Here is a 144,179-nt window from a genome sequence, read left to right as displayed (position 1 = left end):
AATACAAAATGAAATCTTGGGAATGTTTTGTTTGGGTTACTATTAAAAGCATTGCGACTAAGCCCCAACCACTTGATAGACAAGGGTAACAATGCGACTAAGCGAGTGGCATTGATCTGTAATAATGCTTCCATTAGGCATAGACTTGCTTTGATGAAAGATTAGTAGAAAATAAGAAATTACCCAGAGGATGGCCCAACATCCTATACTATAGTTTTTTTTTTTTTTTTAACTGGATGGTTAAATGAATGATTTGATGGCAAGGTTCATATTCTTTTTTCAATAATACAAAATAAAATCTTAAGAATGCTTTGTGTGGGTGACTATTGAAAACATTGTGACTAAGCCCCGACCACATGATAGACAAGGATAACAATGTGACTAAGCAAGTGACATTGATTTGTAACAATGCTTTCATTTATCTTCTCGATATAAAGGCATAGATTTACTTGGATGAAAAAATCAGTAGAAAATAAGAAAGTAAAAAGAGGATGGTCCAGTACTAGGGATGAATATGGCATCGAAGTTTCTCCGACTTCTTGTGCAACTTGCAAGCGCTGCAACCAGAAAATTACAAAAGGAGAGGTGGTTTAATATACTAGGGCATTTTTTTATACTATTTTTTTTTTGTTTGTTTGTTAATAATTTCTTTCAAGTTCCGAAAGACAACTTAATTATTTGGAATATCTGGTTTGACAGCCAATATGCTTGAGTTTGGGCAATAATTTAAAGGTTTAATAAGGCAATCAATTCTTTTGGAATTGCGATGAACGTTGGTTTGACCGATCTACATAGTATGTCATATAGACAGTTGGTACCTTATTATGATTTGTCGTTATAAGCTCATAGTTGATTTGTAGTAGTGCATCAGGTTGACAAGTGACACTTATAATAATTAGTCATAACCATTTAATCTTTTTGCATCGATCCTTACGCTTGTTCTTGCTTGTAATCTCCATATAACCAACTACATTAAGTTGGGATAAGGTTTTTGAAGTTGTTGCTTCCATTGATCTTCTCGTTTTCATCAATAAAAAAAGTTGATTTTCTTATTCTATTATATATAGAATACTGACGGTCAAACGAATGATTTGATAGCAAGGTTTATTTGTGATTTCAATATTAAGTTGTCTTTTACTGATTAGTTATCTATTTGTTAGGACTCTTATGTGGGCTTAACTGATATTGATTGACCCATTGGGTTCAAGAGAATAAAAACCACTCTAATTAGGAAACTTCTAGCCCTATTCTATTGTGGGAATGGAATAGGGTTTAGGAATTCTATTATATATAGAATACTGACGGTCCCTGCAGCTATTACTTTTCATAATAATATTTGGGAGCACTGCTTTCTCACAGAGCTAGTGTAGAGACAAAGAGAAGATCCCATAGTAAGAGGCTGCAGAAGATCTCAGTAGAAGGACCCATATTGCGTGGTTCTTCATCATAATTCGTGGTACAAGCGTCAACCTTGATTTATGGACTTTATTCACGCTCAACGGGTATGTGATTGATTTCTTTCCATTATTCATTATTGTATTCTATACATTATAAGTAATTCAAATGATTCTAGGATTTAGAATCACTAACACTATTGATTTAAATATTAGTTATTTTTTTCACAAAAAAAAAAAGAAGAAGTTATTTTCACCTTACAATTTATTTATTTTTATTCCAAATACAACATGAACACATCAAATCAATATCCTTATTTCTAATTTTTTACTTGTTTCACTTGGGGATGATGATTTAAAGTGTTTTTTTTTTTATCGATTATTTTCTCATTAAAGGTTATGAAAATAAGATTCCGTTGTGGTTTAAGCTTGAAAATAATTCGATCTAAATCGGTATTAACTATAACTGAAAAACCGAAATAAACTGAAATCGTACTAAACCATAACTAAAACTGATCGAAAACTGAAGTTACTTAATAGTTTAGTTTTGGTCTCACTCATTCCTAGATCGAAACTGATTCAGCCTGACCAAAACTGGGCTAAACCTGAACCAACCGTTTGACACCAATAGGCTTTTCCTTCTTTTGTTCCCTTTTTTTTTCCCCTTTTAATTAATGCATTATTTTATCAAAAAAAAAAAAATCTAAAATACAAGAACACATTATTTAAAAAAGAAAATAAAATTGAAACTAATTTATGACTTCAGCTTTTTCTACCCAAAAAAAAAAAATAATAAAATTCGGCAATACACGCTAAAAGAGAGTTAAGAGAATGCAATATTATTCTACCAAAAATAAAAAAGAGAAAACAATATTATACTATATTTCAAATTTTGACATAAAAAATAAGAAGAAAACTAACCCTAAAGTACATAAATATAAGTTTGCCATTGTGCACACATATAATGAATCTAAATAGGCCATAGGAAGAGGAAAATAAATCAACCAAGTGAAAAAACATTTCGCCATCTAAAAATAGAATAAATAAAAATAAAAATGAGATTGAAAAGGAAAAATTACAAAACTACCCTACAAGTCATGAAACCCTAAATGCATGAAAAAATATTCTATATGTATGAAAGCCATGTTAAATCAGAAAATTTTGAAATCAACATTATGATGTTTAAGAAATAATCCAAAAACATCTCTAAAATCTCATGAGAAAATAGCACGCCTAAAAGTCTTTAACTATCTCTACATGACCTATTTACCACCCCCCCCCCCACAAAAAAAAATGACCCATTTGCCTCTACAATGTCAAAATATAAATAGAAAATTATCTATAGGAAAATAGATTCAAATTACTTGAGACTCTTTAAAGGGAAAGGAAGGAAAATTTTCAAACTTACAAATCCAAATCATTCCATATATAGTTATTAAATTCTTTGCATCCAAATCTCTTTTCTATAAAATGTAAAATAAATATTACATGTAGAATGTATATTCACTAAATATGGTAAAAAAAATTAAGTAGTTCATACAATCACATGGGATCCGGCTCCTCTCCTTAGCACCCATTATCCATGTCAGCCCATAACCACTTGGGTGAGTGACACATGGCAATGTAATGATCCAACAGTTTGAGAAAGGCATGAAAAACAAAGCACTGACAAAGGGTCGGAGAACAAGACACGAAGCACCATTGGATCATCGCCACACCACATGGCGCTCATTCAGATAACTATGAGACCATGTGCAAGACCTGGGCTTATGAGAGGAGCTGAATCCAATGTATGTAGCCTTTCTTACCCCACTTTGCGGAGAGCCTGTTTCCAAATAGACAAACTGGCAAAAAAAAAAAAAACCAACCAATTCCATTGTACGTAGTCTTTTTACTGCCTCATGTATCCTCCCCATCTCCGCACCTTTATGAATTGTCTCTAGGTTCCTGGTAAACGTATACCCAAATAGTAATAGCCAAAATATATGGATTTGAGATTAACTGATCCTTTCAACCAATTCCAGAGTTTTTTTTCAGTTCACATGAATTAATGATTTGATTTACTTGGAACACATTGGATCAGCTGGTGAAGGAATGAAAATATTTAAATATCTTTGATGTTATCACGCACTGTGATTGATCAGTTAAGAGATATAATGGAGTACAACAGCAACTGCAACAAGCAAGTGACAAGACTCAGGAATTCTTTGTTTGGGTCACTATTAGAAGCGTTTCAACTAAGCCCCAACCACTTGACAGACATGGTTGCGCCGAGGGGGCATCCCTGCATGCCTCGATCTGGAACTTGCTAATCTCAGAGTTGGCATTATCAGATAGCTTTTCTTAGTTTCTTCTTTGGCTATGGCGGTTTCTAGCAAAGCCATATTTATTCACTTCCCCACTACGCAGAACTGAAGAGATAAGCTCCATTTAGTTCCATCTGCCTTTCCAAATCGTATTCAAAACCCACTAAAGAAAACGAAAAATGGTGGTCGTCTCCGGCACCGACGAAGTTTCAGGGAATACCTCTCTATCTCCAAGTTATGATCGAATGAAGGAGCTAAGGGAATTCGATGAAACTAAAGTAGGTGTGAAGGGTCTTGCCGACGCCGGGGTGGTTAAGATCCCTCGTATCTTCGTCCACCCGCCCGATACCCTTCATGATCTGCCCTCTCATCTGGGTTCCATTCAGAGCCGCCGTCAGACCCATCTGACGATTCCGGTCATAGACCTTCAGGAGGCCATCGTCGGCGTAGACCAGACAGAAGCAAGGAAGGAAGTAGTAGACAAAATCTGGCAAGCATCAGAGACATGGGGTTTCTTCCCAGTGGTGAATCATGGGATCCCACAGACTTTGTTGCTGGAGACACTGGAAGGGGTTCGAAGGTTCTACGAGCAAGATACGGAGATCAAGAAACAGTTTTACAGTCGCGATTTCGTTGGTGAGAAGGTCGTCCACAACTCCAATTATGATCTCTACAGCTCTCCTGCTGCCGATTGGAGGGATACCATGTATTGCGTAATGGGTCCTCAGCCTCTTGACCCTCAAGAACTGCCTCTCATTTGCAGGTACCTAAAGTGACTTAGAGAATTGAAATTCTTGAAAATATAGAATAATTAACTCAATCAGTAACTAGTGTATATGGGTTTTGATTTATTGGAAGAGATGCATTGATGGAATACTCGAAGCAAGTAAGGAGGTTGGGGATTGTTTTGTTCGAGTTACTGTCAGAGTCTCTGGGGCTAAACCCCAAACACTTGATAGACATGGGTTGTGCAGGGGGTCATGCTCTTCTCCCTCACTATTATCCTGCCTGCCCTCAGCCTGAACTGACTCTCGGCACCTCCAAGCATTCCGACAATGATTTCCTCACAATCCTTCTGCAAGACCAAATTGGTGGGCTCCAAGTTCTTTATCAGAACCAATGGGTTAATGTTTCCCCCATGCCAGGAGCTCTCATCATCAACATTGGGGATCTTCTGCAGGCAAGTCAAAGCCATTAATTTGATATAAGCTTGGTCTGATGCTATAACTTAATGGGTTTTTGATTGTGGTTGTGGCGCAGCTGATTTCTAAAGATATATTTAAGAGCATAGAACATCGAGTACTGGCTCACAGCAAAGGCCCAAGGCTTTCGGTGGCTTGTTTCTTCACTACTGGGCTTCAATCATCCACAAGGGTTTATGGGCCAATCAAGGAGTTGTTGTCAAAAGACAACCCACCTGTCTACAGGGAAACCACCATTAAAGAGTATACCGCATCCTACCGAGAGAAGAAATTTGATCGCTCCTCTGCTCTGGCATATTTCAAGCTGTGAAATTATTTGATTACTCACTTTTGTGTTTCCGATTACAAAATTATCCATTTTATATTTCACTTAATAAAATTATACTTTTTTTTATAGGTAATTTGTATGTATTAAGGAAAAAGAAAAAAAAAAAAAAAAAACATAAAAACACAGAGAAAGACAATCCCTACAACCTTCTTTGGGCAGACCAAAAGAAAGGAGGAGAGGTCCCTAACTCAAACAGGACAAAACCCTGTAGCACAATTTATATAATGGGAGAGGGATAGGTATGCTAGCGTAGTACCTAGGAATTAGGAATGCTAGCGGGATTTTGACTGTAGGATTTGTTCAACTTAAATTAAACAGTTGGATGGAAAGAAGATATACAAATTTTCAATACACTATTGCTACACCTTTCCTCTCTCTCTTTCGCTCTCTCTTCTCATCGGAAAAAGCGACGACAAAAATCTAAGAACAGAGAGCGAACTCCGGTGGGGTCTTTTACCATATCCAACCGACAGTGGGATCTTTTACCAGATCCAGCCGGAGAAAGCAATGACAAAATCTAAGAATAAAGAGCGTTTTAGGGTTTAGAGAGCCACTCCATCATCTCTACTTCTGCAAAAAGAAACTGATAAAGATTAAATGTGCTAGAGGAAGCAGTAGTTTAAGATGAAAGGGAAATATAAAATAGAAAGAAAAACTAACCAGAAAATTATGTTCTGGCTTTTCCGACTTCTCATCACAAACCACCACATCTCTCCCACCGATGACAGGCAACATCAAAGGCGGCGGCATCGGAAAACCTGAATTACCAGTTGGTGGACATCCGGCAAGGGGAGAAGATGCAAGAGAACTTGAAGCTCCCTCACCATCATAGCGCCGACAAGAAAAATTACTTGAACTCTCCGATTCATTGACGTCGGCACTCAAACAATAGCTCCCAAACCATTCTCTCTACTCATCGAAACCATCCTCAAAACCATGGGAGATAGAACACAGAAAAGAAAAAAATAAAAAATCATTCACGCCCACTAAACACAAATTTCATAAAATCAATTCCAGGTGACATTCAATCTGGTTTTTATTTCATTGCATCCCATCAAAGGAATCCGAACAAAAAGGAAGAAAGCAACCACAAAGACTTTCAAAGACGAAATACTACCCATTGATAAAAGAAGCCCCAAGTAAAGCCCACAGGCGAACACAGATCTCAAGCATGCATTTCCTCCGGCAAGCAAAAACTACTCCATTCTTTACCCTAAAATGTGTTAATCTAATTTTTTTTTCGAAGGTTAATCTAATCTACTTCGGTACTTCCAAAGCCAAATCTCGTTTTCTCTGGTTTTCACCTCCCCCCTTCTCTTTATCCTCGACCCTAACCGTAATCGTTTTCCATTGGCGATCATCGCCGTTGCCAATGCTCTGGGGACGATTTCAGTTCTTGCAAAGAAGACGAAGAAGGGAGGGAGTGGGAGCCAGAGACGTAGAGGGATGCTGGTTTCAGGTGAGATGACGATGTCTTTGGAGGAAACACCGATGATGGAGACTGAGACGGTGACGAAGATAGTGAGGGAGAAGAAGAGTGACGGTATAGTGTCAGGCTAGGAAGGTTAGGTACGACAAAAAGTATCCAATGGTGTAGATTTGGCCCTTCTAATCCAACGGTCAAGGCTTGCTAGCATACCTGATACCTCGGTATCTTGCTAGCATGCCTGTACTTTTCCCTTATATAATATATAAAGAAAATTTTAGCAATTGGGAAAAGATGCTATGAAGAAGTTAAGCAGCTCAATCTCCGGAGCGAAGAAAGTACGGGGCACTTTCACCATTATCATTTGACTCTGATGCTTCCTCTGAAAAGTCCAAATGTGTACCATCTATATTATCAACTTGATGGGTCACCTCCACACTATGGTTCAACTCATCTTAATTAATCATATCCTCACTAACAGAATCCGCAATGTCCTTAGCTCCCCACTGTAACTTGACAAAAGTATATAACATTGAATTTAGGTTTATAAAATTACCCACTATTGTCTCTCCCTCCCTTATTTACAACATGGAGGAAATGGTCGCGGGGATAGAAGGGATGGGTGGGAAGGTAGGAGTAGGGTTAGGGGTAAAAATGTTAAACAATATGAACAATGGAGGGAGAGACACTGTGGTGGGTAATTTTGTGAAACAATTTTGTTAAGTGAACATAAAGTGGGTAATTTTGTAAAGGGAAATTTAAAAGTGGGTGATTCTGTTTTTTTTTTTTTTTTTTTTTTTTTTTTTTTTTTTTTAATTTTGACCCATTGAAAAAAAAAATATTTTTTTAGAATAATTCATGGGTTAAAAATATGAAAGGATAAAGATTCTCTGAACCTAAGACATATCCTATACCTGTATACTATGCCTCCATTATTATTTATTTTTTAGAGAAAAATAAATATTGTTAAATAATATCCTTGTATATATTGATGTGGATAATGCTTAGACTGGGAGCTTTTTAATATATTCTAGAAGGAGAAATAAGTTTTGTTTGTCTTTGTGAAGAATAAAATTGTGTAACCTTGAAACTTTGATGGAAGACATTTATTTTTTAAAACATTGCTTATTTGAAAAATATAAAAAAAAGCACCTGAATTTTCTCATTGCTTAGAGGGGTTGACACTTAACATGTAGGAGCTGATGGTTTGTATCCACTCCCTGGATTCTTGAAGCTTGTAATTTGAAACCTTAATGGTTTGTATCCACTCACTGGATTCTTGAAGCTTGTAATTTGAAACCTATATGTTCAATACTAAATTTCTTATTACCAAAAACATTTCATCCTAATACATATCTTGAGCCCAAAATGTCTACATAAATTAGAATGCAAATCACCTTTAGTCCTTCCTTAAACTAAACTTATTAGAGAAATATCAAAGAGTTATGGACCGATGTTATTCTAATAGGATTTGGGTGGCTGAAGCACACCAAATGGCTTTAAAAAAAAAAAAAAAAAAAAAAAAAATTGGCACAATGTTTGTAGGGAACTTTCTCCTGGTAAACCTTTCCTAAAATTCTATCTGAGAAAAGAAAATGAAAACAAACCATAAAAGTACATAAATTAGAAGTCGAAATTGGCGCAAGTAGTGAATATGCAAGTTGATGTGGGTTTGACACAGTGTAATGGGAGGTTGAGGCAAAGGGGATGCGGTATGTGTTGGGATTCTACTGTTCCGAACAATATGATGCAAGGTGATCGTGTGAAAATCATCTACAACTGTTGCACCAGTGCAGTGAGTATTGAGTGGTTGAGAGCCCTAGGATGGTGTCCAGATGCTCTCAGTTGTTCGATGCTCACTGCATCTCATCCCTCGTTGCAAAGGATGTAGAATCAAGGTGATCCGGTAGTAAATAGGTGATGCGGGTTGATCTATAGAATAGGTGTATGGGTTGATTATTCGATGGGGGTAATGGGTTGGCTGTATTGTTGGTATTGCAATGGTACTTGGCGCACTGGAGCTATGGCTCTAATATCTTAACAAAATAGAAAGTTCATATTCCTCAGTCATTGTTGGATAATACTTGACGCAGTTACGTAAAACCAGGAGTGTGGATGGTCTAAGGATCGACTCTTGTCATACATGTTCTCTTTCCCCCCTCTTCCCTCTCTCGAGTGGAATTTGTAATTGTTCGAATTGTGTAATCCCAAATTACTAGCATCGACAACCGACCCAAAGAAATTTGATTATAATTCAATTCATGATGATCATAAGTAGAAAGTTCATATTCCTCAATCATTGAATAACAATTTGTTGGACAATACTTGACGAAGTTACCCGCAAAATATACAGATTTAAAAATCAATACTTTAATTAAACAATTGTTTACTTTCGAATATCAGTTTCCAATCTCCAATCTACAACAGGTAAATCTATAGAGAATATGTGAACACATACTTCACAAAGCAATGCATTTATCAAATTCAAAGTGGATTCGACCGTGCATGAGTAAAGTCCCCTTGGACGGCTCCTTAGAGTGTAATAGGTAAAAAAGAAAAGAAAAGATGCTAATAAATCAGATTTGTCTTAAGGCTCCGTTTGGTTGCAATGGGAATTTGAAGGGAAAGGAAGGGAAGGGAAGGAAAATTTTCGTACTTTAAAAAAAAAATGTTTATAATCATGATCCCAAGTGAATGTATAAACTACTTAATTTTTTTAATCATATTTAGTAATGATATATTTTACATGTAAATTTTATTTTGCATATCATAGTAAAGGGATTTGGATGCAAAGTAAAGTGAAATTTTATAACCAAATATGGAATGATTTGAAGTTAATGTTAAAATCACATGAGTAATGATTATATATATATATATATTTTTTTTTTTAAGTATGAAAATTTCATTTCTCTTCCTTTTAATTCCCCTTACAACCAAACATAGCTTAAAGAAAAAAGATGGAAAAAACAGGACGATGAGGAAAAATTGAATCACATAATATCCTTGACAAAAAGAGGGAGCCCACTTTCGATATTGCCATTAATCATCAACTAAAAAATCTAATTCTAAGCCAAAAATTTATATCTATGGCTAACTCTTCCATAATGTGTCGGGATTAGCCTCTATAATAATGTGTGGTAGGTAAGTCCACAGATAAGCTACATCAAAGCCAGACTTTCCGTTCATTTTTCCAAATGGTCATGTAGTCCACCGGAGATTTTCTGCTCCCATCCCCACCACCAAAATCAAAGCATTGGTACCTCAAAGAACTAAACAATCAAAGTAGTTTTGTCCTTCTCTGTGGCCGTTTCTAACGAGTGACGACAGATAATTACGTATTCACTTCACCAGTTCAAGGAGTGGAGGAGACTAATGAATTCTATTTAGTTCCAACTTCCACCTGCCCTTCAAAATAGTATTCGAAACCCACTAAAGAAAAGGAAAATGGTGGTCGTCTCCGGCGCCGACGAAGTTTCAGGCTTTATCTCTCCAACTCCGAGTTATGACCGAATAAAAGAGCTAAGGGAATTTGATGAAACCAAAGCAGGTGTGAAGGGTCTCGTCGACAACGGTGTGGATAAGGTCCCTCGTATCTTCGTCCACCCACCCGAAGCTCTCCATGACCTGCCCTCTCATCTGGGTTCTACACACAGACGCCGTCAGACCCATCTGACGATTCCAGTCATAGACCTCCTGGAAGCCACCACTAGTCGACGGAAGGAAGTAGTGGACAAAATCCAGCAAGCATCAGAGACATGGGGTTTCTTCCAGGTGGTGAATCATGGTATTCCTCAGAGTGTGTTTGAGGAGCTGCTGGAAGGGGTTCGAAGGTTCTACGAGCAAGACACAGAGATCAAGAAACAATATTACACTCGCGATCTCATGGGTAAGGTCTTCTACACCAGCAATTTTGATCTCTATAGCTCTCCTGCTGCCAATTGGAGGGATACCCTGTATTGCATTATGGGTCCTCAACCTCTGGATCCTCAAGAGTTGCCTCTCGTTTGCAGGTACCTTAATGGTTAATTAACTTAATTGTGTATATGTGACTGAGAATTAATACTTAATTCAAGAAGTAACTAATGGTGTGTGGTTGATTGGAAGAGAGATATTGATGGAGTACTCGAAGCAAGCAAGTAAGTTGGGAATTGCTTTGTTTGAGTTACTGTCGGAGGCTCTGGGGCTTAACCCCAAACACTTGATAGACATGGGTTGTGCAGAGGGTCATACTCTTCTCGGTCACTACTATCCTGCCTGCCCTCAGCCTGAACTTACTCTCGGCACTACTAAGCATTCAGACAATGATTTCCTCACTGTACTTCTGCAAGACCAAATCGGTGGACTACAAGTTTTTCATCAGAACCAATGGATTGACGTTTCCCCCACACCTGGAGCTCTCATCATTAACATCGGGGATCTTCTGCAGGCAAGTCAAGCCATTGATTTGTTCTGTAAAACCCATAAATCATTTAACTATAAACTTGGTCTGATGCTATAATTCAATGGGTTTTTGATTGTGATTGTGATTGTGATTGTGGTTGTGGCGCAGGTGATTTCTAACGATAGATTTAAGAGCATAGAACATCGAGTGGTGGCTCACAGCATAGGCCCAAGGCTTTCAGTGGCATGTTTCTTCACCACAGGTGTTCAATCATCGACAAGGGTTTATGGACCCATCAAGGAGTTGTGTTCAAAAGATAACCCACCAGTCTATAGGGAAACCACCGTCAAAGAATATACCGTTTACTTCAGAGAGAAGGGACTTGATGGTACCTCTGCTTTGTCACATTTCAAGCTGTGAGATGTAAATACTTCCTTTTAAAGACCATGATTGTACTGATAGCTCTTAGGCAAGCATAAGCAAAATGTAGCTTTTGTTTTTTTGGGAGGGGGAAGAATTTCTGTACCAGGTTGAGCTCCACCATATATGGGAAGTTACTAAAATTTGAATTTGGGTGAGCTGTGGCAGTATGGGTATGCTGCCAATTTATTCTCTGTTCCTGAATTTTCACTCACTAATCGGTTCCTGACTGTTATGGTAAAAGCTTCATGGCCGCTTCTCTTCCTCCTCCTCCTCCTCCTTTCTCTCTCCCAGCCCTACCCCAAAGATCGTCTCCACCCCATCTGGTGCAAAAATTACCGTGTCAGAATGGAATCTGTACTTTGTCCACGGATGAGAAAACTTCAAGGTATTGTACAGAGCTCCCAAACTCCTTGCAGAGGCAGGTGACCTGTTCAAGCATGTCTGGATTCTGGAGGATACTAGGCCTCGAGCTTATCATCTCACAGAGGTTGGAGAATTTAATACCTAGTTGCAGAAGGCATTCAAACCTTTCCTGCAATACGACGCTTGCGCCCTGCAATAAAGACAAGACCTTCATGGTGGTGGAAACATTCTCACCAAATCCATTTCTAAGCAAAAAAGTCCAACTTCCCCATCATGTATCTGTGAATCCGAGAAGATTGGATTCTCTCCAAAGTGATATTTAAATTCATTATCCAAATGTGCATCATGATTACTAATAACAGTGTCAGTTAACAGGTGGTGTTCCCTATTCATCATCTTGTTGAGGAACCATTGGCTAAGATCCACTGCTCTCATCACAAGAGGCAAATTTCTCAACAGGGTACTCGTGAGAAACACAGAATTCAGTTGCTTTTCACTTAGTCCACTATGATTCAGAAAACCCAATACCGAAATCAAAGAGCTATCCAAGTCATAATTCAGAATCTCGGGGTTCTGGAGAAGCAATGATGAGCACATTTATGTGTGAAATCTAGGGTAGTAAAACATGCATTTTACATATTTAGAATGGAGCTACCTTGGGTTTTACTCTCTATTTGTAGGTTTTATATTTTCAAGGCCTTAAGGATTATGGACCACATCATTCAATTAAAAGTACACGTAAAGAGGTCTTATTCTTTTCGGGTCAGAAAAAGAATAATGGATCAGAGCAAGATGAACGTGTTCAATTAAAAGTACACATTCGTTTGGTCACCCGTACAAATGATTATTCTTTTCGGGTCAGAAAAAGAATAATGGATCAGAACTGAACCGAGATGCAGAACCAGCCTGTTTGCAATTGTCCCAGAGGTACAAGGAATACTCCAAATGCCAACAAGGATCGATGGACCACATCAAATTAGAAGCAAGCAAAATCGTGTTTTTGGTAACAACAACTACCTAGTGTAGTTGGTGAGCTATGGTGTACAAAATTCCCTTGCTCACCAAGATGTCTCAAGTTTGAATCTTATGGTTGTTTTTTTTAGAAAATTTTGTTGAAGATTTTCTGCTTTTCACTCACTTAAAGCACTAAGGGCATGGAAGGGATTTCCAGGATCAAATTAGAAGCAAGCAAAATCGGGAAGAGGTTCCTGCGCAAGAAGAGAAAAAAAAAAAGAGAAGAAATCAAAGATTTCTCTCTTCTCTCTCCTCCAGCTTAGCACTTTTGGTCTCAAAAGATCTCATAATCAATAAAGCAAGAAGAAAATCGGCCCTTGGAGGGAGAAAAAGAAGAAAAATAAATTAGAAAAAAAAAAAGGAAAGAAAATAAGAAAACAAATTATAGGAAATTTCTCAAAGTTTATTTCTCTCTTCTCTCTCCTCCAGCTTAGCACTTTTGGTCTCAAAAGATCTCATAATCAATTGTGGGTTTCTCTCTTTTAGGAAAGAGAAAATTGTTACCCTACCTCCCAATTCCCTATAAATACAACTCTTGTAAGAGGAGGGGAGATAATTCATTTTTCTTCTAGTTTTTTTTTAGTTGCTCTTTCTTTCTCTTGCTCTCTCTTTAGTTTTAGTTCTTCTTTATCTTTTCTTTAATCACTTTTGTAATAATTTTTTTTTATTTCAATTAATGCAAGCACTCTTTTATTTTTATTCAGCCCTTTTATGTTTATGATTTATGCAATTGAGTTGTAATTTTTTTTAAAAGTTATAGTTCTAGGCTTAGATCTAGGTGACAAGATCATGAGCTGTGGAGCAATTTTTTTTTTCAAGATTTATTTTCTCTAGTACTAGAAATTTCAGATTTGGTTTATTTCAGATCTGGTTTTTAGTACTGGTAGTATCTCAAATCGATCAAGTTTTCAGTTCAAGGGTTGAAGTTCAAGTAAGTAGGCTCCTTCAGTAGTCTTCTCTCTCCCCTCTCATTCCCTCTTCTGACTATCCTTTCTTTCTTAATTTTGGATTTTAATTTCAATCATTACATTATTGCTATCCCTTTCCCCAAGTATTCATGGCTAGTGTATGTGTTGGCTTTGCCCCTCCTAGTCATAAAACCATCAATTTATTGTTTTTATTTTAATTGTCTCCCTTTCCCTAAAACCAAGTAGAGTAACCCTTATAAGAGTGACTCTCTGGTCAAGTAGGGAAGCTCATATTATGATGCAACCCTCGGGCTAAGTAGAGAAACCTACTTGTGAGTCTCTCTCTAGCTTTATCCCCTTTCTTTTACTTTAGTTTTATTTCAGCAATTTTTTTCCTTTATTGTTTTTTTAATTGTGTGGGTTGTTTATTTTCAGTTATTTATTTATTAATTTTAAATCTCATGGCTTGCGGTTACATTTTAAATCTCAAACAAGTTTTTGGGCGTTATTTTTACCATTAGAATTAGATCACAACCATTAATCGGTTCACTTTCTTTTGGTAAAAGAAATAAAAAAATAAAGTGGCTGCTCTTCCTGTATTCGACCCGTAGCTACACTGATCCGTACGCTTGCGGTTACATTTTAAATCTCAAACAAGTTTTTGGCGTCGTTGCCAGGGAGACAGTTCCATGTTATTTTTCACTTTCTTTTGGTAAATCAGAGTGCTTTGGTTGCTTTGTTTTATTTTTCCTTTTCTTTTATTGAATTCCTGAGAAGAACAAGTTGCAATAATAGTTGTATCAGTGGAGGTCGTTATGCCTCACAGTATGATAAAGACAGGTTTTGCCCTGTAGCAGTACCTCAGGAATTGACCTGAGCAAAACCCTTCACCTAAATCTCTGAAAGATAGGTTCTACCAAAAAAATCAAAAAAAAATCATTAAAACCCTTTAATTGGGAGACCAACAGCAAAACCCTTCACCTAAATCTCTGAAAGATAGGTTCTACCCTGCTAGAACAGCCCAACCTTCCTGCATAGTTCGGGTAGTTTTCTGTTGCATGAGTGTTAGGTGGGTATGTAAACTAAGAATCGGTTAGAAAGATAGGTTCTACCCTGCTAGTGACCCTATACGTTTGCTCTCTTTAAAACCCTTTAATATGGGAGACCAACAGCTTTCTGATGATGCTGTTAAGCTTAGGTTTATCACTGCTAGAACAGCCCAACCTTCCTGCATAGTTCTACCACAAGCCCAGGGCAATAATTTTGAACTCAAATCTCAATACATCACTATGTTGCCCCAATTCCATGGGTTGGCCTGGATGCATACCTATTTCTAAGGGAATTTGAAGAGGCATGTGTTCTAATTAAGATCCAACAGCTTTCTGATGATGTTGTTAAGCTTAGAAGTATCCCTTCAGTTTAGGCAAAAACTAGTGAGTCATTTTCCCAACTCACAAGACCAATAAGCTTAGAAGTGATATCCTTCAGTTTAGGCAAAAGTCTAGTGAGTCATTTTCCAAACTTATGGAGAGATTCAAGGATCTACTCCAAGAATGCCCTCACCATGGCCTAGACCTATGGCATTTATGTCAAATAATTTATGAGGGTATTGATCACCCAACTAAACAGATGATAGAGTCTATGTGCCCTAAGGGATTCACATCCTTTACATATGAGGAAAGGTATGGGATAGTTCTTACTTGACTTAGCTGACAAAACCCGTGAGTGGGAATCAACCCAAGAGAGCCATCATCAGTCAATTTGGTTAAGATTTGTGCTTGGTGATAGTACACATAGGAATGCCCAGGATAGCCTAATCAAGAGGATTGAGGCTATTGTTCCTAGAGAGCCATCATCAGTCAATTTGGTTAAGATTTGTGCTTAGTGCCAGTCCCCTGGACATGTCATAGAAGAATGCCTCAACACCTCTGGGGGCACTTCTAGTGATAGTGTTAATGCCTTATACCAGAATAATCCACATAGTAACACCTACAATCCAGGATGGAGAAATCACCCAAATTTCTCTTGGAATCAGAGCAACCAAGCAGGACCTTCCAATTTCTATAATCAAGGTCAACTTGGACCCCAAAGGCCTCCCTTTGCACAACAATCTTTTTCCCAAAATACTTTTCCTAGGTCAAATGTAGGACCTCAGGCGAGTTTTCCTAGGGCCCCTCTCCTATCATCTTACGAGAGAACCCCCTGGGTTTACTAACACTGGAGAGGCAAGTAGAATTAGTGACTTGGAAAAAAATATGGCCCTCCTCATGACAAGCCATCAAAATCTTACGAGAGAACTCACTCAAGTTGTCTCAATTATGCGTGAGAAGGAGAAAGGAACTTTACCCAGTTAACCAGAGCCTAACTCTAGGCATCGTCAGCCTGTTAGTTCACAAGGACCAACTAAACACCACTGAATATAGTACAAGGTCAGACTCAACAAGGGCCCTCTAACCAATGCAATGTTGTTTATGCCCTTAGGAGTGGTAGAGAGTACCGACAAAGTATTTCTAAATCTTCCCCATCTATTACTCTTGTTAACTCTTCTTCAGTTGAGGAAACCAAAAATGATTCTTCTGAACAGGTTCGTCTGATGAACCTAAAGATTTTTCTGAAACTAAAGATGATTTGGTTGAGGAAACCAAAAATGATTCTTCTGAACAGGGGCAAATCCCTAATAGTCCTTATGTTCATCCTATCCCATTTCCTAATCGCTTGGTACACAAAAAGAAGACTGCTTCCATGGATAAAATTCTAGAAGTCTTCAAAAAGGTAGAAGTGAACATCCCTCTTTTGGATGCCATATCCTAGATCCCCGCCTATGCAAAGGTACTGAAAGATTTGTGTACAAGCAACTAGGATTGGGAGAATTGAAATTGGCAGATAGGTCTGTTAAGTTCCTAATTACTCAGCCTATAGCATCCAAGTATAAGGATCCAGGGAGCCCTACCATATCTTGTGTCATAGGCAACACCTATATTGAGCATGCCTTACTTGACCTTAGCGCAAGTGTGAATCTTTTACCTTACCATGTGTACAAGCAACTAGGATTGGGAGAATTGAAAGCCACTGGAACTACTCTTCAGTTGGCAGATAGGTCTGTTAAGATTCCTAAGAGGGATGGTTGAGGATGTTTACTAAAAGTGGGGGAATTTATTTTCCCTGTTGATTTAACATGTTTAGGATACTAAGCCCTTCTCAACCAAGGATGAGATCCCTATAATTCTAGGAAGACCATTCTTGGCTACCAGTAATGCATTAATCAATTGTCGGAATGGTTTCCTAAGATTATCTTTTGGTAACCAAACTGTTGAGTTTAACATGTTTAGGATTGGCAAGCAACCACAAATGGAAGAAGAGATCAATATGCTTAAGGATTTTCTAGATTTTTCTGATGTTTAGTTCCAATTTGATATTGATTTTGATTCAGAATTCCAAGAGTGTATGGATGAGTTGGATGATGATAGTGACAATTTTTTTCTGAAGTCTTGAGTCTTCACACACCTGTGGAGCCCTTAGGACCCCTTTCCAATTCCATTCCCAAACCTTCCATAGTTGAGCCCCCTAAGTTAGATCTTAAGGAGTTGCCATCTAATTTGAGGTATGTTTTCCTAGGTTGGACCATGGCTGATATCCTGTAATAATTTTTCAAAGTTGACTTTTAACCAGGAAGAGGAGCTTAAAGTGTGAAAAGACAATAAGGAAGCCCTATTGGACCATGGCTGATATCAAGGGTATAAGCCCTTCTATTGTGCAACCAATACATCTTATGGAGGATTCCAAACATCCACGAAACCCCAAAGAAGAGCTAGCCCAGTGATGATGGAAGGACCATTAAGAAAGAGATCCTAAAGTGCTTGGATCATGGAATAATTTATCCTATTTCTGATAGCCAATGGGTAAGCCCAGTTCACGTAGTGCCTAAGAAGTCTGGTGTGACTGTAGTTCCTAATGCCAATTGCTTTAGATCCCTACCCGTGTCCAAACAGGATGGCGTGTGTGCATTGATACAGATGTTAGAGAGCTGCAACCTGGAAGGACCAACATAAGACCACTTTTACATGCCCATATGGAACATTTGCTTACAGGGACCAACAGAAAATTGCTTTCTTATGGATGACTTTTCAATTCAAATCCAATTCTTAATGTCCATCATAAGACCACTTTTCAATTCATATGGAAATTTGCTTACAGGCGTATGCCCTTTGGGCTTTGCAATGCCCCTGCTATGTTCCAACGATGCATGATAAGCATATTTTCTGACATGGTTAAATCTGGTATTGTTTTATGGTTGTAAAAGGATGGGAATTGTAGATAGATCCAAAGTGGATTTAATTGATAATTTCCCTCAATCTGTTAAGGTGATATCTAAGAATTTAGGTTCTTGAATTGGGAGAAATGTCATTTTATGGTTAAATCTGGTATTGTTTTAGGCCATGTAATATCCAAGGAGGGAATTAAGGTAGATAGAGCCAAAGTGGATTTAATTGATAATTTACCACCACCTCATTACTGTCAAAGATGACTTTTCTGAGTGTGATGCTTCGGATTTTGCCAAGGAATTGACTTAAGAAGGAGTTGACCACCTGCACCCATTACTTGTCAAAGGATCAGACTTTTGAGTTTTCCAAAGAGTGCCTAGAATCCTTCAAACAACTCAATTATACAACCACTGAAAAATGCACAACTCAATTATACAACCACTGAAAAAGAATTTTTAGCTGTGTTGCATTAGTTTGCATTAAAGTTTTGGGTCAAAGGATTAATGGTGTATACTGATCATTTACTTGCTAGAGGACCTTAAATGATGCACAACTCAATTATACAACCACTGAAAAAGAATTTTTAGCTGTTGTGTTTGCAAGAGTTTGGTCTTACTTAGTTGGTTCGCATGTGGTGGTGTATACTGATCATTCTGCCCTCAGATACCTAGTTCAGAAGAAGGATGCCAAAGCCCGTCTCATTAGGTGGGTTTTACTTTTGCAATGTCCAGTGAACCATGGTTTGCTGACATTGTCAACTTCTTAGTTTCAGGTGTGACTCCGGATCACTTCCCAATTCCTTGACTGTTGATTCTCCAGTCAACGAGAACTTTCCAGATGATCCTTATTTGTTTAAGATATGTCCAGATCAGATTATCCACGATGTTTCCTGATCATGAGCAACATTCCATTCTCTCTTTTTGTCCGGATCATGCATGTGGTACCCAAGATAAGATAGGTTTCATTCCCAAGTTAAACGCTTTTTCTGGGATGATCCTTATTTGTTTAAGATATGTCCGGATCAGATTATCCAACGATGTGTTCCTGATCATGCATGCAACATTCCATTCTCTCTTTTTGTCATGATGCATGCATGTGGTGGACACTTTAGACCTAAGAAAACTACCGCAAAGGTTCTCCAATGCCGATTTTATTGACCCACTCTTTTTAGAGATGCTTTTGATTTTTCTAAGGCTTGCCCTGCCTGCCAGTCTTTTGGCCGTATCAATAAAAGGAACATGATGCCCCTCAACCCTATTTTGGTAGTTGAATTTTTAATGTATGGGGCACTCATTTTTGGGGCCATTCCATAATTCTTTTGGGAATTTGTACATACTTTTGGCTGTTGAATATGTTTCTAAATGGATGGAGGCCATATCTTGGAGAAAACTGTTAATCCCAAAGTGGAGGTGTCTAATAGGCAGATCATTTTTGTAAATCTTGGAGAAAACTGTTAATAATTAGTGATAGGGGTACTCATTTTTGTAATCGGCCTTTTGAGGCCTTAATGAAAAAGTATGGGATCACCCATAAGTTATCTACCCCTTATCACCCCCAAACTAGTGGCCAAGTGGAGGTGTCTAATAGGCAGATCAAACAAATCTTGGAGAAAACTGTTAATCCCAACCGTAAGGATTGTTCCCTTAGGCTCATTGATGCCTTTTGGGCCATCAAGAGCTCAACCTTGGTCAGTCTCCCTACCGTTTGGTGTATGGGAAAGCTTATCACTCCAACTATTGAGTTGGAGGAATAAGGCCTTATTGGGCCATCAAGAAGCTCAACTTTGATTTGTCTGATGTGGGAATTCATCATAGGCTCCAACTATCTGAGTTGGAGGAACTTAAGAATGATGCCTATGAAAATTCTAGGATTTACAAGGAAAAGACCAAAGCTTTCCATGATAAGCACATTTTGCGCAAATCTTTTGTAATTGGTAATAAGGTCTTATTGTACAACTCTCGATTGCATCTTTTTCTTGGTAAGCTTAGATCCCGATGGGATGGCCCTTTTATTGTCCATAATGTATATCCCCATGGGGCTGTGGAGATTTTGAATCCAAGAACAGGAGTAATTTCGAAGGTTAATGGTCAGCGTTTGAAACCGTTCCTCGAGTTTCCTACTACTAGTAGTGAAGAGGTCATGAATCTCCATGCAACCTCTTTACACTAATGACTAAATTTTAATCAAGTATGACCCCCTTGCATTGTCTTTGCTTTTAATTCTTTCCATGCATTGAGGACATTGCATGACTTAAGTGTGGGGGAGGGAAACCAGTTTTTGTTTTTTTTCACTTTGTTTTGTTTGTTTTTCTTTTTATTTTGAATGTAAGAGAACCTACTTTCTTTTGAAAAATAAGAGACCCCTATTTTATGGTGATGGACCATATGTAAGTCTGTGGGTTCCTTGTACTTTTGAACGTATAAAACCCTGTTGAGAAGAAAGAAACAAGTATGTGTCCTGAGATGGGACTTTCTTTTGAAAAATAAGAGACCCCTGTTTTATGGTGATGGACCATATGTAAGTCTGTGGGTTCCTTGTACTTTTGATTTAGAGTTGAGACCTTCTTTTTAATTTGGCATGGGTTGACAAATGCACGATTTTAAATGAAATGTGAAATGTGGTATAAAGAAGAATAAGAGTTTATTCTCTTGGAACTAGACAGGGCATTGCGCCTCAGGAAGCGTGGTGTCTGGTGTCGAAATTCCTTGGGAGGAAACTTCTGAAATAACTCTAGCATCACTGCCTTTGTGGGCATATGCAAAAAGCGAAGCTACATAGTAACTTGGGTGTCTGGTGTTTGCTCCACCATGTCATTATGCCAAAAGTAGTTTTGTAGAAAGATGTTTATTAAGCAAAAAAAAAGAGAAAAAAATGTGCAAATGTCATTATTGCTTGGTAACATGTTTGGTCAAAAACACTCCAACGCCTTAGTCATTGGTTCCCTATTTCTTCACAAGTGGTTTTGCCCTAAGATAAGGATGTTTTGGAAGAGACGAGGTGAGTTCCAAATTAAGAAAAATTACCTTTGCTCTGGAATTGATGAAGGGTAATAAAAGTTCAAGTGTGGGGGTCCCATGTAAGAGAAATTATCTTTGCTCCGGATCGGTATGGGCCTTACCTTTAGCCAAAGATGGGATTTGTTTATTCTTTTTGGGTGTATATTCACTAGCAAACACCCACGAGACACAACTCGTCCACTAGGGTAACTTAGGGGTTTAAAGGCTTGTTGCAAATGCTAAGTGTAACCGTGATTCCTACGAAAGTGAGTTAGGTTTTTTGTTTTTATTCTTTTTCTTTTTGTTTTGCTCGAGGACTAGCAAAGTCTAAGTGTGGGGGAATTCTGATGAGCACATTTATGTGTGAAATCTAGGGTAGTAAAACATGCATTTTTCATATTTAGAATGGAGCTACCTTGGGTTTTACTCTCTTTTTGCAGGTTTTATATTTTCAAGGCCTTGAGGACTATCGGGAGCTATATCTTCAATTTTACACGTAAAGAGGTCATATTTCTTTCCATGGTTGCGAAGAGGATGAAATTCTGAGCAAGATGGACGTGTTCAATTAAAAGTACACATTCGTTTGGTCACCCGTACAAATGATTATTCTTTTTGGGCCAGAAAAAGAATAATGGATCAGAACTGAACTGAGATGCAGAACCAGCCCATTTGCAGTTGTCCCAGAGGTACAAGGAATATTTCAAATGCCAACAAGGATCGATGGACCACATCCTTAAGTGATTAAAGATTTGTTTTTGGTAACAACAACTACCTAGCGTAGTGAGCTGAGCTATGGTGTACAAAATTCTCTTGCTCACCAAGAGGTCTCAAGTTCGAATCTCATGGTTTTTTTTTTAGAGAATTTTGTTGAAGATTTCCTGCTTTTCACTCACTTAAAGCACTAAGGGCATGGAGGGGATTTCCACGTCAAATTAGAAGCAAGGAAAATCGTGGAAGGGTTCTTAAGAAGAGAAGAAAAAAAAAATGAAAGAAAAAAAAAGGGGAAAAATAGAGATTGTCCAAATCTTCTCTCTCCTCCACATCATCACCAAAATATTGTCCAAATCACACAAAGCAAGAAGAAAATCGTCCCTTGGAGGGAGAAAAAGAAGAGAAATAAATTAGAAAAAAAAAGGAAAGAAAATAAGCAACAAAAAAATTATAGGAAATTTCTCCAAATTTATTTCTCTCTTCTCTCTCCTCCATCTTAGCACTTTTGGACTCAAAAGATCTCACAATCAATTGTGGGTTTCTCCCTTTTAGGAAAGAAAAATTTGTTACTCTACCTCCCCATTCCCTATAAATACAACTCATGTTAGAGGAGGGGAGACAATTCATTCTTCTTCTAATTTTTTTTAGTTGCTCTCTCTTTCTCTTGCTCTCTCTTTAGTTTTAGTTCTTCTTTATCTTTTCTTTAATCACTTTTGTAATAGCGTTTTTTTATTTCAATTAATGCAAGCACTCTTTTATTTTTATTCGGCCCTTTTATGTTTATGATTTATGCAATTGAGTTGTAATTTTTTAAGTTATAGTTCTAGGCTTAGATCTAGGTGACAAGATCACGAGCCGTGGAACAATTATTTTTTCAAGATTTGTTTTCTCTAGTACTAGAAATTTCAGATTTGGTTTATTCTAGATTTGGTTTTTAGTACTGGTAGTATCTCAAATCGATCAAGTTTTCAGTTCGAGGGTTGAAGTTCAAGTAAGTAGGCTCCTTCAGTAGTCTTCTCTCCCCCCTCTCATTCCCTCTTCTGACTACCCTTTCTTTCTTAATTTAGGATTTTAATTTCAGTCGTTACATTATTACTATCCCTTTCCCCCAAGGTTCATGGCTAGTGTATGTGTTGGCTTTGCCCCTCCTAGCCATAGAACCATCAATTTATTGCTTTTATTTTAATTGTCTCCCTTTCCCTAAAGCCAAGTAGAGTAACCCTTGTAAGAGTGACTCTCTGGTCAAGTAGGGAAGCTCATATTATGATGCATGCCTCGGGCTAAGTAGAGAAACCTACTTGTGAGTCTCTCTCTAGCTTTATCCCCTTTCTTTTACTTTATTTTTATTTCAGCATTTTTTCCTTTATTATTATTATTTTTTTAATTGCGTGGGTTGTTTATTTTCAGTTATTTATTTATTTAATTTTAATTGCGTGGCTTGCGTCTTTAAATTCTTAGATGACGAATGTTTAGGACGTTATTTTAGATACATATGTTTAGGACGGTAATTAGAATTAGATCACAACCATTAATCGGTTCACTTTCGCATTATTAAAAGAAATAAAAAAATAAAGTGGCTGCTCTCCCTGTGTTCGACCCGTAGCTACACTGATTCGTACACTTGCGGTTACATTTTAAATCTCAAACAACCGTCTGGGTTGGCTCGGCTCGGCGTAATGGTATGGCTCGCAACTCCTTAACCAGCTCAGCTCGCTGCATCCTCTTTTCATCTCTTGCATCTGCTACCCCTATGTGGTATGCCAATCTTTGGCAATGATTTTTTATGGCTCTGACGAAATTTGTGTAGCACTCCCTTAACTCACACTGGCTTGACTTGTATTCCCCGATTCCATTATGTGTTGGGAACTTGACCTTCAAATGTATTGTGGAAATGACAGCGCCCATCCTGTTAATCCCTGGACGACCGAGGATAGCATTGTATGGGGATGTAATCTTCACTACCATGAAAATTACCATTGTCATGGTTGTCGTTGGGTCGTGTCTAATAGTTAATGGCAACTCTGTAGTCCTTTCAATCTCCAAGGGTGACCTGGAGAATCCATATAACAGGCCACCAGTGGTTTTAGTGTGCCTGTCCCCAGACCAAGCCTTTAGAATGCTTCGTATGCCGTAAGATCAACTTACACGCCAGTATCTACTAAGACTCGATGGAATGGGTGGTTGACAATAACAAGCTGGACAATGATCACATCATTGTGAGGCCAATTCAGTCCTTTCAAATCAGAATCTGAGAAGGAAATCACCAGGTCTGTCCGGACTGTTTTTACGAGTTATTCGGTGATGCATAAGAAACGTGCATGGGCCTTCTCCTTCCACATTGACTCCACGGTAGGACCGCCTGGAATAGTTAGGATGGCAGGTCCTTTAGGTCGATTAGCCTAGGGGTCGGTACAATCAGTATCCTTCTACTCGATTTTTCGTTGGCTCAGTCCAGCCTCATCCCGACTTTGTTACCCTCACCGAACTTCTGCTTTAAGTATTTCTTCAGGTGTCCTGCCTTGATAGGTTCATCAATTTCCCTTTTCAAGGCCTTACAGTATTCTATGTCATGCCCATAATCTCCCTGTAATACCTGTTAGGAGTCCTTTCCTCTGGTTTTGCCAACATTGGCCTGGGCCAATGTAAGAACTTTTGATCATGAATCTCCAACAGGATATTGTTTTGATTTCTGTCCAACTCATACTTTTCTGGGACCTCCCCTCAGTCCATAAGCCATTCTGGTTTGGTTTTATTGTACTCCTGATTATCCTCCCTTGGTCATTGAGTCCTCTTCTTGTCTTTCTCTAATTCAGATTTTCCTATCATTCCTTTTGCTGTTAGTACATCATCCATATTGGCATCTTGATTGCATCTTTGTAGCAAGTCTAGTATTGTTTCTGGAAGGCCAAGGGTTAAGGATCGCACCAGTTCTAGGTGCATGATTCCATTACACAGTGAGCTATAGGCTACTCCCCCTGGCAGGTTTCTTACTTCCAAAGTGGCCTTTGTGAAGTGAGCGAGGAAGTCTCTTATCGGTTCCCTAGGTTTTTGTTTCATGTTCATCACGTTGCCAGGTGTCTGGCACTACCTCATACTTACTTGGAACTGTGCAAGAAAAGCCTTCGTGTGCTCATCATAGCTATTTATGGACTTGGGTCTCAAGCTTGACATCCACAAAAGTGCCGCATCTTTTAAGGATGCCGTAAAAGCTCGACAAAGTGTAGCCTCCAACTTGGCATGCACTGTCATTACAGGACTGTAATACAATAAATGGAGAGGGATCTGTAGATCCATTATATGTCTTAAAAGTGGGCACAATAAAATTCCTGAGGAGCTCTGCATCCATGATTTCATCTGATAAAGCATTATGGGCTAGGGCAACTACCAGGTTTAGCGGCGGCTCCTTGAGGCTCTCCACCTTCTCGGTTAGCTACTGGAGATGCCTCTCTAGATCTTGCCTCTCACCCTCAGTCTGGGTCTGAAGTTCCTGCTCGGCTCGGTACTGACTCTCCTGCGTTGCCCCTCTATCCTTCTGTTTACGAAATTTCCTCCTATGGTCTTGGGGCCAGAGAGCAGTTGGCTTAGCGCGTTCACCGGCACATGGCTACTTGCGGGCAGGTTGCCCATTACTCACTTCAATTGGAAGGGAAGCCTCTGACTTACGAACTGAGCGTATTTGGGTTTGGTTTGACTCTTCGAGCGGGTCACACTATTTTCATGTGACCTCTGTGTGCGTGGACGTTCATTTCCTTTGGGTCAAGAGCTATGCTATGGTTCTCACCGGGTTCTGTGCTCACAAGGGCTAGTCGACCCAGTGTGACTTTGTCTAGGAGAAGGAGCAGTCCGATTACTTGCCGGTTAGTTTGGTAATGCTGAGTTGAATTGTCTAATGAATATTAGAACAAGGTTGTTAGTCTCCAGCATTTGCCTCCGCAAGTCTTGGATTTGTGCAGCATCTCAGTAGGTTCAGAAGCTAGGGGTTCTCTTACAGAATCAGCCAGCGGTGCCATTGTTGGTGGCCCTAAGGTTGGTGGTGGTCCCTCCCCGACACCCATAGTAGGTGGGGGCGACATCAGTCCCTCCGTTGGGGTAGGAAGTCCCTATCCTGCCATAGGTCGATTCCTTGTGCTCTTCTATCGTCGAGGATGATGAGATCTTATTTCAGGGGCAGTTGGCAAGACAACCCGCTCGCTGCACAACTGCATTGACTACTAAAAAAAAATTGTTTCAATTTTCAACAGATGGTGTCAACCTATTGTTACTGATTCTGACCCGCTGAAGTGTGAATCTGTTGTAGTGGTGTGATAGGACCTGCAAAAGATGAGGTGAGCAAGGCACCAGAGTCTGATAGTGCAAAAACCCTCCGATGCTTAAGTCAAAATGGCAACAGGTTATTTTTCAGTACTAGTCTTAACCAACCAAGAAGAGTCCCCTGTTACCTGTTTCCCTTTCGTTTTTATAGACATACAGGCTTGGTTGTCCGTTGTCTAACCTCTTATCACTAGAATCCATCCAGGCCATAACTCCTTGGATTCCTACGAATATTCCTAATTCCAGAGAAGATCCTGAGGAATATTCTTCCCTTCTGTGAGTGCCTTGGGCTTCAGGAGGAGAGGATGTTCTGAGTTTGGGGGCAGCAGAACTCCTATTTCGAGTATCAAGGGTTGTGGTTCCTAAAAACTAGGGTCGAATGCCCACGTTCCCTCAGATGCGTACCATAATGGGCCAAGGTAACGGCCCAGCCAAGACCATCTGAAAAGCTCAGCCGAAAGTAAGTTGAGGCCAGGGCTCAGCCAAAGGCAATCCACCTTGGCCATAGGTAGGACAAGCCAAGGGCTAGGTCGGGGGTAGGCCGAGGTAAGTGCTCGGCTAAAGGCAGGTCGAGGCGAGCTGGATGTCTTTCGGCAAGCTTAGGGTAGGCTAAGGTCAGGGCTTAGCCACAGGTAGGCCGAGGTGTGGGCTTGGCCATAGGCAGGTCGAAGCTGGAGCTCGGCCCATGGAGGTTAGTGCCGAAGAGGTGGTCAAGTCTTGCCTCATCACTTCTAATTTCTCTTTTTCCTAATGTGTAAGACTTATGTTATTATAAATGAAATTATCAGTGTTATCAGCCTCTACACTCAACTTGTCTCCTATGTGTGAACTATGAGTTATGTGTTCATCTTTAAGCTTTTATACATAGCCTAATCACCGGTATTCCTAACACTTCATAAGTTTATGACTTAAAGCAGAGTATCACACTTTGATACCACTCGTAATCACACCCTGCCTCCACTTACCTTGAAGGCTAGTGACATGGACATGCACACGTGCCCACAATCCATCTAGGATCTATGTTGCAGTACTTTAAGTTCATAAAGCTATGAAATGTATCTAAAATCACGATATATAATAACAATCAAAATTTACACAACTGGTGATGTCTAATAATATTTATCATATTTACCAAAAGAGTTTTCACAGCGGAATCGTAATTTCAGTTATGCCCCTAGGGATATATATGATAAGTACAAAAAGAAATAAAAAATAGAAGATGATACTCTCATCCTCAGCATGCTCCGAATGCATAGTCGTCACATACGCCACCGTCCTCGTGCGTGTTAGGTCCTCGTCCTAGAGATCACCTCCGTAGAGAGCTGACTCCTCAACCACAGACTCCAAATAGTTACCTGAATCAACATCTAAAAAGGGGGCAAAACTGGGGGGAGCTTCCATGAAGCCCAGTGAGGGGTACACGCAAACATTCACAATAATTCATGAAATAAAAACAATATAAATGCCCAACCAAACCAATATGAATGCATTTAGATGAATACAATGACATGATCCAGATTATTAACAATCAAACCCAATCAACAGATTCTAAGTCTATAATGGGTATTAGTGCTACTATAACATAGGTGGTATCCCGAGTCACGAATGTCCGTTATCTATCCCTAAGGATAAGAGCTAGTTGTGAGTCAGAAGTGTGCCAGCTCCGGAACCACATCGTTACCCGTCAAACTCTATTAATAATCCCTTATATATATACCACCTCATAGAATCAAACATCGCGTCAGGGTTTATCACGAAGCTGGCATCCCCACCACCTCAGTCACTAGAAATCGTCCCCAACCTCGGACCATCAGATGGTAGGATTAGCCAATACGTAAACCCCCTATTGGCAAGGGTTGTAGCATCAGGGTAATTTTTCCTGACCTAATGCAACCTAGCATGATTCATATCACTTCACAAACAAACTCACACACCCCGTGGGCTTACAATGCCAGAACCCAACCTTCAGCTACCTTGTACCCGACACACACACCATGGGAATACAATGCCAGAACCAACCTTCGGACACCCTGCACCCCAATCTCCATAATACACTCACACACACACTCACCCTGGGCATACCATGCCGGAACCCAACCTTTGGCCACCTTGCATCCCAGCCACATTCATACACATACACAACACAATTATACCATTATGTAACATCAACATTCTCCACAACACACAAGATTGTAATACGTAAAATGATATGATCATCCGCATATGTAACATGACATAAACATTCCATAAAAATAATCACACAAATCCCCTCACCTCGAGTCCTAGGTGATGATAGACAGCCGATGGCCTCGTACCACATTGTCTCGTCACTTCTTGGCTCTACTCCTAGGATACATAAGATTTTTAAGGAAATGAATCATCCATAGGGAAATGAGACCATAGGCACATGTTCTTGCTTCATTTCCTATTTCCCTTTTCTTTGAAATTGTTCTCAATTTGGGGTTTTGTAACTATAGGGATGATTTATATGTGGTGGATGTTCACCCACCTCAATTAACTTAAATTTAAGTGTAATCGATGGGTTGGTTAAGATGAGTTTACACAACACACCCAAATTCCCCAAAGTTCTAGTTGCGACTAAGCTAAATTAGGGAATTTCGATTGAGGGTTTATGTGGTGACCACTAATAGTTTATGTGGTCACCCCAATCCACTATACCCATTTTTAATTTCATTTTTCCTATCCCAATTTTGGGTTTGAATGGTGGGGTATCAAGGGTTTGGGCAAAACCCACCATTTCTAGGGTTTAGTTACCCAAATTGGGGATTTCACTAGGGAGGGTTCATAGACTCAAATTGATCCATTAATCTTACTAAGATGGGTCTCTCACACTAAAACCCTCTCCCAATTTATAGTTTTCAAAAGTGGGAAGGTTGGTTTTAGTACATTTCCCCATTCCTAGGCTTTGTGCTGCTCAAATTGGGGGTTTTTGATAGGGCTTCCTATAGATGAGGTTTATGCACCCAATGTGAGTGGTAAAACTTGCTAGATAGTTCCCCACAGCGAATCCCCAAATCAATTCGTATATAGGGAATGTGGGTAGGGAGATTTGGTTGGGGCAATTCTCCACTAGCTCAATAGAAAGGGAAAAGAGGAAGGAGAGAGAGAGACGTGTGTGTGTGGAGAGGAGTGGAGAAATCGTTTTACCTTACTCTGTAGGAAACCCTTGCTCTCCTTCTTCTTTCTCTTTCTCCTTCTCCTTGCTTTTACTTTGGTAGGTGGAGAAATGAATGGTAATAGTCTCTATTTATAGTCACTTAATTAATTATGGATTGTTTGGGAGAAAAATAGGTTTTCACTCATTACGAGGTTACCTTGTTACTTGGCATTACTGGGCCCATCTTAGGATGTCCCGATACATCAATCCATCACCAAGTAGGTGGTGCCAACCAATGGAGGTGGTTTGAGGTGCACAGGTACGAGGCCCAACAGCCAAATAACTCGGTTTTGGCTCGTATTTTCACCAAATGGTGTTCACCACCCAAGGCTAAAATGGATCCCTTTGTGTGGAAATGGATTCTTTATTTGAGTGGGGCGTTCCCAAGGTGTTTCAAGTGTGTGAGCCCCACCTCTTACATATTTTACTATTAAGGCTTGGGGATTTTTCTGTGAAGTGTGAGGGCTTGACTAACCTGTTCTTCTATGCCCAGAACCCCTTCTAATTTTTTAGGTATGAGTAGCAGTTGAAAAGGGGGTCATCCTTCCCTTCCCGGTAAAATACGGTTGCTACCTGTATTCATTGGTACTGGTGTCCTCCGGTGTCTCATCTGTACATTTAAATAGGAATTTTAAGGCATAGGGATACCAGTATGTTCAAGGTTGTACTCGTTCTATAGATATATTCATTTGGATTTTTCACCTAGAATAAGACCCATAATGTCTGACCATTTCGAGGCAGAGGGGTGGATAAGGAAAAGGTCATGCAACTAGGTCTCTGGGTAAGTTCAAATTTACGTATTGGGAAGCTTCGCACACTCAATCCTACCCAAAGATTGGCCAATCTCTGTCTATGTAGACCAATTCTCAGGCTAAGGCTGCATTTGGTAACGTTCTAAAAAAATATTTCTGAAGTTTTTTTGTTCTATGGGAACGAAAAAACTGAATAAAGCATTTGGTGCATTTATGGTTTGTTTCGTTTTTTTTTTTTAACAAAAAGTGAAAAAAAAAACTAGAATTTATGGAATGACAAAGGTAGTTTCGTCGTTCCAGTTTTGTTCAAAACAAAAAAAATAATAACATTTTGACACAGAAACTGAAATTTTCGTTTTTGACGCGAAACGTCGTTTCTGGAACATAAACATTACCAAACACAACCTAATTAGTCATAGTTATTGTTCTTGCTTATTATTATTTTTTAAATATAAAAGTAGTTTCTACATAAGGGGACACTAGGTGTATATGGAAGTGGCTGCACTTGACTTAGTCAGACTGCCTACATACTTTGAATATGGATTAAGCTATTTGTAATTCCGCATGACATGCAAGGGGGATGAGTATTATGGTAGATGGGCACAAGTTGATGTTTGATCTACCAGTGGATCTATTAGTGACATATTAGAAAGTGTTATTCGCTTTGGGGCTGAAACACCTTAGGCCTTATGGGCATGTTTGGTTTTGTGGGGGAATGTAGAAGGTCTTTTAGCCTTTTTTTAAAGTCTAGCTGATCATATTTTCACCAAGCCAACTGAGAGTTACATCGATTCTTTGATTGAAACCATAAACCAAATATTAATCTAAAAATGTTCCCTCAGCTTGGGAAACACTTCTTGGAGCTCAGGAAGGGTAAAGGTGAGCACAATGCATAGTACACCCAAGGTCATTGGGGTTGAGGTGCACCTCGCCAACCAGGCAAAATCCCAAAATCTAACATAACCAAACCTAAAATGGAGAGGAAAGGGGTAGAGAAGATTTCCTTAGGGGTTTGTGCATGGCTTTATAATGAGGTCCTACTATGCACACAAGGTCAAGTGACAGGGGTTTAACCACCTACCACCAAGGCTTAGGAGGCCTGAATCCCTTTCAATTGTCTATGCACTGTATGTACTAGCATGAGGGGTCATCCTGTCCCTTCAAACAGTATACTGATGCTATCCACAAGTCATCGGTATTGACACTCTCCAGTGCATCACCTATTAAAAAAAGTTCAAATTAGATCAGATTTGGGAACGGGTGTAACATTTTTCCTATGTTAAAAGAAATTTCATCCTCAAAATTCAGCATACATGGCAAACAAAATAAACGAGGATATTTCTTCTACATCTCATCTTCATGCTCCCGAGATGCCTCTTGCTTGGTGTGATTCCTCCATCGTACCTTAACAAGGGAGATGGTATGGTTACAGAGACTATGGTCCATCAGTTAAAGGTCTCCTTAGTATGTTCCACTAGCCCAATGAACCTAGGATCCCTTTTTTACCAAACCGCATCACTCTCTTGGTTGAAAAAACTTGAATGTGGAGAGGAAAAGAGTAAAAAGGGTGGAAAATTCCTCCATTTTTGGACCTCAAGAAGAATTTCGGGATCTTGAGATATCACCAAAGGCCTAGATTCTTCAAAGAAGAGAAACAAGTAGCTGAGATCATTCCCACCTAAGTCAGGAGTCTTCACCAAAGTGACCAACACATCAATTGGGGTCCACCCCTCTTGACCTAGAACAAGGGTCAAGGTCAGGTATAATTTCTTAACATAGTAGGCATAATATAGACATTTTCTTTGATATAGTGCATGTATAATGTGGGTTAGGATATTTAAGGGGAATATTTGAATTTGTGCATCTAATAGGAAGACCGGTTTAACCGGGTGAAGTGGCTGCCTAACACCTTTCCAACTTCATAATCTGGCTCTTACCCTAATCTCTGGATCAGATCAAGTCAATCTCGGGTCCATTCCTATGGAATGGGCCCTAGGAATGGTTAGGAATGGGCCCTAGGAATGGACCCACATCCCAGGTTCTAGGCCCTAACCCTAGGTGGTGCTCCAAATATTTATGATTACCAATCCTCGTATTGGCCATTAGTTTATTACTGGAAAAGATCACCCAATAAAGAGGGAATGAGTTATTCGTAAAATAGGCCCCCCATGTATCAACTTGAGTGATGATATGACGGTGCAGGGTGCACGAATGTGCTCATGCTCACGGCGACCCTCACACGTATTTGCTTAGTTCGATTGACCAACTAACGAGTCTTCCTGACACGCTTGGCTTGTGTATTATTTTCTTGAGTGGTTGGTCTATAAATATAATAATCCGGTAGGCATGGAAGTACAACCTTAAATTGCGTGCGGCATCGACTAGGGCGAAAGCCAACTTCTCTGCTCCAGGGTACCTTGTCTCAACGTCAATAAGTATATGATTGAAGTAGTACATTGGCTGCTGCTGCTTTTCTTGTTCTTTCACTAAGGCCGCACTGATGGCTACTGGTGAGACTTCTAGATAAACGTGCAATTCATCTCCTAGTTCTGGATGGATGGGGAGTGGAGGCGATGCAAGGTAAGCTTTCAAAGCCTCGAAGGCATCTTGATACTCTGATGTTGAAAGGAAATTCTTCATGGATTGTAAGTTCTGTAGGGTTTTGAAGAAGGGCAAGCACAACTGAGAGACAAATTGATTAGGGGCTGCAACTCGGCCAGTAAGCCACTGAACCTCCAAACAGTCCTTTGCGGGACCATGTCTTGTTTAGCTTGGATCTTGCTTGGGTTTGCTTCTATTCTCTTTGAGATATGAACATTGGGAATTTTTCTGAAGTAACTCCAAATGTGCACTTTAAGGGGTTCAACTTCATCTGATTCTTCCATAAAACTTCGAATGCCTCCTCTAAGTCGATCACATGCCGAACAACCTTCGTACTTCTTACGAACATGTCATCTAAATACATCTTGATGTTTTTTTCGACCTATTCTGCGAACATGGCGTTCACAATTATCCTTGTGTTCTTTAGGCTAAACAACATAGCCTTATAGCAATAATTGCCTCGTTCAATCAAGAAAGCTTTCTTTATCTTCATCCTTTTCTGGTTATATCCAACAAAACTGTCCATGAAGGTCAGCATCTCATGGCCTGCCATTGCATCAATTAGCTGGTCGATCCATGGGAGTGGGTAGCATTCTGGGCAAGCTTTGTTGAGGTTAGTGTAATCGATGCAAATCTGTCACTTTCCCTTCGACTTTGGGACCATTACAACATTGGTGAGCCATGTGGGAAATTATACTTCCCTGATCAAGTGTGAGGCTTTCAATTTATCTACTTCTTCATTGATAATTTTTTGTATCTTGAGAGCAAATTTCTTCTCTTCTGCTTGACCTGCTATCACTCTTGTTCAGTATTAAGGGCGTATTTGGCAACAATTTTGGGGATTCTAAGCATGTCTTGTGCTAACCAAGAGAAGATGTCCACATTGTTCCTGATGAATTTAAGTATTCCTGGGCTTGTTCTTGGCCCAACTTGGCACCAAGCTACATCGTTCGATATGGTCTTTCTTCAAACATCAGTACTTGTATTAGTTCCTCCACCGGCTCCCCCCTTTGTAGGTGGGTTTCATCTCGGGTGTCCGCAACTTCAATCCCATACGCTAAGGGTGAAATGACACCCGATGACTGCTTTTGTAACTCATTTACTTGCGTGTTGGTAGTCGGTACATTGGGTTTTAACATGGCGACTGGAGGAGGCGGAATCAGGTGGTTAGCTTGTTGGTCATTCTCTCTTTGCTTTGGGTGGGATAAGTCACAGGTTCCTCTGATCTCCTAGTTCTCCCAGTGAGGCGCAGGAAGGATATGAGGAACACCCACTATGCGGTCCATGATTTGAACAAATGGCTCGATTAAAAACATTTCTCATTGATGGTGCTAATCTGTTGCTGCAAGAAATAGTCCTAGGCTACTTTTACGTCCTAGACAGAGGAACAAATACAAGAGAGTGAGCGTTAGGCTTATCCGGTAGGGGACTTTCCGATACCTAAGTTAAATATCTTTGTGAACAGATAATTCCAATTAGAATGGAAAAAGTTCGATCCTTTGGAAAAAGGGTTTTCCTGGGTATTTATAGCTGAAGAAGGTAGCTATCGGGTGAGAGTCCTGCTTTGGTAGCTTCCTAATGCTGATAGGAGTCCGAATATGGCAAGAGTTGGAATAGGAAAGTGAATAAGGGAGACGATCCAATTATGGGAGCTTCGCATAACTGACCGAATCCCATAAGATAGGGTGAGATACCATTCTTTGTTGGGAAAATCTAATATCCCCTTGAGAGTCCTTTTCAAGGTAGGGCACGTCAGTTCTCTGATTATGAGTCATGTGTTGGGACAAGAGGGTCCACTAAAGTGTATATGGGTATGGGAACCCCGAAGGACTCTTGTGTTGAGCGATCCGGGTTCCTTGGTTCAATTGCCAAACTTTTTGCACCTATAATCAAGCGACGGTTGCACCCTGCTTGCCGCTTGACTGACGTTGTTTTGGACCAACCGTTCGGTAGTAGCCTTAATGTCATTGAACTTGTTGAGCTGTTTGGTTTACCGCACGATGGAACTTTTGCGCCTCCTTCCTTACGCTAGTGTTTGGCCAATCGCTCGATAGTCGAGGGTCTTTTAGTAGAGTTGCTGAGTCAGGCTACTACTGACATGTTTGTCCACTTTGGACCGGATAGGTGGCACGATCGGGACTAACCCATTTATCTGAGCCTGTATCATCATCACCTCTTGCACCCTGGCTAGCAACTAAAGCTAAGGTTCTCCTCTACAACCTCAACCAATTAAAAAAAAAAAAAAAAGGGTTAAAGAATTTTTCTTCATTATTTGGAGCGGGGTTGCGTGCCTAGATTATGACCCTCCCGGCTTCCCTTCAGACGGCATAGTGGCAGAGCCTTTTGCACTGGTATACGTCCTTTCTATTTGGAGAGCGGGGTTGGAACTTCGAGGTGGATATCGAAAGTTGGGAGTCTGGTTGCCCCCAAAGCTATTTGAAAGGATACCGAAAGTCGAAAGCTCCCCAATTGAACTCGAGAGAAACCTACACTACTACTACTTCTACTGCTACTTTCCCGCGGTGGCAGAGGTTAGCGCTTAGCGCGATTCGAATGCCCTCATTTTTTGCATCTAAATCCCTAATTCTTTGCTTTTGAAAATCCCCGTATTCCTTTCACATGGTGGCTTCAATCCTTAATGCTCTCATTCAGGTACCACTGTTTTCTCTTTATTTTCTCTTTATGCATCTTTGATCGTATTCAATTATCCATGAATATGAGTTTTTTTTTCACTTTCGTCTACTAAGAATTAATAACACCTTTTCTTTGGACCATATGACCTGATGTGTTCATGCAATGAATTGCCCTTGAGTCGATGTCATTGTATTTGATAAATTTACCTTCTTGTGCTTACGACACAGTTTGTGATCTCAAGTTATGTAGTTTAAAGTTATATGGATTCGACTGAATTTTATTGTCCAAAATAAGAGAAAAGGACCACACCTAATCTTCAGAACAAGCCCTTTCATCTTAAGAGCTGATTCCAAGAGGTGAAAGTTCTCTCTTTAAGGGTTTTTCCACATGGAAAGTTTTTCAAATTCTTTTAGTAGCCTGGTTAGTGGTAGGTTACAGTTCATTGCATCTATAGATTGTTGTTTGCTGCATTTTAATGAGATGACCAGTCCCCAGCCAGAGCCGGAATTGTCTAGAAGAAGACTCAAGATCACCAGAACAGGGCGATAGAGATCTTGTAACGCTGAGAATAGGATAATCTGAGAGGCCTGTAACTCTGGTCGAATACTCTATTATAAGGATATTAATAGCTCTCAACAGATCATAGGTTTCTGAGATCAATTGAGATTTGAGGGGTGCGTAGTGGTTCTCTTAATGAGACTACGAAATCAGAGCAGATGTGTGGTAGCCCAGATTGTATCACTACTATTCAAGATTACTGACCAGAATTCCTGAGAAGATATCAATAGAAACTATTATGTGAAACTTGAGATTAACCTATGCAAATTTGAGAGAGAGCTGTTACTTGCAAAGAAACTAGAAAATAGGCTGAAAACAGGAGAACCAAGGTTGAAGAAAATTAGTGATACTGACGTGTTGTTTAGAAATAAGTAAGATAAAAGAATATGAAGCATAATTGGGACAGGAATCCAACTGAAACCGCTTTGTAAATTGTAATCCACAAAGGGAAGCCCTGAGAAATCCACTCAGAATAGCACTGAACCCACTGTAGCAGGAAGAAAATTTCAATAATCAATTCATTGTTTTGGCCATAGGCCAGTATAACTAGATATAAAATTCATCATTTGACTTTCTATCAAATGATGAAATACAGGACATGGACTTGGAATGAATTCTGGACCTAAATCCCTAGTCATTCTAGTACGTGAATTTACTAAATTCTAAACATAAGGCTGAATCAATTAACACCATAAATTTACACTAAAATAATTTTGACTAATCTTGTATTTGTAGCTTCTGCTCATATTTTAGGCTATTTCTAATGTAGTACTGTTAATTAATACTTGAAACAATACCAAAATAGGACCTTTTCTCAGAGAATAAAAATTCAGATTAGGAGAATAATTAATATAAAAAAATCAGATGATCAGCTGACCACCAAAATCCAATCAAATTCAGTAAACAAGGTATATATCAATTGCTTAAATCTATCCAAGGGTTGGATATTTGAATATGAGTTGGTCCTACCAGCACTAGGCCAAAGGTATAGCAATAATTTTACCGATCTGATTGAAACTCAGATAACAGGAATATGAAGACCAATCAATTCTGAACATATACTGTAAATCTCAGCAAGAAAAGATTACTAAAACCAGTAATCGATGCACTATTCAGAGAACGAAATTCAACTTAAGAAATAAGGGCAGAATTGGAATAATCTGATCAGGGAGAACTTCTGATCGAGTTCTTCATTTAGGTTTTAGGCGAACCTATCAAATTATTAGGATAATCTGATTGCCAGTTTTTCTCAACTGTAATTCGTGTAAAAAGGCCCTTGCATATTGTTACAAACCAGAATCTAAGTAATCAAACCAAGAGAAAACAGAGAGAGAGAGAGAGAGAGAGAGAGACTACGGAACTCATGTTGGAGGAAGCCTGCGATGGTGTATTGTTACCTATCGCAGGCTACTCCACACACACACACACACAAACACACACACACCCATATATATCTATATATATATATATATAAATATATGTCCAAAAAGAGGGATAAGCTAGGGGACTAAAATACCCCTAACCTACTTATTACAATAAGTGAAAATAAACTAATAATAATAAGCTAAGCTTGACAAGGTGAAGATTGCCCCTAAAGCTTTAACACTCTCTCTCAAGCTGGAGCATATAGATCACCCATGCTCAACTTGGTATAACAATGACGAAAAATAGGAGCAAACAATGCCTTGGTAATAATATATCTGCTAGCTGATCTGAGGACGAAACAAATGGAGTCTCAACCAGCTTCTTCAATACAGCATCTCGAACAAAATGATAGTCCACCTCAATGTGTTTGGTCCGTTCATGGTAAACCCGATCGCTAGCAATATATATTGCAGCTTGGTTGTCACCATAGTTATTAAGGCGGAAAGGCGACCGGGGCGTTTGAGGGTCTTCCGAAGTGCTTTGACGATAGGGCGGGCATAAAAGGGTTCTAGTAGTGTTTATTGTTTCATGTATCCAACTACACAGAGTCACAAACATATAATACTCTCCATTTAACAAAACACTAAAAAAGTTACACAAACATTTACATTTTTTTTTTTGGTAACACAAACATATAAATTAACAGTCCATTAAAGGTAGTAAGCTACATAAACATATAAATTAACAGCCCATTAGAGGGAGTACAATACACAAACATATAAATTTAACAGCCCATTATTGAAATAGCAATCTCAATCAATATATAGAAGAATTCACACATTTTCACATATCATGTAATAAGAATGAAGAACTAAGAATATCGAAGAATCAACGTGGAAGCAGAAGTGCAAAGCAAAGTGGAGATTAGCTCCTAATGGCTAATGTAGTTGAAACCCAAATCAGGAAAATCTAGTAGTAGATTAGTTCAAGAGGCACAGTTGAAGAGAAATTCTATAACTCAATAATGAAAACTTGGATTGCCCAAAAAATAAGGTCAAGTGCTCTATTCTGATGATAGAACAGTCCTGCAAAATTTGAAGAAATTCTGATGGCAGGATTTTGAATATCAGGAGAGCCCTTGTTCTGACAGGAAAGTAAACAGCAGAATTAGAGCTGCATCAAGGTGCCGCTGGTCAAGAAGAAGAAGGGGGGAAATTGCAATCAAGGTGCTGCTGTTAAAAAAGAAGAAGGAAAAAAAAGGCAATAAGGGTACCATTGGTCAAGAAGAAGAGGGAAAACAAAATACTGCAACAGAGGAGTCGAGGTAACAAGAAGAATAGGAAAAAAAAAAACTTGACAGAGGAGTCGAGGTCGGAGGAGAAGAACAATGAAAAACCATCACAATAGAGGAGAAGAAGAGAACTTACCGTGACAAAATCTGTTGCAGTCCATTGGAGTCAGGTTCGTCATCGCAGGAGTCAGAGTCGAAGTCGCTGTCGTTGGAGCTGAAGCTGGAGTAGGAGCCTGAGTTGCTAGAGGCTAAAGGCTGGAGGCTGGAGCAAGAGTCGAGGGTGAAAAGAAAAAGAATAAAGAAAAAAAATTGCAACCGAGGAGAAGAAGAGAACTTACCAGGATAAGATCTGAGGCGTAGTGCGTCACCAGAGCCAGGTTTATGGTCGCCAGAGTGGAATTGCTAGAGTTGGAGCGGGAGAGGGAGCAAGAGCAGGGCCTAGAGTCGAGGGTTTCATTTTCACCCCAAAGCTAAGGCGTGAAAACGAGAGTTGAGGGATATGATTATTATGCCTTTTATGTGATTCAGTGTGATGCAATGTATAAGAGTTTTTCACACAAGCTATTAGCTATCACACCCTGCCTCCAATAGGCCAAGACATACAGCACTGGACACCTCACTGTATCCAGTCAGCTTGTTTCCACAAGATCTAGACTAGGGCAGATCATAACACCACAAGTGCACTACTAAAGATCAGAGTTTATATATACATGCACAGTCCAACAATAAGATATTTTACATATGCTCCAGTGCCAACTAAGTGATAAGATATATTTACAATTATCCAGGTGAGAGTTATATACCTTACAAAAGAGAATGTTTACACAGTTTACAATATCTCAGTAATAGATTGTATACATTAGAGTGCTTTGTACATCAGAGAGTATTCTTCAACAGAAGCATATATATATATATATACACAAAAAGTAAATGTCTAGCAGTCTATCTACTCAAAAGAACTGACCTCCATAGGCACAATCTCACATTCACAGTCGGGTCCCTGGTCGATTTCATCTTTTTGAGGATTGGCCAAGTCATTTATGGCCACTGTCTCATGATCAGAGTAGGAAGTCGGCAAAATATTGGTCTCAACATCTATAAGGGGTCAATAGAGGGGGTGAGCACGTCATGCTCAGTGAGGAGGTGGGGGCAAGCAAGTAAACACAATACAAATGGTGCAATGCATGTTTCGCACCTTATATGATGCTCATTATGTCATTTAACATTACACTACTTCCTAGTCCATTACTAAGTTTGAAATCAGAGGTATAGTGCTACGCAACGTAGGTGGCATTCCCTACCCTATACGTTGGGCCTCAGGAATACAAGCTCGTTGCAGGTAGGAGTCAGCAAGTCCCGGAAAGAACCTCGGTCCCCCAGCTAAGCCCTAGGTTAGTAACCCTGGGCAGTCAAGTGTACAGTACGTTGTACCTCGCTGCTATTTGTCTTTGGGTACAGTACATTGTGCCACGGAAGTGTATTGCTGATCAGGCAGCCACATATGTCAGGATTAGTCCGTACCTATCTCCCTACAGACAAGGGGTTGTAGCACTGGGATGTGATCCTAACCATATGCATCTACATGCATCCATAGCATCCGTAACATCCAATCACATATCCGTGGTCACAACTGTAACACTGACTTCTGAGCCCACGGTACCGGAAAGAACCTTGGCCACACCGTACCTCAGACCATCAATATTACAATCATCACCCACATAACTATCATACTACACATCCGTAAAACTTCGATCACATCAAGTCGGTAAAATCATGCAACATGTGAAATATATAATTTTATATAAAATAAATCCATAACACAGTAACCATCACACTCCACATGAGCAGGCATAAACACAAAAGTATAGAAACAATCCATAAAATAAAACAAACACCCTTTCACCTTGGTGTCTAACTTCCAGAAAATTGAATTCTTTGGTTCAGTTAGGTGCTCTCACTGCAACTCATTATCCTATTTCACAAGATATTCCGAATCATTATTTATAAAACATAAATCCTATAATTCTACTCCACTTTGCCTATGTGTATTATCCCAATTCCCAATTTAATTGGACCTATGATTGTTCTTCACTGCACAGTCCAAGTTCCCCACACTCTCTTTATTACTGGGGTTGCTTGTGGGGAAAACCCTAGTGGGTCCCACACTTAAGTAGAATGTTCTAGGTCACCTTAGTAGTCCACTTAGGGTTTTAAGAGTTCAGACACTGTATTTTCCTTCCTGGGGTTCCAGCTCCGTCAAATACTATGTATACTGTTACATAAATAGGATCCAAGACCTGCTGACCCTTTATATAGTAGAACCAACCTCTGGAACCCAAATCGACAAGTTACCTAGGCAGAAACCGGCTGGCTGGTCGGACCTGCCGGTTCCCCTTTTATTCTGTAGAATCCGATTCTGCCTTTGCCATACTCTGTACTATGGTTGCTGTAATGCCCAAATTGCATCAATTATTCATTCTGAATCGGTCACTACTTGCCTTAAATCAGTAAGGAAGATGTTAATTGCTAAGTTGACCCAATTCTGGGTTCCAATTAATTACACCAAAACTGTTATAGTCAAATTCTGCAGGAATAGTTTAGGAATTTAAAGAAATATACAGAATTAGGGTATTTCTCATGTCTTGGCCAACAATTGAGATGAAATATTTATAAGTACAAACCTAACCTAATTAATTCAGCCCTTAATTGATTTCCAACAGAAATTTCCAGGGAAAATTTCCCTAATTCATAAGGTCATCTGATTAAAAAAAAAAAAATAATAATCTCCACTGTAGGGTTTAAAATTCTGCACTCAATTTACTAGAATTTAGTCCCTAATTGACATATTGCTATTGAATTGGCAGCAGCCTTAATTCAGTCTCAATTGCCCAAAATTCCACTGAAATTATAGAAACCCTATGCTTTAGGGTTTACAGTGACATATTTCTTACCAATTCTAGTCCCTAATTCTTATAAAAGTTCAGAATTTAATATGAATTAAGTTAATTTGAAATTTGAACCCATTTCCCCCTAGATTTAATCACCTAATTAAGGTCTGATTAATAGGTTTACAGTAATGGAACTTGCTTACCCCAGGTAAGAATGATTTCAAGTTCTAAATTTTGAGTAAAATTCTGCCAATAGGTTCTAGCAGATTTTTCCCCATTTAATTGACCTTAATCTAACTTTGATTATATAGAATTTCACTTGGGTATTGAAGATTCTATATCCTAGGCTTCACAGGGATAAATCCTTAACCAATTGGGTTCCTAAAACCTCTCTTGGGTTGGGGTTTTCCCTATTGGATAGCAATACCCTGCCCAGGGATTCCCTGGCTGCCTCCAGTTGGTGTAGACCCTAACCCTAGCTGCTAACCCTATTAAGTTTTCACAAAATCTATACTACTGATAAGGTAGAATTCTTACCTATTCACTGATGTGTCCAGTAGCTGTCTAAGAAACAACAACTCCCTCTCTATTTCTTCTTCTTCCCTGCTTTCTTTCTCCTTTCTTCTTCTTCTCCTTTTCTCCTTCATCTTTCCTTTACGGTTATAACAGTAGCTTACGATTGTGAGGAGTGATTTTAAGCCCTAATAGACCTTATATAGGGAGCCCAACAGACCTAAGGGTCTGTTAGCTGGCCCCTCATTTATTTCCATTTATCTATATATATAATACCTAGTTTAACTACTATGTGATTAAATTTATAAATTCATTTCCTCCCATTTATTTATTAATATAAATATGTTTTTCCTGCCTCAATTAAGTCTCTTGCCATAGGGGTATAATAGGGATTTGCACAGGAGAGGGGTGGGCCCCACAGTGTAGAAACTTGAAAAATGCATTCTGCTAGGCAAGCCGGTTTTGGACCTACCGGTTTGGGTGCAATCATACCAGCATTAATGCACCAGATCGCATCAAAACTTCGTAGTTAAGCGTGCTTGGGTGAGAGTAGTACTAGGATGGGTGACCCTTGGGAAGTCCTCGTGTTACACCCCCCCTTTTTTTTTCCTAAGTCTTATAATTAAATATACCTCTTTGTCCACACCTCCTAACGAGTTCCCTGTGATATTGGTAGGCTGAACAGGAGCAGATGGGATCACTTCTGCCTTCTTGGCACTCTATAATTGCCAACCATGCCAGCATTGGCTTCCTTTGCTCTTTCTTCTTGCCTGTCCACAAGTAGGGGTATAAATATCAGATTAGGGTGTTACATTAGCAATCATAGAAAATGGAATATAAAATAGAAAAATAACAATAAATTAAGACAACGCATTGACACTAAGGCGATTTACGCCTTATCCCCATAAAAAACGTATTAACGCCAAGGCGTCAATTAGGTGACGCCTTAATAACTATGGTTGTCACAATGCATCTTCATAGGAGTAGGCACAGGAAAACCCTGAAGAAGAAGAGATCTAAGCCACATTAGCTCGGCAGTAGTGTGAGCCATGGATCTATACTTTGCTTCAGCACTTGACCTGGCAATTATCGTATGTTTCTTGCTCCGTCAAGTAACCGGATTACCGCCAACAAATGTACAATACCCTATAGTAGAACGACAATCACTGGCTGAACCAGCCTAATCAACATCGAAATAGGCAACTAACTCCATATGCTTATTAGGATGATAAATCAATCCTTTACCAGGGGCACCTGTCAAGTAACAAAGGATCTAAACAACAACATCCCAGTGAGCTTTCTGAGGAGGGTGTATGAACTGGCTGTGAACTCTAACGACAAAAGAAATATCAGGCTTGGTAATCGTAAAATATATCGGCTTCCCTATCAAGCTCTTGTACTGATTAACATCTGTGAGGGGATCACCATTGTTAACACCAAACTTCTGATGAGGAGCCATCGGAACATCCACCGGATTGGATGCAAGCATCCCAGTATTAGATAAGAGATCTAGTATATACTTCCTTTGGGATAAACTGATACCTTTCTTGCTTCTCACACCTTAATATCAAAAAATAGTGGAGATCACCTAGATCCTTGGTCTGAAAATGCTGCTGTAAATAGGTTTTCACCTCTGCAATACCAGCTACATCATCACCAGAAATGATACTATCATCCACATAGACAGCCAAGACAACCAGCTTACCACCACATGATGCACTTGGGCGTGGTATTACTTGGGGTTAATTTTTGTAATTTGGTTTTTTATTTATTTCCTTTATTTTAGAGTGGGGTTCGGTCAAGTTAGATGGGTTAGAATCAATATTTACTTCCATTATTAGAGTTAGATCTTAATTCTATTTTAGAGTAGGTTCTTTTGTTGTAGCTTCAAAGTAGGAAAGTAGATTTACTTTTAGTCTTTAAATATCTATTTGTACCCAATGATTTAGTTGGATTTTGAAGAAGTGGAAGTGATTGAAGTTTGCTTGAAAGCATGAGTGCCATGCTTGCTTTTCTCCCTCCCCTTCCTTGATCTTCCCTTTTCCCCTTCTTCCTCATTATTTTCTGGGTTTTTTCTCTACACCCCTGTTTCTGGGCGGAAGTTACAGCCCCATTGAGTTTGATTGATCTGTTTGGGCTGAGGTTTTGGTCGAAGGTTCTCCTTCCTTGGGTGACCTTAACCCTAGGTTATCATCTCCAAAAGGTCCTCCTACTGAGATATTCAAAACCAGATTCAGAGCTGGGTTTTACCGCCACATACAACTTGCAGGATTTGGTTGCTTTGATCCTTAGCTCTCGAGTCCAACTATTGGTTGGGTTTGATAGTGTAATGCCCCGAATTTTGGAACCTTAGAATAGATATCTCTTTTATGTTTTTTCCTAAGCTTGCTTAAATATTTAAGTTAGGCTTTATATAATGACTTAATGAGTTAGCCTAGTGGTTAGTACCTTGACTATCTAGAGGTCCTAGGTTCAAATCTTGTTAGTAGTAAGTAAGGGGGTTTTATTTAGTTGAATTCTTTTTCTTTTATTTTTAAAAGATTATTTTCTTCTAAATTGTTGTGGACCCACCCCATTTAGATAGAAACGTGGGAGTGTAGGGAATAGAGAACCGTGGGACCGTAGGAGAGAGAGAGAAAAAGAGATAAGAGGAAAAGAGAGAGATGTGAGGGAGGAGAGATTGAGATCGAGGGGAATAGGAGAAAGGGGAGTGTGGGTATAAAAGAAAGAAAGGAAGAAAGAAGGAAAGAAAGAAAGGACCCAAATCAAATATTCAGTTAGACTTGTGACCCAATATTTAGGGTTTTTTTTTTTATGGGACCCTGATTGTTCTTAGGGTTTTGTTTTAGGGTTAGGGTATTTCTTGGGACTCAATATGGGACCCAAATCGTATAAACACCCTTTACTTGAGACCCATGTGACCCAAATCTAATATTCTTTCTGGAACCCAATATCAGACTCATATCAAAAGTCTAAGATTCTTTACATAGGGACCAAATCTAATATTCTTTTGACGACCCAAATTAAACTAATCAGATATTTTCTTGGGACCCAGATCAATTTAAGACCTTTATTCTTTACTGAGACCCATTATGGGACCCAAATCTTAGGCGGGATAGTAATTAATATAGGGTATTACTAATTTCAGATTGGGACGTTCTGGACACTTGGGACTCAAAGCGGAGATAACACTTTTGCAAACAGAAGTAAGTAGATTGTAGTAAGTGTACACCACAACGTGTGTTATGTTTAACTTATGTCTGCATGAGATGACTATAATGGCCTGTTGAATGTTGTAACCTTATGATTGAGGTTATGATCACTTATATGTAGGGATTGAGTTATATACATATGTGGTTTGTGTTATGTGCTAGATATTAAATTATGCTGAAAGGGATTTTGAGTCAACGTGGAGGTTGTTTTAAGCATTCTTTGTAAAAATTTGATTAGTGTTATTTATTTATTTATTTATTTTTTTAATTATTGTGACAAAAATGTGGTTTCGTGAGAATGTGAACCTGTGAAAGTGTGAGAGGGCAAGTGGACTACTCTGTACCGGATCAGGGGTGTCCCGTTGAGCCGCGAGATTTATACCACTGTGCATAGTGGTGTATATTTAGTCATAGTGGGGTGACATCTGTGTGATTTGTGGGGGCCGAGTTTGCCTCTCATAACCCGGAATGGTAGCTACTCACTTCTCCCAATGCCGACTAAGTGTGAAAATGAGATTTTTGCAAATGGTTATGTTTAAATAGAAATATAATTTTGAAAAGTAAAAGTAATCATTTTTAATCATTGTATGTTTATTGTTTCTGTGCTGTTCCCTTATTATATTCTATCGTATTAGGTTGTGAGCTCACTCCATTAAATATGACATTTCAGAGGAGTAGATTGGTGGTACGAGATGCAGCATGTTCAAAGGCGACTTGAAGCTTTCTATTAGTTTATTTTACTTTAGTAGACGATTGTAGTAGGATGCTGTTTCATGTAAACTTTGATAGAGTGTCTTTTTTTTTTTTTTTAAATTTAAATTTTGGGAACGCACCTTAGATTGCCACTAGTAGGTATTATTTGGGATATTTTATATATGATTAATTGTTTTATTTTGTTGACTTTTGAATTTTTACGAGTTCTCATATGCCTGATTTTGGTGAATTTTTTGGATCATTTGATCAATGCCCACGAGGGTTGTACCCTTACCTGTATCTGGGTTTGGGTCATGACAGATAGAGTTGGGGAATACAAGTTGCCTTAATTTCTCTTATGATTTGGAGTCCCTATTGAGATGCTAGATCTGACTGAAGGATATTCATTGTCGCTAGTTTCATACTTCTATCATAAATTCGAAGAGGGCAGATTTCAGGAATTTACAAGTTAGGACAATTGTTCCTAATTACATAAAATCCCTCATGTCTGAACTTTAATTCTATTTACCCCATAAATAAAGAGGCTGGTTATGTCCATCTCCTTCCCATCTATCTTGATCGGGAAGAGGGGGGAGGCTTTTGCAGAAGCCCTGCCCACCCACTATTTTTTTATTTCCAAATTAGCCCATTCTTTTATATTTTTGATTTCAGAACTACCCAATTTGCTATTAGCTTTCTTTTAAAGACCTGTTTAGCTTTGGATATTACGGATTTGCCCCTAAACCCTTAATTTGAGCTATATATCAATTTTGTGGGCTCATAAGCAATCTATTTCTGGTTTTGGAACTTGGATTTGCATCAAGTGGTATCAGAGCAAATTTCTGTAATTTCCTAACCATGGCAGGTCATGTCACAAATACCGAGTTACAAAATTGTATCATGAGTTAGCAGAGGGTCAATGGATATTGCGTGAGAATCAACAAAATAGTGATGCTAGGCTTGACAGGAATGAAGCAAAATGTTACAAGTTTATGGATGAGACTCAAGGTGCTCTCATAAGATTCTTGCATTTATGGAGAAGTTCAAAAATGTGCTGACGAAGGACTATCTGCACCACCTCCTCAGTTTCATGCTCTACGGATTGAAGATACACCTCATAGGCAACAGTGTGATCTAGTTATACCCCAAAATGTTACTCGACAATTTTCTAATAGAGATTATAGCATCAAAGTTGAGGTTCCAGAGTTCAGTGGTGAAAAGGCACCTGCATAATTTCTTGATTGGCTTACCAAAGTTGAGAGGATTTTTGCTTGTAATTCCCTTCTGAACGAGAAGTGTGAACTCATTCTCACCAAGTTTATTGGATACGGATGTTCATGGTGGGATGATGTATTGCATGCAAGGTTTGTCTGGAGACATGGACCTATTACCAATTGGGAAATTTGTTCCTCCTAATTATGAGAAGGTGATGTTTCATATATTACTCAATTTTTTGAACAAGGCAAAAGATGTGGATACCTACAAACTCGAGTTCCACAAGCTATCTTTAAGGTGCTGATTTCAAGAAACAGACCAACAATGGGTTATGAGGTATATCAACGGGCTAAGTAATGAGATCCGGCTAGAATTTGCTAACACCGATTTTAGTTTCGTCGATGTAGCAGCAGCTCATGCCAAGACAATTAAAGAAAAGTCCCACTATTGGAAGAGTATGATTAAGACTCCTTCAGTTCCTAAACCTTCACTACGTGTGGAGGAAAAGAATAAATCTCGTGGAGTGGAAGACAAGAGGCCAGAACTCAACAAAGATAGTGATTGGATGAAGAACATCAAATGCCATAATTGTGGCGAGAAGGCTCACTACACCAACAAATGCCCTAATAAGACTCATTATGTGAATGGAGCCGATAAGCAACCGACACAGAAGAATGTTGATCTTGACTTATTTCCTTATCCTCTCGATGAAGATGCCGGTTCTCTTGATTATGATGATGAACTCGAAGCTCATTCTGCTAGTCTCACATCATTCTTCAACAAACTAGTTGATAAAGCTCCACTCTTTAGACAAAAGGGTAATTTCCTGCACGGTTCTGATCCTACTGATGTTTATACAATAGTTGATATCAGGGCAGAAGAAAACTTCATCTCTGCTGAATTTGTTCGAGCACATAACCTTCCACAGAAGCAACTCCTCAAAAAGATTCGTGTGTAAGGTTTTGGACCCACAACTTGAGAAGAGGCCACTGTAGTTGTTTGAGTACATCTTTAGTTTGGGCCGTTACAATACCATGTGCCTTGCTTAGTCACCTCACTGGCGCACTACGACATTCTTCTAGGGATGGTGTATGGAACACTATCAAGGTGAAGCAAGGAGGTTGTAGGTACTTAATGGTGCCACACTCGTTATCAGACATGACACGTTGGCGATAGTCTCCTACTCTAGTGACACATTAGCCTACTCTCCCTCCTCTTGGTGTTACGTTCTCGTCATCTGCTTCAAGATTTGTGTCACCTCATCCACGAGCAATTTACAAGGGTATCTTGCGAGGATGGCCTAACTCGACGGTGTCGAGTTCTTTTAAGACTAGGAGAGTTGATACAGTTGGGCATGGGATTACTTGGAGTTAATTTTTATAATTTTGTTTTTAATTTATTTCTTTTATGTTAGAGTTGGGTCTCGGTCAAGTTAGATGGGTTAGAATCAATATTTACTTCCATTATTGGAGATAGATCTTAATTCTATTTTAGAGTAGGTTCTTCTTTTGTTGCAGCTTCAAAATAGGAAAGTAGATTTACTTTTAGTCTTCAAATATCTATTTGTACCCAACGATTTAGTTGCTAGATGGGTTAGAATCAATATTTACTTCCATTATTGGAGATAGATCTTAATTTTATTTTAGAGTAGGTTCTTCTTTTGTTGCAGCTTCAAAATAGGAAAGTAGATTTACTTTTAGTCTTTATATATCTTTTTGTACCCAAAGATTTAGTTGGATTTTGAAGAAGTGGAATTGATTGAAGTTTGGCTTGAAACCATGAGTGCCATGCGTGCTTTTCTCCCTCTCCTTCCCTGATCTTCCCTTTTTCCCTTCTTCGTCATATTTTCTGTTTTTCATCTCACCACCCCCGTTTCTGGGTGGAAGTTACAGCCCTAGTGAGGTTGATCGAACTCCCTCTGGGTTGATCTTTTTGGGCTGAGGTTTTGGTCGAAGGTTCTCCTTCCTTGGCAACCTTAACCCTGGGTTATCATCGCCAAAAGGTCCTCCTACTGGTAGATTTGAAACCAGATTCAGATCTGGGTTCTACCGCCACATACAACTTGCAGAATTTGGTTGCTTGTATCCTTAGCTCTCAAGTCCAACTATTTTGTTGGGTTTGATCAAGTTGGGGAATACAAGTTGCCCCTGAATTTCTCTTGTGATTTGGAGTTCCTGCTGAGACGCTAGAGCTGACTGAAGGATATTCGTTGTCGCTGGTTTCAGACTTCTATCGTAAAGTCGAAGGCCGTGGAAGGCAAATTTTGGGAATTTACAAGTTAGGACAATTGCTTCTAATTACATAAAACCCCGTGTCTGAACTTTAATTCTATTTACCCCACTCTTTAATTTTCAGATTAGCCCATTCTTTTAAATTTTTAATTCCTGAATTACCCAATTTGCTGTTAGATTACTTTTAAAGACCTGTTTAGCTTTGGATATTACGTAGTTGCCCCCAAACCTTAATTTGAGCTATATACTATCTTGTGGCCCCATAAGTGATCTGGTTTTGGATCCCGTGTCCGCATCACCACATCAGCGAACAAACACGGAGTGATCTCCATAGATTGTGAGATGCCACACCACATCACTGTAGCACCATACAAAAATGCATTCTTAATGTTTAACTGAAACAGTGGCCAATCAAAGTTAACAGCTAGAGAGATAAGCAGGCAAACAGAATTCAGTCAGGACAGGAGAGTCTCAAAATAGTCAACCCCATAAGTCTGGTTATAGTCCTTGGCAAACAGATAGGTCTTGAGCCGCTCAACTGATCCATCGGAAAGGTACTTAATAGTGTAATGTTAAGTTTGTCTTGAATTCTTGACCCGTTTTGAAGAATGACCCGCTTTGACATATTTTGGTGGTGACCCAAATGGGAAGTTTTCTGAGATCTGTGATGGACGCAGAGGGGTACGGTTCGACTCGATGGATCAACCACGACTCGATGGATCAACCCACGACTTGGATGAGTATATAATGTTCTATTGTCTTGTTGAGCAAGTCATTGTAATTTGGGGGGTTTTTCGAGCTAGGGTTTCAGAGCGAGTTTTCTCTCCGTTGTTTGGGTGTAATCTCTCTTATATATAGTGAAACATCTTCTTCTTCGCATGAGGACGTAGCACACCACATTGGTGTGTGAACCTTGTTAAATCTTTGTGCAGTGCGGATCTGTGTTTATTTTTGTATTTGTTGGTGTTTGCTATAAAATGTTAACCCAACAACACTTGACCAGGTCCTTACCAGGAGGCAAATCTACCAAAGTCCAGGTGTTACGGGATAAAAAAGCATCCATTTTAACATCCACGGTTGCCTTCCAAGTAGGAAGATGAAGGGCCTTAGAGTGATGCTTAGTTATAGTAGAGGCAGACAATTACAAGGCAAGATTATGAACAAAAGAAGGACGATGAGACGGAGAAATGAACCTATCTATTGGGTAGACAACCATAGATTTATGAGTGCAGGAATGTATAACTTTACGCAATGCGTAAGTCGGAAGATGATGGAGGATGTGGAGCTTCACCAGAGGAAGCTGCTAGAGGTGGTGAAATTGCCCCGCATCCTGTTGCACTCTTTTCTTCTTGCATTAATAGACCTGTAGAGGTGGTGTAGAAGGAACAATAGGAGTATCAGGGAAAGGGACTAAAGCAGGAATAGGAGGAGCAGTAATAGTGTCACTCATCCCCGGAGAGGGAGTTGATTGAGAGAAGTAAGAACTCAAAGAAGGCGACATTAGCACACACAAAATACCGATGGCATACCGGGTCATAACATAGATACCCTTTCTGGGTATGAGGATAACTGAGGAAAATACACTTAGTGGACCTAGGGGAAAGCTGATCAAAAGATAAGTGTAGGTTATGGCCGAAGCAAACACGCCAAAAAACACGAGGAGGTAAACTAAAAAGAGACATGCCAGGAAGAACAACAGAAAACGGGGGCTTATTGTCAAGAATAGAGGATGGCATACGATTAATCAAATAACATGCAGTTAATACTCTATCACACCAAAATTGCTTTGGAACATGCATATGGAATATGATAGCAGGTGCAACCTCGAGGGGGTGTCTGTTTTTCTGTTTTGCTGGGGAGTGTAGGAACAACTAGTTTAGTGAATCATAACCATGGGCCACGCAAAAGTCAGAAATTTCATTTCAAACAATTCCAAAGCATTGTCAAAACGAAAAACTTTAATAGATTACCAAATTGAGCCTTTATTTTATTATAAAAAGTTTTGAAAAATGACAAAAACTCTGAACGATCCTGCTAGAGGTACAACCATGTGAGATGGGAATGAACGTCCACAAAAGTAACAATATACATAAAACCGTGCTTGTTCGCGACATTGACCCCATATGTCCAAATGGACTAAAGAAAATAAAGATGGATTATGAGCCGTATGACGAGAAAGAAAAGACACACGATGGTGCTTTCCTAACTTAGAGGCTTCACACTCTAACCTAGACACATACTTAAGTAGGAAATAACAACTTCAACCTAGGTAAAGCCAAATGACCTAAACGACATGCTACTGGAAGGGAGTAAGACCACCAATAGAGTGAGCAGCAACGGAAGCGGGAGCACCACAATTGAGTTATTACAGTCCATCCTTTTCACACCCTCCACCAATCGTCTTTTTTGTGTGAAGATCCTGAAAAACACAATGAGTAGGGAAAAATGTCACATAACAGTTTAAGGATTTTGTAAGTTGACTCACAGAGAGAAGACTTAAGGGTAATTTAGGAACATGTAACACATGGGAAAGATTGAGAGAAGAGGTTGGAGAAACTGTACCATGACCATAAATAGGTGCTGAAGATCCATTAACGAGTATAACAGATGAGGAATGAGAATTATCAGTAAAGGATGTAAACAGGGAAGACTTACCAGTCGTATGGGCAGAGGCCTTAGAGTCAATGATCCAGGGAGGAGTAGTAGTAAAGAGAGCATGGGTACTTGCATTAGCTATAGTAGCAGAAGAGGAAGGCCCGAAAGATGTACCACTGGATGCCTCAAGACTTTGTAACCTTCGTAATATCCTCACACGATGGAGTATTAGAGGAACTTCCACCAGGAAAGGGTCCTGGTGTAGAATCACTAGTGGATACTGTATCACTACCACCATCAGACATTGCATGATTAGCCATTGGGTTGCCCATTCTGGCCCAACAAATCTCAAATGTATGATTAGGTTTCCCACAATGACTGCAATGTCGATTGGCACGATCTCCAATACCTCGACCACCACCACCACAACCTCGCCAAGTGCCACGACCACGACCACGACCACGACCACAACCACGACCGTGACCGTGACCGTGACCACGACCACGATCAGTAGTAAAAGCAGCGCTATCTTTGGAGGAGGTGTCAGATTTCCCAAGAGAAGCAATTCGCAGAAGACGAGAGGAGGTATCAACAAGTGTGGGTATACTCTCACCAGCAAGTATATGACCCTTGACATTCTTCAGATCAGAGTTCAGACCAACAAGAAACTTGGATACAAAGAATTTGTTGCGTTAAGCCTTGAGTTTATCTATATCAGTGGTAAGGGGCTGAAACACATTCGATTCCTCAATAAGCCTTTAAAAGCACTGTAGTAGTCTTGAAGAGACTTATTTGATTGCTTGAGCTGAAACAACTTCTCATGCAGGTCATAAACATGGTTTCTGTTCTCCTGAGAATACGTAGTTTTTGAATCGTCCCAAACACCCTTGGCAGTGGTGTGGGACATAACATTGGCAGCTATATTAGGTTCCATGCTATTCCATAGTCATATTAGAGTAATGGCAATTCTCTTTCATCTACTCATTGTAGCTATCATCAGTAGCAGAAGGAGGATCAGATGTAAGGTGCTTAAGTTTATCTCATGGCATGATATTATAAGCTTTCATAGCCTGAGCCCATAGTAAATAGTTGGAACTCCCCTTAAGCTGAATAGAAGTGGTAGTCACATTCGCTGAATCCGGAGAATGCATAGTGGTAGTGGTGGTAGTAGTAGGGTTGGTAGACTTGTTATCAGCCATAGCAGCAAATACTAAGGTGGCTACAACAATAATCGGCAACAAATGAAGTAAAACCAATCCCAAAACAAAATCGATTAGGGTTTCAGGCTTTTGAAACCACCCAAATCGATAAGTAATAGTATATGTAAATATTAGAATGTAAAAGAGAAGAAGGAGAAAAAGAACTGATGCGTGTGTAACTTGTTGGGAGTTACAACTATGAGTTATAACTCCTGCTTCATTGGTATATATAATAACCTAAAGACAACCAGGGACATAACTGGAATAAACAACCAGGAAATAAAAAGGGGAGACAAGGCTGCCCCCACCCATCTCGCTAGGCTAGCTTTAATACCGAGATCTATTGATCTTGACTTACACTCCCCCTCAAGCTGGAGCATATATGTTAATCATGCCCAATTTGTTACAAATATAATCCACTCGAACACTCCCTAAAGACTATGTAAATAATTCAGCAAGTTGATCTCATGTACGAACATGACTAGGAGAAATAAGTCCCTGTTGCAGCTTCTCTCGAACAAAGTGACAATCTACTTTGATGTGTTTCGTTCTTTTATAAAACATAGGATTCAAAGCAATATGAACAACAGCCTGATTATCACACCATAATTGCATAGGCGAATCATCTGTAAACCCAAGTTCAGCCAATAACTGTTTCACCAACATCAGTTCACATGTAACATGTGCTGTAGCCTGATCTTTTGACTCTGCTCTAGATTGAGCCACAATTATCTGTTCTTGCTCTTCCCTGACATAAGGTTCCCTCCAACAAATTTCAATAACTTGTAGTTGACCTCTTATCAATAGGAGACCCAACCCAATCAGCATCTGAAAAACCCTCAACCCGCCCATGTCCGTGGTCATTAATAAAGTAGACCACGTCCAGGAGACTTCTTGGGGTACTGCAGAATATGCATAACAACGTACAAATGAGGCACCCGAGAAGTAGACAAAAATTGACTGACGACACTAACAGGAAAAGCAATATTTGGTCGAGTCACAACCAAATAATTTAGATTCCCAACAAGCCTTCGATACTTCTTAGGATCCCCAAAAACATCACCCATTAGCAGCTATAAGATTTAAGTTGGGATCCATGGGAGTATCTAAAGGTCTAAAACCCAACATTCCTTTTCTCTGAAAGAAGATGATTGACATTTTCACAGTGACAATGAAATTCCTTTCCTTGACTGAGCCACTTCCACACCCAGGAAATATTTCAACCTTCCCAAATCTTTGGTCTGAAATTTCTGTTGTAAATGTTCCTTCAGCTTTTCTCAATTCCTTATGTATCATCTCTTTTAATAACAATATCATCCACATATACAAGAAGAAATATCTGTCCTGCAACTAGATGCCGGAAAAAGACCAAATGATTACTACCACATTGTGTCAGCCCAAACTCCAAGACCACCTTAGTAAATCGACCAAACAATGCCCGAGGCAACCGTTTTAGCCCGTACAAAGACTTCTTGAGCTTGCACACCATACCACACTCCCCTTGAGCAAAAAACCCAGGAGGTTGCTCCATATATACCTCTTCGTGGAGATCATAATGTAAGAAGGCATTCTTTACATCCGATTGAAATAAGGGCCAATGACGGGTAGCAGAAAGAGGAATCAAAATTCGATCAGATTAAGCTTAGCTACAGGGGAAAAAGTATCTAAGTAGTCAACCACATATACCTGGGCATAACCTTTGGCAACAAGTCGAGCCTTCAAAAGGGCCAATGAACCATCCGGATTCACCTTCACCACAAAAATCTAGCGACAACCAATAGCTGATTTTCCTGAGGGCAACAAAACTAGGTCCAATGTCTGATTTTCCTCCAACGCCAATAGTTCCTCAATCATAGCAGCCTGCCAACCAGGATGAGACAGAGCCTCTGCTATGGACTTAAGAATAGGGTGACTCTCAACTGTAGTTAAATAAGCATGAAAAGTAGGGGACAAACTAGAATAGGGCACAAAGATAGATATAGGATGTTGGGTACAACCCCGAACACCCTTACGCAAAGCAATAGGTACATCAAGATTAGAAGAGACAGGGGAAGAAGAATGATCTATTTCAGGACCAGCAGATGAAAGAGGCAAGGCAGAAGAAATGGGGAGGGGGCAAATTTTGCCGAGGGTGATGCTCCGACACAACAATAGGGCTTGGCGGCGAGGCGGTGGTGGAGGTGTCTGATAAACCTGAGGAATAGATATTGAATAATATATAAAGGAATATCATCATCCAACTCAGAAGCAACAAAAGAAGGGTCATAATAAGGAGTGGACTCAAAGAAGGAAATATTGGTAGTGACACAATACTTCTGCAACTCAAAAGAATAGCAATGATAACACTTTTGGGTTCTAGAATAGCCAACATACATACATTTAAGAGCTTTTGGATTCAACTTGGAAAGGGATCCAACTTGGAAACACCTGGATGATGATCAGGAATAAAGCAAACACTACCAAAGACATGTGTTAAAGCAAATAAAGGTGCAAAATGAAATAATAGAAAATGGGGGACCCCACCACGTAAGACAGAGGAAGGCATGTTGTTAATAAGATAATATCGGTAGTGACAAAATACTTCTACAACTAAAAAAAATTGCAACGATAACACTTTTGGGTTCTAGAATAGCCAACAAACATACATTTAAGAGCTTTTGGATTCAACTTGGAAAGGGATCCAACTTGGAAACACCTGGACGATGATCACGAATAAAGCAAACATTACCAAAGACATGTGTTAAAGCAAAGAAATATGCAAAATGAAATAATAGAAAATGGGGGACCCCACCATGTAAGACAAAGGAAGGCCTGCGGTTAATAAGATAACATGCTGTTAAGACACCATCAACCCAAAGGCTTCGGCACTTTCATCTAAAAAGACGAGGTCGGGTGACCTCCATTAAGTGTCTATTCTCCTTTCAGCCACACCATTCTGTTGTGGGCTGTCGGCACTGGAAGACTGATGTAAAATGCCATGTTGAACCATAAAAGTAGGAGCAAAAAAATATTCCTTGGCATTTCACAATGAAGAATGCACAAAATAGTGTTAAACTGATTCTGAATCTCATACCCAAATGCTCAGAAAATGGAAAACAACTCAGAACGAGTCATTAAGTAAATCCAAGTAAATAGAGAACAAAAGATAAGGACAAAGAATGAGTGGCACGAACCCTATACCAGTAACCTTGGCTAAGGAACCGTCAGCTAAGGTGACATTAGAAGACGATGTATGAAAATAAGAAAGTATACCTGAGACCCCAGTCATATGGTCTGATGCACCTTAATTAATGATCCAGGGGGCGGGAAGTAATCGAAAGACATCAGTGGCATTACCTGTTTGAACAAATGTAGCAGTAGATGGTTGGGATGACTGAGCAATCTGAAACTATGTAAAGTGTGCATACTCCTCATCAGACATCACTGTTTTACCTTCAGACTGTGAAGAGGATGTAACAGCAGAATCAGTAGTAGACTAGTAGTAGCAGAATTTGCAAACTGTTGTTGAGATGGTTTGCCATTAAGCTTCTAACAAAAGCGTTGGATGTGTCTTGGGCGACCACAATAGTTTCAAGTCTTCATCGAACCAGAAGTCTCTGAATTATTCTGAGTATCACAGACCATGGTTTAAAGTATCTCCGATACCGATACGAGACCCTCCGACACCCTCCGATACGTATCTTAAATTTAACCGACCGATACGATACACATCAATACGATATATGAAATTTTTAAAATCCTTTCGTATCGATATATATCCTACGATACATACTGATATGCATTAATACACCACCGATACACATCGATACGATACGATATGGACCAATATGACTCTATGGAAAAAATAGAATCGAGGTGAAATGTACGTTTTGGTATGTATCGGTGAGTATCGGTATGTATCGATTGGTACGTATCGGTGAGTATTGGTATGTACCGATATAGTGCGCTACGGTCGTATAATGGCCAAGATGGGTAATTTTTCAGAAAAAAAACATGATTTTTTGAGGGGTTTTTATTCCAAAGTTGCTGCCAGCCATATTTCTCTCTAACTAAAGTGGAAATCAAGGTTGGGAACAAGGATTTTACATTTATGGGACAACTACAAACCTTGAATTCTTAGTGTGATACCCTTAATTTAGTGTTTATGTATAATTCATGTTATCAATAGCTTTTTTTAACAAATTCTTTATGCAAAAGTGTTTAAAAAAATGTTTCTTATCCATTTACGTGTGTATCTTTAGCGTATCTTAGCGTATCTTCGATACGATACGATACCCTGTGATACGTATCTTAATTTTGGCCAACCGATACGGAAACGATACCGATACTTTAATCCTTGAGTCCACAGTTGGGGTTTTTATTAGAACCAGCCACACGACCATGACCAGCACCACCACCTGTCCCACTATTGGGCTCACGATTAGGTGTAAAAGAAGCCAAGGCTGAATTATCAATAGGGGTGGAATCGCGTGGATTCTCATGAGACACTCGTAGGACTCATGAAAAAGTGTCTGAAAGTGTGGCTACCTTGTCACCACCCAGAATCTGATAGCGAATGGAATCAAACTCCTTTCCGAGACCATCCGAGAAACCCATGACAACAAGCTGCTCTTGCTGAATTTGCATCTGTTCCACATCAGAAGTAATAGGAAGTAGGGAATTCACTTCCTCATACATCCTCTTAAAGTTGGCAAAATATTGGGTCAAAGAGTGACCCTTTCGATCAGCCCTATAGAATCTTGAGATAAATCATATACACAGGAAAGTTTGTTCTATTCGGAGTACAGAACATTCATATATTCCGATAGCTCCTTTACTGTATCAATATGGGTAACCAAGTCAATAATCTGATTATCCATAGAATTCAGCACCTGTCACAAAATTCTTGCATCAGTCATTTCCCATGATGTGTCTTCGGCTGGTTTAGTCTTTGTCAAGTGATCCTGTTGATCACAACCAGTTAACACCAACTTAACAATCTTTTTTCGTTGTTGAAAGTTGGTAATCCCTTCTAACCTGTTCGTGATACGATTAGAGGACGAAGAAACAAACTCATTGATAACAATCGTCGGTTGTTCAGACATTCTTCAAAAGTAGAGAAGCACATAGTCCAAAAATCGATTTTGTCAGAAAACCCTTGCAAAACCCTGAAACTTGCTGTCCACCTCTGAATATGAAACTCCAACCTCACTCTTTACTTCATAAATCAACAAACATCAAGAAGAGACCTAGTTCTTAATTTGTAACATGAACTAGTCTCTAAACAATCCAAAAAAACAGCATAGTGCATAGTTTTTAAGGCGGTAAGGCGACAGAGGCGTTTGAGGGTCTTTCGGAGCGCCTTAGCGATAAGGCGGGGATAAAGCGTTGCCTTATTGACTAAAGCGTTCCCGTGTAATTTTTTTATAAAACCAATCTATTTGGCTCAAATCCTAGTTGAATCCTATTACTCGTATGTTAAATAAATATTAAAAGTTCATATTCATACCAATGTAAGATATTCATCAAGAAAACAAATCATTAAAGTGAATAAACTAAGTTCATCTTTATCAATCATCAATCATCAATATTCAATATTCAATCATCAATCATCATAACATATTAACATATAATATAAATACATAATTATGAAACCAAATTATAAATATAAAGAAAAGAAGACAAAAAATACAAGTATTTATTATACTTACCTCTATGATGCCAAAATGAGTGCCTAAGCCCTAAGGTCATCCCCTATATTTCTACTCCTGTCAAAGAAGAATGAAGCTCACCGCTGCCAGAGCAAAATGGTCGGCTGGATCAGTGGTTCTTCCTTGTTCCTTGATTCCTTCTCAATGCCCTTTCTTAAAACCCTTGACAAAATCCAAACCCTGTTTGTGAATCGTGTTTTTGTTTTGTTTTTTTTTGTTATTTTTGGTGGAGTAAAGCTGATCCCATACATCTCAAGTGTTAACAAAACCATACACCTACCTATAAAAAATCTATATTTGGAATCTTCATCAAGTAATTTTAAAATGTGTTTAAAAAAAAAGGAAAACCCATAAGGTGCCACTTCACATAAGGCAGAGCACTGCCTTACCATCTCTAGACCGCATTAGTGTCAAGGCACTGGTAAGGCGACGCCTTAGCAACATATTAAAAACTATGGCATAGGGTGCTGCACCCCTTCAAACAAAACCAATAGTGATCTCAAGGATTCTCTGAGATGAATCAACCAATAATGGTTGACGTCTTAAAAGAGAGGGGAACAAGATATTTAGGAAAGTTGCAGCATCAGCTAAGGATCTTGCTTTGATACCATGTAAATATTAGAATAAGGAAAAAGAGAGAGAACTGATGGGTGTGTAACCTGTTGGGAGTTACAACTCCCAACCATGAGTTATAACTCCCACTTCATTGATCGATATAATAACCTAAAGACAACCAGGGACATAACTGGAATAAACACCCAGAAAATTCAGACGATAGAAGTTTATGCTTATTTTTGTGTCTAGAAACGGGTTTGACGAAACAAGTCAAACTTGTTTTTCCGTTTGTTGGAACAACTTGTGGGCCCAAAAATCGATGGACCCCCAATGAAAAGTTGTATTTCCCAACCCAGCATTTACCTTGGTGGGTTTCCCATTCAGACAGAGACCGCAGATTGGGCTGACTGGAATATGACGATGAAGGAGAAAAGATTGGGTGGGAAGGTAATTGGTTAGGCATTGCCATAGGGTGAAGCTATGGCGAGGAATGTGGCTTTTGAACCAGACAACCTTGTGCCAGGGACTGACTGGGAAGGGGTACGAATGAAGGGCCAAGCGGAGGCAGAAGAAAAGGTTCTAGTAGGGGAGGGGAGCCAAATGCATTTGTCCTCCCTACCTCTGTGACCCGGGGGGAGGTAGGGGAGGAGAGTCTAGAGGTCGAGGAGGGGAGGGGGGGACCAACTGGAGGGGGAGAGGATGGAAGAGACTGTGGCATTAGAAGAAAGGCCAGAAGAGTAGATGATTCTAGGGGAGATAAGGTGAGAGTGGATGCCTGAAGGGTGCCAAGGGTCATTCTAGAGAGAGATCGAATGACCATTCCCAATGATCCAGGAGATAGATGGGAGAGCAACATTTCTATGGTCAAGAATCTTCCTCCAAATCCAGAGGCATCGGAAATGGAAGGGGCTGTCTAGAGGGAGTTGGCTTTGAGCAGACCCGAGTAGATCCAGTCAACCCATATGCTTTTGTGCTTTGATACAACCTTCCAGATTAGCTTGAGAATAGCAGCAGAGTTGATTGTTTTGATTCTTCTAATCCCAAGACTACCTTCTTCTTTAGGAAGGCAAGCCTTTTCCCAACTAAGGGGTCATAGGAATTTAGAGGAATTAGAGCCTTTCTAGAGGAAGGAGTAGAGGAGTCTTTCATAGGATTTGATGATGGAAGCTGGAAGGACAAAGGTGCCAGTCCATTAGAGTTACATGGATTGGAGGACTGATCTGATTAAGGTAAGGCGACCAGCAAAAGAGAGAAGCTTGCCTTTCCAGAGCTGGAGCCTTTTCCTGAGATTGTCTAGTATGGGGGCATAATGATGGGTCGAAATTCTAGAGGTAATAAGGGGAAGACCCAAGTATTTCACTGGGAAGGAACCAAGAGGAATACCAAAGAGGTCAGAGAGGGAGGCTTGGACCTTAAGGGCGACGCCGGAAATGAAAATATTGGACTTGAGGAGATTTATACTAAGACCCGAAAAGGATTCAAAGGAATAAAGGGTGGACATGATAGTGGAGATAGAGAGGGAATTAGGTTTGGAGATGATCATGATGTTGTCGGCAAATGCAACATGAGAAAGGAGGAGAGATTTACATTTGGGAATGGGAGAAATGAGGTGGAGGTCAGTTGCAGATTGGATGGAGCGGGAAAGGACTTCTAAGGAAAGAGAGAAAAGAAGGGGGGAGAGGGGACATCCTTAGCGGATGCCACGACCCGATGGGAAGTGTCCGACCGGGCTCTCATTCACCAGAACGGAGATGCGGGGGGAGGAGATGCAAATCCAAATCCAGTGGACAAAAGGAGGGAATGCCATTTGAAGAAGCACAATAGAGATGAAATCCCAGCTAATGGTGTCAAAAGCTTTGTGGATGTCAATCTTGAGGAGAGCCGTAGTGGAATAACTTATGGTCGAAACCGCAAACTATCTCATGACAGAGCATGATGTTATCACACTCCTACCAGCAATGAAAGCCGATTGGTTAGGATTGACGAGGGAGTCAATGACTTTTTGAAACATGTTGGCAAGGATTTTGGCCACAAACTTATAAAAAAGGTTGCATAGAGAGATGGGTCTGAAGTCATTCATGGAGACCGCACATTCCTTTTTAAGGATGAGATAAAGGAAGGTGTGATTGATCCCCACAATTTGATTCGGGTTGAAGAAGCTCCGAACCGCAGAAATAAGGTCATTTCTGATGGTATTCTAGCAAGCGGAGAAGAAGCCCATATTGAAGCCATCCGGGCCTGGGACTTTGTTGGATTTGTGGGAAAGGATGGTTGAGATTATTTCCTCCTCGTTGGGAATGGATTGAAGGAAAGGTATAAAATCAGTTGGCACCGATTTGTTGAGGAGATTCGGGGGGATGGGGTGAGAGAAAAAGGGTGGGGACTGAAGAGTCTCTGAAAATGAGAGATGGCTTCAGTCATGATGAGATCCGAGGTGAAGAGGTTAGCCCCAGAGGAGGAGACAAGCATCGGGATGGAGTTGGCATTATTCCTTGCTTTGAGCGAGTGATGGAAGTAAGCTGAGTTGGAATCCCTAAGCTCAAGCCATATGATACGGGCTTTTCGGCGTAAGAAGCTTTCTTCCTGTCTAGTACCAAGGCTAAATCAGAAGAGGCAAATTTCTCTTCCTCAGTAAGAATAGGGTTGTGGAGATCCTGTTGGATTCCGGATTGAATGGAGTGAAGCTTTTAAGAGACCCGAGAGGTGATGTTCCCGAAGATGGAAGAGTTCCAAAGCTTTAAAGTAATTTTCACACTGTTGAGTCTAGAGGCAAAAGAGAGGAGAGGGGAAGAGGAACGGGGGGTGTGGCTATGCCAAGCACTAAAGACAAGGGAGTGAAAATCCATGTGAGAAATCCAAATGTCAAAGAATTTGAAAGGTTTATGGCCGAAGGAGAAGAAGGGGATAACATGAAGGGAGATGGGGTTGTGATCAGAGATCCCCGGAAGACCGAAGGTGGCATGAGAAGAGGGGAAAGAGTTTAGTCAGGCTTCATTTACAAGGACTCGATCTAGCTTACAAGCCACACGGAGGTTACCAGATCTTCTGTTGTGCCAAGTGAGCTTGACACCGGACCATCTGAGATCAGTAAGATTAAGGTCATCAATGCAGTCATTAAAGGTGTCAACAGCCTGAGAATCAATGGGGTTGCCTCCCTGCTTCTCATGGTTGAACCGGATAACATTGAAATCTCTAGAGATGCCCCAAGGGTGTTGGTAAAGGAAAGAAGGTCGTCCCAAAGAGAGGACCCGGAGGGAGGCTTGGTTGTGGGCATAAACAATTGAGAGGGAGCAGATGAAAGGGCCAGAGTGATGAGAGATAGAGATGTGGGTAATTTGGGCCGAGGAAGAGAGGTTGGTTATGGTAAGGAAGGCTGGGTCCCAGAGAATCCAGATTCTCCCATTCGGGCTATGGGTATAATTGGAGAGGAAGGACCAATTGGGGGCGATTGAGGAAGCAATACGAGCCGCATTGGCCTCAAGGACTCTGGTTTCTAAAAGGCAACAGAGATTGGACTGAGAGGAATGAATAAGGGCTTTTTTGCTTGTTTAACCGAGGAATTGAGACCTCGGACATTCCAAGTGGTCCAAGGAATCATTGAAAACTAGTAGAAGTGTGCATCAGACGCTTGGATGGGCAACGAGGGGTAATGGGGAGACCAGTGGAGGCGGGTCTGACGGCTGTAGCTGATGACAGGAGTGGTGGTAGAGGTAGATGAAGCTCTGGTTTTTTTTTGTGAATAAATAATTCATTACCAAGCGAAAGAGAAAAAATTACAGCCCCAGAAGGGGATGGAGAGAGGAGCAGACTATCTCAAGGAGCGTTACTAGTCCTGATGATGGAGTTTGGAAGCTCTCAGGAGTTTACAATATGACAATTTCTAGGGGAGGAATTACAAGTGGTTGTACACTGAGAAACTTTTGCTTTGACATAAAAAAAGTTAGAACTCCAAATCTTATCAAGGGAGCGAGAGTTGGAGGTCTATTTCTTATGATTCCTTTCCATCCAAATTTGATTTATTGAAGCACAGAAGGCAAGTATTCCCACGGTGTCACAGATGGTCTTTCCATGGAATGCCATATCCATCCAAATCCATTCACGATGGAATGAGAGGATTGTCCTTTCGGAAGGCCAGTATTAGCGGAGAATCCCTTTCCAAATGTAAGAAGAGATGCTGCAAGCAAAGAAGAGGTGCTCTATAGTCTCCGTCTAAGTGCTGCATAGGATGCACAATGGATCTGCTGGAATGCCTCTTTGAATGAGAAAGAGGGGATGTGATGCTTGAACCAAATGAGACGATGCCATGGAGATGCCGGGCCATGAGTCCTTACAAACTCCCAAGCTGCTTTAGGGGAGAAGGCCATAGTGGAAGAAGGCTTACAGAGAATGGTGTCTAGCCTGAGCTGCTGGGAAGGAGAGATGACCGGCAAAGAGTTCCAAATGTCCGCTAGATGAGCCATAGAATGGTCCGGAGGCGACCAATTGTCTAAAGATCGGATATCTGCAACAACGGCAAATTTTGAGAGGCGTGAGTCATAAATCCTTCTGGCACTTACAATGTGATATAAGATTCCCGAGGGGTGCTAGGGATCGAGCCAAAGTAAGGTGTTGGCCCCGTTGCCTATCTGAGAGGATATAGTAGGAGATATGGTTGGTCTGATAGCAATGATTTTGTGCCAAATTCATGTGGCATATGCCGGAATTTTCACTATCCAATAGATGTCCGCTTTGAGGGGATTTGAATAAATCCAGTCAACCCAGATACTCTTCCTTTTGGTGATGATCTTCCAAGCTAATTTTATGATACCAGCCAGGTTCACATCCTTGATCCTTCTCAATCCAAGCCCCCCTTCTGATTTTGGAAGACAAATAGCCGCCTAGGAAATGGGACGAAGATATCTGGAACACTCAGTCCCTTTCCAAAGGAAGCAAAAATGGATTCCAGTTTGGAGATGATGGTTTCCGGCAAACCATAAATACCTGACCAATAGATGTAAGAGGGTTGAAGGACCGATCTAATGAGCTCGAGCCGACCTGCAAAAGAGAGAACTTTTCTTTCCAGAGCTGGAGCCGCTTCTTGATGAGGTCAAGCATAGGAGAGCAGTGATGAGTAGTGAGCCTAGCAGGAATAAGAGGAAGCCCAAGATATTTCACTAGAAGGAGCCCCTTAATGAATCCAGATTGCTCCAGAAGGGAGGCTTTGGCTTCTTCAGAAATCCCAGCCAAAAAGATAAAGGATTTATCCAGATTAATGTGGAGCCCTGACATTGCCGCAAACTGAGACAGACAAAGCATGATGTTACCAAGGGAGACAGGATCAGCTTTGGAGAATATCATCAAGTCATCTGCAAAAGCAAGGTGAGTGATCTTGATGGCCTTGCATTTAGGGATGACGAAGATGAGGTTCGAGTCTGTGGCCAGCTGAAGGCTTTCTGAGAGAGCTTCCATGAAGCTCTGGTGTTACTGGATGGGTTTTTTTTTTTTTTTGCTTCCGGGGATGGGGGTGGAGGTCTTTGATGGTGGAGGAGGGATGGTTGTGGTTAGCCGGTTGTGTTGGCTGTTGTGAGGCTGGTTTCTCATCCAAGGCGGGGTGCAGCAGGGTACTTTGAATGGTCTGTCCAGATGTTCTCGAGTTACCAAATTGAGTTGGAGTCACAGCTGATGAGCCAATTGGGGTGGAGTTTGGTCCAGAGATTGTGAGACTTGATCTCATAGACAGAGCTTTAGAGTTGATGTCGCCATTTGCTGGGGAGCAATTTGGAACAGTTGGGAGTGCAACAGGGCCATCAGATTGGTTGATCAAACTAATAGGAGTGACCACACCCCTAAGCAAAGTTGAAGTCGAACGGGGGCTTGAGGAAGCTGGAGAACCGTCGAAGGGGTTAATGGGGCCTGCATAGGCCAATCGAGGATCAATTTAGCCTGTTAAGGCCTGATGAGGTTCTGTGAGGCCTTCCAAGGCCAGACGAGGAGCAGTTGCAGTGTCGTGGTCTTCAGAGAGGGCTGTCGGAATAGCAGGGGTATTGACCAGGAGGGTCACAGGCGGCAGAGTTGCTTCAGTCGGTGTGAAAGAGGACACGTCGGTATTGACCAGGAGGGAAACCGACGGCAGGGCTGCAACATTCGGAGCGAGAGAGGACTCGCCGGCAATCCGAGATGGGGTTAGAGCACCAACGGTTGTTGTCGAAGAAGTTGCAACAGAGGTAAGCATAACAGAAGAGCATCGAAAGGCAGAGGTCTCAGGTGAAGGGTCTAGATGCGGGTTAAGTTGTGTGGGTGGATCGGGTTGAGCAATAGGATAAGAAGGCCGGGTGATAGGATTGGGTTGTGGGTTAGGGTCAGAGTGGGTGGCCGGTTCGGTTAGAGGATCAGTGGTGGTGGGTTGTTTTAATGGGTGGGTCGGGTTGTAGAGGTTTCTCGGGTAAAGGGGGTGGTCCGAAGGGTATTTGGAAAGCTGGTTTAACATATGGACAGGGATGAATTGGCTTAGTGGGATAAAGTCTGGTTCAAAGTTGGACCAAGAGGGCAGATTCGTTGGAGGCGGAGAAGGATGAGATAAAGGGTTGGAATGTGTTGGGAACAATGCCCAGGCTTCTATATGTGTTTTGGTGTTAACAAACAAACATGTATCCTTAAACTGATTTGATAAGTGTGATTAGCACAAGAAGAAACACACTTGGAAAACTCAAGTCCAGAACTCAAGGAATAATTCATGGAGATACAACCTTGAAGCTTAGAGAGATGAAATCCTAAGTATGGAACGCCAAGACTCAAGATGAAGACTTCAAGACTCAAGATGAAGACCCTAGGATAGGCCAGTACACGTTGTATAATGTACATTCTTTATATATGCACGCACCTCATGCATTGCATAACATTTTACTAGAATGACCTTAGGACATACCTTGAGCAAGTATGGAAGTCCTTAGGTGGTATGGAACATACTTGGAAAAATGTGTTATGTGAAAACCACAATGACCTGACTCAAGGGCATTTTGAGTAACTTTAAAATAGGTATCAGGAGATGGACCCTTCATGAAAGTTGTAGGAAATCGAATCACGATTCCAACGCAACTGGTTACACGTCAATCCGAGGTCAGACCGAAAAGTTATGGTCAAAACACTGACAACTGGTCAGTATGACAACATTCTGTCAAAATAGTGTCATGTTGGCGGTTGACCAGATCATAGCCGACGGTCGACCAGCTGGAAGTCCCGGTCGACCAGTGACTGCCTGGAAGTGCCCCAATGGCTATATTTTGCTCCGTCTCTTTCCGGTAGACCGGCTACCGATGGCGGTCGACCGATGGACCCAGAATATGACCATCGGTAGCCGGTCGACCGATGGACCCAGAATGACCGTTAGAGCCTGATTTTCTGCCTAAAATGCTCTCTTAAGTTCACCTATAAATACCTAAGATGCTCTTAATTAAATACTAATAAAGTTTGAGTATTAAGAGCAATATAGTGAGCATACAAGAGTCAAAAAGCTATTCTACCCTACTTGAGCTATTTGGTCTTCCACATCTCAGAAGAGCTCAAGTCTCAGTCAAGTCTTCTAGATTTTTCTATGCAAGTCAAAGCTACAAAGAAGACTTCATAAAAAGGTGCATCATTTATTTATCATTATCATCATTTGCACCACACTAGAGGTATTCCTCTTATTCCACTTTTCTCTATTTACTGTTTTTATAATTCTAGACTATACTTAGGATTGTAAGGATTCTCTTATCCTAAAAAGAGTAAGGTGCCTCTTTACCTGCAAAGAAGATTGTAAAGGCGCCTCTCTACTGGTAAAGGGGATTTGTAAGGATTTTCTTGTCCACAAAACATTGTAAAGATTTTCTTCCCTACCTACTGTACTGAAAGGGAGAACTAGTGGAATACCTTACAAGACAATTCTTGTTGGGAGTGGACTAGACTCGGATTGAGTCGAACCATTATAAATCTTGTGTTGTGTGATTGTGCCTATTTATTGGGCATTGTTTTTAATTTGCAATCACACTTAGGGTTATTATTTTGAAAAGATTAAATTTTCACTAGTATAACCTATTCACCCCCCCTCTAGGTTATTTCAGAATGTTCCACCAACGAGGAAGAAGGAGTAGCAGAGGGGTCAGAGTCGGGGAAAGGCAAAATGGGGGGAAGGACTGTTTTGGGGATGGGGGCAAGGTTTCCAGAGGGGCTCGATCGTTCGATTAGGACTTCAGAAGGCAGAGAACCCAAGTGAGGAAGTGACTGCTCAGAGGCCATGGCAGTATCTGATGTCTCAAGAACCGAGAAAGGGTTGGATCCAATAGGTAAGGGCACCATTGAAGGACCAATGGTCAAAGCCTGGAGGTCTGTCGGCTGGGAAACTTCCGGCAAGGAGTTGGCTGCATTTTCCGGCAACGGGTGATTGCGATTCTCCTATTTCTGGTTCTGCTACTGCTTGTGGGGTGATTTATGGAAGGAACCTGCTGCGAGGGATCTTGAGATGATGTGGCAGAAGCAGCTTGGTTTTGATTGCAAAGGTTGCTCGGATCAGTGATGGTTTTCAAGCAGTGAGAAGTTTTATGTCCAAAGCAGTTGCATGAAGAACAGGCCGGGAGTATCCATTCGTAAGAAACTTCTTAAGTGAAGGAAAATCCTTTTCCATCCATTACTGTAACTGCAGAGGGGAGATCGGAACCTGCTTTCACTTCAATACAGATTCTTGCATAGGATAATCTGTCCATGTTTTTAGTTGTCTATCAGAGTACTGCGGCTTGCCAATCAGAGAACCGATAATGCTAAGGCCGGTAACACACCAATAATGGAGGGGAAGATGAGGGAATGAGACCCATAGTGGAATGGTGGTAGGTTCAGCTTTGCTGAAAGAGGAGTGAGGTTCCCATTGTCTAACAAACATTGGTTTCCTTCCAACATACCAGGGACCACCATCTAAAACAATGCCTTGTCGGTCTCATCGTCGAAGTTAAACACGAAGGCGCCATTGTCGAGCATGTTAATAGCAATGGAGCATATCAGTTTCCATTGCTTTATCAAAGAAGCTTTGACCAGTGGGAATGGGGGCTTGCTACCAAGGAATGTGCCTATAATACAGTTCTTCCACTTGAGTATCTCTGAGTCCAGAAGTCTAGGGGGACAAAGACCAACCGGGGAGGAGTCATGAATGACCGGAGGGTGAAAAAACAGGGTATGGGCAGACGAGGGAGGAGTGGAGGACAGAGGGTTATCGGAAGGGGAGGGAGAAGTGACCACAGAGGCGTAAGAACAAATACCAGGAGGAGGGGTTGGTTGAGAAGGAGGGGAGGGAGGTCGCAGGTGAGGAAGAGATTCCGGCAGCGGAGGCTGCCGGAGGGGAGGAGGGGGTCATAGGGAGGGGCTACGGCATGGGTGACGGGCAAGGAGGTGGCTAACTTTGCTGTTGCATGTTGGCACTTGGCAATCCCGAAATAGCTACTTATTACTGGAAATATCTGCAATGTGTTTATATCATGTTGATATTTCTTTGCATTCCCTTTCACCATATTAATAAAATTCTGTTAGTTAAAAAAAGGGGAGGCTGATTAATGGTATGATAAGTGACCAGTCATGAATATTCAATTCAAAGGTAAAACCCCATCTAACCTGTGCCACTATAGTGATTTCAGAAGTTCCAAATTTTGACGGTACCAACCCATTGAAGTTTTAGAAAATCATATTTGTTCAGTATGGTTGTTTGCCTGAAAACCAGGCCTACTGCCTGTAGAATAAGGATCCAATTCCTATTGTTTTCTGATTCTGTAATAAGTGGCAAGCAAAAAAATTCTCCCCAATCAAATCATGTTTATCTAATACAAATCGATGGAATCCTGAACCACACATCTATACCGACTTGAAGAATAAATACAAAACAAAAATCTCTTAGTATTAAACTATCCTGTGGCGTTATCACTGAAAACAGTGACAAGGATTTTCAAAAACCAGAGAGGACTAGATGTAGGCTTTGCAAAATTTGTTCTCTGTGTATCGTTGATGACTGAATGATTTTCTGTGAATTCTACAACCTTATATTTATAAGAGATCAGGTATAAACCTCTAGCTAGACAACCCTCCAGAGTCGTTAAAGTCTGATAAGTTATTTATGGCGATTTCTTCCTAGATCCATGCCATCATTGTGATTATTTTCTAATAATACTGATGTTCTGATAGTTCATGGACAGGAGGAAGCTACTGGACTCTGCTAAATTGACTTCTATGAGTGGTGAAGTCCTGCTCCGTGCATTGGGGATTTATATTAACCATTTTTAGTTTGGGATAAGGGCTACATATGTCTGGACTATTACCTGGAGATCCCTCACATCATGGAATGGTCGAAAGTGGGCCATACAGCTTTTCTCATGATAAGCCAGAGGATGGAGATCGCTGGTATTTCTCTAGGAAGGAAATCGCTGAAAACTCGCCATCCAGAAGAGATGGCATTGACTTGAAGAAAGAGACATATTTACGCAAGTCATACTGCACATTTCTACAGGATTTGGGCATGAGGCTTAAAGTGTAAGTTCTTTTTTAGCTGTTGTAAATTTTATGTACCCTTTCCCTTCTTTCCCACTTATATCACAAATCTACTTTTTGTACTTTTATTTTGATACACTGATTAGTTTCACACAGGGAGTAAAAAACATCTCTGCAACCCAACCCTTCTGCCAGCTATTTGTTGGTTCTCCTGAGGCTGCCAATTGATTGGATTTATCCAGACCTGTCTTGTAATGATTCTACTTTAGGGTTTTGAACTTTTGATATGCTTATTTTCAATCTGATTAATCTCACATCCAATTATTATTTATATCTATACTCCTTCATAGTTGCCATCTTTGGTTGTGTAATTGATGGCCAACGCTAATAACTGATTAATGGTGTTTCTAGTAGGAGTGACATAAATGGGTTTTCCTCTTCAGTTTCTTGATAGATGGGTTTCTTAATGTGAGGCTGATGGAAGTTTTCTTTAGAATCTTAAAAGACTTCTAAGATTCGTGCATCTGATTGATACCAACCTTGGTAAGGGCAAGTTGGCAGGAATAACATGAAAGAAAATGATATATTGTAGACTTGAATCAAATGGTCTGTTTTGTCAATGTTCTTGGATATCAGAGGGACTAGTGTCCTTTTAAGTTATTGGTCTTTCATTAGGAGGTGAGGGATCATTGATTTCTTGGAGCTGTCTATTGAGAAGTATACCAAGAGACGTTGGAAGGATTGAACAAGAACTAGCTCTCTTTAAGGTATAAAATTACTTTCATCGAGTCTGTATTTTTGTGAACCTTTGCATGTATATGTCTTACACTCAAAATGCTTGTTCGACTTGGTAATATTTGGAAAGGACTTGGTAAGCTAGGAAAGATCACCTCATCAGGTAGGATCATGCGCCTTTGTATAGAGTTTGATGTTTTAGGAATTGGGAATATCTGCTGGATGTGAGTTCAGTGAAAATGGTTGGGGAGTTATGATGCAGGGAGATATACAAAACTTGTGGGTAGCAGCAATTGAAGACGTACCAGGAAGAGATAAGAGGCTTCTTCACCATGAATCAAAGCTAGAGTTTGAAAGATATGTCTGAAAGATAGGAGTAATGTGAGTAATGAGTATACATCATAACAACACACATAATAGATATGTCTGAAAGATAGGAGTAATATGAGTATACATCATAACAACACACATAATATATATGTCTGAAAGATAGGAGTGACTAAGGTTAAAGAAGCCCTTAGAAAGATTGAAGTTGGAAAGACACAAGGCCCAAATTAGTTACTAATAGAAATATGGAAGGGTTTGGGAGTATCGGGTTGCCTGGCTAACTAGGTTGTTTAACAATATTATGAACACGTGAAAGATGCTGGATGAGTTGAGAATGGGAGAAGGTCATCGAAGTTCACATAGAAAGAGAATCTTGTGTCTCGAGGAACCAATTTGGTTTTATGCCTAGGAAATCCACGACGGAAGCAAGGTTTAAGATCTCGCTTTCGCTCCCCATCTCATTATTCCAAAAAAGCGAGGTCTTCTGAGATCTTGTTGAGATCATTTATTTTTTCCTTGGTCAACTCGGGTGGTTGGTCTCAGTGGCCATATGGCCTTTTTAGCCTGAAACTTTGCATTTACCCTATTTTAGGCCTGTTAGACACAAAGGAAACATCGTTTTTTTTTTTTAAATCAAACATAAAATGATACTTTGACTTCATACCTTATGTAAGTAGTCTCCGACTCTTCGAACCTTAGGCTAGTATGCTCTATTCCATAATCCACATTCCACAATCAACACATGACACAACATAATCATAAGAATGGAAAAGGCATCATTTCTAATTACTTGATTTGTTGAATGGGGTAATGACTTGTGTCCAATATGACACCAATCCTCTTTATTTATAACAATGGAGAGAAGGTTCTAGAGAATTACAAAGACCAGTAAACCCCTTAGGGTCTGTTTGTGACTGACACTTTCCCTAAAACCTATAAAACCCATTATTACAACACTCCCCCTTAAATTGGTGCATAGATATCACATATGCCCAACTTGCAGATAATAGGATGAAACATCTTACTACTAATACCTTTAGTAAATACATCAGCCAGTTGTTCATTACTAGGAACAAAAGGCACAGTGATAAGGCCCATATCTAGCTTCTCTTTGATGAAGTGTCGATCGATCTCCACATGCTTGGTTCGATAATGCTGGATAGGGTTGTGAGCAATTCTAATGGCAGATATGCTGTCACAAAAGAGCTTCATAAGAAGGGTAGCGAGAACAATCAAATCAGTGAGAAGACCATGAAGCCATAGGAGCTCACAAATGCCATGTGCCATAGCACAGAACTCTGCTTCAGCACTTGAACGGGCAACCACGGCTTGCTTCTTGCTATGCCATGTAACAAGGTTACCACCAACAAAGGTGCAATAACCAGTAGTAGACCTGCGGTCATCAAGGGAATCTGCCCAATCTGCATCAGTGAAGGCCTCCACCCTAAGGTGATCATGAGGAGTAAAAAGAATGCCACGTCCTGGGGCAGATTTTAAGTACCGGAGAATACGCAACACAACTTCCATGTGAGTCAAGTAGAGATCATGCATGTACTGAGTAACCAAGCTGACAGCAAATGTTATGTCAAGGCGTGTATGAGAGAGATAGATCAACCGCCCCACTAATCTCTAATATCTCCCCTTATCTACCGGATCACCTTCCTTGCTACTCAGGTGACCATTAGCTTCAATAGGAGTGTCTACCGGCTCACACCCCAACATGCATAGTTTTTAAGGCGGTAAGGCGACGGAGGCATTTGAGGGTCTTTTGAAACGCCTTAGCGATAAAGTGGGTATAAAGCGTCGCCTTATCGATTAAAGCGTTTTTGTGTAATTTTTTTTATAAAACCAATTTATTTGGCTCAAATCCTAGTTGAATCCTATTACTCATATGTTAAATAAATATTAAATGTTCATATTAACATATTAATATGAATACATATTAATCAATAAATGTTCATAAATGTTCCTATTACCAATGTAAGATATTCATCAAGAAAACAAATCAATAAAGTGAATAAACTAAGTTCATCTTCATCAATCATCAATCATTAATCTTATTAATATATAATATAAATACATAATTATTAAACAAAATTATAGATATAAAGAAAAGAAGATATAAAAAATACAAGTATTTATTATACTTACCTCTATAATGCCAAAATGAGTGCCTAAGCCCCAAGGTCATCCACTATATTTCTACTCCTGTCAAAGAAGAATAAAGCTCACCGTTGCCGGAGCAAGCTCACTGCTGCCGGAGCAAAATGGTTGCCTGGATCAGTGGTTCTTCCTTGTTTCTTGATTCCTTCTCAAAGTCCTTTCTTAAAACCCTTGACAAAATCCAAACCCTGTTTGTGAATCGTGTTATTGTTTTTCTTGTTTTGGTTATTTTTGGTGGAGTAAAGCTAATCCCATACATCTCAAGTGTTAACAAAACCATACACCTACCAATAAAAAATCTATATTTGGAATCTTCATCAAGTAATTTTAAAATGTGTTTAAAAAAAAAAAACCCATAAGGCGCCACTTCACATAAGGCGGAGCACTGCCTTACCATCTCTAGACCGCATCAGCGCCAAGTCGCCTTAGCAGCGCCTTAAAAACTATGCCAACATGTCTGTCTCAGAGAGAAGATCAAGCACATACTTCTGTTGAGACAAGGAGATCTCACGAGAAGACCTGGCAACTTCAATGCTGAGGAAGTAACGAAGTTGTCCTAGGTCTTTGATCTCAAATTCCTCACTCAAGTATCTCTTAAGGCGAGAGATTTCTGCCAAATCATCACCAGTAACAACAATATCATCTACATAGACTATTAGGATAATAATCTTCCCACCAGATCTCTTGATGAACAAAGTGTGGTCAGCATTGCTTTGAGAGTAACTTATAGCAACCATGGCCTTATGGAAACGTCCGAACCAAGCACGAGGGGATTACTTCAGCCCATATGGAGCATGCTTCAGCTTACATACCTTCCCTTGGGTTTTGGAGCAAGTGAACCCAGGTGGAATGTCTATATACACTTCTTCAAGTTCCCCATGAAGGAACACATTCTTCACATCTAACTGTTGGAGATCCCAATCTAAGTTGGTGGCACAAGCCAAGGTAACACGAATTGTGTTCATCTTAGCAACTGGAGTAAAAGTCTCTTGGTAGTTAATCCCATAAGTCTGTATGAAGCCTTCGGCAACAAGTCTGGCCTTGTACCGATCCACTGTGCCATCAGCCTTCTGTTTTACTGTGAAGACCCATTTGCACCAGGTATAAGGAATGGACACAAAGGAAAGAGAAGACACAAAACTATAGTAGGAGGGAGAGAGTGAGTCATAAGAAACAGTTTTAGCAATAGGATGTAAAGTACAAGACTTGATGCTTTTACGAACAGCAATAGGCAACTCAAGAGACTGATCAACAGAAGGAGAAGGAGAAGGAGAATTACCAGGGTCTAAGAGGACAAGATCAGGCTTGAGAGGAGACGAATGGTGTGGTAGGGTAGATGCTGGATCTGTAGTGGTCTGAGTCTACTCTCTGCGACTATACACACGTATCTCTGGCTGAGGTGCAGTAGGACAAGTAGGAGTGTCACTCTCCCCCTAAAATGGGATACTAGCCGAGATTGCAATTTCAAGAGACGGCGGCACATCTTCCACAATGGAAGGAGACCCCCTAAAGAGGTGCCGTAGTGTAGTATGATGCAGATTCGTGAAAGACAACATCCATAGTCACAAACCAATGCCGAGTGGGAGGATGAAAACACCGATAGCCTTTCTGAGTAGGAGCATACCCTAGAAAAATGCATCAGAGACCACGAGGATGATAATTGCGAGTATAGCAAACACTACCAAACACCTTAGGAGGAATAGGAAAACCAACAAAACCTTGGACAAGATCCAGAGGGGAGCAAAAGGCATGGACCCGAGAAGGCATCGATTGATAAGAAAGGCAACAGTGAGAATTGTGTCACTCCAGTACTGGGGAGGAACATACATCTCAAACATAAGAGAGCCTGCTACCTCACAAAGGTGGCGATTCTTCCGCTCAACAACCCCATTTTGAGCCGGAGTATCCACACAACTAGTTTGATGAATCATCCCATGATCGGAAAGGTAAGCTTGAAAGGACCCTTCAAAGTATTCTAGGCCATTGTCGCTTCGAAGGATCTTAATAGTAGCACCAAACTGAGTCTGAACCATGCGGTGAAACTGCTGAAAGCAATAGAAGGTCTCGCCCTTGGTTCGCATCATATAAACCCTAGTAGTTCGAGAATGACAATCAATAAAAGAGACAAGCCATCGATAACCATTGACAGACACATAACGGGATGGACCCCAAATATCAGAATGTATCAATGTAAAAGGAGTGGCACTTTTATTTCCAGAAACAGAATAAGTGATTTGAGTTTGTTTGGCCGAAACACATGCCTCACAAAAAAACTGACTCGAATTACAATATTTAAAAGGAAAAACTCTAGCTAAAGTTTCCAAAAGAGGATGTCCCAACCGATGATGTCACTGTAGTAACTCAGAGATGGGAGGTGATGTAGAAGATGTCTGAAGAGCCTGACCAGAGACCAACACCGAGTCATCATCAAGCAGATACAGACCACTACGTACTCTACCAAAGCCAATCGTTGCCCCTGTCACTAGATCCTAAAAACACAATGAGACGGAAAAAAGGTGACTTTGCAATTAAGACTGGAAGTAAGTCTACTAATGGATAAAAGGTTAGTGGGAAAAGAAGGAGCATGCAATACAGTAGAAAGGGATAAAGAGGTGGTACAACTAACAGAGCCCTTCCCTAAAATAGTGGAATAAATCCTATTAGCCAATTTGACCTTACCATTACCAGGACAAGTAATGTGCTATGAAAAAAGAGACAAGTAGCCTTTCATATGATCAGAAGCCCCAAAGTCTATAATCCAAGGGGTAGAAGGGACAAATATAGTATGGCCACAAAAGGAGATACCTAACCTAGAAGGGGTGGAATGAGCAGAGCTCGCAGTGGCAAGTGCAGGTGCAGGAGAGTCTGGACGTGTCAAGAGGCGCCGGAGGGCAGTAAGCTCGTCAAATGATAGCGAGGCTGCTGAGGAGCTAAGAGAAGAGCAGAGTCAGAGTCAGGGCTCTCAGAATGGTTGGCCTGCCCAGAAGTACCGGCACGACCCTTCCCTCGCCCTTTTCCAGATGTATCAATAGGATGACCATGAAGCTTCCAGCAGTGCTCCTTGGTGTGACGTTCCTTCCCACAGTAATCGCACTTCACTGGAGTCCTAGTAGAGGAGCCACCAGACTGTGGGGCTGTACTAAGGGACTGAGTGCCAGAAACAAGTGCAAATCTCTCAGTAGGAGTGGCAACTTGCTGTGGAAGCATAGTGGTACGTCAACTGTCCTCAAATTGGATCATAGGATAGGCTTGATCAAAAGTAGGAAAGGGGTCACGACTCAAAACCTGAGACCGTAACTGATCAAACTCCACATTCAGACCTGCTAGAAAGTCATAGACCCTGATTTTGTCCTCTCGCTTCTGAAACTTGGTGACATCTTCAGTGGTGGAAGGAGTATACTCCTAGAAATCCAACTCAGCCTATACTGACTGCAACTCATAGTAGTACTGTGACAGAGTGAGCCCTCTCTGCCTCAGATCACGAACCTTTTGGCGAAGCTTAAAGACCTGAGCATCATTCCTTGCCTGGGAATAGATATCCTGGACAGACTTCCAGATATTCGCAGCGGAGTTAAAGAGGAGATAGCCATGCAAAAGTTGTGGCAACATGAAATTGACAAGGAATGTCATAACCAGAGAGTTGGCACACTCCCACTTGTCAATCTCAGTACCGGTGGTTGGACGCTTCGTGGTTCCAGTGAGGTACCCGTAATAGCCACGGGACTTGATGGAGATGTAAACCGAGCGTGACCACATAAGGTAGTTTGTGCCATCAAGCTTGATAGCACAAGGAGGAAAGGTAGGAAGAGCCGTGGTGTCTCCGCCAGTAGATGCAGATGAGATGGTAGACATGGTTGCTACTCAAAGGGGCTGTGCAATTAGAAGAGACATTAGCCGGAGATAGAGAAAGCACCAAACTAACCAGAAAAAGCTAGAAAACCCAAAAATCGATAAAGGGTAAAACCTTAGGAAACGATTTTGGGGATAGCTCTAGAACAAAGACCTCAAACGAAAAAGTGATTGGTACATACCACCACAATGATAAGAGGCACCGATCGCAACAAACATCAAGACGATCGGAGCATCGAGTGGGGAAAAAGCATCCCGACAATGAAAAAACGTTCTCAGGGAGAAAACCTTGAAAAAATGATGGGGACAGCTCTAGAACAGAGATCTCAAACAAAAAAGTGGTCGGTACATACCACCACAAGGATAAGTAGCACCAATCGCAATCAACATCAAGACGATCGGAGCATCAAGTGGGGAAAAAGCATCCCGGCAAGGAAAAAACATTCTCAGGGAGAAAACCCTGAAAAAGTGATGAAAAAATGTTCTGGGTCTCTCAGATCATTGTAGAAGTGAGTCTGAGAGCCTAGGGGAAGAATGGGTGGAGGCTAGAAACCCTCTTGGCGGTTTAAGAAGCTCCCACCACGAGAGAGAAGCAGATGAAGAGAGATGGAGGGAGGTGCAGACAAAGGAGGCACTGGGAGAGAGAGAGAGAAATGAGAAAAAGGCAAAGAGATGGAGAAGAGGGAGAACCCTTAGGGATTCGGATCCCAAGGCTCTGATAACATGCTGAATGGGGTAATGACTTGTGTCTAATATGACACAAGCCCTCTTTATTTATAACAATGGAGAGAAGGTTTTAGAGAATTATGAAGGCCATTAAACTCCTTAGGGTCCGTTTGGTAACTGACACTTTCCGTAAAACCCATAAAACTTATTATTACAACATAATTGTTTAACAATTAACATTGATGAATGATGAGTCACATTCACATACATTAAAAATTTGAAATGACATAGGATAAGTCACATAACAACATAAGGTCGTACAATCAAGAATTAAAGTATCGGTACCAGTCGGCTAAATTAGATATGTATCGAAGGGTATCGTTGCTAAGATATGCTAAAGATCAAGGATTAAAGTATTAGTATCAGTCGTCGTATCGGTCGGCTGAAATTTAAGATACATATCTGCAGGGTATTGTATCGTATCGGAGATACTTTAAACCATGCGTATGATACATATTACTTAATAGATGTAGATTTATTAGACTCCATCCAAGAGACCTAGACTCTTAGTATTGAAAGGAGTGTCGGGCCATATCATCATAACCACCATATTGTTGATGCTGATGTCGAAGCATGTTTTGCTTTGATTGAGCACAAAGGCTGGCCATGTCATAGTATTCCGGAAGTAGTACTCAAGTTTAGCGCAACAACTCTATAAACATCATCAATAACATACTAGAGATACCTTATCCTTGGGTAGATATCTCTGAAACTAAATGTACTGGATCGAGATCTACCGCTTTTGGATGGTGCCTGACACATTGGAACCCGCATCGACATGTATGGTTGGGGGGCTGGAGTCTCGAAGGTGCTATCCACAAAAACTAACCTAATGTGGGAGTGTGACTTACGCTCATACTCAGAGGCAAAGGGGAAAGAGGTGCCTTGTGGGTGTCCAAACTGATCAAAGTTACTATAATGACTATAGTTAGAATCGGTGGTCTCATGCCATATATAGTTGACGGTGCATGCAATTGCTCCCCATAAATACCCCTCTTCATACTTTAGCCTCTAAGAGTATCAGTCAAGCTCCTAATAGAGATGTTTATGGAGTCCATACTATCATGCTTCTCTCCAATAGGTATGAGTCGACAACGTGAGCCTCTCTTGTAGGATGTGTGGCACGTGCACCATGGTTCATATCCTGTGTGGCATGAGTGTACTCAATCCCTCCTGTGAACCGCATCGGCTTTGGCTCTGATTCAATGTAATGGTACCTCTCGCACATCCCCCCTTCACCACCGTTATTACCATTACCATCACCACCCTCATCACTAGCACTAGCACCATTACCATCACTAGCACCGCCAGCAGGTCCCGCACCATCATCATCATCATCATCATCATCACTAGAACGTGACTAAACAGTTTTAAGCTCCACACTAACCCTTAGCTTGAGACTGGAAAATCCTGGGTATTCGTGAAAGTACATAGCCATTTGAGACATGGTCATCCACATCACTACCCATCTGAGAAGCTATCACCAGGTCGTGCCTACCCCTATCTTGATCCGTCACCCATTGGTATAGGGGGTCGTCCTCATCTGAGTCTTCTTGGAAAAAGTGAGCAAGTTCAATTGGTTCATTGTTACCCTCCCTGGCTTGAAATATGTGCTGCATCTTCAGTCTCATATTGTAATGCACAAACACTAACTGCTGCAGCTTTTCGTGACCTAGTTGATTCTGCCTCTCGGTGTGGATTAGGGAGAATGTACTCCAATTGCACTCACATCCTAATGCAGAACAAGTTTGGGAAAGCACTTTGATTGCTATCTTTCTTAAGTTAGGTGCATCTTTTCCATATAGGACCCACCATTCACCAGAGTTAGTGCCTTGTCTTCTAGCCACTGTGGCTGCACGACCAAAACTCCCAGCAGTATCCCTGAATTCCTTTATCTATACATTTTTCAAACTTGATAGTACACAATAGAGCATTCCTTAGGTCTTAGGAGACTACATATTTCAAACATTAATCCATCTCAGTGTTGCATTTTGATTGTAGATCAGGGTTAGGGACCAACTTTGCCACCACAATTTCCACTGCTTCTAGTAATATATCATTCATTCCTATATTGTATTTGTAGTGAGACTTAGGAGTTAGGATTGAGATAATATGCATCAAATGTTTCTCCCATCTCTCCTCAGTAATTTTTATATAAGACTTCACCCTTAGAAATTGATGCTCTCGCCTTCTCCATTGTAGCATACACATATGGCAAGGTAGGCTTCTGCCCTGAGTCTACCAACCTCAAGACAGTTGCCACTGGCCCAAATATAAGGACCTTCTTTACATCCAGCCAGAATTCATCACTAAAGATGATGGCCTGTGCTGCCCTACTACCTAGCGTACTCAATTCCTTCCATCCAAACCACTCCTCACTGATAAACATGGATCTCAAACCAACCGTCTTATCCTGAAAGCTTTTCAATGCAATGTTGTTGATTGCAAATCAAGTAATGCATGGCCTTACCAAATCCCCACTACATTTATCCCTCAGTAAAGTTATAGTATATCCATGGTTGTAGCAAATGTGGTCGCTTGTCTTGCCCGTTTGACCACACCTGATACTAGAGATTTCTTCCCCATGTCTTTTAAGCTTTAAGTTAATGCATTGGACTGCACAAGGTGTCCAGAAAAAGGATCCCCATGTCTTTTAAGCTTTAAGTTAATGCATTGGACTGCATATGGTGTCCAGAAAAGGTGGATCCTTTCGCTTTTCCTATTCATCAATCTCTCCCCACTTTCTTGAATCTTATTTTTTCTGGATGAATAAATAAATTCAGCCCATCACAAAAAATACAACACTAGCAAATAGACAAGCCTTTGCACAACATAACAAGAGGCCAACGCAAAACAAAACTAACTTAGTGAGGGGGTGGGGGAAATAGTAGAAGCTGGGAGGTCCCAAGAGACAACAATGAGCTTGTTCCTTCGGGTGTTTCGAATGGTGCGATGATGGAAGAATCTCAGCTTGCGGGGAGGTCCCCTATGAATTGTTAATCAATCTGGAATGTTTGCAGGCTCAACTCACTAGCTAAGCACGTTGAGATAAGAATCCCGCCTCAAGGAATCGTGATCTATCCTCTGTTGTATGCTTGAGACTAAAGTCTCGGAGGCTAATGCCCCTCACATCTCCTCCTCCGTTGCCTCCTCGTGGTCCTTCCTTTCCACTTATTCCTTTTGCCCCAGTGGGCGTATATGGATCCTTTGGAACCCTTCCAAAATCCAAATCACCCTTGTCTTCTCCTCTCCCCAGCTCATTCACCTCTCCATCTCCAACCCTAATGGGGGGAGTCCTTCCTCCGTCATCTATGGTCTCAACCGTGCCCTTAACAGGTCCACCCTCTGGGATAATCTTCGTTCCCTTGCCCCTGGGGTGAGCTCCTCACTTTGGGGTTGTGGTTTGAGACTTTAATGTGGTTTGTTCTGGATATGAGAAGCTCGATGGCTCCCTATTGACCAATCCTCGGTTGATTCCTTTAATTCCTGCTTAGAGGACGCCAGCTTGGATGATCTAAGATGGATTGGCCTCAAATTTACTTGGCATAACAGAAGGTCTGGCCTTGATCATATTGCCTGTAAGCTTGAAAGGGTTGTCAATGATGCCTGGCTTTCATGCTTCCTCTCCTCCTATGCCACCTTTGACTCCCCTTCCATTTCTGATCATAAACTTATCTCCTTGTTCGTCCAGCCCTATATTTCCTTTGGCCCCAAGCCTGGCAAATATTTCAATATGTGGGCTTCTCACTTGGGGTTCCTTCATGTTGTTCATTCTTCCTGGCTTAAACTTGTCAACTCCTTCTCCTACCCCCTTATTGCCTTTGCTCGCAAGCTGAAAAATGTGAAATTTGGCCTCAAAGAATGGAACCTCTCCACCTTTGGTATCATCTCTTCTTGTGTCTCCTCCTACTGAGACAAGCTTGCTTGCACCCTATCTTGCCTTCAGTTGGACCTCCATAACCCTTCTCTTAAAGAGAAATCCCTCTCTTCTAAGCTCTCCATCTTGCTTGCTCAGGAAGAGATCTTTTTTAAGAAAAAGTACCGCATCAAGTGGCTAGAGTTTGGCGACTCCAACTCGGCGTACTTCTAATAAATCCCTCAAAGCTAGAACTAACTCCAATTCCATCCCCCGCCTCCTGAGCTCTAATGGTTCCACCCTCCTCAACCCTGAAGACATCAAGGCTGAGGCCGTCTCTTACTTCAGAAATATCTTTTGCTCTCCCCCCCTCCTCCCCTCCTCCCCCCTTCCCCCCCTCCTCAACAAATCTGTCCCCCCTAATCTCCTCCCTCTCCTCAGTGATATCCCCTCTAACTCGGCAATCCTTGTTGCTATCCACTTCCATAAGCCCAATAAAGCCCTTGGCCCTGATGGCTTTAGTACGGGCTTTTTCACCTCTTGCTGGGAAATAATTGGCAGTGACCTCATCTCTCCTGTCAAAAGCTTCTTCCTTTATCCCTCTTAGATCTAAGGGATCAATCAAACTTTCCTCTGCCTCATACCCAAGAAGGACTTCCTCCTTGTCTGATTTCTGACCCATCTCTCTCTACAATTTCCTGTACAAATTTATTGCCAAAATCCTTGCCACGCGTATTCAGGGAGTTATTGACTCCCTTGTTAGCCCCAACCCATCTGCTTTCATTTTTGGCAAGAGCATTACGGATAACATCATCCTCTTGTCATGAAATTATCTGGGGTTTTGGTCGGAAATCTAACTCCCCTTCTGCCACCTTTAAGATTAACATCCACAAAGCTTTTAACTCCATCAGATGGGATTTCATCTATCGAGTCCTCTTATATATGTCCTTCCCCCCTTTGTCAATTGGATCTACGCCTGCATCTCTTCCCCCTTCTCGCTCCGTCCATATCAACGGTTGTCTAACAGTATTCTTCCCCCTTTTAATGGGTATTAGACAAGGATGCCCCCTCTCACCTCTTCTCTTCTCCCTCGCTCTTGAGGTCTTCTCTAGATCCTTCCAATCCCATACCGATGATTTGCTAATCTCCCCATTCCCCAAGTGCAAACCTATCAACCTCACCCATCTTGCTTTTGCCAACAATCTTATGATCTTCTCTAAAGTATACCCCTGATCCATTGAAACCATTCTCTTCTCCCTCTGCTTCTTTTAATCAACCTCTAGCTTTTGCATTAGTTTCCTTAAATCGAACGTCTTCCTCTCGAGTGTCTCAAATGACACAAACACCCGCCTCTTTGACCTCACTAGTTTCTCCCTTGGTTCCTTACCTGTAAAGTACTTGGGCCTCCCGCTCATCTCCACTAGGCTGTCTGTCCATCATTGCACCTCATTTTGGACAACATTCGCAAAAGGCTCCAACTTTGGAAAGGCAAGCTCTTCTCCTATGTGGGTTGTTTGGAGCTCATCAGATCTGTCCTCCTATTTGGATACATCTATAGGTTTGGTGTCTTCTCCCTCCCCGAGGCCACCATCAAGGCCATTGAGTCCCTCTTTTGCTCCTTTCTCTGGAAGGGCGAGGAATCCTCTAGATTCCTTTGCCCATCCGTTGGTCCTCTGTCTGCCTCCTCAAAGCCGAGGGTTTGGTCTCAGAAGGATCAAAGATGTTAACTCTACGGGTATTCTCAAGCTCATCTAGAAGATTGCTTTCAAGCACAACATCTGGGTCTCTTGGTTCTACTCCGTCCTTCTCAGCAAGGATTCCCTGTGGACGGTTCCATTTGCCAACGATGCGTCCTGGGTGTGGAGAAAAATCCTCAGGCTAGGCCCCTAGCCATCTAGTCTATTCAATATAATACCGGCAATGGCCATTCCACTTCTCATGGGCTTGACAGTTTGCACCTTTCGGGTGTTCTCTTTCTCCAAGTTAGGCATAGGATGGTCTACTCTTGCGACATTCCAAAAGACTCACCAGTCTCTTCCATCATTGCCAATGATTCTTGGCATCTTCCCACCCCCACCAACCCTCTCCTCCCCTTTTGGTCCTCCCTCTCCCCATCCCTTGGGGATGATAGAGTGATCTGGTCTCCCTCACCCTCTGAAACCTTCTCCTCCTTCTCTACTCGGCAGCTAGTCCGTGCTGCTGGTACTCATTGTCCTTGGCACAAAATCGCCTGGTTTAAATTCCATATCACCAGTCACAACTTCACCGATTGGAGAGCCCTCTCTAACTATCTCCTGACCTGAGCTTTACTTATTCACTGCCACTTCCTTGTGTCCCCCTCTTGTTGCCTTTGTTGGAATGGCTCTAAAAATACCAACCACCTCTTCTTTGAATGCCCCTTCTCCTATTCTGTCTGGAAAAAAGTCCTTGCCCTCTGCTGGCCTTCCAGAAGATCTCCTCTTCCCCTTTCCTAGGAATGGATTTGATTTGGCATAACCTTTGCAGGCAAGACCATCTGTGACTTTGCTGGCAATCTTGCCTTAGGAGCGGCCAATTGCCACATCTGAATGGAGCCAAACCTCCGTAGAGGGACTTCCAACCCCAGGTCTTTTGACAAGATTTGAAATGCCATCTACTTTGAGGTCTCCTCCAAACTTGCTCTTATGCCTCTTACTCCGGTAACCAGGTCCCCTAGGAACATTCAAATTGTCCCTTCTTGGGGACTCCCCCAGTCCCTTTGTCTCCCCCTCCCCCTCCCCCTCCCCCTCCCACTCCCATTCTGGGCTGTAGCATCTTTTCTTGTTATAGTTTTTTCTTTCTTTGCCTAGGGGTTGTATATTCCCCCACCCCCTTCTCCCTCCTTGGTAATGAATTTCTTATTCACCATGAAAAAGAAGAAAAAAGTTGACCAAGCATAGTCAAAACCTATTTGAATACACTTTTTATGGATATGAGAATGCACTCTTCCTTTCTTTCTCTATTTTATATTTCCACCAAGTTGTTCTTGGGTTACTATTTTGAGATGTGTGACAGGAAGTGGGTTTCAATGCAGACCCCAGGTAACAATAGCTACAGCAATAATATTTTGCCATCGCTTTTTCCTTCGTCAATCTCATGCAAAGAATGATCGGAGGGTGAGTAGCAATGGTTTTATTCCAAATTTATCTATATTTCTTTGCTATTATTTTTGTCTTTCTGGCTGGATATGTAACAAATGCATTGATCGAGCTGGATTGGTAGCAAATGTAATGATCCAGGCTTTATTTCTGACCTAGATTGTTATCTATAAGTTTATGGTAATACAGTAACCTTTTGCTTTTGCTAAGATTGCCTACCCAGAGCAGCTGGCTATTTTATGCAATAAGGATAATTCAACCATTATTGTTTTTTATACTGCTAAACTACTTCATTCCGAACAGTAAGTAAATTGTCATTGATTACACCAGTTGTGCTCTATGAAACATGTTGAGTGTGATTGGGGTCACTTTGGGAAGTAACGGAACAATGATAAAATATGATTATATGTTCAAAATCAAGTGATGGTGTAGTTATGTTGTAGACCTAGTATAACCAGTCAACACTCACTGAGACGTTGACTTTCTAACATATGCAAGCATGCATTTGGAATTGTTAATAATATGTGTTGATGATTATATTCTTAGATTGAATCTGTTGAAATATAGGTTGAGGGGCTTGGCTTGTGGGTGGTTTGAATGTTGCAGGTTTATCATGTAGTGCTCGTTTGGAGATGTTCTAGAGCACTTTGGGTCTATTTAAATGGTTTGAGGTGCTGGTGGTGGTAGTGCTGTTGCTGCTGCTGGGTGAGGGATGTGAGTCAGTCATATGACTTTTGAGGCCATCCATTCACTGTTAAATCTTAGCGTACAGGTTGGAGATAAAGTGTGTTAGGTAACTCATGGATGCATAATGCATAACAAGTACATGCAATTTTGAAGTTATCAAGTTAATGGTCTAGAAGAAATTTGAACTTGTAACATCACATCAGAGTCCAACTGCAAGACTCTGCTTAGATTCTACAGTGCACAAGCTTAAATGGGTATAGTGTCCTAACAGTTTACTTAGTATAGGCCCAAGTTTCAAGGTTTTGGTTTTGAGCCTAGTTTCGACCAGTTTTGTAACTGAAATATTCTGCGAGACTGCTAAATTTCAGACCGGACCTTTATGGATGGTTTTGATTGATGGTTTGAGGGAAAATGGCCAAATTTGGTCCCGAAACTTCTTGGAACCCCTATTTTTGGCCCTCTAAACATAGTGGAACCCTTTGATTGTAATTTAATAAATAAACAAATAAACAAATAAATAAATAAATTTGAGTTTGACTTCGGACCCTAGGTTGGTAGTTTACGTTTTGCATTGTATATGCTCTCTAGTAATGGCCTATTCCACACAAAATTTAGTACTAGAACACGCATAATTCAATTAAAACAAATAAAATATGCATTAGGAATGAATAAACATTAAATTAATAACCATTTTATGATTATCAAATGTTATACCCGGTTCATTATAGAGAGTCAAAGATATGTAAGTGAAGAATACAAGCAAGTCACCCCTCTCCCCATCCTAGATTCCTAGTACCACATGGAGTTCTAGGAAGGATCAAAACCATTAGCAGAATGTTGTTGCTGCTTCTGAAGCAAGTTTTCTTCAACTGTATCAGAAATGTGGGCCATGTCATAGTATGCCAGAATCAACGCTTGAAGTCCTCCACAACAGTCCTATAAATGGCATCGTCAACATACTAGAGGTACCCTAACATAGGGTATTGATCTCCGAACCATGAAGAACTTGATTGAGAGCCACCATGAGTGGATGGTGGATGGAGTCGACTTCGGCATGTATGGATGGGGGGCCGGGAATGAGAAGATGCTGTCCACAAATGACAACCTACCGTATGACTGGCCCTCAAACTCGGATAGTAACTACAAAGAAGAGCTATACTTCCCATAGCCCCATACACGGTGCAGTCAGAACCAGTGCTCTCCGTGGTGTAGAATACTAGGATGGTGCATGCCATTTCCCATGTACACTACTCTCCTCTAGACTTGGGCCTTTGAGAGTCTTTAATGTAAGGCTAGGTAGGAATTACCCAACCCCAGTAGGATCTCCCAACAATATTCAAACAATCCTGATGTATGATACTAATACCCCCCAACAGCACAGAAAATACAGAACAGCAGTACCCAAGCAGCTGGTCACAATTATTTCAAATATGAGAATTTCAAGAACTCACGATGTAGACTTCAAACATGATCATATTTCTGATCGATGGTAGTATATACAAAAACAACAACAACAATCATAACCTTATCCCAACTAAATGGGGTCAGCTACATGGATCCTATATGGAAATTAGAAAGTAAAGACGCATAAAAGTGAGGTAAAAAAGGATAAACTTGGGGCTAATAGAAGAAGGTAAAGCAGTATAGAAAGACGCATCATGGAAACATTCCCTATAGGGGGTCGGCAACACGGATCCTTGTCCTCCATGAAACTCTATCTGAAGTCATATTAGGGTCGAGCCTTACCCTTTGCATATCTTTTCGGACCACTTCGTTAATAGTCATCTTTGGTCCTGCAAATAAATCTGGTCACTCTTCCTTACTAGGGCCTCCATAGGTCTCCGTTGGACATGGCCATACCATCTCAATCGGGTCTCATGGAGTTTGTCTTGGATTGGTGCAACCCCCAAATCATTTCTAATACGCCCATTTTTTACCCTATCTCTCCTGGTCTTGCCGCACAGACCTCTCAACATTCTCATTTCCGCTACACTCAGTTTATTCAAAGTACTCTTCTTGACTGCCCAACATTCCGCTCCATATGTCATAGCTGGTCGTATAACTGTCCTGTAAAATTTTTCCTTGAGCTTAATAGGCATTCTTTTGTCATATAACACTCCCGAGGTTAATACTCGAAGGTAGTATATATTAACCTTAAGAAATCCTCGAAATTAGAACCTGATTGGATGACCGGTTGTGGAGATAAGCAATTTCTTGACTGAAATCATGAAATAAGAAACTTTTGGTAATTCTTCAAGAGGTGGAGGTTGAAGCATCTGATGGTCTTCAAATTTGGATCGATGGTGTGGTATGAAGACCTAGGTAGACCTTCAAAAGCTGATACAGATTTGATGGTTGGATCTTCAGTTTGAAGGAATCTTGAATTGGGTCAGAAATTAGGATATTTCTGATAGATCTCAAACCAGACCTGAGTTGACCTTGAAAGGCTGGTTTAGTGCTCTTTGGATAGGACCTGAATGGTCCTCAAAAGATGACCTGTAATGATTCAAGGGTTTGTGACATCGAAGTTGATGCTGCAGCCCAGAAAATCTCCGGATTAAGTGACCGCAGGCTGTAGAACAGGCTCTCAGATCACAGCAGTAAGAACAGTGTTAGAGTTTGTGTATTAAAGGTACTTCGGGGTCGCTACATGGATCCGAACCATGCCTGTCGTATCCGTCTCTTCTCTGCCTGTATCTCCACATTAGCAAGCATATAATTACTATCAGAGTCATCAAAGTCATCAGAGTCAGCCCTTGCTGCTGGTGGGTGTCTCTCTAGCAGTCCCTCATGATAGAGTCATCAAAGTTATCAGAGTCAGCCCCTGCTGCCGGTGGGTGTCTCTCTAGCATTGCTTCATTAAAGTCTTCCCTTGCCCTTTGCTTTTCCAATCCCTCTTTCTTCCTACCTTTAGGAGGGAAGCTATGGCCTTCTATACCTCACTAGGGACCTTGGTGCATTTTGACACATCCATTAGCCACCAGCTAAATGCGACTTCAGTCTTGTGCCCCCTTGAATTGATTATTTTGCCATAATATTTACATTGTGACTTTTTCTTCTCATTTACTATTGGTGCACTATGCTTCCATTTTATGTCCCCACAACTAGCCATTATGCTATCTTCTTGCACTGTTGCATAAAAAAATGCATACATTATAGACTATTTACATCATTTAAGACTCCCAGAACAATAATATATCTCTTTCCTAAATTTTTCCTAATTTAAATCAATTTTTTTTATGAACTTTTTAAAAATAATACCCTATTTTACTTGGAGCAAGATATTAATGATCATCTTCAGTGTAAATACAATAGCAATACTTTCATAACTTTTAAAGAATTTTCAGACCAAAACAGAAAATTTTCCATATTTTATGAATTTTCTTGAATTTTTCAAACTAATTTTTGAAAGGGAAAATTTCCATCACTCCCCTATATTTACCTGATATTTACTCAAACTCCCCTACTCAAACTTTCACATCTGATTCTCCCAAAAAAGCAAACTTTTACCTCTCCTCCCCTGGTACTTAAATTACCCTAATTACCCCTATATGAACCGGTTTTCATCATCTCTTTCCTCTTTCTTTATCTATTCTTTTTTATTATTTTTGCTATTTTATTATTTCTTCACTATTCAATCCAATTTTTTATTCTAACCACCTCCTTCAGCGAACAAAGGGAACCCCGCCAGCCACCTTTCCTCCCTCCCCAGCCCCCCTCAACCCTACCCTCCCTACCATCACCCTGTCCTTGCAACCCGCCCATCCCCACCCTCTAGCCCTGAAATTTTCACTCAAGCCTGATTTGGGTTTCCATTCTCCCAAGCCTTTTAAATACTATCTTGAGATGACATTTTTATATTTTATATCTTACAATTAGTCTTATTCTTTGATGTGATGCATACCCATTTCGCTCAGATTGATTTGATTTTTCCCTCCATTTTGGATTGGTATTCCCCCTTTTCTTTTTTTCTCTTAATTAATTTCTTATTGTTAGTTATGAAATGGATTTGGAAACTAGGTTTAGGTGGGAAGTCATCAATTGAAGAATCCGTTGAAAATTGAACAAAAGATGGTTCAGTTCTCTTTTGGAGCCAGGAAAAGCCAAGTCTACCATTAGTATTATACTTGATTGATTATAAGGAATAAATCGGGTTGTTTGAGTGACAGACCCTCTTTATTTATAATAAGTGAACAGAGCAAGTACAAGTACATATATGCCCTCATAGACAGAATTACCCTTATAACTACCATTAAACCCATATCTACAACACTCCCCCTCAAGTTGGTGCATGGATGTTACACATGCCCAACTTGGACTTATAAGATAAAACAACTTGTGAGTTGTGACTTAGACCCTTGGTAAACACATCAGCAAGTTGATCACCAGATTTAATGAACGGAATACAAATCAGTCCTTGTTCGAACTTATCCTTGATGAAATGCCGGTCAATCTCAACATCCTTGGTGCGATTGTGTTAAGCTAGGATTGAGCAATACTGATAGTAGACTTGCTATCACAGTACAACATCATAGGCAAGGGAACCAGGAGACCCTAGTCCTTCAGAAGACTTTGGAGGCACATTAACTCACATATACCATAAGACATAGTGCGGAATTCAGCTTCAGCACTGGAGTGGGCAACAACAACTTGCTTCTTGCTTTCCAAGTGACCAAATTACCGCCAACAAAGGTACCATAACCTATAGTGGAATGATGATCATCAAGAACTTGCGCAATCAACATCAGTATAGGCCTCAACTCGAAGATGACCATTTGAAGAGTGCATAATCCCCTTTTCAGTGGCTGATTTTAGGTACCACAAGATCTGATATACAACATCTAAATGTGTGGAATATGGATTGTGCATATATTGGCTCACCAAACTAACCGCAATGGCAATATCTTGACGGGTGTGGGACTGATAGATGAGCTTCTTGAGACGCTGATACTGACCTTTATTTCACCATACTTCCCTAATAGATGAACATTAGCATCAAGAGGAGTATCGACAGGCCTACAACATAGCATCCCTGTCTCAAATAGAAGATCTAGGGTATACTTTCGGTGGGAAAGAATGATACCTTTTGTCGAACGGGCGACCTCGATTCCAAGAAAGTAGCGCAACTTTCCTAAGTCCTTGATCTCAAACTCGCGACCTAGGAAAGCCTTAATGCGTGAATTTCTTCCGTGTCATCTCCTATGACCACAATGTTGTCGACGTACATGATGAGAACAAGACTCTTGGACCCAGACCACTTAATAAACAAGATGGGGTCCGCATTAGTGTATCCAACGAAAACCATGGCCTCATGAAATCTTCTAAACCCAGCATGGGGGGATTGTTTAGCCCATATAACACTCACTTGAGCCTGCTTATCTTCCCTGTGGTAGTAGTATGAGAAAACCCAGGTGGTACATCTATATACACTTTTTCTATCAGCTCCGTATAAAGAAATGCATTTTTACCATCGAGTTGTGGTAACTCCTAGCCAAGGTTCATAGCACACGAAAGTATTATCTGGATAGTATTCATTTTTGCAAAACGTCTCCTAATTGTCAAGACCATAAGTCTGTGTAAAGCCTCTAGCAACCAGCCTAGCCTTGTACTTGTCAATACTCCCATCCATGTTCTGCTTCACCGTAAACACCCACTTGCAACTTACAATCTTCTTCTATGGAGGAAGAGGTACAATGTCTCAAGTATTATTTTTCTCTATAGCATTCATCTTTTCAATCATGGCAGCCTTCCACCGTGGTTCTTTTGACTGCTTCATGCCAAATTTTGGGGAATGGAAATAGAAGACAATACAAAAGCATGGTATGAAGGAGAAAGAGAACTATACGATACAACCCGAGAGATAGGATGTTGAATACAGGATCACATTCCTTTCCAGACAGCAATACAACAATATATTGCACGTATGATGGGATGTGTGTTAGTAGTCCCATGGTGCTTGATGAGGTGTATAGAATCTCACAGAGCCAATAGGGGTAGTTTGGTCGTTGTATAACATCAAAATTGTGAGTACAACTTGTAGGAATTCTGTCTATGGTCATGAGAATGTTGATGTGAGGAGTTTCTGGTGCTTTTGGTGATAGAGTGACATCTCCAAGGGTATTTTGGTAATTTCTATATGCTCAGGATGTCATGAGGTTGCCAAAGGTGATGACGTGGTAACGTACAATCACTTTGATTGTGGAGTGTATGAAGTTGTTTGACTGTTATCGGTGCAACCATGTGTTGCGGATTTTCAGACCCGGTGTCGACAATTTTAACGCATTTATGTTCATGGGAAATTTAGTCATTGAAGATGAAATTTCTAGGTGTTGGAGTCTTCATGAACATTGTAGCGCATGTTGTACACTTTCCAATGCAGCTAAATTTGCCTCAATTCGACATCGATTGAAGAATATCTAGCCAAAAGAAGTTTCAAGGGTAAATTTGGTCATTTTACAGGGCTGATTCTGATGATAGGTTGTTTTGGAAGTTTGTAGAGCGCTGAGACGTGAACACAACACAATTTGAAGCGGGTTAACCGGAGTTCGGATGAAGAAGATATGGCCATTTCCGTATGATCACACTGAAATAGAACTAACCGGATCGATTAATTGAATTTCTTGTGACAGATTTGGTTCATCTGACTTTGAGTCAAGTTTTGAGCACTTTCCAAGAAAAAATGGTGGAAGGCTTTGTAGCAAAGTTGTAGATTTTTGGGTCTTCTTTCAAATGAGGCAAGAATCAGCTTAATTGAAATTGTATAGAAGAAGTTATGGGCCTTGCAATGAGGAAAGGTCAATTTGCCAGAGTGTTGGTTTGAACCGACTGGTTAAATCATGCATGATTTTGGGGGTTTTGTTGGTCCTATTTAAATATATCTTAGGGCTTTCATTCCTTAATTGTTAAAGAATAAAGAGGAGAGATTAGAGCCAAGAAAAAGAAGGAAAAGAAGAACTAGAGGAGGCTCGCAAGAGTTTGAACACTAGAACCCCATTCCTTCCATGTTTCACTTGTGATTCTTAGCATACAAGGGAAGGATTACTGTTGAGCATTGAAGAACTCATTCAAGGTTTTGTGTAGAAAAATCAAGTGAGGCCTAGCTTGCTCAAGAGCAAGGTTATTAAGGTGGTAAGGTGACTGAGGCGTTTGAGGGTCTTTTGGAGCGCTTAGGTGATAAGGTGGGCATAAGGCGTCGTTTTATTGAATAAAGCATTCATGTGTAATTTTTTATTATAAAACCATTATATTTGACTCAAATCCTAGTTGAATCCTATTACTCATATGCTAAATAAATATTAAAGGTTCATACTTCATACCAATGCAGGATATTCATCGAGAAAACAAATCAATAAAGTGAATAAACTAAGTTCATCAATCATCAATCATCAATCATCATTCATCAATCATCATCATAACACATTAACATATAATATAAATACATAATTATGAAACAAAATTATAAATATAAAGAAAATAATACTTAAATAGACAAGTATTTATTATACTTACCTCTATGAGGCCAAAATGAGTGCCTAAGCCCTAAGGTCATCTAATATATTTCTACTCCTGTCAAAGAAGTAATTAAGAACTTAAAATTAAAAAATAGCTAAAGTAAAAATCAAGATGCCAAATTAAATGGATGAGAAGTATGACTAACCTGGGGATTCTGAATCATTCTAAAAATCTTCAATGAAGAAAATACATAAAACAAACTAAAATGCTAAAAATTTAGTAAACAATCAAGGTCAAATACTTAAAAGTATAAAAGCTTCAAAGTTCAAAACTCAAAATATTTCAAAGTTCAAAGACTCAAGTTCAATCCAAATCAGTAATTAAATTAAATTCTTCTTCTGCATTCTGTTGCTGGCCTGCATCATTTGGAGTTATACCATAATCGTCCTCAATGTTTTCATCATCACGAACATCCTTTTCACTCATGTCCTCATCCACTTTTTCATTTGAAGAATCCTTAGGCTCAACCCTCCTACCACGCCGGGTATAGCAGAGATTGGATCCATTGGTAGATGCTGAAGCCCTCCTTGGTTTATTGCGGCCTTGATATGATGAAGATACCCCAAATGCTTTATCAACATCTCTCCAAGTGAGATCATTCTCAGGTGGAACTAATTCATCATCTGATTCGCCAATCATCCACCCACAACTCTAATTTAGCTCATCAAGCAACAATGGATTGTAGTTTCTGTTTTGTTCTTTTCTTTCTTGAAACCCTGCTTGAAGTTGGCGATTATACTGAATGTAGACAAGATCATTTAATCGTTGATGATCTAACCTGTTCCTTTTCTTGGTGTGAATCTGAAAAACATTAACATTATGAGGTTATCTTCAATAAAACTATAGAAACCATATTAAATGAAGTACATTTACTTCGAACTCAATACTCACAAATTCAAATGTGCTTTAATTGCGCTCACAACCTGAAGATGAGCAACAAAGACCAAGTATGCGCAATGCAACTTTTGTAAGGTTAGGAGCAGAACTTCCATGTCTTCCCCACCAAGAGACTATAAATATATAATATAAAAAAAATAGGTTAAGTAAAAAAATCAACAAAGTTCTAAACAATACAAATTTAAAATGAAATATACTTACTAGGATTCAACTTGTTCCTTTGTCTGATCGCCATTTCTTTTGCAAAACTTCCTTTAGCTTCGGTATAAGCTTCAACCTAGACAATGATCTTATCTTGCAAGGTTTCATCAGGCACCAACCTAGTAAGAAAATCATTGAAGGCATCACTTGCTTTATAAGCAATGACCATCTCATTATCTGGATCATCCGCTATTGTCTTAAAGAACTTGTTTGGTTTGGGGAAAAAGGCTGTTAAATATAGTGGTTGATCCATCATAGTCTCCCAATGGAAATCAACAATGTCTATAATTTTCTTTCATTTCCTTTCTTTGTCTCTAAAATTTGTTGTTATGCTCTTCTTTGCCACTTGCATTGCAATATATATTTCAAGCATAGCAAGCAACTCATCACCATCCACTATCCTCAAGAGTTGAATAAAAGGATGTGATGCTCTTATGCAATCCATCACACCATTCCAAAATAATGTAGTAAACACCGTCTCAAAAGCTTTTTTCCCTACCGTTGTAGATGCAAGTTTAGAATAGGACCATCTATCATCAAAAAATAATTTTTTCAAGGATTCCTTATGCTTGTATAAGCTTTGGAGCGTTAAAAATGAAGAGACAAATCTAGTCACTCCAGCTGTCACTCAGTCTGCTCCCCCTGTTTTTTGCCTCATAGCTTCAAGAAGGCAAGTGTGCCTATAGATGAATGCAGTTAATTTCCTACCTTTCGATATAACAGACTTATATGAGCACAATGTGCCTATGCCCTCCATCATTAGGTGTATGCAATGAGCTACACATGGAGTCCAAAACAACCTCTTCCTTTTCTCCATTAGTAGTCGACCCACTGCAACATAGTTGGCAGCATTGTCAGATACTACTTGAACCACATAATCTTCACCAATCTCTTCAACCTTACTATTAATGAGCGTAAATAACATTTCAATGGTGTGATTGGTTGGATGCATCCACAGACTCCAAAAAAAAAAGTCCCCTCTAGACAGTTGACAAGAAAATTAATTAGGTGCCTTCCTCTCTTGTCTGTCCACCCATCAGACATGAGTGTGCACCCATATTTCTTCTAGTATCCTTGATACTTCACCTTTAATTCACTAATTTTATCCTTTTCAGACTTCAATAGAGGACCCCTTTAGTCATGAAATGAAGGGGGCTTGAAACCTAGTCCATATTGACCAATAGCCTCTACCAATTCCTTAAAACTCCTTAACTTTAAAGCATTAAATAGAACACCATTTTCATAAGCCCACCTTGCAAAGTAAGAACGAAGTTTATCTCTTTCTTCTTCTCCTCTTACACGGTTCTCCATTTTCGTCTGATATGGACCTTTGTTCCGCCTATTTGCAACCACTTCTTCAAGAGTCCTCACATCCTTATCTATGGGATCCCTTGTTGTTTGGATTGTGCCTAAACGATAGCTCTATTTCTTCTTAAAGTCGTCCCAAAGTTAGGGATAGGACATGAGACCCCCAAATCGGATACTGTATTCTGTTGTGGTTCCATTACTTCCGCAGGTGAAAGTCCATATCCATCACTAAAATCCAAACATTCAAGGTTCTTCTTCCTCTGGTTCTTCAAGATTGCATCTCTCATCTCTTTAGCAATTGCTTCCATTGATTTTACACACTTGGCTATATCTCCATAGCCACCAATAAGATGTTGCATCAATCATTTTATTCCTCCCTTGACAGCCTTCCCACAAAGGGTACAATTAATCTAATTTCTGTCTATTAGGTCAATCCAATACATGTATTTCCATCCAGGAAAATTTGATTTAGCTCTCCTTTTTGGATCTTTGCTTGGAGCAATCAATGACTATGCAGTACTTGTATTTTCACCCCCACAGCTACCACCAATTGTTTCCATAGATGTGTAGATGAAAACTTTTTCTCCTGTCTAACACTCTAATTTGTAATGTCTACAAGTACAATGATACACAATTACACATTAGACAAAATAGAATAATAAATAAATAAGGTATTAGACCTATGACTTACAAAATACTCTTAATAGCAATGAAATTACAATTTACAAAATACTACGTGATCGCTTGGTTTTTGCACTAGTGTGGGGTTAATGGGAACATGAATCTAAACATCCAACAGATGATGGGATGGTCATTTCAATCCCGATGTGTCTAGGCTCAAGAATGCACAATCAGATAGCATTCTTTTCTCTGAAGAATATGATAAGCAATTGACTCATGATTGAAAAGTTTTCCACTATTAAGGATAAAAAATCAGGAAAAAAAATTAGAATGGGATTTGAGAAGATGTTATGAATTATAAGGGTTTTACCAAAAAAAGAAAAGAAAAAAGAATTATAAGGGAATATTAGGTAAATAAAAGCAAATGTCTCCATTTTGATTTACGTGGGTCAAGTTCAAGTTTTTTTCTCAACTGATTGCTGATATAGTAGGATGGTTAGAACCCTCAATTAGGACTATTGAGTGACATTGACTTATCTCTTTGCAAATCAGGCTTAGGAAAAATCGAAAGAAGAAAATATAGGAAGAAATAAAAATGCCTAAGGTTTGAGATAGGATCTAAGAAGAGAAGTTAAAGAGATATGGGAAAATCAGAATCTAGAGGATGTAGAATGTTGTACCTCAAGAAATATCTTATGGTGTCATCTGAAAGGGATTTGATCTCTTGGCATGAGAGTGTCTCTTGGCCTGAGCATTGATATTTTATTTCATACAAGTCTATGTGTTGGCTGTGGTAAGAGGTGGAACTATCGTTTGTTTCGATATGAAACGTATGAAAGTTAAATATATATATATATATAAGGGAGAAGACAGAAGAAGAAAAAAAAAACACAGTGAGAGCTTGCTATAGGATGTAGATGAAGGAAAAAAAAAATAGTAAGACTTGAGAGCTCTGAGCTCTCAGCCTCTCACCGTGTGATGAAGAAGAAAGAAGAAGAAAGAAGGGAGAAGGGAGAAGAAAGAAGAAGAGAGAAAAAAAAAAGCTCACAACAATCACCGTAGGTAGCATGTAGAAGGGAGGAGAAAGAATATGAAAAGTAAAAAAATAAACAACAACAAACCTGGAGAGAGGGGTACGAAGCTTCGTCGGAGGCTGCCTGAGAAGAATCCTCGTTGCTAGAGAAGAATCGAAGGAGGAGGTTCACCATCAGCTAGTAAACCCTTGAGAAAGAGAAACCCTTACGATTTGTGAAGAAGACTTAGAATCGTGTTTTCTTTTGGTTAAGTTTTAGAATTTAGACTTTTTTTTATCAATTGATTCATCCCATGCATCTCAAGTGCATCAGACTTCATACACCTGCCAATCATGAAATAGAATCTGGAATCTCCATAAATCAGTTTTAAAAATAAACGATTTGTAACATGTACATAAGGCAACCACCTTTGCTATAAGGCGTCATAAGGCACCTAAAGTGACGCCTTATAGCGCCTTATTGGCTAAGGCGGCCGCCTTATGTAATCCACATAAAGCGGCCTATCGCCTTACCTTGAACCGCATTAACGCCTTGGCGTCACCTTACCAACACCTTGGCGACGCCTTAATAACTATACTCAAGAGCATCAATTGAAGTCATATATTGAGGTAGAGTCAATGAGTTGAATAGTGTTGGGTGGTTGAGTAGAGAAGAGAAAGAGAAGAACCTAGAATTTGGTTCTTGTGAGTTGCTTCAAGAAACCCAAGTGCCATCCGAGGTTGAAGTATTAGCGGCACTGAGACAATGTGGTCCCCCATCAAGTGGAGATTGATGTCACCGCATCTCTAGAAACTACTCCTTGCCGAGGTAACCTCACTTTTGTCAAATTTTCATTATTGTAAATCATTTTGGGTGAGATGTTAAAATCCCTAAGTGATAGTTGTAGTTTATTTTGGGGGCAGTTTGCATGTATGAGTGCTTCATTATAGGGCATTGATGTAAACCCAACTTCATTTTGTAATTGGTGGCTAGTGGGTGTTGGACACACGGACAGTGTGTTCCTTAGTAGTTACCACTACCTAAACATATCTGCAATGGGTGTGGCCTCTTAGATCATTTTGGGAAAAATGGAGTGAAGACCTAGCCTTTGTATGTCAAGGGTGGAAACTGGGAATGTGTTCCTTATCTGTAGGTGCAATTATAATTTGTATTGAGTAGATACTGAGCCTGACAATGGGCATTACTTTGGAAACTGGCCGAAGCACATATTTCTTATGTTGTGGTTGTACTTGTGTGTACTGTGTATTGGCGTGCTTATCTGCATGATGGGTGTGTTCATCTGGTAGACCTGGCCACTTGGTGGTGCAGTGTGGATGTGCATACGTGACAATACTTGCAGTGTAGAGGTTGTGAGATAGCTCTGGGCAACATCAGTAGACTATGTGTGTATCTATTAAAATGCCAATACTAATTGCCACATTAAGCGTATAGTTGGAAAATGAAAAAAGGATTTGACACATTGATTCACCCCCTCTCAGTGTTAGCCGGGACCTAAGAGGGCACATCTTCACCAAACTACAATTTCTCCCTCCCATGAATAGGGGCTTGTTCATAATAAGCAGTAGATTCGTGAAATATAACATCCATAGAGACAAAAGAACGATGTGAAGGGGGGTTGATAACATTGATAACCATTCTGGGTAGCAGGGTAACCCACACACGCATTTCAAACCACAAGGATCTAATTTTCCATGGGGCCGGTGGTTGCGAACGAAGCAAACACAGCCAAACACCATTGGCGCAACAAAAAAGGGGGAAGAACCGGTGAGGACTATTGTAGGAGACCAAAAGTACAATACTCGAGTAGGCAGGCGATTGATAAGATGGGTAGCAATAGGGGTGTCAATCCTGAACCCGCACCAGTAGGCCTGACCGAGCCCGACTTGCTTAAGGCCCAACCTGAACCAACACATTTATTAAACAGGCGTTTACGGTGTAGGCTACTAGCCCGTCGGGCGCCCGACTGGCCCGACTCGTTTAAGAAGCCTGCTTGAACCAAGCCATTTAACCCGACCGACCTGACCCCTTTAAAATTGCTTGAATACCTATTTTACCACTACTAATACAAATTTATAGTAAAGACTTTGTAATAAAAAATCTAGGATAGATGATGTTGAACACCGTATTACATCCAACTTTGTAATAAAATAAAATTGGGTCTTTTGAGATGTTTTAATAGGGAGTGAATGAAGGGCAGACAATTCTTATGGAGAACAATCACTTTGGTACTTGTCATAATCTCTCTCCTTTTTTTTTTTTTCTTTTTTATAAGAAACAACTATGATCTCATATATGATTAACTGTGGAGAGTTTTTGGGTGACCTTTACTATGTTCAAATGAAAGATTTTTAGACATTTATTCCACTTAAAAAAGAATTTTAGGGGGAGCCCGTTTAGACTTAAGTAGGTCCATAGCCCGTTTAATGTAGCCCGATTAAAGTCTGACACCGACCGGCCCGATTACAAACCGTACCATGCCCCCCAAACCTAGGCCCGTTTAAGTAAACGGGCGTTCACGGTGCAAGGGTCTCACACCGCCAGGCCTAGTTAAGCCCTACCGAGATCTGCCTTGCCTGACCAATTGACACCCCTAGGTAGCAGTAAGCATAACCTCACTCCAAAAGAAAGCAGGCACATTCATCTTAAAACAGAGAGCATGAGCAACTCTAGAAGATGTCTGTTCTTGCGTTCAGCTACACCATTTTAAGGTGGTGTATGTGTATCAATGTAGCTTGTTTAATGAATGATACTCTAGGCAGCAAGGAAAGTCTGAAACGACTCTCAAAATACTCTTTACCATTGTCATACTTTATGTGAACATTAAACTGAGTACAAACTATACAGTAAAAAAGTTGAAAGCAATGCAAAACCTCACTTTTATAACGCATCAAATAAACCCAAGTAGCACATGAATGACAATCGATGAAATTACAACAACAACAACCAAAGCCTTATCCCAACATAATAGGGTCGTCTACAAGGAGGTTCTAAGCAAGGATGTGTCACACTCTGCCTCAAATTAGGCTAAGGTATATGGCACTGGATACTTTACCGTACCAGTCAGCCTGAACTACCACAAAGTACGCATATAAAGAAAAGTTTTTAATTTACATAACCCATGGTGATCAAATCTAAATGATAAATAATAATTATAGACACAATTGAATTATAACACACGATTACCATAATATAATCACATCTTACAAGCATAATAATTGAACCTTAAAGCAAAGGAAATCTCCGTACTCCACCATATGTCTCACTGACACAACCTCACAACCATTGTCAAGTCTTGATCAATTCCAGCTTAGGTTCCACCATCTAAAAACATAAATCTACGAGGGGTGAGCTTCACAAGCCCAGTGAGGGGTGGAGTATGCACACACAACATCATAATGCCAACACACACTCACAATAATATCCACAGATGCACAGCCACATAATCCATTTTATTTATAATATCCATTCTAAACTAAGTCTCAATATGTGGGTATAAGTGTTATAAGGAACGTACGTGGTATCTCCTACCCTGTGCGTTGGGCCTCAGAGATACAAGCTAGTTGTAAGTATGAGTCAGCCAATCCCAAAAAGAACCTCGGTCCCCCATGCTGTCCGACAGTCATGCGTATAGTACATCGTACCATGTTGTGCCCTCTCAGGATACAATACGTTGTATCCTGGCGTAGTAGTCCTCCGCAACCTACTACCTAATGGGATGCCAATACCTTACCCCCTATTGGCAAGGGGTTATAGCACTGGGATGTGATCCTAACCATATGAATATACATGCATCCTTTACATCCATAGCATCTAATCACACATCCATGGTCATAACTGTAACACTAACCTCTGAGCCCATGGTACTGGAAAACCTCGGCCACACCATGCCTCAGACCGTCAATATTACAACCATCACCACACAACTATCATATTACACATCCACAAAACCTCGATTATATCAAAGTCGGTAAAATCATGTAATATGTGAGATATATAATTTTATATAAAATAAATCCATAACGCAATAATCATCACATTCCACATGGCACACATAACTGAAAATATCAAAACACTGCTTAAAATAAATCAAACGCCCACTCACCTTGATACCCGAATCTGATGCCTTTTCGTTGAGTTCCCGTCCATGTGTGTCTTTGCCGAGTATCTTAGATGCCTGATTAAAAAATTAATATTTTAGGTTAGTTTTAGTATTCACGGTCCAAGGACGACCCAACTTCCTAAACTCCTATTGAATTCCCAACTGGAATCCTAACCAACAGTTGGACAGAGGCACTGATTCCTGACCAACATTTGTCCCAACAACTTACCTACTTAACCAACTTGGCTCCCTAACCCCTATGTGGGTCCCTAACCTGATCCGCACAATTTTGGGTTTCCTATTTGTCTAAACAGACCAAGCCACATAGTACAGAGGTGACACCCACTGGAGGCAACCTATGAGTTATCATAGGCCTCAGATGACTGGACTGATTCCCAATGCAGTCTTCTTCCTCATTGTACTATTTTGTGTAAAGGGGTGTGGTCTCCCTATGTACATTCCTTGACTATTGCAGAGTCCTCTCAGCCAATTTAGTGACAGGTTTAGGGTCTGGAATCCATACCACAATCATCTTCTTCTTCCTTCCTTCTTCTCTTTCTTTCTTCCTCTTCCTTCCTTCTCTGGTTCCACTGAATTTTCGCAGTAAAAATGGTGAATAGTGGCAGCCCCATTCACTTATATTCAGCCATTAGCTAAATACCCCAAAAATTAAACTCATTTATTTGTTACTTTAAAATTTAATTACACTACTTAGACTCTACTGCCCTTTGAGGTAAATAGTGAATTAGGATCCCTAAATATGCCTCTACATATGGTGTAAGTGAGCAGAGTCATACTGCAAAGGGGTGGGGCCCACAGAGAAGAACCCAATTTCCAGCATTCTGTTACCCGAACCGGCAGGCCGGTTTGCCAGCAGGGTAACCTACCGGTTACCTCATTTTTGGCCTTCCAGCAGTCTAATCCTCTATCCTACATAGTCCACCATGTGTGGGACTGATTTCACATATTTTTTACTATTTCACCCCTCCTATTTGACTAGTAAATCTGCCAATTTCTCCCTCCTACTGCTGTACATGTGGATCCGCAATAAGACAACCCACAATCCTTGTGCCAGCTAGGTCCTGACACAGGGGGTCAGCTGCTTCAAAATTCAGAGTATTACAGGATGATCATAACGATCCATGCAAAAGTAACAAACCAGTGAAAACCCGAAACAGAAGTAATACGGGCAGGGCCCCAAACATTATACTGTATAAGCGTAAAAGGTGTAGAACTATTATTTAAGCTTGAATGAACAGAATGAGTTTGCTTGGCTAAAATGCAAGCATCATAGAAAAAATGCTTCGAATTACAATGCTAAAATAAAATAGGAAAAACTCTACTAAGAGAGCCAACTGAAGGATGTGGCCTAAACACCTATGCCAAAGAGAAAGCTCAAGGAAAGATGTAGACGAACCAGTCTGATGTGCTTGACCAACAGAGGAAATATCATCGTCGAGCAATTAAAGACGACCTTGCAGCCTATCACAATTAATCATTCTCTCCGTCACCAGATCTTGAAACATACATTAAAAAGGGAAAAAAGTCACTTTATGATTCAAGGCAGTGATAAGACGGCTAATAGAGAGAGAGAGTGGAAAAATCAGAAACATGAAGTTCAGAATCTAAAGACAATGTAGGAGAACAAAGTATGAACCACCCTTTACCTGGGATAGAGAAAAGATACCCATCAACAACATGGACCTTGTCCTGTCCTGAACTAGGAGAATACTGAAAAAATAACTGGAAGTGGCAGTCATGCGATCAGTGGCCCCAGAGTCAATGATCCAGGGACGAGAAACCACTGATGCACATTGACCAGCAAACGAGATACCTGAGGAAGGGAGGTTGAGATCAGTGTGGACCGCAGTAGATGTAGAGGCAGTCATAGTGGAAGTAGGTGAGGAAGTCAAAGACATCATGCGGCGGAACATGGAAACCTCCTCTTGTGTGAGAGATGAGCCAGTTGCAGCAGGCACGGTGCTAGCAAGTACAAGAGCATTCGCCTCAGTGTGATTAGCAGCCTGGGAAGACTTTCCACGGCCCTTGCCCTTACCAGATGTAGGACGACTGTGAAGCTTCCAATAGAACACCTTGGTACGCCGCTCGTTCCCACAATAGTCATGTCGAACAGGTTCCTTGTCAAACGTGAAACGATTTACATGACTGGGAGTAGCAATTGGTGGTGGTAACATGGTATCCTGACGATTCTCTTCTAATTGAACCAATGAATAAGTTTGCTCCAAAGTGGGAAAAGGATCATCGCTGGGGTTTGTAGCATGTTGAGCCGGAATCTGATCGTACTCAATGTTCAACCCATCCAAAAAATCATAAAATCGAGACTGATCCTGCTGTTTCCTGTAGCTGGTAGCATCATCAGGAAGTTAGGCTGATAGGTGTCATAAAAATCAAGCTCCTGCCATAATGTACGCAGTGCAGTATAATACTGGGACAACTGAGATCCTTCTGCCAGGTGTCGTGGAGACATTTACGCAAATCAAACGCTTGGGCAGCATTCTCGACCTGAGAATTTGTCCTCTGTAGTCTTCCAAATCTTGGCAGTAGTATCCAATAGAGGATAACCACTAGCAAGTAGTTGCGTAGAGCTCAGAAGGAAAGACATCAGCATCGAGTCCTTAGGACTCCACTTATCCTGGGATGGACCTTCGGTAGTAGGTTGTACTTTCGTTCCTATCAGATAACCAGCATAGTTACGGGTATTGATAGCAAGATGACAGGAACGGGACCACATCAAGTAATATCACCCATCAAGGCAAACAGTATCGACGGGTGTGATGGGAAAGACTGATGTACTCCATGACTCACCACTTCTGATCCAACCAATGCATCATTAATGTCTGACATGATGTAACAGAAAAAAAGTTGTGCATGTATGAAGTAGAATGGCTGAGACAAGCCACTCAGCGCTGTAACACAAATCGCAGGTAGCAATAATGCCAAGGAGTAGAGAAAAAAATCCTAAATGGCAAAAATCAATAAAGGGAGAAAAAACCCTGATTAATCGATTTTGCTCTGGGAGGTGACCTGGGATGGAAAATGGCCAGCACTAGCTGTATCACAGGTGAATAACTCCAGAAAAAGGGATTGGATCTCTTAGAGAAGGATTCAACCTAAGTGAATGCAAAAATCAAGGAAGACAATACCCTGGCATCAAAATCGAATAGGGTAAAAGTACCCGAAAAACGATATAGGAAAGAAAAAGGGATTGGATCTCTCAGATCAGTAGGAAGGGAGATCTGAGAGTCCAAACAAAGAAGAGAGGGACTAGAAAAGCTCTCGGTGGTTTTAGGGAAGCACTGCCGAGAGAGAGAGATGGGGGCCCTAAGGTTTGGATCTTGGCTTTGACACCATGATTGATTATGAGGAATGAACTGGGAAAGTATGAGTACATATATGCCCTTATGGACAAAAATACCCTTATACCTACCATTAAACCCATACTTACAACAATATTGTTCTCGGAGCTTTGGGGCCCCTAGGTAGGAAGATCTTTCCTGCACTTTTTTGCATTATCTTATGAAGATTGTCTTCCTAACGTTTAATTTTCTTGGTATTACGGTTCTCCACAGATCGGGTTTCCATTCTCCCAAGCCTAGATGCATTCCAAATGATCTTACGTGCTCCTATGGATAGGGTACAAGAGACTGTGCACGCTGCAAAACCTGGCGATGTTCTTGTTATATGCTCTGGGTTAAATTATGACAAGCATTTTAGTTCATTCTCAACCAACCATGAACCTAACATTTACTGAGAAGCTAGTATTTGAGGTGCATTGATATGCATTCTTGGGACCGTTAGGCTTGGGAGAATGGAAACCCGAATCAAGGTTGAGTGAAAAATTTCAGGACTATAGGGTGGGGCTGGGCATAGTTGCAAGGCAAGGGCAAGGTTGGGGAGGGAAGAAGGGGGTGGCTGGCTTTTCCTATTCACAGAAGTTAGAATAAAAAATTAGATTGAATAATAGAGAAATATTAAAATAAGGAGAGTAATCAAAAAATGGATAAAGAAAGAGGAGAGAGATGATGAGAACAGATTACTAGAGGGGTAATTTGGGTATTTTGAAGTACTAAGGGTGAGGGAGAGGAAGAAGTTTGCTTTTTTTTTTTTTGGGGGGGGGGGGAATTAGATGTGGAAGTTTGAGTAGGGGAGTTTGAGTAAAATATAGGGTAAGTATAAGGGAGGGATAGAAAATTTCCCTTTTTAACATCCAAAAATTAAAATATTTAATTTTTAGATCAAAAAATAGGACTCTATGAGACCGTAGTTCGGCCAAGGTGTCTAACATATATAAAATTGTGCTCCAATCACTAAGTATTAAGCCTTTTTTTTTATTCAAAATTTTTTTACAAGAAAATCAATATTTTTTCCTAGAAAATTTTAAAGACAAAATTAAATTTGACTTTGTGAAGTCATAGATCGGCCTACGGTGTCATAACATATCAAAAATTGAAGGCCAACCAACAAGTATCTACCCTATTTTTTATAAAAATCCATTTTTGGGATAAGTAATATACCTTCAACTTTCAATCTTGCACAAAACTTGCATAAATGCAGCAAGTCTTCATATTTTATGCATTCCCACCATTTCTCAACAGCTTATTCCACACTTGTATGGGAGTGATATGGCCTACAATCACAAAAAATAAAGTTTCCATGAACCTTAGCCAGAGAAACCTTCAACTTTGTAGCATTTTGGTGGAAATGATACCAAAACCATAATTATCATTGAAATTTTCACTGTAACCATGCATTATTTACATATTGCGTGGCATTTTGTTTCAACATCTTGTGGAACCGAAATATTTAGCAAAAAAATTCTAAATTTGGTGAAACAAGGAACTTTGTATAGGCCACGTCCAGTGAGAAAAGCAAAAGAAAGTAAGAAGGCCTGAATTTGAAGGATCAGGCACATATTGCCACACCCTTACCCATGTTTTGTCTGTCTAACACAGGTATTTAAGTTAAAATGAAGTTCTCAGGTATCACATTTTGAAGGTGAGGCTCAACAATGTGGCAGTTTGTAAAGATGTCCCCCCCCCCCTCTCTTCTTTTCCCATGGTGAGGCAGTGCTTATATTGGGTTAGAAGGTTGCATTTGTGTAACTTTTTAAAGTTTTTTGCTGTTTTTGGTGGCCTTTTCTCTGACCTCTAGGCTTCTGTGTCTTCTCAGCACCTTTACTGTCTTCGTTTTATGCTTGCTAGTTGATGCTATTTTCCATTTTCCAATTGTTTCTTACTCAAATACTTTTACAGACAATTGCGACAGTATGCATGTTCCTTGCGGGGAAGGTTGAGGAGACTCCTCGGCCGCTAAAGGATGTTATCCTTGTTTCTTATGAAATAATCTATAAAAAAGATCCTGCTGCGGTTCATAGAATCAAACAGAAGGTACCGTTCCTCTTGGTGGGGTGCTTTGTACCTTTTTATCTCTGTACTTCCTCGTTCTGGCACTTGTCCTTGAGGTTGTTTCTACCTATTTACTTGAGTTTTCAAAAATTTAATCTCCGTTTTCTCCATATGTTGTTGCTGATGAAACCATTAACATTTCTTGTATTTTCTGGAAAGAAATTTAAGATGTCCTGATGAGTATTCAACATAATGATGGTAAACAATGATATTGTGGTAGAAATGCAGTGGTAGGGGATCTATCCTTCAGATCAGTCTCACCTAGTACTATCCTTACCTAATCTGATGTGTGGATCTAGTTTGAAATTATGTATTTGTCTCTTTCCTGTTTGCATGTTTTTCTAGCTCTCCGAGGAATGATACTGGTTTTGATGCTGCTTATTAAGTTGAGAATTCATCCCCCTGTCGTCCTCATAACACATCCTCCTGATGTGATCTTAAATTTCCTTTCTTCCAAAGTTCCTTTGTTCTAGCTTACTTCTATCATGCTTATTAGTTTATTGTTCAGTTCTGCATCCAATATGCAGGAAATATATGAACAACAGAAAGAACTGATTTTACTTGGAGAGAGGGTTGTACTTGCAACTCTTGGTTTTGACCTCAATGTGCAGCATCCTTATAAACCACTTGTTGAAGCAATAAAAAAGTTCAAGGTTGCACAGAATGCTCTTGCCCAAGTAGCTTGGAATTTTGTCAATGATGGGTATGAAAGAGCTTATTCATTTCTCTCTTATTATTCTCCATGGTAATTTTAATTCCATGGGCTTTTTCCTTATTTCCTTACTTCACAAACTGTGACTTGGCATGCAGGCTGCGGACGTCACTCTGCCTGCAATTTAAGCCTCACCACATTGCGGCAGGAGCCATCTTTCTTGCTGCCAAGTTCCTCAAAGTGAAGCTCCCATCTGATGGTGAGAAGGTCTGGTGGCAAGAATTTGATGTCACCCCACGCCAGTTGGAGGGTTAGTGTTATTTTTGGGTTTGAATACATAGGTGCCCTTATTTGCAGTAAATTATAAACCATAGAAAAGTTCAGGCACTTCAAATGGGCATATGCTTGAAATGGAAGACTTAACCATTTGAATTATACAATTTTTTCTTGGCCCAATTTTTACCCAGTTGGTCCTTTCTGTAATTCTTGTGGATGACCTAAGAAGAAAAATCAGTGATCCTGAAAGAATATGTTGATTGGCACAATCATAAAGATCAGGTCAAAATCTTGGTCTAAACAAACTTGTTGAACCCCCACTCCCCCTCCTTCCCCCCACCCCCACCCCCCCCGGCCCTCAAAAAAAAAAAAAAAAGTTCTAGAACTTGGAAGAGATGAAATGGTGAGTTTACTGACCTGTACGTATGTAGTGTGTATTGCTATTTCATTTGTGGCTTATCTTGTTTGACTCTTGAATCTTTATCTTTAGATTCACAGAGCTCTGTTTTTTGATTTATTTTATTGCAGAGGTTAGCAATCAAATGTTGGAACTATATGAACAGAACCGATTGCCACCTGCCCAAGGAAGTGAAGTTGAAGGAAGTGCTGGAGCTGGGACTAGTCATCGGGCCCCTGCAAAAACTGCTACTTCCAATGACGAACCAGTGCTAGCCAATGGCAGTGCTCAAGCTGGAGATGTTGCTATTACAAAGGCTGGAGCTTCAGTGCGATCATCGTCTAGAACAGTGTCCGATCAGTCACATGTTGATGATCAGGGTGTTCCTCAAAAAATTACCCAAAATCGCAGTAATGAATGTGGTAAATCAGTTTGGGGTCATGAGGAGGATGGAGAAATTCAAGTTTTTCGGCATCCTGAACAGGAGCTATTCCCGTACAGTAGGGATTATGGGGGAGATCCGCATGATGCTATTAAAAAGATTGACAAGGACAAAGTAAAGGCAGCACTGGAAAAAAGGAGGAAATCTCGTGGTGATGTGGCTCTAAAAATGGAGCTGATGGATGAGGATGATCTTATTGAGAGGGAGCTGGAAGATGGTGTTGAATTGGCAGTTGAAGATGAGAAAATCAAGCAAGAGAGGAGAAAGAGCTGGTCTAAGCTTTCAAACAGACTAGAACACAAGAATCAAAATTATGTGAAGGATTACAATGATATTGGACATGGACAGCCATCACAGGGACCAGATGTGGAGAATGTAGAAGAAGGAGAGTTATCTTTGTACGATAATGCGGACAGAAGAAATCAGTCTCCCAAGTCGAATGGTCACCAGAGAAGGCTTGGGAGCTCACCAGAGAAACGATTTGAGGGGAAACAGCGGCACGATCTGTCGGTGGGGTATCATGATAGTCGTCATGATACTATGGAAGATGGAAACAGGACAGGCCGGAATGGTTATGTAGAAAGGGACCACAAAAAGCATGCACAGGAAAATCACATGTGAGATGTGAGTGCTTAAAGTATACATATAGTGCTACAGGTGGGTTGCCAACGTGCATTAATTGTTTGTATATGAGGAGGAATTGGGGCTGCCGTCATAAAATCATGGTAATGGAGGGACTGGATGCTTCAGGTTCAATTCAAATATAGCCACTGAAGGTAATAGGGCTCATTGTAGCTGTATTTGGGGAAGTACTGTACAAACAATGGGGTGTATAATTTTAAAGGGTAGGACTCACTCCCTGTTCCATTACTTTTTTACACTTTCTCAATTGATCTAGTGTTGGTGAGGATATTCCTCTGGTCGACAAAAACTATCCTACGTCACTGAGATCATGATAACAAAGGTTTACCAAGCATGCTGACTTCTTCAGTAGGTGAGCCTGTACCTGGGATGGAGCTTGATCATCGGTGTTGGTAGTTGTCAAAACTTGTAATGGCTGGTAGTGCCCTGCATAATTGTCAAGGTGTCGCCTAGGCGACGACTAGGCGTCCAGGCGGTTTGCCTGGGGCCTAGGCGACAGCTGTCTTGTTGCACTGCATATCGTCTTGTGTTTCGGCAGTTATTTATGCCAAATATCATTCAATTAAATGTTTTTAATATTTATTATTTCGTTTACTTAAGATATTATTCATAAATAAGCAAATACCCCTATTTGAATCTAATAAAAATAGTTTAAAAATCAATTTCTAAAATGATAAAAAGTCAACCCCCCAGTTCAAAAACAAAAATTGGATTTTGGTTATACGGACGATTTTCAACTTTTAAATGCTAGGGTTTTTTTCAATTATGAAAATTTTATAAGTTCTATCATGTTAAAACATTGTTAAAAACCAAAAGTCCGGTAGAATAATATTTTGTTTTGATATTCATAAAATTATTTTCATTCATGCGATTTTAACAGTATTTGCGCACTTAAAAATAAGTTTGACTGAAGCATAACTTTGTCATTGCAACTCAGATTTAAGTAATCTTATACTTGTTAGAAAGTTGGTTTTATGTTATAACTAATACAAAAAGTCTCATGTAAAAATAAAATCATTTGACCAGTCAAACTTATTATAGAATAAGAGTATTTCTCTAAATGTTGATTTTTTATAATTTAATATGACTTAATGTTAATTTTTTATGATTTGATGTGGCTAAATGTTGATTTTTAATGACTTGAAGTGGCTTAATCTTTATTTTTTATGATACAAGGTATATATAACTTACTAAATAATGTTAGAAAATAGGAAAAATAAAAAATAATACTTGTTCGCCTTAAGGCGGACGCTTTGTTCACCTAAGCGCTTAGACAACCCTCCACCGCCTTGGTTTGCCTTGGCACCGTGATACCTATGGTGCCCTGTACTTAGCTTTGGAACATGATGGTAGTTTAGCGTGGTTCTTATTCAAGTTGATATTGTTTACACCCTTCTTAAAATGAGGGAGGCCACTCGTATCTTCTCTTTATTTATTTATTTTTTCTTACTAAAAGTGTCTTGAGGGGAGCTATCATAGTAGTTATGGAAGAAAGAATTCAGTTCCAGGTAAAGGTCAAAGTAAGTTTTCGGAACTACCATTCTTTATTCTCAAGGATTTGTATGCTGTTCGCTAGCGGCTGTTTCGGTGTGGGTATAAAACTTTTATATAACTAGTGGTTTGCTGATGAATTTTTTTTTTTTTCATACATTACCTTAAAGTGATTTTATTCCTTGCTATCTATTATGGTTGATTGTTTTAGGATTTTATTTATTTATTTATTTATTAATTCAATCCCGGAATGATCAGGTTCATGTGGTTGTGGGATCAGTATGGGTCTACGGGACTAGTCAGGCTAAAGGCTTGGATATCCGTTGTAAACAAAAAATATATATATATATATATATATATTTTTTTTTTTTTTTTTTTTTTTTGTGGAGTGGTTGGGTGGGGCGGGGTGGTTATAGTGATAAATAAGTCCTATGTTCTTTGTACTCTTTACGGATCCTTCAACCCTCTCATTACCATTGAGGATTCAAAGAGGTTGACAGCACTACCAGTCATGTTGGTTTGTTCATGGGGATGAGTTAATTTTTATTGCATTCATTACTTTCTCATTTTTTTTTTTTTAGCCTTTCACATGGAAAACATGAGTGGACATTGTGGGTAATTGATCTATTTTATTATCATGTCATTTTTCTATTGAGGCTATGTTTTGTTGCAAAGGATATTTAAGGGGAAGGAAAGTGAAATATTCATACTTAAAAAAGAAATTTTTGTTATCATTAACTTCAAATTATTCCAGATTTGATTATTAAATTTTACTTTACTGTGCATCCAAAACCCTTTGCTATAATATGTATGTAAAATAAAAATTACATGTAAAATGTGTCATTACTATATATGGTTAAAAAAAAATAAAGTAGTTTATACAATCACATGAGATATGCAAAGCACTTTGCTATAATATGTAAAATAAAAATTACATGTAAATGTGTCATTACTAAATATGGTTATAAAAATAAAGTAGTTTATACAATCACATGCAATAATGATTATAAAGTTTCTTTTTTAAACAAGAAAATTTCACCTTTAATTCCCCTTGCAACCAAATGAAGCCAAGCAGTTTTTGTACTGGTAACCCTATTTATTAGCCTCCCCCTCCCCCTCCCCCTCCCCCTCTTATTTTTGGATGAGGCACACCTTTTAATTGCTTGATTTCTCTGGTCTGCTTCCTTGCCCAAGCACATGCAATAGAGTATTTCATGAGGATGTTACAATTTAATTATTTTTTAGGAGTGATCATGGAGGAGAACTTGAAAAATTTGGTAAGTTATGTAATGAACAAGGCACAATCTACAACTTCTCCACTCTGAAGACATCTCAATATAATGGAATGATTGAAAGTGAAAATAGACCACTACAAGAAATATAAGAACAATGTTAGATTTGGTTTTTTAGGAAATCGAGAATAGAGTAGATCACGCCACTATAAATGAACCGAAGAACCATCAAATGATCTACCTAAAGAGGTTAGACCATGGAGAGACCACCAATAGAGCAAGTCATTGGAGATCTAGACAAAGGAGTAGGAACCACGTATAATCTTGTCTTGTGGTGTAAGTACATATTACTTGTTGCAGGATGGTGTATTAGAAGGATGAGATGCATGTTGAATGTCTGAATCTCCTATAAGTGATTTGAGAAACGAATGAGTTGGATTGAATTTTCTTAAGGGTTACTGATTCACTCCCTCTCAATGATGCATTGGGAACATCAATGTTCACCCTTAACGGGATGTGAAAACTTTACTGACTGTCAACCCCACTTATGCATAAACCCTACACACCGAGTGTCTGGTGTGTAGTCACTTTTGCCAGTGGACATCATTCATTGGAGCACCACAGAAAAATAAAATATATATTCAACGGTAACTGCCTCTCAAGTATGGAAAAAGAAACTATCAGAAATTTCAGTTGCAAAATAGAATTGGCAGTGAACCATTCGGGAATTTCTACGGATCAAGGTTCAATACTTAAAAATGTCTGCATTTATATTATTGCGCTAATCTCTAATGAGGAATATACAATGTGCAACTCCAAAACACAACATACAATTTTGTCCATAGTTGTGAATAACAACGGTAAAAGTGAGCAATTGCTCATTATCGGAATAATTACAACAAACACATAATAAAATTATAATAATTAATTTAAGGGATGAGGTTAGATATGCCACCGGCTTTCTTAGAGCTAGAGGCTCAACCAATGGGAGGGTTTGGGATGGAAAGGGGCATATGGGACTTTTCCAAAGGGAAAGAAGAGAGAAACACAAATATGAGTATACCACTAGCATATCCAACATTTTCTCTTAATTTAATCACATTAAATTGGATTTGTTGAATACACGTCGAATGTTAATAAGTCCAACATAAGGGAGCATTTGAAACGTGCTACTTATGATCCGATGAATAATGAAGAGACTGAAATCTACCCAAATTGGATAAAACACCCCAACCCTTTTGTTTGACCTCCTTCCTCACTCTTAAACCTACTTGTGAACAATTTCTCACACAAAACATGAAGTTTTATTCAAATAATAGGTCCTACACACATAACCTAGCTAATCACCTTCCCTGATGCCTCTCCTTTTGATGGCTCTTGTCGTCGTCGGCCCCCTGGCTCCTCAATCACCCACCTGCAGCCTCGCCCCAACCCTGCTCCTTCCGATATTCACCTACAACCGTGCCCTAACCCTCCTCCTCCTCCTCCTTCCTCCTCCCCCTCCACCTCCGAACCTTCTTCCCCTCTTCTTCGCTCCTGGTGATCTGTCGTTACATCACCTCCCCCTACCACTACCCTTGCCACCGCCCCTGCTCCCTCTTCCCTCTCTCCTCCTTCCACGGGCCATTCTCTCTATTACCTCCCCCCTGTTATCCGAAACTCTTCCCCTGTTGGCCTCTGTCCGCCTGGCTTTTTAGAGACTGAGATTGCTAAATGGAAAAATTGTGTAATAGGATCGTTCCTTGGAAGTTGACCTTCGTTCTCTATTGTAAAGGCTTCCTTACTGAATCAATGGAAGCCAGTTTGTTCCCTCAACATCTACATGCTGGAAAATGAACTATTCATCTTCAACTTTGATGCGGATTCTGACAAAGCGAAGGCCATTGATGGAGGGCCCTGGTTTGTTGGGAAGAAACCGATTTTCCTTAGAAAATGGGATGAACATACTACATTTATCAAATCGGAACCTACCTCCATTCCGTTGTGGGTTGTCTTCCCCAACCTCCCCCATCATTTTTGGCGTGTTAAAGGGCTTAGTCTGGTTGGTTCTCTCATAGGAAAGCCATTGTACTCTGACATGTGAACTAAATTGATGGACCGGCTATCTTTTGCAACAATTTGTGTAGAAGTACAAGCGGATCAGCCCCTACCAAGCTCAATCATGATCACTGATGGAGAAGATTCCGCCTTTATCCAAGAAGTGAAGTATGATTGGGTGCCCCCAACCTCCTCGATATGCAAATGCTTCGGACATCAGACGACCCTTTGTTCAAAATACTCATCTGTTCAAGCTCCTCTGAGAGACCATGACTCTAATGAAGGCTCCACCATCGCAGCTGGTTTCTCTCAGGTGGAAATTCATGCCCAACCCCCTAAGAGACATAAACTCAAAAGGAGTTGCAGTGCTCAGGCCCTGGATCCAACCTCTGCATCAGCACCGACGTTGATCTCCGACATGTTTGCTATGAACCCACCCTTTGTTACTGCGTCAACGATGGTCTCTGCTAAGTTTGTTCCTGAGCCGGCGATGATCTTGATGCCTTTGCCCGATGGTCCATCCTCGACGCCTTTATCCGAAGGTCTAAACCCTTTCTCGGTCCTTGCGATGTCAGAATCCGATATTACTTCTCTTTGTTTCCTGCCTGAGCGAGATCCTGCTGATCACACTCTGAATCTTTCCAATTTGGTGTCTCACTCTCTTGACTACTAGGTCGTTCATCCTCCCGCCTCTGATCCCTAATGCCAGCCTTCCTCCTCTGCTCCCCTCCCTCCTGTCGATCCTCTTACAAAAAACCTTCCTTAAACCCTCTTCTCCCTTTATTGTCTGCCTCCTCTTTTGAACCAGACCAACCAATCGAACCCACTCTTGAACCAAACCGACCTAACCATAAGCCACCCTTCACCCCTTTAAGTCAATTTCTCCCGGTCCACCTCCTCAACATATTTTCGAAATTTCCCCCGGACCACCCATTATATCCAGGAAATCTTTATAACCAGACCCATCCACTAAACCAGCCTTCCATACCCAGTCCTCGGCCCGACCCATCCACCACTCCACTTCTTACCCTGACAACTATGTCTTCTTCACTCGATGGTGCTTTTTCTGCTGCTATCCCTGCGAGCAGCCGTCGCCGCCCTCTATTACGGCCTCTTGCCTCTTTCGAGATGAATTCCATAGGTTCGTATGCCTGCTCCGATGCCACTACTACGGCCAACTCATCCCTGGGTTTGGTTACCTCTCTGGTATGTCACCCGTCTGCTCCTGCCACTGTTGCTTCTCCGCCGCCATTGCCGACCTTAGAAGGTCCGTCTGCCTTTGCCGTCACCACTTCCTCCTCTACCGCCCCTACCATCGATGCTTCTCCGACCGACGATGCCCATGTTGTTGCTGCCGCCACCACTGGTCATTCCTCACTACTGCTCCATCTCCTGCCTTGGAAGGCCTTCACAAGAAAGCTCCCCCTGCCGACCTCGGAAGGTCCTGTCAACTCCTCCAATTGTAAAGATCTCATTGCTGAGCTCACTGCTCCCTCTGAGCCTAAGAATTGTGAAGACCATATTGCCCAGTATCCTTGTTCTGAAAGTCATGAAGATTCGAGCAGTGATGCTGCCCCACCCTCTCCCACTAAGCATGCCTCTTCAATGCCGACCTACAATGTCATTGCTTCTGGACTCATCTTTAACAGTGCAAGTTCTTCAATTGGTTGGAGCAGGGGGTCAACCCTAGCGACTAACCAACTGGTTGATGCTATTGCTACCCATCATATCCCTGATCCCACCCCATGCACCTTGGCCGACACTTTAACCCATGCCCCACCCCCACCCGCAGAAAACAAAATAAAAAAACCACATCCAACATCATCAAATCCTTAAGCTCCAAATCCTCTACCTCCTCCAAGGCCTCCCCTATAGTTGGTTATACACATAGATTGACCCTTAGATCCACCCACTCTGTTCTCAAAACCCTGGCCAGTTCCCCTATCCAATTGTTGCCCAACTCCCCCAACCATTAATTATTCCTCGGACTCTGTGGAATGTTCGATGTCTGAACTCCTCATCCAAACAAGCTGACATTCAATCCCGTATCCATTCCTCCAAATCCAATCTCTGTTGTCTCCTAGAAACTAGAGTTCTCGAATCTAATGCTCCACGCATTATCTTCTCCACCGCCCAATCTTGGTCTCACATCTCTAACTACCTTCATAGTCCCATTGGGAGAATATGGATCCTTTGAGATCCCAACTCTCTCTAGATCACCTCCCCTGCCTCCTCTGCCCAAGCCATTCACCTATCCATCTCCTATCTCGCTGGCCCTCACATTTGCTTCCTGTCCATCACCTATGCCCTCAATCTTGCCTCCCATTGATTCTCCCTTTGGTCTGACCTTCGTTCTTTCAGTCCCTCCACGGGCTCCAATCCCAGGGCCATTGCTGGAGACTTCAAGTCATCCGATCTTGTCATGAGAAACATGGAGGAAACCCCATGGATCACCACACTATCAATTCCTTTAATGATTGTATTGATGATCTTAGTCTCGATGATCTCAGAAGGTCCAGGATCAAGTTTACTTAGCATAACAAAAGATCCGATTCTCATCGGGTCGCTTGCAAATTGAATAGAGTTCTTGTCAATGAATCCTGGCTCACCTCCTTTGCTTCCTCCAATGCTTGCTTCGATCTCCCTGGAATCTCAGACCATAGCCCTATCTCCATCTATGTCCTCCCTTACCGCACCTTTGGCCCTAAGCCCTTCAAATTATTTGACATGTGGACCTCTCACCTTAACTTCCCCCTTAGTGCAAGATGCCTAGAACATCCCCATCAACCCGTCCCCCCCCCCCCCACCTCATTGCCTTTGCCAAAAAGCTCAAGAATGCCAAGGCCTATCTTAAGCTCTGGAACTCCTTTGGCAACATCTCCTCTCGTGTCTCTCATTGTCGGGATAGACTTCTATCCATCTAGTCCAGAATCCAATCTGACCTCCTTAATCCCGCCCTTGTGGCTGAGGAAAAAACGACAACCTCTGAGCTCTCTCTCCTTCTTGCTCAAGAGGAGAGCTTCCTCCGCCAAAAGGCCAGAATCAAATGGCTCGACCTTGGTGACTCTAATATTGCTTTCTTTCACAGATCTCTCAAGGCTAGAAACAATGTGAATTCCATCCCCAAACTCATCCCCTCCTCCAGATCTGAGCTTACCAACCCTAAGGCCATCAAATCTGAGGCTGTCTCCCACTTCAAGGGAATCTTCCTTTCCACCACCTCCACCCCTGCTGCCCATTCCCCATCTCCTCCTTAACAAGTTTGTCCCTGAGGATCTTCGTCCTAGTCTCCTGGCTATCTCCTCTAAAGATGAAATCCTTTCTGCCATCCTTTCTCACAAGGCAAACAAAGCTCCTGGTTCAGATGGATTTAGCATGGGTTTCTTCTCCTCTTGATGGAACCTCATCCGCTAGGATCTTATTCTAGTCGTTCGCAGCTTCTTCCTCAACCCCTCATTGATTAGTGGTGTCAATCATACATTCCTCTGTCTCATTCCCAAGACAGAGGGAGTTGCTTTCTTGAATGACTTCAGGCCTATCTCCCTTTACAATTTACTTTACAAATTTATGGGTAAGATTCTCTCCAAAAGAATCCAAAAAGTCATTGATAGTTTAGTGAGCCTGAACCAATCTGCTTTTATTGCTGGTCATAGCATTGCTGACAATATCCTACGTTGCAAATCCCACTCCTCTGCTGCTCTCCTCAAGATTGACATCCATAAGGCTTTTGACACCCTAACCTGGAATTTCATCTCCTCTATCCTCCTCAGTATGTCCTTCCCTCCCTCCTTTGTCCATTGGATCCACTCTTGCATCTCCACTCCCAGATTCTCCATCCTTGTCATTGGCAGCTTTGCGGCTACTTCCAATCTAAAAGAGGCATCCGTCAAGGATGCCCCCTTTCCCCCCTTCTCTTCTCCTTGGCCTTGGAAGTCTTGTCTAGATCCATCCAATCTGCCACTGACCTCCACCTTATCTCTCCCATCCCCAAATGGAAATCCCTCCTCCTCACTCACCTTACATTCACAAATGACATTATGATCTTCTCTAAGGAGATCCCACCTCCATCTCCACCATCATGGATACCCTTCATGCCTTCGAATCCATCTCTGGACTCTGCATTAATTTGCTTAAGTCTAGTCTCTTCCTCTCTGGTGTATCCCCTGATGCCCAGGTTCATCTTCTTAGTATCACTGGATTCTCCTTAGGCTCCCTGCCTGTCGGATACCTCAGCCTCCCTCTCATTTCCTCTAGGCTTATTGCTCATCACTGTTCTCCCTTGCTTGACCTCCTCAGGAAGAAACTCCAACTTTAGAAAAGTAGATTACTCTCCTATGATAGTTGTCTCACCCTTATGAGATCTGTGCTCCAATCCATGTACCTGTATTGGTTTGGTATCTATTCCCTCTCTGCCTCTTCTATTAAGACTATGGAAGGAATCTTTTACTCTTTTCTCTAGAAAGGTTCTAAAGCCTCTAGATTCCTTCACCCCCTTTCCTAGGACAAAGTCTGTCTCCCAAAATCTAAAGGAGGGTTGGGCATTAGGAGAATCAAAGAGGATAATTCTGTTGGCATTCTCAAACTAATCCGAAAAATTTCCTCTAAGCATAAAGGGATTTGGGTGACACTCTTACCTTCTCAAAGATCATTCCCTCTGGTTGGTCCCCTCCCCCCATGGATGCTTCTTGGTTCTGGAGGAAAATTCTCTCCCTCAGACCTTTGGCTCTCAATGCCATCTCCTTCTTCATTGGTAACGGGTGGACTACCTCCTTATGGATGGATCCTTGGCATCCTGCTGGCATCCTATCCTCCCTGGTCTCTCCCAGAACAATCTATTCCTCTGGCATTCCAAAGTCTACTCCTGCGTTCCACATCCTTTCTCCTCTTGGGTGGTCCCTTCCTCCTTCCCCTTCTCCCCTTCTTGACCTCTGGTCCTCCCTCCCCCTGCTCCCTCCTAGGCACAGAGGTGGAGACGACACTTGCACCTGGCTCCCCTCATCCAATGGGATGTCCTCCTCTGCCTCTGCTTGGTCCTTTATTAGATCTTTAGGTCCTCCGGTTCCCTGGCGCAACCTTATCTGGTTCAAAGGTCACATCCCTCACCATAGCCTTAGTCTCTGGAGATGTCTCTCTTACTGCCTCCCAACCCAATCATTTCTCGTCCATCTACACGTCCCGGTTGCTCCCTCCTATTGCCTCTGTCCATCTGGATCAAAAGACATCAACCACCTTTTCTTTAAATGTCCCTTTTCCTACTCTGTCTGGAAATTAGTTCTTTCCAAATGTTGGCCCTCCAGTAGACCTATCATGGACTTTGATAGAGAATAGACTTGGATGGACATAACCTTTTCTGGCCTTAGCATTTGTGACACCATTGGGAAGTTAGCCTTTTCTGCCACCATAAGCCACATCTAGATGGAACTTAACATCTATAGATGGTCGTCCAATTCTTGCTCCTTGGACAAGATTTGGAAGGCCATCTATTTTGATATTACCTCCAAAATCCAATCCCTCCGTCCCAAGCCTGTCCCCAACTCTTAGGAACAGACTTATCCTTTCATCTTAGAACCTCTAGATAGATACCATGCCTCTCCCTTAGTCCCCCCCCCCTCCTTTTGCCCGCTCCCTTTGGTTCCTCTCTTAGCCTCCGGTAGATGTTGCCTTTAAAGGTCTTGCTGGATTATTTTCATTTGTATTTCCTATTGTGGCTTGGGCTCTTTTGTAATTTTCAGTTTGGCTTTGTTTAGGCATTGCCCCTCCCCCCCCTCCTTTTCTCTCCCCCCTTGGTTATTCTTCTCTCTTGGTAATGAATTAATTTATTCATCCACAAAAAAAAAAACCTACTTGTGAAAACTAGAGGACTCTCTCTCTCTCTCTCTCTCTCTCTCTCTCTCTCTCTCTCTCTCTCTCTCTCTCTCTCTCTCTGTCTCTCTTTCTCTCTTGACTTGTGTTTTCCTTGTTATATAGTTTTTCCACTAAAATTAACAGAGTTATTTAAAATTGATGAACATAAGATTCCTTTTCAAAAGTTAAAGTTCACTTCCTGGTCAAATTTTAATCAACGACACAAGTAAGAAGACTATAAAGCAATGAAGTTGAGAGGCTTGTTATTTGCTATTTATCCTTTTAAATTGCAGTACGTAGAGGTACATCCTAGGTATAAGCCTGTTAAATATGATGAGCACATTTATGTGTGAAATTTAGGGTAGTAAAACATACATTTTACATATTTAAAATGGAGCTATCTTGGGTTTTTACTCTCTTTTTGTAGGTTTTGTATTTTAAAGGCTTTAAGCATTATCGGGCGTCATATCTCTCCAGCAACAAATACCTAATGTAATTGGTGAGCTATGGTGTTCAAAATTCCCTTATTCACTAGGAGGTCTCAAGCTCAAATCTTATGGTTGTCTTTTTTTAGAGAATTTTGTTGAAGATTTCCTACTTTTCATTTATTTAAAGCACTAAGGGCATGGAGGGGATCTCCACATCATCACCAGAAGATTGTCCAAATCACACAAAGCAAGAAGGAAAATCGTCCAAGGGAAAGAAAAAAAAATCAGCCAACAAGGGTTGTGCGCAAGATTTGAAGAGAGGGAGAAAAAGAAGAGAAAAATAAATAAAAAAAAAGAAAGAAAATAAGCAAAAAAAATTATAGGAAATTTCTCCAAGTTTATTTCTCTCTTCTCTCTCCTCCACCTTAACACTTTTGGTCTCAAAAGATTTCACCTACCAATTGTGATTTATCCCCTTTTAGGCAAGAGAAATTTGTTACCCAACCTCCCCATTCCCTATAAATACAACTCATGTAAGAGGAGGGGAGATACTTCATTCTTCTTCTAGGGTTTTTTTAGTTGTTCTCTCTCTCCCTCTCTCACTCTCTCACTTAGTTTTAGTTCTTCTTTATTTTTTTCTTTAATCACTTTTGTAATAGCTTTTTATTTCAATTAATGCAAGCACTCTTTTATTTTTATCCAGCCTTTTATGTTTATGATTTATGCAATTGAGTTGTAATTTTTAAAGTTATAATTCTAGGCTTAGATATAGGTGACAAGATCACGAGCCGTGGAGCATCTCTTTTTTTTCAAGTTCAGTTTTTTTTTTTTTTTTTTTTTTTTTTTTAAGATTTGTTTTCTCCAGTCCTAGAAATTTCAGATTTGGTTTATTCCAGATCTGGTTTTTAAGGTTGGAAGTATCTCAAATCACCCAAGCTTTCAAGTTCAAAAATTAATTCAGGTAGTTAGGCTTCTTCAATAGTCTCCTCTCCCCCCTCTCATTCCCTCTTCTGACTATCTTTTCTTTCTTAATTTAAGATTTTAATTTCAGTTATTACATTATTGATTTTTCTTTCCCCCAAGGTTTCTGGCTAGTGTATGTGTTGGCTTTGCCCCTCCTAGCCATAGAACCATCATTTTATTGTTTTTATTTTAATTGCCTTCCTTTCCCAAAAGCCATGTAGAGTAACCCTTGTAAGAGTGACTCTCTGGTCAAGTAATGAAGCTCATATTATGATGCAACTCTTGGGCTAAGTAGAGAAACCTACTGTGAGCCTCTCTCTAGCTTTATCCCATTTCTTTTACTTTATTTTTATTTCAGCATTTTTTCCTTCATTATTTTTTTTAATTGCGTGGGGTGTTTATTTTTAGTTATTTATTTATTTAATTTTAATTGCGTGGCTTGCGTATTTAAATTCTTAGATGATTAATGGTTAGGATGTTATTTTAGATACATATGTTTAGGACGGTAGTTAGAATTAAATCACAACCATTATTAATCGGTTCACTTTCGTATTATTAAAAGAAGCAAAAAAATAAAGTGGTTGCTCTCTCTGTGTTTGACCCATAGCTACACTGATCCGTACGCTTGCGGTTACATTTTAAATCCTAACAAAATACTATATTTGTTTCAATTATTTACTGATGGAAATTTGTCCCGGATTGACAAGTCATTTCTGCCTAGCTAGAAGATTCCAAAGGATCAACTACAAATGTTATTTGACAAGGTAGTGGATGTCCTTCTTTTTTCCCCCTCCCCTAACAAAAAGGAAAAAAAAAAAACAAAGATATGCACTAGTGGAAGTCCTAGGTGAGTAAGTTATCTGAGTCTACAGGAAGCCTTAAAATCAAACCTCCTCTGTTAATAATTGTTTGCTGCCATTATGAACTGGAAAAGACATTTTGAGTTCCCAGTAAGTGCATTTTAATATGTTAGAGTTCTCCTCATACTTTCCATCTTTTGTTACTTTTAATGGAGCTGAGCCTTAATACAATACAAGAAAGAATTTCTCCTTAAGCCCTAGCCACCAACCAACCAACCAAAAACTAACTCCTAATTCCTATAAACTTTTTTTTTTTTTTTTACTTTAATTTTAACCCTTTTCTCATCCAAACAATGACTTTTCCTTCTATTTTTCCCAAACAATGTTTTCACTCTTATTGTGCTAAAAGATTGATTCTTGGTAGGACCATAGCTCTATATGAGTGTTTTCACTCTCAATGTTCTTCTTTTCCTCCCCATTATTTATTTCTAAAACTAATCAAATTTTAGTTTTTGTATATAATACAAGATGGCAAACGTCAATGAAGAACTATATCTCCTTATCTAGTAAAACTCTCTTCATTAGAGGATGGATAACTGTTGCGATAGGAAATCGCCCTAGGTAGTCATGAAACCTGCACAAAGGGGAAAGCACAGGAGAGTAAGCGTCGGGCTGATCCGGTAGGGGACTCTCCGATGCCTAAGTCAGATCTCTCTACAAATAGATAATTCTAGTACGAATGAAAAAATTTTGATCCTCAAGAAAGGGGGTTTACCTGGGTATTTATAGCTGAAGATAGTGGTCATCAAGTGAGAGTCTCGCTTTGGTAGGTTCCTAATGCTAGTAGGAGTCTGTATATAGCAAGAGTTGTATTAGGAAAGTTACAATGGGAGACGTCCCTAATATGGGAGCTCCATGCAATGATCGTATCCCGGAGGATAGGGTGAGATATCCTTCTTTTTAGAGAAGATTTGATATCCCCTTGAGAATCCTTTATAGAGTAGGACATGTTAACCCCCTATGCATGAATCATGTGTTGGACCTGGGTGACCCACTAACACGTGTCCTGGTGTGGGAACTCGTAGGACTCTTGTTCTGAGCGACTTAGGTCCCGTAAGACTCTTGTGTAGAGCGACTTAGGTCCCATAAGACTCTTGTGCTAAGCAACCTAGACCAAGTAGTCCAGCCGCCGAGCTACCTAGACTAGGTAGTCCAATTGTTGAATTACTTATCTCGAATGATGGCTGCATGTACCGCTTAACTGATGAGGCCTTGGGTCTTCTGATTGGTTGGGGTCCTAGCACCATTGAACTTGAGTTGCTTGGGTTGTTGTGCGATGGAATTTGCGCCACTTTCCCAATTTTGGCGTTCAGCTAGCCACTGGGTAATCGAGTCTTTTTTAGCAAAGTGGGTCGGATAGGTGACTTAGTCAGGTCCAAATTGTTCGGCATGACCCATGTCATTGTTTATCATACACGGGCTTGCCACTCACTCAGGTCTCACTGTGTGGTCTTAAGGGTAGTACATTTTTTCTATAACAGATTGCCCCCATTCCTACCAAGCTACTTGTAATTGGTTGGAGTATTTGTGTCACTATGCAGCTAGACATGTGGCTTCTTCTAGTTGTGGTTGAGAGTCATGTCTTTGTGGAAAGGATAATCACCTCAAGGGCTTAACCTTTCAACTTTTGAATCTCTTGTCCATTTATGAGTCAGAGCTTTTCCAAGAGACGTGCTAAGGTGGTAAAAGCTTTTTATGATTGAAGAGATGCCCCTTTTGATGGTTGGTGAATATGTAGGTGCCATGGCAGCTTACTTGCATCCAACTTTTTTTCTTCCTTCGCTTATGTTTTTAGCCTTTTTTCGGCCATTAATGACTTCTACCTAACATATGGAGGTGGAGATTGCAACGATCTCCGATGCCAATAGTGCCACATTTGAGCCTTATGTCCCGGATTCTTTAGACACTGCTCATGAGGGCTCATCTGGCTCCTCCATCACGCCGGTACCGATTACTATACTCCCTTTAGGGACAGGTCCTAGTCTGTTTGTCCCTGGTGTCCAAAGGGGCATCAAACTTATCGTCATTCCTATGGGCATCAGGCTCAAGGCCCTAAACTTCTATAGTCATCTGAAGGAGGGGGGCTTTGTTAGTATTAGGTCTGAGTTTCACATCCCCGACTCAATCACCCTCTGAGCGCCTACTCTTAATGAATTTTCATGTACGTCGTTGGTGGAAAAGTCGGCCTTTTTGAGGAGGCATTTAGAGGTGGCCTCTGCTTCCCCGTGCAACCCCTTATGACTGAGGTCTGAAGTGTTTCAGTACTTCGGCATCTGTCCTTCCCTACCCCTACCAAACAGTTAGCGGAGCTTGATATGGCTTTGTGCTCCCATTAATGGGTTGGACCAAGCGACATCCTTCAATCTTTTCTTGTCCTGCTTTCACTTGACCTCACAGGAAAATCTTCATGGTTGGTATGCGTTAAGTCATTGTGGTAAGACCAAGGTTGTGGAGGGGAACCCTTCTTCTGTCAAGGGATGGAAGAACAGGTTCTCCTTTGCATCCCGGGTTGAAGGTCTATCGATCAGCAACATTTGGGTTGAACCGAATATCACCACGGTGAATGTCCATCCAATCTTAATGGAGACTGATGAGAGGACCTACAAGGTGTGATGGATTCGGGCCGCAACATCGATACCACCTAGTTGGGATATGAGGACTTTCTCGCCCAGCATGGGTTATCTGCAAGTGATTGCCCTTTAGGAGTAGTGTCTTTCTATTTTTTTCCTTTTACTGACTTGCCCTTCAATGTCGCTTAACCATCACACAATCCATTCACCACTCGCCCTCTAGAAAGAAGGTGAAAGAGGAGAAGGTTGGTGCTGGATGCCGACCCATCCATTCCACAGGATACGGGGGTGGTGAGGACGTACGAGACAACCATCCTTGAGGACATAGAGTTGCTGCAGTGGTTGATGCACTCGTCCCTCGAGACACAGGAGTGTTAAGCAAGGAAGTCGTGATCCATGCTGCAGCTGATATAGTCCCATCGACCATTCAGGTGGATTCGTCGAGATTGGTTGCCTGGCTCATGACCTATCAGGCGATAGAAAAGGACGCCCGTGCTAGGACACTTCAATGCGTGATCCACTATGTGACTGTCAGGAGTAGGAAGAGGATCTACCCCAGTACATAGGTTCTGGGGCATGAAGGACTTTGCTTCCTGGTGAGTCTTATCACCAAGAGGGAGTCCTAGAATGGCCTAAGGGGTATGGTCACATCCCACTGAGGCGGGTGCTTATGGCGGAGGAGATAGTTTGAGTGGAGGCTACTGAAGTTAGGGATGACTGTGTGGCCATTGATGATGAAGATCAGCTCAGGATTATCTCGCTCAACGATTGCTCGATCTTTGGAGAGAACTTCATAACGGGCTTCTGGACCTATAACTGTCATTATACTCAAGACCGCCTACTTATGGAGGAGATGACCATGTAGAGGGAGAGCTACACTTGCTCGGGTGAGTTCTTACTCAAAGGTTTACGTTGTATTTGCTATTATATTTTTTTTAGCACTAAAGTCTTTTTTTTTCATGCAGGCCACGTCGTATGCTTCAGTGGTATACGAACGAGCGGCTAGGCTGACCAGGCAGGTGGACGAGGTGCTACAGGCCACTACCACAGCCAACTATAAGGAGATCGCCTCTCTCATCGAGCATCTATAGAGGATGAATATTGAGGTTGAGACAGAACGAGGCTCCTCTATGACGCCCTGGAGAGCATATCCATCCTCGAGACCAAATTTGCTTCAACTATTGAGGCCCACGAGGTGGATGTCCAACTAGGAAGGGGAGAAGGACTTGCAGGACTCACTCAAGAACTTTAAGGCCAAATTGGGTTGACCTGGCTTGAAGAGAAGAAGATCTTCACACAAAACGAATGGACAATCAAGGTGGAAGCCGAACGAAAGGTAACCCAACTAGAAGAGAAGCAAAGTGCCACTCGGGAAATGATGTCGACTATACGAGCCCGCCTGGTGGAAGACAGTAAGACCTCAAAGGACTTTGAGGATTATGTCGCAACGTTCCACTTTGATACTTACATCTACGTGGCTCGTGACTGTCGAGACTTTGTTCTTGTTAAGTAGTCAACATTCAATTTTGAGTTATTCAATCATATACACTCCAAGACCAAGAAGGAGGTTGAAGAAGAAGAAGAAGCAACTGAAGAAGCAGCTCGAAAAGAGGCGTAGGAGGCAGCTGAGAGAGTAGACAATCAGCTTATAGAGCTATTAAGCGGAGATGATGGGTCTGAGTCGGGCGAGACTTGAGCGATCCTTTTTATTTTATTTTTTTGAAGCAATCTTTTGGTCTTTTTGTAAGGTGAACGTTCGGCCTTTCTATAAGGTGGCCTTTTCGACCCTTTTTTTTAAATAAACAGAATCTTTGTAAGGCATGTTCGTATGATGTTTTGCTTTGTGTGTGCCAATCCGTATACATCATCTTACGATGTTTATGTGTCGACCAATATGGATTGGGATTTTTCTTACCAACTATGGGTGGCCAGTCCCTGGTTGGACTTTGAATTTGCCGAACAGTATAGTTCGGGCTTAAATGCCAACTCGGGATTGGTCTTTAGAATTTCACCGATCAATAGGGATCGGGCTTTATTTCCCAATGTAGGGGTTGGACTTTTTTTCTGATCAATGTGGATTAGGCTTTGTTTTCCAACCTAGGGGTTAGTCTTTTGATTGAAAGATAACGAGATGAGCTACAAAACTTGTTATTATTGAGAAAGTTTTGAACTATCAAACATAACTAAATTGCTATTAAAAAGTGAAGTAAAAACAATGGAAAGGTAATAACTTAAAAAATCAAAATAATATTCAGCAACGTAGGACCATTTGGTCGACCCGTTCGAGGGTGGGTAGTATTGCGTTTAGATTCTCTGAGTTCCAAGCCCTTGGGATGGGTTTATCCTTTGGAGTCTGCAAGTAGTACATCCCTAGGCGTATGACTTTGGAGACTATGTATGGGCCTTCCCAGTTTGCATTCAAGTTGTCTGTGTTGCGTGGATCAGAAACATCTTTCCTTCGAAGGACTAAACTGTCTATCTGGAAAGCCTTCTTCTTGACTTTCGAGTTGTAAAGTCATTCGGTTTTTCTCTTGTACACTTTATTTCTCATGGCGGCCACTTCTCAGACTTCGTCTATGAACTCTATGTTGGCTCGCAACCCTTCTTCACTAGTGGCTTCATCAAATTTGAGGGACCTATATGATCCCGCCAAGACGTCAACTGGGGCGAAAACTGCCATGTCATATGCTAGTCTGAATGGTGTTTCTCCCATCGGGGTACGAATTGTAGTTCGGTAAGCCCATAGCACATTAAGTAACTCGGTGGCACACTTCTTTCTTTCAACCTCGAGTTATTTCTTCAATCCATCTATCATGGTTCGGTTAGATATCTCAGCCTAGCCTTTCAACCTAGGGTGTCCTAGGGATGTGTTGCGAAACTTGATGTGGCACTTCTTGCAGAATTCTCTAAAATTTGGGTTCTCAAACTATCTTCCATTATCTGTTAAGATGATTGTTAGTATGCCAAACCTATTTTCTAGGACCATCATTTTTGGACATATGTCATATCATCTTCTTGTACATGAGGCTAGTAAAATCCTAGCCTGAGGACTTTGTAGGCTAGAGCCCATCCTCCTAGATGGCTCCCATAAATTCCTTCGTGCCATCATCCAGTGCATGCCTTGCTTTGGATGGTCCGAGACATTTGAGGAGCGGGCCAGAGATACTCCTTTTGTATAATGTTCCATCCTTTCTAAGGATGTACTTTGCCTATCGGGTTTTGACCTTCCGCTCTTCAGTTGTCTTATAGTAGGAAGTTGTCCCTGAGATATTTTATGATTGGTTCCATCCAGCTTGGCTCTTGGTCCATGCAGCACAACTCTTCTACTTTGTAAGTCAGTTTTTCTAACACCTTGATGTATATTATTTGACCTATACTTTCATACACCATCATTTACAATCGGGATAGGGCATCTGCTGAAGCATTCTCTATTATGGGGGCTTGTCTGATCTCGTACTTTGCAAACTGAGCAATTAAGTCCTTTACTTTCTTCAGGTAGTTGACCATCCTTCCCTCTTTTGCTTCACATTCACCATTCACCTGGCTCACTATGAGTTGGGAGTCACTATGGACCAGAATCTCTTCTGTTTGTATTGCTCGAGCTACTTTGAGGCAAAAAATCAGCACTTCATACTCTGTTTCATTTTTGGTGGCGGTTAAAGTGAACCGCAATGCGTATTGGATTTTAAATCCCTCTAGGATGGTCAGGACGAGTCCTGTTTCGCTTCTTGTCTCGCTACTTAAGCCATCTACATACAGGGTCCAAAGCCATGAAATAGGCATGGTTTCACCTTCTTGCTTCTTATTTTTTTTCTTTTTACTAACTCGCGTCTTGTAATGCAATGTTGCTCAACCATCACTCATAAGTCAGAGTGCATTCCACTACAAAGTCTGCTAACGCTTAGCCTTTTAATGTTTTCCATGGACAGTAATCAATATCATGTTCTCTTAATTAGACCAACTAGCTTACGAGTCTTCCAAATATGCTTGGGTTGTGTAGTGTCTTCTTTAGAGGTCAATCGATGAGTTTAGCGATCTGATGGGCTTAGAAATATGACCTTGGCTTTTGTGCAGCAACAACCAGATCGAAAGCTAACCATTTTATGCCTAGGTAACTTGTTTCCGCATCCAAGAGGATGTGACTAACATAGTATATCGTTTGTTGCTGCTTCTCCTTTTCTTTCACCAAGGTTGCGCCAATGGCTACTGGTGAGACCATTAAATATACGTGCAACTCATCGTCGGGCTTTGGATGAATGAGGAGTGGGGGTGATACAAGGTAGGATTTAAAAGCCTCGAAAGAGCCCTAACATTCTTCTGCCCATTGAAAATCCTTTGGGGACTGAATTCTTCAGTGTTTTAAAGAAGGGTAAGCACTTGTCCCCAGCCCGGGAGACAAATTGGCTGAGGGTCGCAACTCATCCAGCAAGCTATTGAACTTCCCGAATGGTTCTTGCTGGAGACATGTCTTGTATTTCCTGGATCTGGCTCCGGTTCACTTCTATCCCCCTCTCTAATATGTAGAGGATAATGAAGAAGATGCTGATCAGTATCGGGATCGAAACCAATGGCTGCAAGGATGTGTGCTTGAATTTGAGCAGATGTCAAAAGAGGATATTTCATTTTTGTTGAGGCAATTAGATCAACAACTTGAGATTGGGCTTCTTGCTGAGATGAGAAGGAATCTTTGGTAGGAAGAGTATCTTTGCTCATGCCTCTTTTAGGCACAAATTATGAACCAGAAATATTGAAAATATAGAATTTGTCCCACCATTTAACAAAAAGGTGACATTCAAAAGTAGGAATGTAGTCCCATTCATCGTCTTCATATAGGTGAGATTGCAAAAGTCCATATGAGTCGCCACCTAGGGTTAGGGCCTAGTACATAGGATGTGGGCCCGATCCGTCGGGACGGACCCAAGATTGCCTTGATCTGGTCCAGAGATTTGGGAAAGTGCAAGGTTATGAAGTTGGGAAGGTGTTAGGCACCCACTTCACCCGGTTGAACCGGTCTTCCTATTAGATGTTGGTTTTCTAATATTCTCCTTTTATGTCCTAACCCATATGCATGACTAAACGATTAATGTACAGTACTATACACACTATTTTAATGGAGAATCTACATTATTTCTAGTCAGTTAGAAAATATACTTGACCTGGACCCCTATTCTGAGTCAAGAGGGGATGGATCTCAGCTGGTGCTTCGACGGCTCTGGTGAGAATTCTTGGCTCAGATGGGACTGACCTCGGCTGCTTACTCTACTCCTTTGGGGAATCTAGGCCTTTTGTAGCTCTCCAAGCTTTAGCGCACTCCTCCAGGATGAGAGTTGGAGGGATTTCTTTACCCCACTCCTTCTCTTTTCTCTCTCTTTTCTCCCTTTTTTTCTTTTCTTTTCTCTCCTCCTTGGATTTTTCTCCGTGTGTTGGAATTTTTCTCCACTTCTTTGGTGTGTTCAATGTGTGAGAAGAAGACCCTATTTATAGGTGTCAACCCCTCCCCCTTACGTTTCTCCAAAATGAATCCATAGGTTGGCAATTAAGCCCCCATGGGCTCGTAGGTGCTAAACTTCTAAAAAATAATTTTCTCACGTTTGAATGCATACAAACTTCTTTATTTATTTGCACTTATCGGGTTCATCAAAACCTTAATGTACCCGTTTCATAAGGTTTCCAAAAATAACATTTTTTTATGAAAAAATAGTTTCTACATTTTTTATAAAAAAAATAGTTTTTACATTTTTTTATTTCCTTTTTAGGTAAAGACCCTATGGGGCCGTTCGGAATTGTGACCATTTGGACCTGTACAAGGCCATTTGGTCTCATATAGAGCTGTTTGGTCCTAGTGTGGGTCCAGGTCGAATTGGGTAAAAATAGGGCTTATCGATCCCCATTTCAACTACTGAGGCTGATTTCAGGAGATCCAATTGTCCGATTTTCGTGTGCGATATATCATCAAAATCATATTTCTGAGTAATATCCAACAGTGTGGGTTTTGATCTCCTTGTTTGCTAGAAAAAGATCGAGAATAGCAAAGAGAGGTCTTTGCCCATTTGTCAGCTAGGGTTTTCTGGAAATCCTTGTTTATGCCATCTCCACACCATCGGAGGGTACTTAAAACCAATTCATCAATATATAATATGTTGGAATCAAGTGCCACATGATCAGGCCCAAAAATGGCCCGAGGCCAGATTGGGGTTTCAAGTTGTATTAGGGTTTTGGGCCACTTTCGGGGTTGAATTAGATTAGGGTTTCGGGTTGATTCTCGAGTTACTGCCATCACTTGGATTATCACCAAAGTCTAGATTTACTTTCGATGTGAAGCACAAACCTTGGTCATTCCCTATATGTCATCACTGTCTGAGTGGGTGACAAAATTGGGTGTCTATAGGACCCCATTCTCTCTAGGAGATAATATTGAATACTTGGATATTTGAATAAGATTTTATGAAAGAATTTCTGAGAGTATGTTGAATATTAGAAGATTTTGATTCTATAAGAATCCTTTTATAAAAAATTCTTATTCTATCACCATAATTTGGATGAAGATGGTCCTTGAGATTAATAGTGGTTATTTTAGATGAAGTTCTTCTAAGGTGAATGTTTTCAACTCTTAGAACTTTTAAAGTTGGTTTCAATGAATTGAGAATTATTAGCAACTTGAGATAAGGCAGTAGGAAATTGGCATGAAATTGGAGAAGGAGAAGGTTGGAGTTCTCTAAAAGCGGAAAAGGCAAGGGTCATTCCTTAGGAAGCAAAAGCAAGAATAAGAGCCTTGTTTTTTTGGTTTTAGAACCCTGCAGAAACTCATGAGTAAGGAAATCAGGTAAACTGTTAGTTTCTCCTTTTATGAATTCAATATCAAAATAAAAAACTGAAAGTAATGACTGCCATTTAGCAGATATTTGTTTAGATGTTAGATTTTTAACATCTTTTTCAAGAACATCTTTAGCAACCTTACAATCTACCTTGACAAAAAAAAAATTGGTTTAATAAGTCACTTTCAAATTTAGTGATGCATAAGGCAACATAAACAATTTCTTTGAATATTGGAATATTTTGGTTGGGCTCAGTTCCATGTTACAGAGGTATAACAAAGCATCTTTGGGCAGAGTAAAACAACGTTGCTTAAGAATTCCACCATATTCAGACTCTGAGACATCTGACTCTACTACTTTAAAACAGTCTGGCCCTGCTAGACTTAATCAAGGAAGCTCTTTAGCTTTAACTTTGATTTTCAAACAACAGCTGAGTGTTCAGCTGGGACTTAATCTTATTAAATAATGGTCTGGCATCTTTAGAAAAATCTTTGTAAAACTCATAAATGTGATTGAGACTTCCAAGAAATCTCTATAATTGAATTTTATCAGTAATTTCACCCAAAAACTTATCAGCAAATTCTCTGGATGGCACGCTTAATAGGAATAATAGACCCAAAGGAGATATTGTCACACCCCGTTCACACAGAACCGGACCAGTGACCAGGTTAACACCGGTTAACCCATACCTGCCAAGATCATCTGATACAGTATTCCACCACAGCATACACACAACAAAGAAAGTGCTCGTCAGTTCAACGGAAGCCTTGGTTTACCTGTTAATATTCCCATAATACTTGATACCCAAATTGTGATACAATAATTAAGTACATGTGGGCCCGCAGACATGATATTTACACAAAAAGAATACAATTTACATATCAAACATTCAAAGGGAATCATCAAAAATCAGAGTGTACAGCTCAGCTTGGTATCAAAGCTTAGAGCTCAGCTCGGTATCAAAGGTTGAGCTCAGCTCGGCATCAAAAGTGGAGCACAGCTCAGTATCAGGAGGTAGAGCTCAGCTCGGCATCAAAACTGCGGTCCCGCAGCACAACTCTCGCACGACCAATCAATGTTGTGCTCTAACTCCTCAGGAACCCATCAGTCCTCTTCAGGAAACTCAACTGTGGGACCCGCCCTGGGCTCATCTGGTTGATGACCTGTAAAATCATTTAAAAGAGGTACACACGTGGGATGAGCTCACTAGCTCAGTAAGTGGAAAGATGGACACACAGCAGTCCACACAACAATCACAACCATATGCACTATATGCTATGTAATACATTTTTAATCACATCCACCTAAGCAACATTACTAAGTCTTTAGTTTAGTGCTACTACAACCACAATACGCATATACTCTGGGTACGAGCCGCGAACTCCATCCCGCGATACGCCTATTGGGTTGTCGGAGAAGGCCCACCGTGAGTGCTCAAAAAAGTAAAAACATACTGACCACCGGCTCTCAACATAAAATAAATGACAGAAAATAAAGGTACTTACTCCAACAATTTAAAAGCAGTACGATTGGCCCTCTTGAATATACCACTGGGGTTGCCGACTGTCCTAATGACCAGCCGGGCGTAATATCTAACCGCCACAGTGACCCGACAACCACGACCATTGCTTCCCCCTAAACGGTAACCCAACACCTTAACCCCTGTTGGGAAGGGTCGTAGCACGGGAAGATGATAATCCTAAACCGTATGCTTCTATATGACAATAGTACGATTGTATAGTGCCACCGCGTCCCATACCACGGGTCACCAATGCACTCGTTTCCAAGTCGACTACGGCATCTAGTCTATTAATGCATCATCACCATGATGTCAACATTCACCACATAAGCATATCATTACTTAGAAATTAGGAAATAAACACAACACCCATGCATAACAATGTGAGGATGACTAATCTACATAGCATTTTCATGATGACATGACTAGACTAGATACGATTAAATGAATGCCAAAAAATGCCTTGAAACAAGGCTAAACGTCCTCTCCCCACTTACCTATAGTGTACAAGGCCTCACGCTCGGTACTGGTGAGATCCGGTGCGAGAAGCGTAAGATTTGGTGAACCTATCATGAGTGAGCGGGGTTAGTATTTCACCACTTTGGGATCAAGATTAACACGATCTAATGACACGATCGTGTTAAGAATCCTAAAAGAAGTCACACGTCCGTTTTGGGTCCAATCAGACGTAAAACTCACGTTCGAAGCCTCTCGGGTGGGTCGGACAGCCCACCTGTCTGACCCACCAGTCAGACCCACCGGTCTGGACTGGCGTGTAGGTCAGCCCACCGGTCGGCCCACCGATCTGACCCACCGGTTGGGCCCGAGGGTCCTGCTAAGACCGGCGGGCATGGTGGCCCACCGATCGGCCTGTCGGTTTGGCCCACTGGTTGGGCCCGAGGGTCCTGCCCTCTCGGGCGCGTGCCCACAGGTAGGCGAAATGGCCCACCGGTCTTGGTGGGAAACTGTTGTTTCTTTCCAAATTTCCCCCAACCATTGGGGATTCAAATGGGACTTTTCCAAACCCATTCTTCACACATTCAAGGTCTTATAAGATGGTTCTAACCTAGATCTAGGTTAGATTTAAGGAATGAAAAGCCATCTTACCTTCTTTGCTCAAGAACTCCTTCAAAACCCCAAAATCACTTCAAATCAACAATGCTTCTCCAACCTTGTAAATACTTCTTCAAATCCTTCAAAATTAACACATAGATCATCTATGAAACCTTAAATTCATCATCTCAAGAGGGATTTACAAGATCTCAAGAAACCCTACCCAAATCAAGGGTTTTAATTGGTTATGGTGAAAGTTTAATGAACCCAGCCTTTACTTACCTCTAAACGTAGATCTAGTGTTGGAGATCACTCTTTCGGCATCGGAATGGGAAGATCAAGCCTCGGCGCCGCTGAAATCCAGCTCTTCTTCCTCCTCCTTCTCTTCTCCTCTTCCTTCCCTTCTTTTCTCTCTCCTCTTTACTCTTCTCACCAACGTTCGAGTGTCATGAATGAGAGAAGAAAAAGAAAAACATAAATGCTATATATATACTTCTTAAATAACTAAGTATTCACATGGGTGGGTCACTCAGGTGGGTGGATGCGTCCACCTATGTCCGCCCACCTGAGGGCCAAAACCTGGCCAACAAGTGGGATTTTGACAGAATTCGACCCTCGGCACGAATCTCACTCTTGGCATAAAATATAATATACGTATGTGCTTTAAAATACGACTACATACCTGCTTTATCCGTACATGGCCTTGTGATAGGTGTATGTACATGGCTTGGGTACACCCGTCTCTTCTGGCACTGGCTCAGACTTGTCGGGCCAGTCGGTGTTTAAGGTCACCCTTGCCATCATAGTCCATAAGGAACCCACTTTAACTCTCTCCGGTTCGGGTCCTGCATGGTTAAACCGGGTCAACTGTGTAATCAGACCGGGTTTAAGAAGTAGGGTATTACAGATATAATGACCAAGAAAATGTATATTTGTCTGAAAAAAATTATTTTCTCGGCAGAGACGGCCAATCCTGCTTTCACAGAGATGTTTCTAGTGCTGGGAAATGTTCTAAGAATATTTAAGAACATCATTAATGTAAAAAATTTTGAATTGAGAGTATGAATTGAAGATTTGATTCATAATATTCTAAAATTCAGAAATGGCATGTTCAAATGGCATGAAATTCCCTTCATATTGTCAGAAAGGAACAACAAAAGCAGTTTTGTACGTATCCTTTTCAGCAATCTGAATTTTCCAATACCCTGATTTCATATCAAACTTTGAAAAGATATGAGATGCATAAAGTCAATTTAAAAAATCCCTTTTATTAGGGAGAGGGTACTTATCCATTTGAGCACCTTATTTAAGGGCTTATAGTTTATAACAAGTCTTGGAGCTTCTCGTTTAGTTTCGGTATTATTTTCAACATAAAATGTTGTGTAGCTCTAAGGGATTTACTAAGTCTAATGAGACCTTTAGAAAGTAAGTCAGAAATTTCATTTTAAGAAATTCTCTGAAGTTGAGTCAACATTTGAGCCACTCGAGCTTTCGTAGGAATCTTTGATTCAGAAAATCCTTCCTCATAAGGAAGTGTGGCAATGTGAGATTGTTTAGACCAAAAGGCATTTGGGTTTTTAGGGCAAACTTCCTGTTTAAGCTTAGATTGGAATGCCTTGACTTGAATTTGGAAAGTTGGATTATCAATCTTTAGCTGAATTGCCTTTTGCTGAATCTCAGATGATAGATAGAAAATAAATTTTTCTTTGGATTGAATTTGAGTCCGGACTTCATTCACTGCATGTATCTTAGGAGATTAAAGAAAAATGAATGTAATAGGGTAACCATTTATTATTGAATGGATTCTAGATATATCAATTTGAATGGGATATAACTGAGAGAGAAATGGAGTGCCTAATAAGACAAATTGAGAAAGTCCCTAACAATAATGAATGACGTTTTAAGACACTATCTATTATTACAAATTGCAACAGATGATGGTTTATATTCAATCTCATTCTAAATTCATCTGCAGTAACTAGCTTTTGAGTTATTTTTTCAAAGTAACTTGAAGAGACAAGGCCTTCACTATTGCAATTAATATCAGCATCTAAGTCAACTAAGGCAATGATATTAAAACTAAATTCTTTCTTAAGAACAATTTCAGTCTGAACATGCCATCTATGAGATTGAACTTGTAGAATCGAGTTTACTTGAGATTCTTCCGGAAGATTCTCATGATTAATTACAGGTTTAATATAATCATTAGTGGTGAGATGACCTTTGAAAGAGGATTCCTTGTCAAAGTCTTGATCGACCGACTGTTGTTCATTATATAATTCTAGAGTTTGAATACATTGTTTAAGACCCTTAACTTTTATCTTGACTTCATTTAGCTCTTTTCTTAATTCTTGAATTGTTGGCTCTCTTGGTTTAGAGCTTTTAACATGGGTGATTATATTTTTGAAACTATAATCTTCTTGATAAGAAGATTCCCTAGGAGTGTTTAGGGAAATTTTGGGAGCTTCTTTAAGCATCCTTTCTTTAGCATCTTAATAAAAAATTTGATCAATAGCTTTAAAAAGAATCTTCTGATGAGAGGATAAAAAGTCTATTTTCTTTTGGCCTAATAAGGATCACAACTATATTTAGTAGGCTTGGAGTCAGAACAATCAGAAAAATATTGATTTAAATATTCAAATAAAGTTGCTTGAGCAATTTTGGGATCAGATTCTGTTGGTTTTAAAACAAGTATTTAAAACAATTGAAAATTCAAAACAATCTTCTTAAAGTCCCTTAATTCTTTCTCTCAAATGTCTTATAAATAGAGAGGAGTTTTAGCATTTGTAGAGATATAGATCAAGTCCCTTGAGTCATTCAAGTGTGTGTTCTTAATTTTGTTTCTCTTAGGTTTTTATTAAATTTTATATATGCCTATTCTATGAGTTTTTTGTTTTATAGTCTGAGCACAACCCTATAGCATTCGAAAGAGTCCAGTAGTAGAGTGCACGATTACTGGAGGGAGCCATTGGGTTGTTTTATCTTGGAGGTCGATTTGCATTATTTTTTATTACACTGTAGGGGGCATCTCCGATCTTAAGGACAGTGTCAAGTGACACGACTCAGCCCACCAATTTTCTAATAATTTCTATTACAGGTTTATGATGATTCTATGCAATGATAAAGTGAAAGTTTCTCCCACACAAATGCGACACTTAGGTTTGCTCTCTCGATATTCTGACACCTAATTTCCCTACAATTCTTAAGACCGTAGAAACTCAGTTTATTAAGAGACTAAAATCCTTAACATGGTTAGTAGGATTGTGTCGGTAATGGAGAATCTATGAATTATCCTTGACCTTGATAAATTAAAATCATTTGATAGTTCAAATTAAAAGTTGATAAAATACGTATCCCATGGGGTTCGGGTTTTTTCATTTATTGACAATCCAATTGGTGGTTACCAATTAAATTGGCTTTCTTCAGATTTGTAGTTATTGCAATGCTTGGGAAAAACTTGTCACTAATTGTTTTTTAATTTCATCATCAAAATGGTTCATGGTTGAAAACTTGTTAAGGCCCATTCATTATACATTGACATGTTGAAAAGTATATGATCATAGATTTCAAAATCATAATATTTCGATACTAGTATTTCATATTTAAATGATTTATCATATAACAACTGTCCAATATTTTGGGTTTTGAAGGATCAATCCATCTCTAAGAAGGTACTCATTTCTCATAGTATTCTTGGGATTATCTTGCTTATCGGCAAGTTGGCTCAATAGAATTTGAGTCATGATTCCAAAGATGGTTTCCATAAGTAGTGTAAGTATTAAAACAAAGAGGTATAAAGTGTGGTTTTCAAATCCAAATATTTTCAAGGATTGTAATATCAAAAATTAATATTTTCTATGCATTTGTTTTAACCTTAACATCTATAGACCATGGATTGAGATTTCTCGGCAATCGAAGATAATGTGAATATTTATTGTCTGTAAGTTGTTGAGCATGGAAAATTTATTATTTGGAGAAGGATTTACTATAATCCCATATACCTTATTCATATTGAAAGGTTTTCCAACAAATTTTTCTGGTCCAATTATGTGGGTTCAATTATATTGAATTCACTTAACTATATATTCCTTTAAGCTTCCCATAATAGTTTGAAGCAAAATTAAATGGTTTATATGATTGAGAGGGTTACTTTGAATCATAACTGGTGATCGGTTTGACAAAGATGCTCAAATGAGTGTTAGTTGAATTGGTTAAAACTTAGACATATATTATTGTAAGTTTTATATATAATTCATGTTTTACCCAATTAATTTATTTTTAAATTCACATGTGATAAATATCTTTGGGTGTTTAAGGAAAATTTGTCTAGACTTGGGTAACACCAAGGGTATATGGTTGGATATATCTCTTATAAGTAGAAACAATTAGAAAAGTGTTATGACTTTAAAATTTTTACAACCAATTTTTTAGATAAAAATATTATTCGCATGACCTTGTTCATTAATATTTGTGATGCCAAGGTTTATAATCAAATTGATTTCTAAAGTAAAAAATTAAATATATTTATATGTTGCATGTTGACCATTATAGGTCATGATTTTGAATTGCCAATACTATTGTGTAAAGTTCGCATTAGATTTTAACATTCTAGTAATATCTTCAATTGAACCATGGGATTAGGTTGCTCCAATAGGGTTACTCCCACCACTCAAAGCCAAAATATGTAGAGTTTTCCAGTTATCCATGACTGAAAGATCGAAGCTCGATCGATCGATATGAAGGATAACGGGGATTAGTTCTAGTCTTAAAACATCCAATTAGATAATTGGGATCAAAGTTGTGCTTGATTCGTTTAGACCACACCATGGCTCATTTGAATAGTTCAAATTAGTATGCTACTAGAGATCCAAATTGAATTCTCTCAGTTGGTTGCTCAGATTAATTTATATTGTCTGACTCTCAAGATTGGATCAAGTGATCCAGTTAAGACTAAATTGGACCGTATGGCCATCCAAATCAAATGGAATTATAGTTTTCCTGAGTAGACCAATTATAAGGCAAGATAGCCTTAGATTTCCCAACATTATTTCTTTGATGCAACGATTTTGTAGTCAAACTCATTTTAGAAATTTATATGATATATGTTGCATCATGCTTATTGGTAATTTGTTCAATGAATGTTTGGGATTTTTCATTTTATATGTCTACTTTCTAGTTGGTTATTAAATCCATAAGATCTGAAAATATTTTTATTTAGTCTAATGTATTGGCGGTTCAAGCTAGTTGACTAAATTTATTGACTATTTAAGTTAAGAACATTTGTATCACATAATGCATATTGATTTATAAGCCTCAAGAATTATTCATATCCATGTGGAAAAAAAAATACATGATATGTATGATATGGATTTTTTGAATTCATGAATGATTTATCCTATAATTTTTTAAGTATTTGAATTACCATGAAATTGTGGGGGATTTCAAATATCATGGTATATGCATTATGATAGTAGCATAGTACAATTGAAAATACTAAGTGGTGACATTTTTAAAAAGTGAAGATCAACAAAGGAAAATAAATATAAATAAATAAATTTGGGAGATAATGTAATTACTTATCTTATTGATGATGTTCCTCTGATTTGTCAAGAGGATATAGCATCTCTTAATACTATGAAAGAAATCAATTAGAGGAATTAAACTCAATAATTGTTGAAATAAGTTGATCTATCTTTCAGTGTGAAGGTTAATATGCTTAAATGAATATTTAAGTTAAAATTAAAATTTAATACATCACTTTAATATCAAGCTAGTAGATAAAAGACTTCAAATAAAAGGAAAATTATACATATCAACCTGAAGGTTATTTTGTTCTTGAACAAAAATCACAAGTTTAAAGATATGTGAAGGTTTGTGTGGCTTAAAGTTAACACCTGCACAATGATATAAAACTTGATAATGTGGTTTTATCTTAATGATGTTGACAGATGTCATTATAGCGAGTAATATAATGACAAAGTATTTCTATATGTTGATAATAGGAACTAGATAATATGTTGTGAAAAATAACAGAGAATCTCCTATAAGCCTTAAGGATATGTGAGAAGATGATATGATTTTAGAAATCAGAATCATCAGAGGATAATATGAGGTAATTCTCAAGCCCATTACGTTGATGAAAAAGTATATTGTTATTTTGACTATACATTAATGTTGACACTTTTTTATTGTTGGTGATTATTTACAAAAGAAAAAAGAAAAAGGGTGAACAAGTTTCACAAAAGAAATATTATCTTATTACTGGTGTTGATTCATTGTAAATGAATTGGATAACACCTGATATAGATCCTGCTATTAGAAAGTTAAGCCAACATACTATGAATCCATGAATGGAATATTGGAATGTATTCAATCAAGCTGTTAAGGTAATTAAAAGGCATTGTGGATTATAGTTTATATTATTTTGGTAACTTAGTTAGTCTTAAAAGATTTTATAACACTAACTTGATGTTTGATTCACAGGAAACTTTAGCTACTAATGGATATATATTCATTTTAGATAATGATTGATTTCTTGAAGATCGATTAAATAAACCTATGATATGGGTTCCACTATGGAAGCTGAATTTGAAACTTGAAAAAGTTGGATCTAAAGCGAAATAGCTAAAGAACCTAGTAGCAGATATACCATTATGGTCTATGCGGTGCCTCCAGTGTACATACATTGCGACAATCAGGCGCTCATAATAAATGCTAAAAGCAAGATTTGTAAAGGTAAGTAAAAGTATACATCTTAGATATAACTTGGTGAGGTAATAAATAATTGTACCATTGATATCGACTTTTCAAAGTCAAGGAGGAATGAAACAAACGTGCTTGCAAAGCCTCAGCTCACCAAAGTTATTCAAAAGACACCTAAACGAATAGACTTAAGGCTCATGTCATAAGTCAAAGTGATGGGCACCCAACCTATGTAATAGGAGATCTCTGGAATTAGGTTCAAAGGGTAAAAATAAAATCACTAGATGACTTGATTAGTACTATCATTGCCTATTCCGGATTAGATGTGGAAGATAGTACTCACCACAATGAACATAAGGATGAGCTATAAAACTCTTAATTGGCCAATACTCATGTCAAATTGGGGTATGTTGACTGTGGTGCATACTATGGGCTAACCTAAGTGGATGCAGGGGGTGCGGCCACCTCCGATGAGAATTTTACGGGTAAATTCTCTAAATATTCATGATTCCAAGATGGAGACAAAGGCCAAAATTTTCAAAATATAAAAAAGATTGACTATGGTATCGGATATGGATGGTAAGTTAGTCAGCTACACCAATGAGGAAAGGTTCAAGAAGTCTGACTTCACCCGTACTCTGTAGCACGGCTTATCAAACCTAGTGTAGATTTAAGTCCGAAAGACATCTACAACGATGTGTCCTACCATTCTAATGTGCTCAGACTATATATATATATTGTATTTATTTATTTTTTTACCAGTATTTTGAGTCTTGTGGGGGAATTGTTGGATTTAAAACAAGTATTTAAAACAATTGAAGATTCAAAATAGCTTTAAATAGTTGTTTAAATACAAAATAACTTTTACAAGTCTTATACCCCACAATTTACTTGTCAATTCAGTTTTGGAGACATTTTATTATCTTCTTTAAGGCTCATTATCTCTGTAATTGCTAAAGATTTACGTAGTCTTAGTTTTCCTTTAAGTTTTAAAGTTTCTTTACAATAAAGTATCTTCTTAAAGTCCCTTAATTATTTCTCTTAAATGGCTTATAAATAGAGATGAGTTTTAGCATTTGTAGAGATATAGATCAAGTCCCTTGAGTCATTCAAGTGTATGTTCTTAATTTTGCTTCTCTTGGATTTTTATTAGATTTTATATATGTCTATTTTGTGAGTGTTTTGTTTTCTAGTCTGAGCATAACCCTATAGCATTCAAAGGGGTCCAGTAGTCGAGTGCACGATTATCGAGGGAGCAATTATGTTGTTTTATCTTGGAGGCCGATTTGCATTATTCTTGGTTGTACCATAGGGGGCATCTATGGTCTTAAGGACAATGTCTAGTGACACGACTTAGCCTACCAATTTTCTAACAATTTCTATTATAGGTTTATGATGATTCTATGCAGGTGATAGATTGAAAGTTTCTCCTACACAAATGCGACATTTAGGTTTGCTCTCTCGATATTTTGACTCCTAATTTCCCTACAGATTCAGAACTAGAATCTGAACGTTGATTGGAGGAGCTATATAATACAACTTTAGAAAGATTCTCTTAAAGAGAACTGTCGATTGCTAAGGGCCCGTTTGTTTAGAGGGGAGTATGGGGTGGGAATATTGTCAGAATGGGACCCACGTGTTGGTGGGGTGACGAACAAGGAAAGGAAAGATGAAGGAATGTTAATCATTCCCACCCCTATAATGTTTGGTTAACACGGTTCCATGTGGAATTGTTCATAGAGTAAAGTGAGAAGACAACAATGGAGGAGGAGAGAGATGGATGAATCATCTCCCTGTGTTTGCTCCATGGATTCTGCCAAAAACCCATCTTCTTCTTCAGGGAGGCCAAGGTGCGAGTGTGATTCTTGATTCTTAGAACATTAGCGACCTAGGTTCTCTCTCTCTCTCTCTCTCTCTCTCTCTCTCAAAATTCTGATTTCTAAACTCATACAGGAATATTTGCTCGGAAAATTGCCAGAGAACACTTGTAGAGAAAAAAGAGGGTTTGATCTTCCTTGTGAATCGCCCCTTGCAACTCTTCTTCACGGGTCTGAAATGGGACCTCTTCACTTGCAGCGACAATGGAATATGGTGGAAGAAAGATCGAAGCCAAGGAAGACGATCTACGAGGGATCCTGTAGCGTTCTCTCCCGCCTACCTGTCTTCCCTGTGAGGCACCCTCTGCAACTCCTCTTCACCGGTGTGATATTTTATTTTCACCTTCACAATCTAAAACCCCCCTTCGCAGCTCCTGTTCACCGGCCCAAAATCCCCCCTCTCACCTTTGCGGTCTGAAAACTCACCCTCCTCCCCACAATCTCAACATATAATATATACAGGTTTCTTGCAAACAAAATTTTTAATGCACCTTAGAAAGGATGCGATGGATGTCTATGGAATTCTTTGGAGGGTTTTTTTCGTCTTCAATTCACCTTAGTAGGTATGCAATGGCCCGGCACGGGTGCAGGGTGTGATGATGCAGCGGCTGAGGACACCGATCATGGTGGCAAAGCTTGAAGCGAAGTGATGGTCAAGGAAGGGTGATGGACAACATTTTCGCGCCATCTCCAATTGGTTTCCCTTGGATTTCCCACCAGAGTCCTACCAAATCGGTAGGACTTTGGAAGGGCATGGGGTGGGAGAATTTGTGATCCACGTCGGCCGACAAACAAAAATGTGTTGTCTACTCAAAAGCCCAACCCAGACAAACAAACACATTGCAATTTCATGGGGTGGAATAGTTCGTACAACTATCCCACCCCAGCAAAATCCCTCTAAACAAACGGCCCCTAAAGCATTAATTCTGGCCTTAATACGACATTTTATTTGTGAAATGACCGACCTTTCAATATTTGTAGCAAGTTGGAGCATTACTAGAATGTTTAAAGGATTTATAAGGTCGATTTTTAGGATACAATTTTTTTTTTGGGGAATTTTTTTTTGTGAATTTTCTTTGATCTTAGAAGGCAAATGTTCTCATAACCAAATTGTTCACAAAATCGCCAAGTTCTTTAAATCGTGATTGGCGTTCTTTAGACAATTGTTTTTTGAGCATAAGGTTTGTACACAGTTGTAATCCTTTATGACAAACTTCAACATCGAGTTCTCCAAAGGTATAATAATGGTCATAAGGAATGATTCCATATAGTGGAAGAAGTCAATAAAGGAAATAAGTAAACTTTTAATAAGCTTATTTGGAACACTATCAAACTTGCAATAATCCAATAAAGAAAGAATATTCAATATTTGTTTGTAAATGAAAAGATTAGGGCTAGCAAGATCGGGTATGAGCAAACCTGAATTTTTTTATTTATGGAGATATGAATGCTCCTTGATAATGCCACCCTTGCACCTGATAAAGAGGGCAGCGAAATGATGCCTCTACCCCTGTGAACTAAAATTTCCACCCCTATTTAAGCCCATGTGAGCCTCCTCGTTAGCCCTTACATTGGTACAGAGTTGTGTGGCCAAAGGGCATTCTTTTCCCTTTATATATTTTTTCTTCCTTTATGCTTCTAGGCTTGGCCTAGCAGTTTGGCATTGCTCCTAATATCCTAGGTTTTGTTAGTCGATCAATTATTCACAAATGTGCACTGATGCGTGACTTGAACCACCCCCACCCAGGCCTGTTTGGGCCCCCGATTTAGTGCAAAAAAAAAAAAAAATATATATATATATATATATTTATAAAAGAGGTTGCACTTGGCCCGTATTAAACCTGATTTGTTGCCATTTTTGCGGCAGCTATATAAAAGAGTGAGCTTGCCCAAACCCCAATGGCCATAAAAGTGGAAGTGAGCTGGACCGGGATGATCTGATTGTTTCGGGAATCCTTGCATTGGCGGATCGACCGGATCGCTCCTTTTCGCATCTATAGTACCGATATAAGGCGGCAATAGCGGAGCTGGTTGTTCCGCTACTCGGCCGGAGAAAATGGGAAATCCTGGGAACAGTTCAGACTCAGGCAAAGATCTTCACGCGGCCGCAAGATCCGGCGACCTTCTCTCTGTTCAAACAATCTGCAG

General features: G+C 40.3%; 3 protein-coding genes, 2 long non-coding RNA genes, 1 other non-coding gene and 1 pseudogene across 9 annotated transcripts in view; 5 read left to right on the top strand and 2 right to left on the bottom strand.

Moving 5' to 3' along the window:
• Positions 1–3,417: 3,417 nt before the first annotated feature.
• On the top strand, positions 3,418–5,212 carry LOC122070143 (1-aminocyclopropane-1-carboxylate oxidase homolog 1-like). The gene is made up of 3 exons (XM_042634252.1): positions 3,418–4,463; positions 4,559–4,880; positions 4,961–5,212. Exons 1-3 carry the CDS (start codon positions 3,880–3,882, stop codon positions 5,210–5,212), a joined length of 1,158 nt encoding a protein of 385 aa, XP_042490186.1. The 5' UTR covers positions 3,418–3,879.
• Positions 5,213–9,834: 4,622 nt separating this feature from the next.
• LOC122070142 (1-aminocyclopropane-1-carboxylate oxidase homolog 1-like) lies at positions 9,835–12,043 on the top strand. The gene is made up of 3 exons (XM_042634251.1): positions 9,835–10,666; positions 10,761–11,082; positions 11,206–12,043. Exons 1-3 carry the CDS (start codon positions 10,101–10,103, stop codon positions 11,455–11,457), a joined length of 1,140 nt encoding a protein of 379 aa, XP_042490185.1. The 5' UTR covers positions 9,835–10,100; the 3' UTR covers positions 11,458–12,043.
• A 3,166-nt stretch (positions 12,044–15,209) lies between these two features.
• On the bottom strand, positions 15,210–15,316 carry LOC122070147. The gene has a single exon (XR_006137677.1). It is a non-coding gene; the product is annotated as a small nucleolar RNA R71 (small nucleolar RNA).
• An 11,815-nt stretch (positions 15,317–27,131) lies between these two features.
• On the bottom strand, positions 27,132–29,255 carry LOC122070141. The gene is made up of 2 exons (XR_006137675.1): positions 29,194–29,255; positions 27,132–28,371 (listed from the first exon to the last, which is right to left on the bottom strand). It is a non-coding gene; the product is annotated as an uncharacterized LOC122070141 (long non-coding RNA).
• Positions 29,256–34,804: 5,549 nt separating this feature from the next.
• On the top strand, positions 34,805–109,222 carry LOC122070140 (cyclin-T1-3-like). Of its 4 annotated transcripts, XM_042634249.1 has the most exons (8): positions 34,805–35,208; positions 44,954–45,011; positions 69,372–69,716; positions 84,383–84,464; positions 106,079–106,213; positions 106,759–106,934; positions 107,042–107,193; positions 107,688–109,222. In XM_042634249.1, the coding sequence occupies exons 3-8, from the start codon at positions 69,490–69,492 to the stop codon at positions 108,617–108,619; spliced, it is 1,704 nt and encodes a 567-aa protein (XP_042490183.1). In that variant the 5' UTR covers positions 34,805–35,208; positions 44,954–45,011; positions 69,372–69,489; the 3' UTR covers positions 108,620–109,222. The 4 variants fall into 4 exon arrangements, with proteins under 4 accessions (XP_042490183.1, XP_042490182.1, XP_042490181.1 ...); XM_042634248.1 differs by lacking the exon at positions 44,954–45,011 and having other exon boundaries at positions 69,383–69,716; XM_042634247.1 differs by lacking the exon at positions 44,954–45,011.
• Positions 42,284–42,401, top strand: LOC122070146 (annotated as a pseudogene).
• A 34,519-nt stretch (positions 109,223–143,741) lies between the features above and the next one.
• LOC122070145 overlaps positions 143,742–144,179 on the top strand; it is a 4,636-nt gene continuing 4,198 nt past the window's right edge. The window contains exon 1 of the long non-coding RNA XR_006137676.1: positions 143,742–144,179. This exon is cut by the window's right edge and continues 153 nt beyond it. This is a non-coding gene — a long non-coding RNA (uncharacterized LOC122070145).

The sequence above is a fragment of the Macadamia integrifolia genome, unplaced genomic scaffold, assembly GCF_013358625.1.
Source record: "Macadamia integrifolia cultivar HAES 741 unplaced genomic scaffold, SCU_Mint_v3 scaffold836, whole genome shotgun sequence".
NCBI classification, from domain to species: Eukaryota; Viridiplantae; Streptophyta; class Magnoliopsida; order Proteales; family Proteaceae; genus Macadamia; species Macadamia integrifolia.
Note: the sequence above shows the minus strand (reverse complement) of the source record. Positions and strands in the feature narration are given on the sequence as shown.

Excerpts from the sequence above, each read along its gene's own strand:
- LOC122070143 (XM_042634252.1), top strand. The coding sequence starts at position 3,880 with ATGGTGGTCGTCTCCGGCACCGACGAAGTTTCAGGGAATACCTCTCTA. Across the intron at positions 4,464-4,558 it reads GAACTGCCTCTCATTTGCAG|AGATGCATTGATGGAATACT; the intron begins GTACCTAAAGTG and ends ATTTATTGGAAG. Across the intron at positions 4,881-4,960 it reads ACATTGGGGATCTTCTGCAG|CTGATTTCTAAAGATATATT; the intron begins GCAAGTCAAAGC and ends GTTGTGGCGCAG.
- LOC122070142 (XM_042634251.1), top strand. The coding sequence starts at position 10,101 with ATGGTGGTCGTCTCCGGCGCCGACGAAGTTTCAGGCTTTATCTCTCCA. Across the intron at positions 10,667-10,760 it reads GAGTTGCCTCTCGTTTGCAG|AGAGATATTGATGGAGTACT; the intron begins GTACCTTAATGG and ends GTTGATTGGAAG. Across the intron at positions 11,083-11,205 it reads ACATCGGGGATCTTCTGCAG|GTGATTTCTAACGATAGATT; the intron begins GCAAGTCAAGCC and ends GTTGTGGCGCAG.
- LOC122070140 (XM_042634248.1), top strand. The coding sequence starts at position 69,490 with ATGTCTGGACTATTACCTGGAGATCCCTCACATCATGGAATGGTCGAA. Across the intron at positions 69,717-84,382 it reads TTGGGCATGAGGCTTAAAGT|ACCCCAGGTAACAATAGCTA; the intron begins GTAAGTTCTTTT and ends GTTTCAATGCAG. Across the intron at positions 106,935-107,041 it reads TGGAATTTTGTCAATGATGG|GCTGCGGACGTCACTCTGCC; the intron begins GTATGAAAGAGC and ends CTTGGCATGCAG.